This window comes from Aquarana catesbeiana, linkage group LG06 (genome assembly GCF_042186555.1).
Source record: "Aquarana catesbeiana isolate 2022-GZ linkage group LG06, ASM4218655v1, whole genome shotgun sequence".
NCBI lineage: Eukaryota > Metazoa > Chordata > Amphibia > Anura > Ranidae > Aquarana > Aquarana catesbeiana.
Window position 1 is genome coordinate 415,728,984 of NC_133329.1, and position 144,179 is coordinate 415,873,162.

At 46.0% G+C, this 144,179-nt stretch overlaps 2 protein-coding genes across 3 annotated transcripts in view; both read right to left on the reverse strand.

Annotated features, from left to right (window-relative positions):
* Positions 1–10,168: 10,168 nt before the first annotated feature.
* On the reverse strand, positions 10,169–74,093 carry LOC141147322 (protein mono-ADP-ribosyltransferase PARP14-like). 2 transcript variants are annotated; one of them, XM_073634542.1, is made up of 17 exons: positions 73,777–74,093; positions 61,366–61,496; positions 57,412–57,442; positions 44,186–44,371; positions 43,242–43,478; positions 40,377–42,640; positions 38,507–38,743; positions 37,541–37,762; positions 37,001–37,079; positions 35,115–35,264; positions 33,199–33,261; positions 30,607–30,786; positions 29,386–29,592; positions 25,950–26,519; positions 19,102–19,244; positions 15,777–15,951; positions 10,169–10,688 (listed from the first exon to the last, which is right to left on the reverse strand). In XM_073634542.1, the coding sequence occupies exons 1-17, from the start codon at positions 73,964–73,966 to the stop codon at positions 10,408–10,410; spliced, it is 5,346 nt and encodes a 1,781-aa protein (XP_073490643.1). In that variant the 5' UTR covers positions 73,967–74,093; the 3' UTR covers positions 10,169–10,407. The 2 variants fall into 2 exon arrangements, with proteins under 2 accessions (XP_073490643.1, XP_073490644.1); XM_073634543.1 differs by lacking the exons at positions 57,412–57,442; positions 61,366–61,496; positions 73,777–74,093 and adding an exon at positions 53,138–53,228 and having other exon boundaries at positions 10,170–10,688.
* A 51,296-nt stretch (positions 74,094–125,389) lies between these two features.
* Positions 125,390–144,179, reverse strand: part of LOC141147323 (uncharacterized) — a 20,197-nt gene continuing 1,407 nt past the window's right edge. Inside the window, exons 1-4 of the mRNA XM_073634545.1 lie at positions 143,684–144,179; positions 135,204–135,796; positions 127,607–127,824; positions 125,390–125,738 (exon numbers count right to left, since the gene is read on the reverse strand). The exon at positions 143,684–144,179 is cut by the window's right edge and continues 1,407 nt beyond it. Coding sequence (XP_073490646.1) covers positions 125,633–125,738; positions 127,607–127,824; positions 135,204–135,796; positions 143,684–143,978 — 1,212 coding nt within the window. The 5' untranslated portion in view covers positions 143,979–144,179 and the 3' untranslated portion in view covers positions 125,390–125,632. The remainder of the gene's footprint in view (positions 125,739–127,606; positions 127,825–135,203; positions 135,797–143,683) is intronic.

The following is a 144,179-nucleotide window of genomic DNA, read 5'->3' on the forward strand; positions in this document are numbered from 1 at the left end:
TCATGCAGGGTTCTCAGAGCTTAAACCTGATCTAGAATGTTTGCTAAAGAAAGAACAGCAGCTGGAAAGGGCATACAGGGAACTGCTAGTACACGTTCAGCAGCATGCCCCAGAATTAGCAGCAGAAACTCCGGAGATTGCCGTCCCCAAAGCTGAAGTGCTGACAACAGGGCAGAGCTCTGCTAGCCTCTGCCCAGCACCGATAACATCTTCTGGGTTCCTCGGACAGGAGATGGTGAACCCCTACCCCCAGTTCCAGAGGCTGGGGATTTATTAGACTTTTCTGCTGAGGGGGAACAACCAAGTGAGCCTCCAGCAGAAGAGCTGGCGCTATAGACCTCTGCACACAACAATCAACTCTGCAGGAGCTCCAGGAAGAGAATGCAATCAGCACCTCACAACTGCAGCTTGAGCTGGCGTTTGTGGATGGCACTGTGGTCTCCACTGACACAACCCAACAAAAAGGTCTGGCATTGGGACAGGAGAGTATCAGCCTTGCTCTCACAACACTGGGGGATTTTCATCTAGCAAAAGTAGATGGTACTACCATCTCCACCCGTATACCCTAGGGATGCTCGGCAGTCGGCCCAGATCCCCAACAGCATGATGGAGTGAGCCCAGCCACCCTGTCTTCTCTCCAGGGACTGAAAGGACTCCAAGAAAAAGGGCCAGCCCACACGTCTTCCCAGCGGTGGGAATGTTCTTCTTCACAAAGCAGAGGTTGGCTGTATGAGTAATGCTCTGTTCGGGACAATTTGTTTGGGGTACTGTGTGAGTACAGGCATTGGATGACTGAAACTATGGACTAACTTCGAAATCAACCCAGCTGTGTTAGTCTCCTGCCGAAAGGGGAGATATGTGACGGGAGTCACTTTGGGTTGGGGGCTCGTGGAACCCAAGTTACCTTAGAGGAGTCAGGAAAGTCAATTTTCAGATCCCCATGCTCCTCCTATGTGTAAGTCACCCTGTGTCTATTAGGGGCACAAGGTGACCTGATAACCCCAGTCTGTTCTGATCTAACCAGACTCACTACAACCACACTGGACTCAGCATTTCATTTTACCCCTGAACCAGCCAGGTTGTCTACACTATGTTTAGAACACTGACATTGGACATAAGTTTCCTCAAGTGTCCTTCCCACTGACAAAGTTGGACATTTGAACTGTGTGTAGGCAAGTCATAGGAGAGGAGAAGCTCCTTTAACAGGTTTTTCTATGAAAGAAGTAGTCTGCGGCACGCCTAGTTACTGTTTTAAATAGTTGTTGAAAGGTTAAAAGTTTCCGTACCACTAGTTGTTGGCTGCATGCCCAGTTTTTGTTTATAGACAAAATTTAAAAGTTTGAATGTTCCTGTGCCTCATGTGATTGGATGTAAAGTTTATCCCACCCTGTGTCTCCATGCCAACAAGGAAGGGGGATTGTCTCCAGAGATATACAAAATACTTGTGTCTGTTCTTCAATAAACTCTTATGCTTTTATTCACCCTACACTGATGTTTCGACAAGTGACTGGGTGGGCTGAGGGATCTTAGATCGTGCTGGTACCTGACAAATTGTCGCTCTTTTTTTGTTTATAGAAGAAAAAATAAAAAACTCCAGAGGTGATCAAATACCACCAAAAGAAAGCTCTATTTGTGGGAAAAAAAGGACATAAAATGTATTTGGGTGCAGCGTCGCATGACTGCGCAATTGTCAGTTAAAGTAACGCAAGTCCGTATCGCAAAAGATGGCCTGGTCATGAAGGGGGGTAAAAGCGGTTACATTTTTTTTTCCAGGAAGAACTTGTCTATGTGATCTTTTATTAAACTCTCCAGTATCTTCCCGACTATAGAAGTTACACTAACAGGTCTATAGTTACTTGGTAAAGACTTTGATCCCTTTATAAATATGGGCACCACACTGGCCCTATGGCAATCCAGTGGTACTATTCCCGTCATTAACGAGTCTCTAAATATTAGATACAATGGCCTTGAAATAACAGAACTCAATTCTTTTAGGATCCGTGGGTGGATGCCATCTGATCCAGGTGCTTTATCCAACTTTATTCTGTCTAAAGATTTCTGGATCATATCACTTTTGAGCCATTGTGGATCATTTGGGGCCGTGTCACTACCACCCCCATTATGGACATGAGCAGGGCTGTCTTTAACATGGTTTGGGCCCTGGGCAAACATTTTTTTTGCCCCCCCCCCCATGCAATTTTGCTCTTCACCCGAACATCTCAAAAAACAGACACACACATAGAATTTTCTAAAATAAAAACTGTGCAGACCCCCTTCACAGCAGTCCCACGGTGTCTCCAGTTCCCTTACATGTCACAGCGCTCCATTACATTGCAGACATTTTCACATTATAGTGCCCCTTTACACATCACAGCGCCCCCATTACATTAGAGTCCCCTTCATGTCATAGTTCCCCTTTACACATCACAGCCCCCCATTACATTAAAGTCCCCTTCATGTCATAGTGCCCCTTTACACATCACAGCCCCCCATTACATTAAAGTCCCCTTCATGTCATAGTGCCCCTTTACACATCACAGCCCCCCATTACATTAAAGCCCCCTTCATGTCATAGTGCCCCTTTACACATCACAGCACCCCCATTACATTAGAGTCCCCTTCATGTCATAGTGCCCCTTTACACATCACAGCCCCCCATTACATTAGAGTCCCCTTCATGTCATAGTTCCCCTTTACACATCACAGCCCCCCATTACATTAGAGTCCCCTTCATGTCATAGTTCCCCTTTACACATCACAGCCCCCCATTACATTAGAGTCCCCTTCATGTCATAGTTCCCCTTTACACATCACAGCCCCCCATTACATTAGAGTCCCCTTCATGTCATAGTTCCCCTTTACACATCACAGCCCCCCATTACATTAGAGTCCCCTTCATGTCATAGTTCCCCTTTACACATCACAGCCCCCCATTACATTAGAGTCCCCTTCATGTCATAGTTCCCCTTTACACATCACAGCCCCCCATTACATTAGAGTCCCCTTCATGTCATAGTTCCCTTTTACACATCACAGCCCCCCATTACATTAGAGTCCCCTTCATGTCATAGTGCCCCTTTACACATCACAGCCCCCCATTACATTAGAGTCCCCTTCATGTCATAGTGCCCCTTTACACATCACAGCCCCCCATTACATTAGAGTCCCCTTCATGTCATAGTTCCCCTTTACACATCACAGCCCCCCATTACATTAGAGTCCCCTTCATGTCATAGTGCCCCTTTACATATCACAGCACCCTAATTACATTGCAGCCATTGTCACATCACACATTCACATGTAGGTGTTTTGGCGGCCCACATTTGCTCAGGCACAGCAGACTATTCATTTGATTGGGCTGCCATGCCTTTGTTTCCTGCAGAAAAAAAGGTGCATGCAGCATTTTAAAAATGCAGTGGCCTTGAAATCCATTCTGCTTTTACACCATGTGACTTACCTGCAGTTCCTGCACACACAAACGCTCTGTGTTTTTAAACATCTAAAAAACGCAGCAAGTTTGCCGGTGCAGGAACTGCAGGCAAGTCACATGGTGCAAAAGCAGAATGGGCAGACAGTGCCGTATTTCACTGCTTGATTGGCATAGGTGTGCGCAGCACATTTTTTTTGCAGGAAACGAAGGCATGGCAGCCCATTCAAATGAATAGTCTGCTGTGCCTGCGCAAATGTGGGCCGCCAAAACACCTACATGTGAACCAGCCAGGCCCAAAATAAGCTCATCAAGCAGTTAAATACACAAATGCTATCTATGTGCTGTAATGCTGTGTGCTCTGTAATAAAAAAAAAAGCCACAGCCTCACTCAGCCTCAGTGGCGGCTGGTGCTCAAAATTTTTGGGGGGGTGCAAAAAAATGTTGAAAAAAAATCATTAATTGCAGCCACTGTGCCTATCAAAAGCTGCCACTGGGCTATCAAACGCTGCCACTGTGCCCTCAAACGCTGCCACTGTGCCATCAAACACTGCCAATGTGCCATGAAACGCTGCCACTGTGCCCTCAAACGCTGCCACTGTGCCATCAAACGCTGCCACTGTGCCATCAAACGCTGCCACTGTGCCATCAAACGCTGCCACTGTGCCCTCAAATGCTGCCACTGTGCCATCAAATGCTGCCACTGTGCCCTCAAATGCTGCCACTGTGCCATCAATTGCAGCCACTGTGCCAAATGCTGCCACTGTGCCCATTAAACGCTGCCACTGTGCCATCAAACGCTGCCACTGTGCCCTCAAATGCTACCACTGTGCCCTCAAATGCTACCACTGTGCCATCAATTGCAGCCACTGTGCCAAACGCTGCCACTGTGCCCATGAAACGCTGCCAGTGTCCATCAAATGCTGCCAGTGTGCCCTTGAATGCCCCCAGTGTGACCCCCGACCACTCACTGTCTGCCTGGCACTTACCCTGTCTTGGTGGGGCAGCGGGTGACAGCGACGAGCGGGGTCCTTCGTGAGTCTCCTGCCGTCCTCATCTCCCGTCCTCTCCTCCTGATAGGCATCCAATAGTGGCGCCTGTCGTTTCATCCAATCAGGTCACAGGTAACAGACCCGAGCACCTGATTGGCGGAGAGGCGGTTTAGTGTTAGGAAAGCGAATATTCATTCGCTTTTCTAACACAGCTGATTTGACACCTATAAGAGCCTATGGCTCTAATCAGGTGCTTCAAAACACCCCCCGCCGCTGTAATTCAGGCGCTGGGCGCCTGAATAGGGGGTGGCAGTGGCGGCCATAGATAGATTCATGCAATGCAAGAATCTATCTATTGGTGCTAGAGGGGGTGGCACGTTTTTAAAATTTCTACTTTTCTACACATGGGGTGCGCGAGCCAGGGGAGGAGAAAAAAGACCTACCTTGTCCTCCTGGCCAGCTCAGCTCCGAACCCGATCAATTCCTCCACACTGACTGCTGCTATTGCTAGTTTCACGCCAGGCACCAGCACTCTCTTTGACAGCACTCCACAGTCTCCACTCCGCGCCGCCGTCTGACCCCTCCTTCCGAGGCCTCCGCTCCTCTGAGTCCTATCACATATACACTTGCTTGCAGGCAGCATAGCAAGGGGCGGGGCCAGAGCGTCAATGGAACTTAAGGCCCCGCCCACCCGCGGCCCACTCCTTGATAGAAAAAAATGCAGCTGCACAGTACTGTGTGCATGCTGCTGATGCCGGCTGATGACTGTCTGTGACAGACAGACACAGGGCCGTCTTTACCGCAGACAGTGGGCATTTTCAGCGCCGATTTGCGGGCAGCGCATGGGCTTAAGGGGTAGCTCTTCTTTGGCCCCAAACAGTGAAAGGGCCCTGGGCAGCTGCCCCATTTGCCCTGCGGTAAAGACGGCCCTGGACAGGAGCTCCCCCATGCTCCTTTGTATACACAGAGCTGAAGAAAGTATTTAATAAATTTGCCTTCTCTTTGTCCCCAGTCACCCCCTCTAGATTATTGTGTAAAGGGCCTACATGCTCAGACCTGACCTTTTTACTATTAATATATTTGAAGAATTTTTTGGGGGGGTTTGTCTTCCTATCCTTTGCAGTCATTCGTTTTGAATTTTTGTGTCCTTGATTTCCTTTTTTACATATTCTGTTTTATCGTTTGTAACATTTAAGCGATGATAGTGTTCCTTCATTTTCATATTTCTTAAAAGCTCTTTTCTTATTATTTATAACTTCTTTACCTTTGGCTGTGAGCCACATAGGTTTTATTTTTAGCCTTTTAAATGTATTGCCCATGGGAATATACTTTGCAGTGACATCACATACAGTCTTTATTTATAATCTTTATTCAGCAAAACATTTTTTACAGTTATTATTGTCCAACATTTACAAATCGTTTCTTTGTCTAGCAGTATATTCGGATTACAATCAGTTTTCCCATAAACACAAAATCAAATGCCTAACCTCTATTTTCTTATTTCCATATATTATTCTTATATTGAATCCATACATACATACAGTCTTTATGAAGAATTCTCATTTCTGTTCTGTGTTCATCAATGCCAATATTCCCTCCCAGTCTAAGTCTTGGAGAGCTGCCCTCATCCTTGGAAAATTTGCTCTTTTAAAGTTAAGTGTTTTTATATTTCCTGTGTGATGGGAGTCAGTTTGGGTGGGGGGCCCGTGGAACTCAGCTTACCTTAGAGAGGTTGGAAAACCCCTGTCTTGGCTCCCCCGGCCCTTCTTATATGTAAGTCACCCTGTGTCTATTAGGGTGACCGAGAACCCCAGTCTGGTCTGCACTAACCAGACTCCCAGTACAACCACACTGGACTCAGCATTTGGTTTTACCCCTGTTATCCTGGGTCCTATATGTAATAATACATCTAATAATAAACAACTTATTAAAGTGATTGTAAAGGCTGTTTTTTTTTTTTTTTTAATAATAAACATATTATACTTATCTCCTCTAGGCAGTTGGTTTTGGACAGAGCAGCCTGGATCCTCCTCTTCTCTGGCCCCTGCCTCTGGTGAGTGCCCCCTCAGCCAGCAGCTTGATACAGGGGGCACCCGAGCCGAGTCAGAGCTCCGTGTATCCATTCAGACATGGAGCTCCGACCTGGGCCCCACCCCATCTCTCCCCTGATTGGCTGACTGATTTTGATTGACAGCCATGGGAGCCAAGGGCACCGCTGCTGTGACTCAGCCAATCAGGAGGAGTAACTGGGACAGCTAAGATACTCGTGGACATCGCTGCAGAGAGAAGGGGCTCTGGTAAGTAATTAGGGGATGCTGGGGAGGCTGCTACACACAGAAGGATTTTTATCTTAATGCACAGAATGCAACTTCTGCCTTTACAACCCCTTAAATGGAAGGTAAGAATGTGGTTTGAGTTACTTCAAATGGGAATATTTATCAACAATATCCCTCAAGAAATATATAAAGACTATTCCTGGTTTGTTTGATTCTGAACTAAACATGTTCATTGAAAGAGCTGGTCATATTGGCCTCTGTACAATGTACTCCAATATAGGAGCCGGACAGTCTGCTACTGGTGGTCTCCTGCTATTGTCTGAAGGTGTTCTGTGTTTATACTTATGATAATGTGTATTGTACCTTGTGAGCTCGGTGACGGCAAGTCTGACCTGAAGTGGGGATAGCTGATTAATCACAACATTGTCTGAGTGGACATTGAGTCACCTAGGCTGTTTTAAGTGACTAGTTAATTAGGGGATAATTATATTCCTGTGTGCAGCTTGTATTGTTAGGGTAATATGATTAGGAGGGGGATGTCCTCCTGTGGGGTATATATTTTGTGTAAGTTTGTTCAATAAACAGTTCTTATTCTGGTTTGCTCCAAAACTGGTATTGCCTAGTTCTTGGGGTAACTATAGCCAGATTCACTGGTCTCGTGTTCCAGAGCTTGGGAAGCAGCTTCTTGGTGAAGATACCCAATCAGGGTGTCCGGGTTAGGTGACATACCGTATGTCACTGTGGCTTACAGCTAACATTAAATTAAATCATGTTATGTCACTGCTACCCAGATGTTCTTTTATACGAACATTAGTAACAAGCTCTGCATGGTTTGAGATTACCAGGTCTAGCAGAGCATCATTCCTAGTCAGGGCCTCAATAAACTGCACCATAAAATTGTCCTGCAATAGATTTGCCCTTCAATTGTCCCAGCAGTGCCATTACAGTACTCCAGTCAATTCCCGGGTAGTTAAAATCCCCCATTATTATCACTCTCCCAGCCCTTGCAGCCCTGTCCATCTGTGCCAGGAACGAAGTCTCCACCTCCTCATTAATACTGGGAGGTCTACAATAAACTCCATTGATAACCTTTGTAGTAGGCCCACCCATGTAAAGTTCCAGCCATAATGCTTCAGACTCCTCACACTCTCCATCAACTCTTTCACATTCGCTTTGAGATCACTTCTCACATAGAGACAGACACCACCACCCCTCCGTTTTAGAGAGCATAGCAAGGAATATTAATAGACAGTCATTTGAAGAATCAAGCCAAGATTCAGCAATACCCATTAAATCATAGTTCTCCTCGTGCACCAGAGCTTCCAATTCACCTATCTTGCTTGGCAGACTTCTGCCATTGGTGAACAAACACTTGTCACATTTAGCACACGTATTTTGCATATTTTTAATTTTATTAGAAATAGCACAATTTCCAATGGTTGTTTGTAACATGGGAACCTTCTTATCACCTGCCTTAGCTCTCCCCCATCTTCCCCATTCCACCCATCAATAGGGGCTGACCCCTGTCTGACCTGTCTGCCCCATTATAAACAAATTCTTCCTCCCCCTCAATCCTAGTTTAAATACTCCTCCAGCTTCCCATAAACCTCTCCCCCAGCACAGCAGACCCTATTCCATTTAGATGCAAACTATATTTAGCATAAAGGGTTTTACCCCATGAAAAGTCAGCCCAGTGCTCTAGAAACCCAAATCCTTCCCTCTTACACCAGGTATTTACCCATGCATTCAGTTCTCTAATCTCCCCGCATGGCACAGGCAATATTTCAGAGAATATTACCTTGGAGGTCCTTCCCTTCAACTTGCAGTCTAGTTCTTTAAATTGTTTCTCAAGGAGCCCCCACCTTCCATGTATTCTGTCGTTGGTTCCAACGTGGACCAAGACAGGTGGGTCATGCCCAGTCCCCCCCCCCATCCCAGTACCGGTAATTGCTTCAAGTAAGTGCTTGCATTTTCTGGGAGAGGAGACAACCCCAGCCATGACTATTCTATGGAAGACTGATGGACCATCATGGCTCCTCCATGCAGTTTTTCCCAACACGGAGTTGGTGCTGTGTAGTCACATGGTATCCAAATGAGGATGAAGTTCTTCTCAACCACCATGTCACCTATAATACACTATTATTGGAAACATGCAACTAGTGACACCATGGGGGCCAACTTTGATTGTTCTCCACTTCATCTCCCCTTCATCCTCTGGTAGAAGCAGCTGTGTCTCCCCTGTCTGAGGCTCAGTGAGTGAAGATCAGAGTCCCAGAGAATGAGTGCAGCACATGAGAAGTTGTAGAGCAATGATCCATGGAGATCCCAGAGAATATAGACAATGGGAGGCTAGGACATTCCCCTCCTCCTCCTCACTCTCTGATCCCTCACTGACGAGTCCCTGTGTGCTTGTTTCCTCTGAAACTATTTATCTGTTTTTTGGCTGCTATAGACAAGTGACAATATTATATCCCGAAAAATGCAAAATGTAGCTGACAAATATACACAAATGATGAACACAGCGTGTATAATGAAATTAATAATTAGTGCAAAAGTCCATCTGCAACCAGAACAATAAACCAAAGAAGGTATATGGTATAAACCTCAAATAAAAATGTGATCAAATAAATAGTGTCCAAAGGTAAGAACAGAAAGTCCAATAAAAATGGTGTAGGTGCAGGAGCGGTGAAACGGGAACACAACTTTAGCCATGGAAGAAACATCAAGTAAGAGGATCATCAAACACTGAATGAGATGTGGGTGCTCTTACCGGAAAAGGTGGACTCTAATGTCAGCGACATAGAGTCGTACAGGAAGTGTGCCACATGGGGCAAGTGTGTAGATAACCAGGTGGTTGAAGCCTCCAGAGAAGGATCCAGGGGGACCAAGGATAGCCTCCGGGTCTGCCCGATCTCAAGACCATCAGGGCTGGATCTTGATGGTAGATTCAGAGGACAAACATTCACTCACATTCAGATGATATGTGGAGAAAAAATAATGTGCTTCCACAGCAGATCAAAGAGGTTGTTTATTGCTAAAAACCACCATGCAGATAAAAGTGATCACGAAAAGTTAAGGATGGAAGGCAACGTAGAGAGTGATAACGGCTATCCTTGGTCCCCCTGGATCCTTCTCCGGAGGCTTCAACCACCTGGCTATCTACACACTTGCCCCATGTGACACACTTCCTGTAGGACTCTATGTCGCTGACATTAGAGTCCACCTTTTCCGGTAAGAGCGCCCACATCTCATTCAGTGTTTGATGATCCTCTTATTTGATGTTTCTTCCACGGCTAGAGTTGTGTTCCCGTTTCACCGCTCCTGCACCTACACCATTTTTATTGGACTTTCTGTTCTTACCTTTGGACACTATTTATTTGATTCCATTTTTATTTGAGGTTTATACCATATACCTTCTTTGGTTTATTGTTCTGTTTGCAGATGGACTTTTGCACTAATTATTCATTTCATTATACACACGGTGTTCATCATTTGTGTATATTTGTCAGCGCTACATTTTGCATTTTTCTGTATTTTCATGTTTGTCACATTTGTATGTAGCTGCTTTTTGCTTTTGCATTTTTGTTTGGGGTTTAGCGCAGTAATTATTTCCTATTCTACAATATTATATCCCAATAAGACCAAGTGACACTAAAATGTTTATTTTCAGGAGTCTCCGACTCGTGTGATCCCCGGACACAGTCATAGGTCATCACTGGAAGATGATGTGATATTCGGGGTAGGCCTGGATGTCATTAAATATCACAAACATTGAAGGATTCTGGACGTTATCCGTCACACTGTCATAAAGGTCGGTGGGGTTGGCTGCATTTTTGGCTGGAGGTGTTATTATCCCTTTATATCCTGTATAGTAGAGTCCAGTGAGAACGCGGGCCAGGTACATGTGTCTCTGTCCATTTCCATCCGGTTTAGCGTAGGTGACAGAATAATTTGCATTGACTGCAAAATATGTGCCATTTCCATAAGCAGTGCCTGTTTGAAAATAAAGACACGTCACACATTAATATGGGAGAGTTCCAGAGAAGAGGTGCAGCAGGAGAGAAGTCTGGAGGTGCGAGTGAAACAAGACGACACTAAGACACAACACACCGGATGTGATGACGAAGAGCCCAGCTGTACTGTACTTGATACTAACTCTTAGTATTAAAGCCCAGCTTTGTTCTGGATGGAATGGGGGAGGATTATGGCCTCTGTCTGGCTTTTATTACCTGATACAGTAACTAAGTTGTGAGCAGGGGCGAGCGGTGAGGTGAGGCACCGGCTAGTATCAGAGCCAAATACACACAGGTTACATATGCTGTGATCGTTGGAGCGAGAGCAATAATTCTAGCACTAGACCTCTGTAACTCTAAACATGTAATCTGTAAAAAAATTTAAAGTGTCGCCTATGAAGATTCTTAAGTACTGAAGTTTGGCGCCATTCCACAAGTGTGTGCAATTTTAAAGCGCGACATGTTAGGTATCTGTTTACTCAGCGTAACATCATCTTTCACATTATTTTTTTTTTAAAAATCGGGCTAACTTTAGTGTTTTTTTTTTTTTTATTCATGAAACAGCTTTTTTCCCAAAAAAAAAACGCGTTTGAAAAATTGCTGCGCAAATACCGTGTGACATAAAAAGTTGCAACGACCGCCATTTTATTCCCTAGGGTGTCTGCTAAAACTATATAAATATACATCTCTATATCTATATAGATATAGAGATATATATCTATATCTCTATATCTATATCTATATCTATATAATGTTTGGGCGTTCTGAGTAATTTTCTAGCATAAAAATTATGATTTTTACATGTAGGAGAGAAGTGTCAGAATTGGCCTGGGTGGGAAGGGGTTAATTACCATAAGTAATATACAAATAATTATTATATATTGTTTATGAGGTAATTTACTAAATTTTCAAAATCTGTACTCAAGCAGGTGGCTTAACGGACAAATTACTGAAGTTTGAAGTTATAACTTCCAACCAGTAATTTCACAGTAAATAGATAAATAATAAATGGTTATCTTATAACATATAGTATAATAATATATGATTTAGCTTGTACCTTTTCATCAGCAGAAGATTCTCATTCTCCCTCTTGACTGTGTAAGAAAACCATGGGATTGTGGGTAAATCTTATACCCATAAACACATGTTATTTCCTTCTAGTTAGGGCTGGGCTGGAAGGGAGCCTTTGTCTTTTAGACACGCCCCCTTCTATAACTCTGCAGTGAGAGGCGTGCCTCCACTGCAGCATTTTTATTGGACAGCTTGGGCCAATGGTGCTTTACCATTGGTCCAAGGCTCCAAGCTGTCCATTGAACTCAGTGCCTCTGACAAGAAGTGAGGAGAGGCACTGTGAGCTCATCCTCTCAGTCTGCTGCAAACAGTGTGCTGGCTTGTATTTAAACTGGCCGCACTGTATGTAACTTCTGACAGGCTGCGCAAGGAGCCCCGTATCTCCAGGAACCATAGGTGATAGAAGCCCCAAATTTTGCCCCCCCCAAGTCGCTGAGCTATGACCCTCGAAGTCAATTTTTTGTTTTGTTTTGTTTTTAATGTTCATGGCAGGTGAGGCTCTGCCTCACCTGCCTCCCCTGACTGCACGCCCCTGGTTGTGAGGCTCTAGACCAGGTTTTCTGGAGGGTTCCTCCGGAGGTTGCTAGGGGCTCCTTGTGCAATGAACACATTTCTACCTAAGCTAAGTTCCCACTGAATGTACTGGGAGATCTAGATATACCGTATTTATCAGCGTATAAAATACGGTATATCTAGATCTCCCAATTAAAATACAGTAGTTATTATTAGCAGGGGTTCCCTGAGACTGAAAAGTTATTTTAAGGGTTCCTCCATGATAAAAAGGTTGTGAAAGACTCTGGACTCTGTTATAGGTAGGTATACCAGTTGGTTGTATTAATCCTTATTGGATTCAGGCAGTACACTAGTCATGGACCAATTGAAGGTATGTTAAATCTCAAGGCACCCTAGCCTAAAACAGATTCCCCCCTTACATCAGAGTCCTTATCTTCATTTGAGTCCCCTATCACATCAGAAGCCCCCCCCCCCCCCATCCCTTTCACATCAAAGTCTTCTCATCAAAGTCTTCAGTTGTCCTCCTGCCTCCTTTTCACATCAGAGTCCTCAATCTCCCCTTCCATGTGACAGTCCTCAGTCCCCACAACCCTTTCACATCAGAGCATTTAGATTCTCCATTTCACATCTGAATCCTCAATCCCCCTTTAACATAGGAGTCCTACTTTATGATTTTTAACACAGAGGAGTGGTGGGCAGGAGGTGGTGTAGGTGAAGAAGGACTTCCAATTTCTTCTGAATGATAGGGCTGCCCTGAATTCTCCCCAGCCTTGGATAAGCCTCATGTGTTTCTTCTGAGCCTCATATGTTTTTTCTGATGCAGGTGACTGGCCTTTTTAACTAACGGACTTGCCTACACACTATCACACCAAAGTCCGACGGATTCGTACGTGATGACGTACACCGGACTAAAATAAGGAAGTTGATAGCCAGTAGCCAATAGCTGCCCTAGCGTGGGTATTTGTCCGTCGGACAAGCATACAGACGAGCGGATTTCTGGGTCCGGCGGAGTTATGACGTAAAGATTTGAAGCATGTTCCAAATCTAAAGTCCGTCAGATTTTCGACTGGAAAAGTCAGCTGAAGGTCCGATGAAGCCCACACACGATCTGATTGTCCACCCGGGTGTACGCGGCTTTACACTTCTTATTGCATTCTCTGTATTGTTGCAATGCTGACAATGACCCATCAGCGTTGTACTTTTTAAAGGCCTTATCTTTTGCTTTTATATGCATTTTTATGTTAGTGTTCAGCCAAACAGGATTTATTTTAGCTCTTTTAAACTTATTTCCTGTTTGAATGCACTGGCAAATGCTTTTATTTAGTATGCTCTTTAAGCACTCCCATTTTTCCTCTGTGTTCCTTGTTCCTAGGATTTTATCCCATTTAATATCGTCTAGCAGAGAGCGCAGTTTAGAGAAATTGGCTCTTTTGGAATTTAATGTCCTTTTATTACCCTTGTGCTTCCTATATCTGTGATTTATACTGAATCTAAATGACCTGTGGTCGCTGTTTTGTAACTTGCCACGTATTTCTACATCCGTGATCAGGTCTGTATTGTTAGTAATCAGTAGGTCTAGTAACGCATTGTTTCTTGTTGGTGCATTTACCATCTGACCCATGAAATTGTGTTACAAGACATTTAGGAAATGGCGAGCCTTAGACAAATGTGCGCTTCCTTCTGCCCAGTCTATATCTGGATAATTTAAATCCCCCATTATTATAACATTTCCCGGCCTTGCTTCCATTCCAAGCTGTGATAGGAGAATCCCCTCCCCCTCCTCCATCAGGTTATGGGGCCTGCAGCATATACCCACTATTAATTTCCCATTGTTTTCCTCCCTTTGTAGCTCCACCCATATAGATTCCATCTTTTCCCTAGCTTCATTAGTGATGTCGTCCCTCACATTCACTTGCACATCATTTTTGTTATACAGGCATAACCCTCCCCCTTTCCTACCCCCCCCCCCTCCCCCATCTCTACGATATAGGGAATACCCCTGAATGCTTACCAGCTAATTGTGTGAGCTGTCAAACCAAGTTTCTGAAACTCCCACAAAATCAAAATCCTCCTCGTACATTAGCAGCTTAGTTTCTAATCTTATTAGCTAGACTTCTAGCATTGGTATACAAGCCTCGTAATTTTGTCGTAAACTATTTCCTTGTTAGTTGTTATGAGGCTGCAATTTGGATTTGCCAGCTTACTTACCTTGGGTATTGGGATCCTAGTCTCCCTACTACTAATGCCCACAATATTACCCGCTAAACCTTGCTCAATGCTGGTTAGCTCTACATCTGGACCCTCCCCCCAAACACCTAGTTTAAAAGCCCCTCTAACTTTTTGGCCATCTTCTCTCCCAGCAGAGCTGCACCCTCCCCATGTAGGTGCCACCCGCCTCTGCTAAAGAGCCAGTAACCGAATGAGAAGTTGGCCCAGTTCTCCAGAAACCTGAACCTCTTCTTTCTACACCAGCTCCTAAGCCACTTGTTAATTTCTCTAATCTTCCGCTGCCTCTCTGATGTGGCTCAAGGTACCGGTAGTATTTCTGAGAATACCACCTTGGAGGGCCTACTCTTTCATTTAGCTCCTAAGTCCCTGAAATAATTTTTTAGGATTCTCCATCATCCTCTATTTTTGTCATTGGTACCCACATGTACCATGACAGCTGGGTCCTCCCCAGCCCCACCCAATAATCTGTCCACCCAATCCACGAACCTGAGCACCCGGTAAACAACACATGGTGTATCGCTTAGGGTCTTTGTGATAGATAGCCCTCTCTGTTCTTCTAATAATTGAATCCCCTACCACAAGGACCTGTCTTTTCTTACCCTTATCCTTTCCCCTGCCCTCACTGGAGGAGTTTTTCCCCTGGCAGCTAGGGGCATTGCTCTGCTCCAGGAGTGCTGGTACCTGACTGGTTTCCCCAACATCACGCAAGAGGGCATATTTATTGGGATGTGCCAGCTCAGGACCGGTCTCCTTGCCGCTCTCCCCTCTACCCCACCCAAATGTCACCCAACTTCTCTGCTATGGTGCCTGCACCCCTGTATCTCCACCCGCCTCTGTGCTGGCCCCTGCCAGTACCTGTCGGGTACGATCCAAGCTCGCTTTCAGGTTGGAGATGCTTCACAGTGTTGCCAGCTGCTTCCCTAGATTCAGGACATGAGCTTCCAAGGAAGCAACGTGGTTACATTTGGTGCAGCAGTATTTACCCTCGATTGGATACTCAAGGAACCCATATGTGTTACAAGATGTGCACCGGGTCGCATTTCCATACACGTTGGACATTGTACCCACTAATTTAATGGGGATACTTCTAGAGGATTAGGAATTTTACTCTGCCCATTTAACTATTAAACTTGGCCCCTGTATCAATGGCCCCTTATATTCTCTCAATTTGCATACACATTCAAAACTTTTTTTTTTTTTTTTATCATTACAAAGTTGGCTATTATGCTGTTATTTTTCCTGTGAAATCTCTCACCATTTCTCCCTGCGTAGCTCCGGTTGAATCCATTATGATTGACATGTTGGATGGAGCCAAGGTCAGTCCCATGGAAAAGCTCTCTCTCATTGTTGTTGGGACCGTTCTTGGAGTCGATGTTCTGCTTCTTTATCTGGTAGTTGAGCCAGAGATCTCTGTTCTGTACACGCAGAATCTGGGAGGACATACAAAGGCTCAGATGTATACAATGATACAATGTTCTACCAACTAAACTGCAATATTCAAACTATTACACAGGAGAGGACCTCTTCTATGATGAATATAGTGACAAGTCAAGTATCCTTCTAAAGGGTGTAAAGGCATGCTTAAAAAGTAAGGTTGTCACAGTCAAGGTTATTACAAATATTTAATGAAGTTCACAGTCCATAGGTAATTAGTAGAGACAACGCTAGTGGTGGCTGGTGCTCCAAATTTTTTCTGGGGGGGGGGGGGGGGGCGCAAACAAACTGAAAAATTCCAAAAAAAAAAAACATCAATTGCAGCCACACTGTGCCCATCAAACGCAGCCACTGTACCAAAGCAGCCACTGTGCCCAAACACAGCCACTGTGCCCAAACACAGCCACTGTACCAAACGCAGCCACTGTGCCCAAACGCAGCCACTGTACCAAACGCAGCCACTGTGCCCAAACGCAGCCACTGTACCAAAGCAGCCACTGTGCCCAAACACAGCCACTGTACCAAACGCAGCCACTGTGCCCAAACGCAGCCACTGTACCAAGGCAGCCACTGTGCCCAAACGCAGCCACTGTACCAAACGCAGCCACTGTGCCCAAACGCAGCCACTGTACTAAAGCAGCCACTGTGCCCAAACGCAGCCACTGTACCAAACACAGCCACTGTACCAAACGTAGCCACTGTGCCCATTAAAACGCAGCCACTGTGCCCATCAAACGCAGCCACTTCGCCCAAACGCAGCCACTTTGCCCATCAAACGCAGCCACTGTGCCCATCAAACGCAGCCACTTTGCCCATCAAAAGCAGCCACTGTGTCCATCAAACGAAGCCACTCTGCCCATCAAACGCAGCCACTGTGCCCATCAAACGCAGCCACTGTGCCCATGAAAAGTAAGTATAATAAGACATATAAGTAATACACAGTATGAGGCAAGCTTTATTTCCTATAACCAACAGAGACCTTATAATGTATTAGGGCTATTTATAAATTAAAATTGAAAAAAACATAGAAAAAAGTGTGAGTTGTTGCCCATAATGAACAAGTTTCACAATTTATCCTTCATTAAAATCACTCAAGCAATCCTTCTCCTTTTTTTAAGTCCTTCAAATTATACAGATACAGTGTAAAGCAGATACAGGTACATTGCATTTTACTTTCTTTATATGTTTCTCAGTACATTTTGTGCCACTGAGTTTGTGTGTTCCTGCTGCATTCTGAATAATTTTTAAAAAAGTGAAAAATCATCAACTGCATAGAGCCTGAGAGCAAGATTTCCTTGTGACTCAAAATAATGCTGCCCGTGCAAAGAAGACCATAAATACATCCCCTACTGCACATGCTGCTGATCTCTGTGCCCCAAGTGCTGCCACTGTGCCCCCTGCCCGGTACTTACCATGTCTCAGGTGATAGCTGCTGCAGTGTCCTCCTTTTCTTCCCCGATGTCTTCTCCCGCCCGCTCCACCACTCATCCTCTGCTATGATTGGACGCCTGATAGGCGTCCAATCACAGCGCCTGTCGTTTCAACCAATCAGGGCACAGGTAACACAGAGTCATGCACCTGATTAGCTGAGGGGCGGTACAATGTTAGCAAAGCAAATTCCTTTGGTTTCCTAACATACAGCTAAGTGACAAGGAACGCACGGCGTTGCGCCCGCTTCTCACTTTTTTGGACGCCTATTAGAGACACTGGCTCTAATCAGGTGCTTCCAAAAAACACCCCCACCACTGTAATTCAGGTGCCCGGTGACCGAAAAGGAGCCGGACACCTGAATAGGGGGTGTCAGCAGAGACCATAGAGAGATTCATGCAATGCATGAATCTCTCTATGGTGATTAGAGAGTGACGGGAGAGGGGGGGTGGCGCTCCTGCGCCCTTTATGGACGCACCGCCACTGGACAACGCGTTTTAAGGAAATGCTTCCCCATTCGTCAGGGCTGTGATGGTTGATGTGGTCAGGGCTGACCTAATTTAACATAAGAGCCCTTTAGAGGCTGTAAAATGACAGAGAACCGGTATGTCAGTTCTTTGTCATTTTAAAGGGTTCCTATCATATTTGATTTCTGGTTCCTGATCAGTCCTGACCACACCAGGCATCACAGTCAATGCTTTGGCCCTACTTATTGCCTGTGGACTGTTAATTTAAATAAATATCTTTATTAATAGCCTCAAGTGTGGCAACCTTCCTCTACACCCATTTATCTTGTGGAGTTCCTTTCCATCACTACCAGAAAGGCAACATCTGAGAACCCAACGAGGCTCACCCACGTCTTTCCTCATCAGTAACATACCCCCTTGAAGGACAACGCATCCCAGATCATTTCCAGGGATACCAGACTGCAGGCTGGTCCACACGCACATTGAGGTCAAGTATCAAACAGCTCTAACATGATGTTATGGGTGGAATATTCTATTGAAGGTTTATGTCTGACCATTCCATTGTGACAACTGTTAATCTGCAATTGGACTGCCCAGTTCTTTGCACCATCATAACCAAACCTGAACCTAAACCCTGATTATACCCCTCTTGTGGATACTTCATCCTAGAGCAGTCGCTTTGCCCTTTCTGCCATTTTGCTGTCACCTGCTGGAGAATCTAGACTAGACTACCAACAGTAGATGTGGCCTTCACACCTGGGTACGAAGCCAGAAATTTTTTTCTCCAGCTCCATTGCCTGTTCATAGATATTCCTTAACTAAGATTTGTAATCCTGAGCTGAACTTTGATTACTTGGCTATCCAATGGTAATGTTTTAATGTGTTGTATTGTAATGTTGTAATGTGTAATGTTTTCTGCTGTTGCCATGAGAGATGAGTGAAAGGTCCTGCATCCTTGCACCTGTTTGCTGCTGCCTTTCTGGACCTTTGGCGAGCTTCTAACAGATCATCACTTTACATCTGCCCATCAGAAGTGACCAGAGGAGCCTCTAACTGGGAATTTATCTTGCACCATCCAACAATGGTGTAACCAGGAGGATCCATTTACTCCATGACACATACTCAGCACCAGTCTCCAGTGCCATGTTGGTGTGTCAAGTCCCCACACTATAAGCAGAACACCATCATTCCCACCCAGAATTCTATCACTGACATCTGACATCATTCATCACAATGTATCAGAAACATTACCCTCAGTATTTGGTTTAAGCAGCTCATCTGGAATTTCTGCTGTACTGCGGAGTATTCAGGAGTTCCTGGAACGACATCAACTTCCATCACAAGAGTCCCACCCATCGGCGTCCAGTGTGGTGGAAATCTGAGGGTGTCCCCCTCTGAAAGATAAGATGTGCAGTCAGGACCCGAAGAAAAACTATACAAGTAAAACCTTTGGTGTACAACTTCGCTGAAAGCATTGACATGGCAGCCAATAAAAACATTTTAATGTAGAAAAGATAAGTCTGAGGTCCCCTCATACACTCAGGTCTCTGTTCTCTGAAGGCGGCCAAGCAGAGAAGCAGATTGTCCACTTTATCCCAGATGGTCTATCTTTAGGCTGTCAGATTCCCTCCATGTCCCTGCAATATAGGAATTGGTAACTAGTCATAGACAGGCAGATGTGTCCCCAGAAATTATGAATGATCAGACATCTGGCTACCATCTTCTTGGGGTATGAGCCAAGGTTCAAGAAATCCAAGCTGGCCTGTGTTAGGGGGCTGGAGGATCGGGAAGATGGATGCTTGTTGGAGCATCTTCAGAGGAGTCTGCTATGCAGAAAGAGATCCAAGAGAGCTTGGGGTAAACAGCTGCTGGGTGGTCATTACATTAAAACCTCATTGCACAACCCTTAAAGTTACCTTTAACTGCTTGCATAGGGTTATTGGACCAATTCATATTCAGAGTCTGTTGCTAAAATATTAGGACCACCAATATCCAGTCCTAAAGGATCTAGTGTCATTAAGAAGGTATTAATGAAGGAGTTAAGCCAATAGCTGCTCTTAGAGGAATTATTCGTTACAGGCCGAAACATTAGGGCCACTATCAACTTTAACCACTTCCCGCCCAAGGACGTCATATGAGTCACTTTGAGTGGAGATATCTGAATAATGCCTGAAGCTATCTTTTTTTTATTCAGCCGGCAATTCCATGCAAAGTAAAAGCCATCATAGCGGCTTTTTTGATTGCTTTTACAGGCAGCGGGAGGGGACACCCCCCCAGCTGCCTTCCAGTACTTCACCAGGCTCTCCCCGGCGATCGGGGTGCCGTAGAATAAAACCAGTGGCAGCGTTTTACCATAGAGCTGTCCAGGGACCAGATGGTCCCTGGCCAGCTCCATGACCCTCGGAGGCCGGAAGCGACGTCATGACATCACTTCTGGTGCCGGCAGATGTAATTACTCTCGTTTTTTTGCTGGAAAGTCTTAGATTGTTTTGTTTTTTTATCTCAGGCTTTCCAGCATAGAAGAGAGATGTGGGGAGATGTCATACCCTATTCTTATGTTTACATTCCTTGTAATAGGAACAAAAGTGATCAAGAAATAAAAAATGAAAGTGAAAGTGTAAAAAAAAATATGTAAATAAAATAAACACTAATACAATTTATTTTAAAGTGCCCCCATCCCCCCGTGCTCGCATGCAGAAGCGAACGCATACGTAGGTCACACCCGCATATGTAAACAGCGTTCAAACCCCACATGTGAGGTATCGCCGCAAACATTAGAGCGAGAGCAATAATTCTAGCTCTAGCCTTCCTCTTCTACTCCAAACCGATAACTTGTAAAAGGTTTTAAAGTGTAGCCAATGTAGATTTTTAAGTACGAAAGTTTGGTGAGTGTGCTTAATTTTAAAGTATGTTAGGTATCTATTTAATCAGCGTCACATCATCTTTCACATTATACAAAAAAACTTGAGGTAAATGTGATTTGTTTTTGTTTTTTTTTATAATTCATGAAAGTGTTTTTTTTTTTTTTTAAATCACGTTTGAAAAATTGCTGCACAAATAATAATTAAAGCAACTGTTTTTGATTCCCTAGGGTCTCTGCTAAAAAAATTAAAAATAGATAGATAGATAGATAGATAGATAGATAGATAGATAGATAGATAGATAGATAGATAGATAGATAGATAGATAGATAGATAGATAGATAGATATCCAACTCGGTGTATGGTGTCTTGATTTACCCAATCGATTAAAGGATCTTCTTGGTGTCCAAGTTCAGCTCGAGCAAGGAAAAGGTTTGGGGGCACACTTGACCAGTTGACCAATACCCTTTCAATATATATATATATATATATATATATACACACACACACACATATATACATATATAGTCTTGGGGTTCTGAGTCATTTTCTAGCAAAAAAAATATGATTTTTACATGTAGGAGAGGAATGTCATATTTGGCCCGGTATGGAAGTGGTTAATATTGGTGTGCCATTAGGTATACTGTAGCTATGGGAAGGGTAGGAGAGTTCATGGCAATCCAGTATCTCCTGTGGAAGTAATGCTACAACTGGTTTCACTGCAGAGATTTTTCCCAGCAATGCCATCTGTTGTTTTTAGTTGAGTTTATATAATACAATGGATGAATTAACATTAAAATCCATATTACCAACATGGGGGGACACTTAGTCTTCATTAGTGGCAGCTATGTTCCTTATAACCACATATGGCTTTTTCTCTGGTTTTACCAATACCTGGGACAAAGCGGTCCTTTTACGGTTAGACCCTCTCTCAGTGGATTTGCCAACCACTGCGTCACAAATAACAGTGGTTTTGTCATTTAAATACATAGGAGCAGTGGCGTCACTAGGGGGTGGCTTTTGGGGCTATAGCCACGAATCTGGGGCCCATAGCTCAGAGTCTTTGCAGGTGTCCCCAAGGGGAGGGGAGGCTCTCTGGGGACCCTGATGTAAGTGGGGGGGGGCTCTCTGGGGACGCTGATGCAAGGGGGAGGCTCTCTGGGGACCCTGATTTTAAGGGACGGCTCTCTGGGGACCCTGATTTTAAGGGGGAGGCTCTCTGGGGACCCTAATTTAAGGGGGGGCTGTCTGGGGACCTTGATGCAAGTGGGGCTCTTTGGGGACCCTGATGTAAGTGGGGGGCTCTCTGGGGATATACACACACACGTATATTACTGTATATACATGTGTATGCCCGCCCAAGCATATGACTTTCTTTACTACGCTGCTATGGGCTCTAGCCCCAGATCTTTTGTAGACCTAGCAATTCCCCTGCTTAGGAGTCTTTGTCACCCCTCATGTCAATGATTATGTGGAGAGGAATCTGGACCCCTTACTCACTCAGTTAAAACAGACTGCTAAGAAATGGAGTAAGTTGCCCCTAACGGTAATAGGTAGAGCCAATCTAATAAAGATGGTGTGGAGGCTGCAACTACTATATCTTCTAAATAACTGCCCTGTGTGGTTCCCACAGTTTTTTTTCCAAAAAATAGATATCCTTTTTTGGGACCTTATTTGGAAGTATGGGCACCCTAGAGTAATGCCGCGTACACACGGTCGGACTTTCCGGCATACTTGGTCCGGCGGACCAGAGTGTGCCGGACAATCCGCCCGTGTGTGGGCGCCGGCGGACTTTTCCGGCAGACTTTTTCCCAAAAGCCCGCCGGACCTAGATTTGAAGAAAGTTTTAAATCTTTCCGCCGGACTCAGTTTCGGGCGGAAAGTCCGCTCGTGTGTGTGCTGGTCCGACGGAAAGCCCGCTCGTGTGTATGCTGGTCCGACGGACCAGATACGACACGAGGGCAGGGTATTGCATCTCGCGCTCGCTGCAATAGGAAAAACAAATTTTCCTATTGCGGCGAGCGCGGGGCATACCAGGCCCTTAGGTCTGGTATGGATTATAAAGGGAACCCCCTACGCCGAAAAAACGGCATGGGGTCCCCCCTAAAATCCATACCAGACCCCGATCCGAGCACGCAGCCTGGCCGGTCAGGAAAGGGGGTGGGGACGAGCGAGCGCCCCCCCCTCCTGAACCGTACCAGGCCACATGCCCTCAACATGGGGGGTGGGTGCTTTGGGGGAGGGGGGCCGCCCTGCGGGCCCCCCCCACCCCAAAGCACCTTGTCCCCATGTTGATGAGGACAAGGGCCTCTTCCCGACAACCCTGGCCGTTGGTTGTCGGGGTCTGCGGGCGGGGGCTTATCGGAATCTGGGAGCCCCCTTTAATAAGGGGGCCCCCAGATCCCGGCCCCCCACCCTATGTGAATGAGTATGGGGTACATGGTACCCCTACCCATTCACCTAGGGAAAAAGTGTAAGTAATAAAACACACTACACAGGTTTTTAAAATATTTTATTAAACAGCTCCGGGGGGGGGATCTTCCTCTGGCTTCGGGGGTCTTCTTCCGGCTTCGGGGGTCCCTCCGCTTCATCTTCTCCCGGCGTCCGGTTGGTTCTTCTCCGCTCTCTTCTTTCCAGTTCTTCGGCCGGCTCCTCTGCTGTCTTCAGGTAGCTCTCTTGCCAGCAGAGGTCCGGGCTTCTTGTCTTCTTCTCTTCTCCAGATGTTGACACGACGCTCTCTCCGGCTTGACTCCCCCAAAGCACCCACCCCCCATGTTGAGGGCATGTGGCCTGGTACGGTTCAGGAGGGGGGGGGCGCTCGCTCGTCCCCACCCCCTTTCCTGACCGGCCAGGCTGCGTGCTCGGATCGGGGTCTGGTATGGATTTTAGGGGGGACCCCACGCCGTTTTTTCGGCGTAGGGGGTTCCCTTTATAATCCATACCAGACCTAAGGGCCTGGTATGCCCCGCGACGGGGCTCGCAAGGTGTCAATCTCGCCGATAAAAGCGGCAAGATTGACATCCTTTTCTAGTCCCGTCGCACCTGAGTCACGTTCAAAATGAACGGACTTGTCCGTGTGTGGGCAAGTCCGTTCATTCTGAAAGTCCGCCGGAACTCCGGCGAAAGTCCGTCGGAAAGACGGGCGGACTTAGCCCGCCGGAAAGTCCGGGCGTGTGTGGGCAAGTCCGTCCGTTTTAAAGTCCGGCGCACCTGGCGGACAAAGTCCGTCGGAAAGTGTGCCGGACCAAGTAGGATAGAAAGTCCGACCGTGTGTACGCGGCATAAGGCTTCCCATATAACAATTACCCAAGGACGGAGGAGGATCAGCCTTTGGAAAAGGGCTGGCATTATGTTTCTCCACTAGTTGTATAGATAATGATGTTTTACTTACTTTTTAATAAATTGGCAGAGAGCTCCCTGATACCTAATACCGGTAAGCTGTTTTTTCAGTACCTTAACCTCCCTGGCGGTATGATTATGTCAGATTTTTGCGTCTCAAAGCGGTACAATTATTTTGCATAGAAATTTTGGCATTTTATATTGTAGGTCTGTAATTCTTAGCAATAACACACGTATATCTGTCCACCAGGAGTCTAGTAGATATCCCGGGTATGATGACGTTTGAAACACAAAATCATAAATTATAATATAATAAATAAATATAAATAATTATAAAAAATAATAATATAATAATAAGAAAATTAATTTCCCCACGATTCACTATCGCTCAATTCTGCAAGTGTTCTAATTTACTATCGCTGTTTTCTAGCTGGTCTAAAACCACTTTTGACGTAAAGGGACACTTTTTGGTTGCTATGGACAATTTCAAGTTTCCAGGCAGAAAGAACAGTATATGTCATATAAAACTGCATGCAGGGCATTGGTCAAAGCACTGGGGACAAAAGGGATGTGAAATAATTTCATACAGTAATGTAATCTGTAAGATTACAGTATACTGTATGTGTTATGATTTTTCACTTTTTTAAATTTGCCACCGGGCTCCGCCCCCGTGCGTCGCAACGCTCACAGGGAACGGAGCCCGGCACACAGAGGCATTGGGTGGCAGACACAGCCCGCAGACACAGCGAGGGGACATCGCAGGATTCTGGGGACAAGTTAAGTATACCGCACCAGGATACTGCAATGCAATCCCGAATGTGGCTCAGAGTTACCGCTAATGTTGCTGAAATTTAACCCCGAGCCGTACTCAGTAAAAGCACCAGGGTGGTTAAGCTGCGCCATGCTCTACAGAGTCAGGCAGCGACATTCCTGTTGAAATACAATCAACCTACTCAAGTTTAACAGAGGCAGTTTCCACCACTTGCTCCAAAAAAGGCTTGAAATTTGACCTTTACTCTGCACTCCAAACAGATGTTGGTGCCCGTGTGCAGGACAATGGCATCAAAACCTTGAGTCCCTCACTGATGAAGAGTGGACTTAAGCTATAGAAACTTTAAACCCGGTCTCTTTATCCTCCTCACAATGTCTGACCCAACTGTTCATTATCCACAGAGTCCCCACAATGTCCCAGATGTACTACAGCCACAGGTACCCTCATTCCCATGTTGCCCTAAGCTTCCCTGATATTAGGAGTTTATTTTTACTACTACCCTAAATACAATCTTCTCCACACAAGTTTCATTTGACCTGAAAGTTGCTGGCCTTGGGAGTAGTTCCAGAAGATATTCTTCTGATTGAAGTACACTTAATGTTGACAAGATCTTGGGCGAGATCTTTTTACGCTTAGCTCGTAGACCCATTTTGCAGAAATTGATTTTGTCTACTCAACCAACAACAGGCAACTTATAAACATAGGGGCTGCCTTAAAAAAATTCAAAAAACATACGGCCGATGGCTGGATTCTAATATATCAACCGATTCTTTATTGTCCTTAGGAGACAATATGGGGAGCTAGGTGGTTGCTCTGCCAATGGGCTAGGAACTTATAGGCCATTCTGTCTAATAAAGATGCACTGTATGACTCTTTAATGTGGAATATTGACAGATACTTGAGTAGTACTTCTCGGTGTGTGTGATATTTGTTATAGTTCAAGGTCTCTTATACCTGTTATGGAATGATCTCCAAGTCACATGTTCTCTTTGAACTTTATCTCTATTTGGAAGGCTATGTGATGCTTCTATTCAATCTACAGGAGCGTGTTTCTGTATAAATTGTTATTGTAAAATTAAGATCTGTTTAATAAAAATAACCTGATACAAAATAAAAAGTCATATTACCATGTTTCACGGCACGTTGGATCTGAATTTGGTTCCCATGATTGTCTGTGGCTGTTTCTTTTTGTAAACTGACAGTGTATTGGTTTCCTTGGATCTGGGTTGTGATCTGGACCTTCTTGTCATTTTTTGCTTCTTCCAGCTCCAGGTTTGTCATCTTTTCAAAGGGAACCATATTTCCTCCATTACCATATCTCCATTCTACCAGTTTCCCGGTGATATCTGCTGCCCGCTCCCGGTTCTTTCTGTCTTTTACCCGGATGATAATTGTTTCGATCTCCCCAGACACAAGTAGGACATCCCGGGTGAGGCCCAAAATCCGGATGGAGGGGTCGGGTGGTTTGTAAATGACAGAGACCTGAAACTTTTTCTGGAGGTCGGAGATCTTCTGCACATCGGCTTCTTTTAATTCAGAGATAAATTCCTCTGTGATCACCTTCTCTGCCTGCTCATTGTCGATCATCTGCTGTAGCCAAGCCTTCGTCTTGTCCACATTACTTTTATCTTCAGCACACAAGCTGAACACCACAGGCTCAATGCCGTCCATCAACTGAAAGGCGGGGAGCTTTGGGGCTTTTGTTGGGAGGAAGAAAAGAGACAATGATATCACAAACTGCTCTGAAAATAAATAAAAGTAAATAAAAATTGTGAACAAATAGTTTATGAACGGGATGTAGACCAGGTTTGGGTATTATGGATTTTAGCTGAGGAACTGTGAGGATTTTCTGTATAAAGTTGATTTAATATTTAATGCTTCACAGATTAAAGTAGATGTGGATCCAATCACTGAAAGACCAGACTGTGTTTGCTTTCTATTGTTATCATTCATTAGTATGGCAATGGTGTAAATATAAAGAATGTGAATATTGGTCTGGCATGTTCAGCACACCGAAGGGCTTCCATGATCACCTTGGATTATGATAGGGATAAGTGAGCTTATAATGGAAGCGGGACACTGTGATATTCAATAACGCATACATAGAATGCTTGCAAAACCAACCTGCTTCAGGGGTTGTATCCCCTTCATCAGGGCCTAAGAGAATAAAGCAAAGATAGTGTTTGTGGAATCAATAATCAGTATATAGTTGGATGTTGTTGGGAGTGTTGGGTGTTAGCAGTTGATTCAAGTTTATTACTGCCTCTTCATTCATTGTATTTTTGTTTTGTTATTATTATAATACAGGATTTATATAGCGCCAACAGTTTGTGCAGCGCTTTACAACATAAGGGCAAGCAGTACAGTTACAATACAAACCAAATAAAAAGCGTGCCTGAGATCTGCTGTGGCAGTGGTGGGGGCAGAAGCAACATAGTACAATATATCAAAATGAATCCAGATCGTTTGAGCACGTTCCCAGGAAAAAAAAACATTTGAAGGGAGTTGTCCAATGGTTAGTGGGAAAAAAATTAAAAACAAAGGGCTTCCATAGTGAAGTATGTCACAGTTTTATTCCTAAAAAACAGATAAAAACAAGATAAAAGACCCCTGAAGATGTTGGTATGCACCAATGAAACCGGTAGGGTGCTTGATTGTGATACGTCATCCCCGCTGTTTTTGAAGTGCAGCTGGAACACACCACGGCGTTTCCATGCACATGGATTTCTAAGCTGCAAGAATTTGCTGTTTTTATCAGTTTTTTTTAAATAAAACTCTGACATACTTCACTATGGAAGCCCTTTCTTTTTAATTTTTTCCCCACTAACCATTGGATAACTCCCTTCAAATCGTTTGGTTCCTGGGAACGTGCTCAAACGATCTGGATTCATTTTGGTGTTTGTGTCCTGGAGATCAGTTAAACTCTGGGATCAACATTGGGATCGTACACAACTCCTGCTGAATATACCCATATGTGCTTTATGACTGCCTGTAATAGGGGTCATGGAAGTCTGGGGAGTAGGATGTGTGACAGGTGATGGTGGTAGGAGATATTTCAGTCAAATTGACCTACTGTTCAGCAGGGGTTTGAAGATTGTGTACAAGATCTGAAGAATTTGATACATTGTCTGAAGACTTTGATACATTGTTTGAATATTCACTATTTGCACTACTGAGCTTATTTTGTGTTTGGACTTTTTATACACATATTATTATACAGTGGAACCTCGGATTGTGAGTAAAGTGGTTAACGAGCATTTCATAATACGAGCACTGTATTTTTAAAAATCGTAACTTGCGAGTGTTGTCTCGCAAAACAAGCACGATTTAGGCCAAAGCGTGTGCATTACTGCGTTTGGCCTGAGGTGGGGGGGCCGATCGGCGCCATTCGGAAAAGCACGGAAAGGCCCAAGGACAGCTCGGCTGACCTCAGCAAACCTCGGGAATGGAGTCTTTCCGAGGTGTCCTCGGGCCTTTCTGTCCGTTTGCGAGGCTCTCTGGCGCCCCCCCCCCCTCTGGCCGCATGCTGTATTGCATGCCAATAAAGTCAATGCGGAACAAATTATTTTCGTTTCCTTTGACTTCAATGGGGAAACTCGCTTTGATATGCGAGTACTTTGGATTACGAGCATTCTCCTGGAACGGATTATGCTTGTAATCCGAGGTTCCACTGTATTATCATGTTGGTGCTTAGTTGAAACCACTTTTTTGCATGTTTGCACTTTATTAGAGAAGGAGCGCGGTTTTATCAATTTAGTATTGTTTTTTACTTATCCATTTTTCTTTTGTACAACCTGCTGCTCCTTACCAACTTTCACCTGTTTAATTATTCTAGTTGCACTAATTATCTTTCCACTTTGCGCTGGTTCTGGGGTTTTTAACCACTCATTCACATTTTTTACAATATATCAGTGAAGATGGCATCAGCACATCCAACAGGTACACCCGAAAATCTGTAGCGAAAGTAGACGGAACGTGAGCAATGTAGCGCACTAGATTAATAATGATGACTTCAAAATGTCTGACAGGTGCACCCAAGATGCCTGGTGACAGCAGAGGGGGCTGGAGCAACAGAGCAGACAAGTTCAGTGATGATAACGTCAGCACACCCAAGAGGCACGCCCCAAAATACATGGTGACAGCAAAGGGGGCAGGAGCAACAGACCTCTGCTTGATATACCAATTAGGAGACCACCACAAATTGGGCTTCTGGCAGGGGAGGAGTTGACAGGTGGTAACAGCAGAGATAAAGAAGAGATTTACTGTACAATCTTTAGTCATTCAGGGATAAGTGTTTCTACCTTAATCATTAGACCAGCAGTTTTCATTGCTCATGAAACTTCTTCTTTAAGCCCTGATGAGGGAGGTGGAGTTACAGCCCCCAAAATGCACTGGCTTTGTAAACAATCGATCATTGTAATACATTGGTATTTAGAGTTGAATATCAGGATGTAGTGCTCCAATTAGTCATTCTTCTAGGATCCTGAACTCCTCCTGCATACAGAAGGGTCTCTTCCCGTTTCTTGTTCAGTCAGCCATCCTGAGCTCACACCCCCAACTCACCAGAGATTCTAGTTAAGAAGTATTTGTCTTCAGGCAGGGCGGTCCCCTCTCTCTTCTTCATGCTCGTGTAGAAATCATTCAGCATAGGTTGCTGGAAAAGAACCACTTTCACAGTCTGAAGAGAATGGACCGATTTAGATTTGATGAAGTCCACCAAACCATCGAGGATTGAGTCGGCCACTGTGGAGGCAGCTAATCCCCCCGCACCTGTATCAACCAGACAAAATGTTTACCAGAGATATCTACTGACCACAAAATGTAACTTTTACTTCATTAAATGCAAAAAGGTAGAAAACATTACTCAGAGGAAGCTGACCTCCAGAGGCTCAAGGGAACTCCTCATAATGGGCACAGCGGGTGTACAGACCCGGGAACTCAGCACAGGGATGGTGAGAACCCCTCATAATGGGCACAGCAGGTGTACAGACCCGGAAACTCAGCACAGGGATGGTGAGAACCCCTCATAATGGGCACAGCGGGTGTACAGACCCGGGAACTCAGCACAGGGATGGTGGTAACCCCTTATAAGGGGTACAGCGGGTGTACAGACCCGGGAACTCAGCACAGGGATGGTGGGAACCCCTCATAATGGGCACAGCAGGTGTACAGACCCGGGAACTCAGCACAGGGATGGTGGGAACCCCTCATAATGAGTACAGCGGGTGTACAGACCCGGGAACTCAGCACAGGGATGGTGGGAACCCCTCATAATGGGCACAGCGGGTGTACAGACCCAGGAACTCAGCACAGGGATGGTGGGAACCCCTCATAATGGGCACAGCGGGTGTACAGACCCAGGAACTCAGCACAGGGATGGTGAGAACCCCTCATAATGGGCACAGCGGGTGTACAGACCCGGGAACTCAGCACAGGGATGGTGGGAACCCCTCATAATGGGCACAGCAGATGTGTAGGCCTGGGATATACCTCTCCACTATCTATCAAAGACTGAAATCTAAGTTCTGTCTGGACTGATCCCATTACTCATCTCTTAAGCTTATATCACACTTGTGATCCTGAGGGCAATATTGCTATGGAGGGCACAGCAAGGAGGTGAAACATTCACCTGCTTGGGTGAGTAGGCCTCATGCTGGTTGGATGAGTGAGGTATACAGGTACATTCTAGCAATCTTGTACTTAGCTGGGTGGTTATTGGGTGCAGCTGAGAGAAACACATTTTTGGACATAAAAGTAGAACTGTCTGTGATGAATTGATCATACCTGTTCCCACAGCGGGGAAGGTGACAGAAGAGGCCTGATGTTTCTCACACTCCTGCAGGACATCCAGGACAATTTTCTGAATGGATGTTGGGCTTTTTGCCACTGCCACATGGAGAATACATTTACATTGTTTGATGTTTCCAGAATTGGTGATGACGTATCCATTATGAGGTTGGGCACCTGTCAGAAATGGAAACTTTAGCTGGTAATGTACTGTAGCTATTCCTGCCTAACACAAACTAGGCTTAAAGTGATATTAAAGTCATTTTTTTTTTTAAATAACAAACATGTTATACTTACCTGCCCTTTAAAGGTTTTGCACAGAGCAGCCCCGATCCTCCTCTTCTCGGGTCCCAGCGCTCCTGGCCCATTCCCCCTTGCCAAGCGCCCTGCCCAAAACAAGCAGCTTGCAATGGGGAGCACCCAAACAGGCTCCCTCCTGAGCCACAGCTCTGCTTATCCATTCACACACAGAGCCACGTCTCTGCCCTGCCCCCTCTCTCTCTCCTCATTGACTCCCTTGCGGTGATTGACAGCAGTGGGAGTCAATGGGTCCTGCTGCTGTCTTAGCCAATGAGGAGGGAGACTCCCTGAAGAGCCAAGGCTCTTGTATACATCGCTGGAGGAAGATCAAGCTCAGGTAAGTATTAGGAAGGGCCGAGGGAGGGGGGGCTGCTACACAGAGAAGGTTTTTTTACCTGCATGCATAGAATGCACCTTCAGCCTTTACAAACACTTTAAAAATGTCCCCTCTCCCTTGATGTTACCTCTGCTGACTAACCTGAGAACAAAAAAGAAAGTATAAACTTATTTTCAGCCATGTGATCTCCTGTGTCAGCCTGCGGTAGCTGCAGGGGAGAAGAGAGAGCACTCAATAATGGCTGGCAAAGCCTGGTGAGGTGACATCACCCATGGGCTCCTCTGGTCCATCCCTTGTGGGCTCTCCCTCCTCTTCCCTGCAGCTGCCATTGACTGACACAGGGGCACTGGATCACATGACTGAACATCACCAAAAATAAGATATACCTTTCCAAAGAGTATCACAGAAAAGGCAAAACATGTATTATAATCACAAATCTAATGTGTTATCAATAAAAATATATACATACTGTATATCCACAAGTGGCCCGATAATACCTCTTTATGGTACACAAACGAGAAAGTTAAAACCTCATGCTACATAAATCCCAAAATCAAATCTACACAGGCACAGCTACAGGAGGAGACTCCTATTGTACAGCTGTGTCAATCAGTGATGAGCCCGCCCTCTACCCAATAGTAGGGATGGCTGAGTGGTTTGGGCCGAGCATAAGCTCGCGGAGCGCACAGTCAATAGGCTGTTAAGGAGCGTGGCCAAGAAGCCGGCCGCCCCGTCCTTATCAACGGATGAGTCATCAGCTGTCAGCTGAATGGAAAAAAAAAAACAATAGAAAATTTATAAAAAAAAACCGCGTGGGGGTCCCCCCCGATCCATACCAGGCCAGAATTCAAAAAGAAAATTGCGTGGGGTCCCCCCTAAAATCCATACCAGACCCTTTTTCAAGCATGCAGCCTGGCCGGCTAGAGAAGGAGGGATGATGAGTGAGCGCCCCCCTCCCCCTCCTGAACCATACCAGGCCACCTACCCTCAACATATGGTGTACATTGTACCCCTACTCATTCACTAAAAAAGTGTCAAAAATAAATAAAAACAGTACACCGTTTTTTGCATTTTTTTTTCTATTGCCGGGCTGCCGGCAATGTCTTTTTTTCTTTATATATATCAGTTTTGCTGCAGCAGCTTCCATACACAGCATAGATGCGCCACTTTACAGTCTAAGGGGACCCCCCAAGCACTATATTTAAAGGAATTTTTCATTTTTATTGTTTTACTTCAAGCATTATTATAATCACTGCTCCTTTAAAAACAAAATTTTTTTTTAAAAATATTTCCCCCAGGGCAGTACCCCTATACACTTTTTATGGCCAACAACTTGCATATAAGCCTTCAAAATGGGGACTTTTGACTTTTCATGTTCGGGTCACATAGACTTTAATAGAGTTTGCGGCTCGGGTCTGAACTTTTTCTCTGTTTGGGAATTCTGGTGCAAACCAAACCGGGGGGGGGAGGGGGTGTTTGGCCCATCACTACCCCATAGGAGGGCACACAGGATGTGGACTGCTAGGATTGTGGGAGGTGTAGCTTGGACAGTCTGCCTTGCCACATTCCATGGTGATTGGATGAAGGTGTCTCTGTTACCTGTGTGGGTATAGACACCGGGGGTCATTTCCTGACATTCATTATAACTGAAGAAGTGACTTGGAGAAGCTGCAAAACATCTTCAAAAGAACAAGTCTAGTTCAATGTGGGTAACTATTACTAGCTATACAATGACTTGAACGAGAACCTTCACAGATATATACAGTGTACATGGCGTGGCCTTTACTGGTACCTGGTGAGCACCCATAAATTGTAATAACCCCAATGGCTGAAGACCATTTCCCTCAATATCTTCCCTACGTCTGCCACATTCTGTTGGTGCATTGTCTATTCTTCTACACATGCAAAAGTATTAAAAATAAAAACAAGGATGGTCCAGTGCAGAGATTTACCCAGAGCCACAGCAGATGATACAACAGACGGTCCAGCAGCTTCCAGAATCGCTTTTGAAACTCCTACAAATATAATATAAAACACAATAAGGCTGAATTCATAAAGTTTTAACACAAGGTTAAATACCCTTTTTATCCATGTGACTGTCATTTTCAAATCTTATTGGATTCAACTGAAAATAATTTTTTGAAAATAAGTATTCTTTGTAGTGCTACCCCCCGTGAGGGCCGCTTAAAGATACTGTACACCAATGGTTTCCCTGACCTTGCAATTCCACCGACACCTCTGACACCCTGGGTTCAGACATAAATATGGATGCAGATACAAAATAGCTCAAAGTAAACCAGATAAGGATCAGGCAAAAAAAGTTGTACACTTTATATGAATAAGCAAATGAATGATCAGCTGTAGCTACCTGGGAAATAATAAGTCAACAACTTTGACCGTTTATGGTCTACGGCTGCAGGTCATAAAAGTGTAGGAGTATGACCAATTCTGGAGTCAGACTACTTCCTTCTTACCTCCCGATGCTACAGCCCACCAACACAAATACTTAATGCAATCTGGCACATTATACACCAAATTAAACAACCCTAGTCTCTAGGTGTAGGAGAGTTCTTAGGTGATATGGAGCCAAGTAACTGCCCCAAATGTTCCTGTCCCTTGAGGGGAGGGGGGAGAACAAATGAGTCCTTTTGATGAAGCAAGTATCTTGAATCTTCAGCTAGCTCAAGTGATGGGGGCCAAAGTAATGGTGAGATAATGACATTCAGTAGCACACATGTATGGAGGATGTCTCCTCTACTGAATAATGGCAAGGTGACGGTAAAGGTGTCTGCATGCAGTGTCCTTATTTGCAAAGAGGGTGGGCAAATGCCCGCTCACTAGTCCAAACAATACCAAGCTCAAGGGATGGCATGGAGATGGAGATGCCAGGGTCCTGCAGATGCTCTACTCAGGGACGATGCTTGACCACATTTTCTTCGAGGTCGCAGCACAGCAGGATCTGTAAGGTAGGTGTCGATGGTGACCTTCCAACTGTCAAGCGCACACCAGATGCATCCACGCCCACTCACCAGAAGCTCTCTCTCTTTCTCTCCTCCCAGCTTAGGCCACAGCTCCAACTCACCCTTGTCCGACCGTCTGGATCGCTAATTCCAGGTGAAGGCCGGGGTCCCAAGAGAGCAACTTCTCCTCTCCTCAGGCTATGTATCCCCTCTTCCAGCATTCTGTATTCTCCCTCCAGCCAACTAGAACTCGTAGCCCGCAGTAGTCCGGATCCAATGGAGACTTGGCTTTCTGCATCACATATCCCAAGATCCTTTGCTCTCCTGTCATAAATCTTCACTTGCTCTGCATTCAGGATGTTGTAAACAGGGTCTGCACTGAACACTAAAGGAAACAGTCTTCCTGTGGCAAATGCTGCAAGTGTCCCCTATCATGACAGGCAATTTAACCAGCTCCTGGCTACACCTTTGTCCTGGTGTGTTAGCTTTGTGAATTGGGCCCTATGTCAACTCAATGGAGAGATGAGCCCACCAAAATTCATATTCCCTCATCTACAAGTTTTTCCATCTATAACTCACACAAAGCCCTTCAAAATCTGATGTCTCTATATATCTCCATATTCCACACATGACCTCCCCCTCTCCTCCAGTCACATCTCCACAAACTTCTCTGGGATTCCCTCCACCCCCTGTTCACCTCTACAGCCTTCAAGTGCACTCTTCACACTCCTCTCCTCAGACAAGGTTGTCGTTTTTTTTATGCTATCCTCATCATTAGATCATTGTATGCATTGTATAATCTGTACTACCCCCCGTGTTCTATGTAGGACTCTACACATAGGACAAAGTTTGTGACCCCTCACAATTTTTTCTGTATTTCTGAAATTTTGGTGTTCAAAGTGAATTACCTGTGCAGAGAGTGAAGTCTTGGTTGGAAGAATTTACAATGACGTCAGTGTCCTCTTTGGTTATATCGCCGGTCTTTACCTGATAGGTGACAGATCCAATCTTCATTTCATGAACCCCGAGTGACGGGTTTGTCACCGTCCCAAAGAATGCTGCAAGACAGAAAGGAAAGGGATGGTAATAAGCAGAATAGGAGATTAAAGAAAGCCGTGTTCCCACCACCGATGATCAACTGTGCATGGAAGGATAGAATGAGCAAAAATAGAGGCACACAGAGATCACTCATCATCCTGTATATTCTCTTCAATCCATTAACACTGTCCCAACCTCTGTCATCATCCACCTCCTCCTCCTTCTACCCACTCTTCTCTCCATTGCTTTTATCTCAACTCCTCCTCTTCAATCCATCCCCACTGTCCTCCCTTCTGCCATCATCCTCCTTCTCCTCTTCCATCCTTTATCCCCATTTTGCTCTCCTTTTGGATCACCTCTTCCATCCATCCCTGTTTCCACTAACATCCTTCTGAGCCATTCGCAGTCTCCTGCCCTCTGACATCCTCCTCCTTCTACATACATGCCTGCTCTGATCTCAACATTTTCCTCATCTTGAATCCTGGACAGATTTAAAGTGGAACTTCTGCTTTAAGGACTCCTCACCCCCTTCTATGGCACATTTGGCATGTCATTTTTTTGGGGGGGGAGTGGGTACCTAGTTTTAACAGGTACTCCCACTTCCACTCGGGCCACCTAGGAAACTTGAGCAGAAGTTCTCCTCTCCCCCTCCCTCCCTGCAATCATCTGGGACACGTTGCAGGTCCCAGAAGATTGCCTGTCCATTGAGGAGGCGCAGCAAAACCGAGGCGTCGGGCAGCCGCATAGCTGGATCCTGGGACAGGTGAGCGTGTGTTTATTAAAAAGTCAGCAGCTACACTTTTTTGACCTTTAATTAACACAAAAACAAGTGGAACTCTGCTTTAATATCAGTTGAGTTGAGTTGAGAGGAATCTTAATATAGCGCGGTCTTACCCTGAAGGGTCCCTACGCGCATAGCAAAGATCCTGGAAAGAGAGGGCCCAGGAAGCAGCACAGAGCGGCAGAAGGGTAGAAAAAAGAGACAAGAGATATATATCATAAAACAAACTTTATATTCTTACATTAAAATTACACACCAACAAAATGCACAACAGAAAATGCACCCACTCCAAAATTCTTCTGTTAAATATGCCGCACACATCTTCTAGGATACACTATATAGCTATATGTATGTAGACTCCTCTCCAAGGATGGAGTTCAGGTTTCTAAAGTGAAGGGTCCTCATAATCCTCCATCATACAAAGACATTGTAGACGATTGTGGTCTTCCACCTTTGTGGTAACAGTTTGGCGAAGACCCTTTTCTGTTCCAGCATGACTGTGATCCCCCCCCCGGTGAACAAAGCCAGCTCCATAAAGACATGGTGTGACCAGTTTGGTGTGGAGGAACTCAAGAGTCCTGCACAGAACCCTGACCTCATCCCTACTGATCACCTTTGGGGTGAATTGGAATGCCAATGGTGAGCCAGGTATTCTCATCCAACATCAGTACCTGACCTCACAAATGGGCACAAATTTCCACAGACACCATCAATCCTGTGAAAAATGTCTCCCCAGAAGAGCAGACACTGTGAGAGGAAGAGTGTGTACAACTCTATATTAATGGCCATGATTTTGGAATGTTCTACAAACTCATGTAGGTGTGATTTCTTAGGGATTCACAGACTTTTGGTTATACACTATATATTAAATTGTAATCTGATATGAAGCTTCCTTTTTATGTCATGAAATACGTGGAAACCTTTGAGGAAATAAACTCCCTATAGCAGACAAAGATTCATATTACATAAACATACTTGGCCCCGTCCCAGTTGATGGTCTGTTGGTGACCCCACTAATGGCAGCAGTGCAGTTTTCCATTTGACTTGTAAATGCCTGTAAGTACAGAACACAAGAAAATGGCCATTATACAGCAAAAAACAAAACAAAACATATATTAGAGACAACATGTGACTTTGTAAGTGAGGTGGCCCCGGTCTAGTAGGATGATGGAGAGGTTTTCTATAGTCTTGTGCACTACAAGGATACCTTCTATAAATAGTCTCTAGTAATCAATGTTTTTGTTTGAAGCCATCATGGATATTGTCCAGTCTTTGTATCCTTTCCAAGTCTGCACTATCATCTACCTTATAATTTGTCAACTGGCACTCCTGCAGGATTATTGTTATTCAGATGGAACTCCCAACAGGTCCTACACAGCACCATTTTCATGCAGCTAATGATGGCTCTGTGCATGCTAGGGACGAGGAACTGGATACCTCAGCACCCCGATGGCCATGTGGTAATATTCAACCTTTAGACTAAAATTATGACTATAAACATGAGATCTCCATTACCTTGATGGTGTCCATGTCACTGGGGTGAAGGACCAAATGAACTTCTCGGAGATTCTGTACTTTGGTTTTGCAGCTAAACTGGAAAATCTCATCAAGCATCACAAATGCGACCAAATCCTTTGGAAAACCAAGATTGCCGGTTCCAATAGCTGGGAAAGATATTGACGTCCGCTGTTTCTGCTCTGCCTGCCCCAAACAGTTTTTAATAATTATGCGAAGAATCTGAAACAAAGAATCCAAGACTGAAGTGTATGGCAAGATAAAAAAAAAATTACATATATTTCATTTGTCATTCTATAGCATATAGAATTTCTCCCTCGAGACTAAAAAAGGATTTAGGAGTTAAAGCAGCCATTTTGGGTGCACTCGGGTGAGCCAACTGACCTAGCAGCATGTCTTTGGAGTGAGGAAGAAAACCGGAGTACCCTGGAGAAAACCCGCACATGCACAGGGAGAAACTCAATGCAAATAGTGTCCTGGTTGGGATTCAACCTGAGGACCCCAGTGCTGAAAGACATCTCAACACAAAATGGCCCAAATTTAAGTCAATGTGGCTCAATGGTAAGTACTCAAAATGTATTCTTAAAACACAAAGAGGCAGTCCAGCCATTCTTTTTCTGAATTTAGTAGGAAAGGGTTAGAACCTCTGAAGTGTGGCTTGACTACCTCTTAAAGATACACGTAAATAAACTATTTCTTTAATTCAATACTTTACTTTCCAAGGGAACTTCCACTTAGCTTCGTGAATGAGGTGATGTTGTGTTGACTTCAATCATCCAATCATGTGCATGCTAAACTCCTGTTTTTTTAAATTTTTTTACATGTGATTATGAATTCTTTGCAAAGTAATTTTTTGCCACATCCACTAAGCGAAGTGAAAATTCCCTTTACAAAGTGAACAGGCTGTAGTCCTTTTTAAATCAGCCTGAATGTATTTCCCACCACACTCTGTGGGGCTGAAGGTACCGTTTTCGACATTCCTTGTTCGTTGTCCCATGGAGGGGCCACAACATGGAGAACCTCTTGACAGTTGAGATTGCAGCTGCTGGTGCTGAACATGGATCCTGGCGCCCTTTGAATACCGAGACTTGCACTGTTCAGGAGTTGCTGCATATTAGAGCCTGCCCGACTCAGCAAGGCTTTGGATACGGCACCCTTATTCAGATCCAGATTGGCTCCTACACTGTTCACAATGACATCTGTCTGCCATGGAAAGAGATGACAAATATTACCAAGTGATATTCGTTAAAAAATTAAATTTCCTAGGTGTTAAATGGTTTCAAATTGATAAGGGTCCAAATAACAAACTTTGTAAATTCCAATTTGTTCCAGAGCTAGAAATCCAATAGCAAAATATGAAAAACTAGAGGTTCTATTTATTATAACGAATATGTAATTGTAAATAGACATGTGCATTCATTTTCATCCAAATGCATTTTCATCCAAATTTCAGGTATTTTCGTTATCGTTTTAACAAACGATAACGAAAGTGCATGATCCGAAAAACGAAAGATCCGACATAAACAAATGCTTTATTTTCGTTTTCGTTGCTACAACAGTTCGATATAGATAGGAGATTCGACATGATGATGACAATAACAATGTGCCTAACCTTAACTCTATTAGTCCAAGATTATTCTACATAGAGAGGAAAGATTCGACGTAGGGGAGAAAAGATTCGACGTAGGGGAGAAAAGATTCGACGTAGGGGAGAAAGATTCGACGTAGGGGAGAAAGATTCGACGTAGGGGAGAAAGATTCGACGTAGGGGAGAAAAGATTCAATGTAGGGGATAAAAGATAAATAAAAATAATGATGATGATGAATGTTATTGGCTGATTGTAACCAAAGAGGAGGAGCAGTAAAATATCTAGAACTAAGTACACACGTACTTTGGCTTATGGTGTCTGTTGAAAGTTCTAAGAAGATTGGACGGAGCAGGTAATCTATACAGCGTTGTACAGTTTAACTGCTCCGTCGAATCTTCTTTGAACATCGACAGACACCATAAGCCTTCAATGACAGATTCAACCTTAATTTGGATTTTCGGACAAATGCAATTTTTAACGAAAAACAAAATAAATAAAAACAAATTTCGGGAGTAACTAAATGAATTAATTTTTCGGACGAAAACGAAATTCCGAAACAAAATATTTCAGTGTGCACATGTCTAATTGTGAATATCCTCCTGTTATATTTCCTAATTAGGGCATGAATTTGCACGTGTATACTATACAAGAAAAGTCCTTCTCAACCTTTTTATCATGGAGGAAGCCAGGAAATAAGTTTGAGGTCTCAATGAACCCCAGTTAATAAATACTATATCTACATATGAACCTTACTTTGGCGATCAGTGGGAAGAAATGTCCTTAGCTAAAAAGGTCATTGGTGTCAGTGGTTACAGATCTAAGAGGCAGAAATTGCTTATCAATCACAAAACAGAACCCCTAGTAACCTGTTGAAAAACCCCTAGTGATCCACTGAATCCTGGTTGAGAAAGGGTGATATACAGCTTGTAACAGTAGCAGTTTATTTTTGCCTTAATGCATGGAAATGGTAACTGTGCTTTTTGGGTCCAGCTGTGGAAATCCCTTCACATCCAGTTTAGAGACAAATACCTCCAAAAGAAGCATGTAAACAGATTCGAAAATAGTGAGAACCTTTATCATATTTTATTGCTGTCTATGTCTCTGTTGAGCAGATTCCCCCCACCACTTCCTACCATCAAATTTAAACAGAAAGAAAGACTTGACAAACCCTTCCTACCTCCACATGAATCATAAAAGTCTTTGGTGGAGTCCAACATTAGCAGGAAAATGCTGGAGAATATACATACCGAACAGTCCTCAATGTTCTTCTGAAGCAGCTTGATCTTCAGTCCTTCCTTGGTCATCACAGTGTTGTCATCACCTCTATTCACTGGTGCTGGTGGGTTCTGTGCAGCGCTTGTGACCGGCTGGGGTGCCATTGCTGTAGATGGCACAGCGCTCTTTTGGTTACCACATTTGGCCTTTGTAACCTCAGAGAAAATGTTGACGGTTTCATCATTCATGTCCACGAGATGGATTTTCTGCAAAGTGCTCTGTTGTCCCGACATTTCTACATAGTCCCATATGGCTTCCACTATGTTTTCAACACATAATTTTAGGGGAAATCCAAAAACTCCAGAACTGACAGCAGGAATTGCTATTGAACTGTGATTCTTCTCAGAGGCCAGCTGTAAACTCCTGGTAATCGACTTCCTTAGAAGCTGTTCACATCTGGAGTGTGAATTTTCATCCCATTGGGGACCGATTGTATGTATTATTTGTTTGCACAGCAATTTCCCTGCGTCAGTAATTACTGAATCTCCAGTGGACAATCTACCATCTTTCCTGATAATCTGATCGCAGTCATCTTGGAGTTTATGTCCTGCTGCATCCAGAATAGCTTTTGCCAAACCACCAATATGTTTCAGATCTTCATTGGCTGCATTAACAATGACATCTACATTGTGACGGCACAGGTCATCTTTATATACAGAGAGGGTCAGTCCATTTGGAAGAGTTACTTGGAATCTGGGATTATGAAATTGGTTATCTTCTACACCAGCCTCATCCAAACGTATCACACAATGGTAATTTGTCCTTGCGGTTGTAGCATGAACTTCTTCATTGACCCTACAAAACTTTTTGGCTCCCGGTTTCTCAATACGCAGAGTATCACTGTGAAGTGAGTGCAGAATTTCTCCAATGACATTTGCTGCCTCTTGAACCTTCACCCGTGGTCCCGACAGGCAGATGTTTTTCTGGTTCTTTGTTACATTTATATTTTCCTTTATCTTTTCCAACATCTCCTTTCCTTCCTCCCAAATGAATGTCATCTTTGCTGAAGGCTGAACTGCAATTTCAGTCTCTATAGTAGTGTTCTTCTCAAGAAAGTCGCTGACTTGTTGGTAACAATTTAGAACATTTGGAGTCAGGCCGGCGATGACAACGTTGTCCTCCATTCCAGAAGAAGATTCCTCTATCATGATTGTGTTTTTTTCTGTATTAAATGACTGGAGCAGATGTGACTGGAGACTCCCCCACTCAGGAGATTTCAGAAGACTTTTGTCTTCAACTAAAAGTTGTCTGTGGAGCAGTTTTTCTTTAATTTGGTTTTCGGCTTCTGTCAAGTCTTTGTTTGAATGAGCAATCAGTTTAACAACGCCGTCATCAATTTCCAGCACTGCGTTGATGTTGTGATGTACAAAGAGCAGAGAAGACAGCTCTTCATTATCAATGGACATCAGGAACTGGAGGAGGTGTGGATTCATCTGGATGGGTTTAGTTATCATTTGTTGTGTGATGTTGAGTATCTCCCATTTGGCGGTGAGCACTTCATCTCCCAGTCCCCATAGACGGGCTTTCTTTGTTGGCACATCATAGTCCATCTTCAGTTCTGGAACCTGGTCCAGGATCTTCCTCTTCAGGCCGCTGTTGCACATAATCTGATAGAGGGCTGGAGACATAGATAAGGTTTCAGTCTTGGTTTGTTTGTTTCTTTCTACCTGTTTGGTGGTTTCCTCTACCAGTTGTCTGAATGTCGAGTCAAGCTTTGTAACATCCTTGGACATTCCAGCCAAGAAAGCTTTCTCTAGATCAAAGTCAGGTTTGATGAGTACTCCATCATAGGTGGAGCTGCTGACATGTTCTCTAATGGCTTCCCAGACCGACTTTTCCATTTTATACTCTATTACTCCGAACTTTGATATGAGAAGTGAGAATTCATTATAGATCTCTTCCTTCCATTTTGGTACAATCTTTACCACAGACCTAAGATGGGTGGACAAGGTAGGAGAGAAGATGAGTTGAAGAATAGGATCCTGGCAGTCTTGATCTGGCCATTTGATCTCACAGTGTTTATCTTTCACCTTTACATCTATGTCGTTCCTTAGTCCTTCATTATCACAGATATGTTGCAATATGTATGGATTGATATTAAACTCTATAGGCTTTGGTGTCTCTATACAAGGTCCATCCTTCCCATACAGTGCTATACCCAACATTGGGTAGTAAGGGTACACAGATATCTTTTTCTTAGAAAACACATGATCCTTCTTCAAAACTCGTTTAACATCTGAAAGAGAAGGAAACAGGCAGATGGTTCAAAGTGATGCTTCACTTAATACTCACATTTGTTTCTGTGGTGCCTTAGTGGCTTCAGTGGAGGCTTTGAAGTGGAGAGGTGTGAGGTTTCATTCTCCCCGGGGCTCAATCTAAATAATGTGTGTTTGTCCTCTCATATTTCCATGGCTTTTATAACCCATTTTAATACTATTTTAGTTCACCAGTTACTAACAGACTATGTCAGTGACCTATTTACTCCAGAATGTGCTGCTGAGTATATCAGCCATCAATAAATACATTTCAGCAGTAGTGAGTATCTGAAGTGAACAAAACAAAAAGTTTTTTTTGTAATCTGTTGATCAACAATGAAGAAAAAAGTTGATGTTGGTGTCAAACAAAGGCTGCACATAACCAATCCCATGGCCTGATCTGCCCATGCTCAAACTGGAGCATTGTTTGAACACTCTGATGTTGACCACAAGTGGTTCTATTCCTCCTTGATGTGCCACTTGGGATAATGTCAAAAAATTCAGAGGTGTGCCTAAGAAGCACCAACCAATGAGCACTTCCCACGTAAGAAGGTCTGCTCTGTACCCACTCTGTGAACTCACCAGCTGTGTCATGAAATGCGATCAGTGCGGCTCTTTCCTCCGGTAACATCACAATGTCTTCTACTCTTCCTCCTCCCTGTTTTGGGTTCTCAAAGAAAGCTGCCAGATGTGTCTCAGATATGTTCTCCGGGACATTTTCCACCCTGACACTTCGGGATTCTTCCAGGGGCCTCACTGTCAGCTTGTTGTGAACCGCTCTGGGGTTGCTGGAGAACGTTCTGATGAATTTCGGAATATCTGGAGAAAAACAAGAGGAAATTTTCCCCAATCCTAATGGCATTAGTACAATTGTGTAAAAATTTTACAAACTACTGGAACACAGAGCTTCTCTGCTGAATAGCTTATGAATGAACTTGATGAACATGGAGCCAGTGTGTTCCCTAATTCCAGCACTGCCATATTGCCGTGCCCATTGTACCCACAAGCACAAACACATTGTACCCACAAACACGGGGGCATGAGAGGGAGGTTGTACAGCAAATGGTCTTGTAATAAGAAGTTGTAGTACCAGAGCCCACGAGAAGAGAATGATGATCCCTCACTGTTTTCACATTGGATATAACTTTGATATAACTTATTGATATACATTCAGTGCATTTTTGCACTCTAATACAGATACAATATTCCTATCTATAATTAATCGTTTACTAGGTCATTTTCATTTTTCTTGAAATTACTGTAATATACAGTATGGACATTTTTGGAAAATGAATCTGTACATGGAAATGTTTACCTCCATTGGACAAGAAAAAGATGTCAGTAATTCTGTAGAACGCAGGCCTCGTGGTAGTTCCCCGTTTTTTGGCATATGGCAAACAACATTCTGTTTCAAGGGCCATTGGATGATAGTATGTGATGGAGCTTGAAGGCCCATACTAGAAGCTGTGAGCCTCATTCCACGCTCTGTATCTAAATCATGGGCAAATCCCAAAGATTGGACTCACCGATATCACATGTGAAGGTGACAACAGCAGATTGGATCTCCGGAATGTTCTCCACATAGAAGTCGGTGTCTTCATCCTTCTCACTGATGTTCTCCACCAGGAGGTTTAACATCTCAGAAGTGTGGCTGTTCTGGACGTTCTCGATCAGAACCAGAGAGGACGGGGGGACTTCATCATCTGATGTGGCTGTAATACAGTAAAATATATTCCCGGGAAAGTTTTTTAGAGTGATTATTTTAATCTACATCATGATGAACATAATGACTTAAAGAACAACATTCTGAGAGCTATCGGCAGGGATTGTGTTACTTTGCTGAGTTGCTGAACTCATTCACCAGGACAGGATGAGAGTTGGTGACCTCAGAGTAGAGTTATGGTTCCTTCTAATTGTGGGGGGCCAGTGTGGGATTTATAAATTGGCCTTCTGGGAGGATCCAGCTAGTCCTGCTCAGGCACATCCAATTTTTTGAAGATTCTGGGACATATCCAAAATTCATTGGATGGAATATATCTCCACCCCAGGACTGATCCTGAACACACTGGAGGTAATATATCTCCATCCCAGGACTGACCCTGAACACACTGGAGGTAATATATGTCCATCCCAGGACTGATCCTGAACACACTGGAGGTAATATATCTCCATCCCAGGACTGACCCTGAACACACTGGAGGTAATATATCTCCATCCCAGGACTGACCCTGAACACACTGGAGGTAATATATCTCCATCCCAGGACTGACCCTGAACACACTGGAGGTAATATATCTCCATCCCAGGACTGACCCTGAACACACTGGAGGGAATATATCTCCATCCCGGGACTGACCCTGAACACAATGGAGGTAATATATCTCCATCCCGGGACTGACCCTGAACACACTGGAGGTAATATATCTCCATCCCAGGACTGACCCTGAACACACTGGAGGTAATATATCTCCATCCCAGGACTGACCCTGAACACACTGGAGGGAATATATCTCCATCCCAAGACTGATCCTGAACACACTGGAGGTAATATATCTCCATCCTAGGACTGATCCTGAACACACTGGAGGGAATATATCTCCATCCCAGGACTGACCCTGAACACACTGGAGGTAATATATCTCCATCCCAGGACTGATCCTGAACACACTGGAGGTAATATATCTCCATCATAGGACTGACCCTGAACACACTGGAGGTAATATATCTCCATCCCAGGACTGACCCTGAACACACTGGAGGTAATATATCTCCATCCCAGGATTAACCTTGAACACACCCAAGGTAATATATCTCCATCTTAGGACATATCCAGAACTCGCTGAAGGGGTTATAGCTCCCTGCAGGCCCGGACTGGGACAAAAAATAGGCCCGGGCATTCTAACCTAAGTAGCCCATTCTTTTAAAAACCAAATTACAAATAACTGCCCTGCGATTTGGGTGCGATGCGGGAACCTCTAGGGGATTAGCAGGGCTCCCGCATGGCAGTAGTGTGAACCAGCCCTATGGCTGAAATCACACTGCATGGACATCGCATTTGATTTGCACTGCAGTGTGGTGCGAATCACATGCGATCTCGCACAGCGCACCAGTGTGAACCGACCCTCACACCTAGACCGCCGGTTTCTCTACGTATTTTAGTTATATTTAGCCTGCTTCAGTCACTGTAACTTGTCAAACATTTGGAATTATGTAAATATATGATAATAAATGCTTTTAACCCCTTGATAACCCCTTCTTTGGGATTAAAAGCGCCCTGCTACCGCCCGCAAAGTGGCGTTGCAGCGCGGGTAAAGGACCTCTAGATCAAACGGCGCTTGAACGCTACCACAGGGCGGTCTAGGTGTGAGGGCCGGTTCACACTGGTGTGCTGTGCGAGATCGCATGTGATTCGCACCACACTGCAGTGCAAATCAAATGCGATGTCTGTGCAGTGTGATTTCAGCCATAGGGCTGGTTCACACTACTGTCATGCGGGAGCCCTGCGAATCCACTAGGGGTTCCCGCATTGCACCCAAATTGCAGGGCAGTTCACACTGCCATATGCGAACTGCTGGGGAGTGTCATACAATGTTAACGACACCCCCATTTTAGCCCGCATATCACACTGCGAACTGACAGTTCAGACTTGAATTGGATCGCATAGGTGTGAAAACCCATGTGACCCGATTCTGGTGCGGACCAAAAAAAGGTCCTGTGCATGTTTGGTCCGAATGCGGTGCGATATCAGCCATACTATCTGTATGGCTGAAATCGCATTGCACAGACATCGCATGTGATCTCGCACAGCGCACCAGTGTGAACCGGCCCTTACAGATAGTATGGCTGATATCGCACCGCATTCGGACCAAACATGCACAGGACCCTGTTTTGGTCCGCACCAGAATCGGATCGCATGGGTGTTCACACCTATGCGATCCGATTCATGTCCGAACTGTCAGTTTGCAGTGCGATATGCGAGCTGAAATGGGGGTGTCGTTAACATTGTATGACACTCCCCAGCAGTTCGCATATGGCAGTGTGAACTGCAGTGCGGGTCGGGTGCGATGTGGGAACCCGCAGTGGATTCGCAGGGTTCCCGCATCGCAGCAGTGTGAACCGGCCCTGAAAGGGGTCCCTCAACCTTTGTTCAGCATCACTCACATTGTGTAAGACCCCTTTCGTACTGAGGCGCTTTACCGGCATTTTTGCGCTAAAAATAGCGCCTGTAAACTGCCTCTTCTGTGCTTTCACACTGGAGCGGTGCCCTTGCAGGGCGGGACAAAAAGTCCTGCAAGCAGCATCTTTGGGGCGGTGCGGGAGCGATGTATACACTGCTCCTCCACCGCTCCAGCCCATTCAAATAATTGGGTACAGCTTTAAAAAAAAAAAAACATTGGCAGGCAAGATACATAAAAAAACAATTGGGGGCGTGGCTTGCGCACACACGGAATGGCAGCCTAAGCCTGGAGCTCTCCTCAGCCGGACGGACATCCACCGCAAAATTGGCAAGTTATCTGCCCCATCGAGGTTCCAATCCACTTCCGGAAGACTAGCGGACCCTGCTGACACGATGTCCAGCCCTGTCCTTTCGGCCCGAATGGAGGGGAGACAGGCAAGATGGCGCCGCCGGAGCCGCCGCGCGGCCGTCATCGGCCTACACGGACCTTTCAAGCAGCGATCCAGGGGAAATAGGTGGAGAAATATCATCTCCCCCCTTGCCAATTCTCCTCTGCTCTCCCCAATCTCCCAGAGCCCTGCTAAAGTGCGGATGCGCTTGGATTCAGCTTCCCAGGCCGGGACCACAGTGAGTACAGACTTGCACAATGCACACGCCATATTCTCTCTGCAATCCTCTATAGCGGCCTTTCCTACATCAGGGCAGCCCGTACTTGACACTACAATGAAAGGTATGCTTCTATCACTGCAGTCTTCTCTCATGACCAACCTGTCTTCCCTGATCCACAAGTTTACCACTGATATGAGGCATATGGGGGACAGAGTGCAGTACATGGAGGACAAGATGGAGGAATGCACAGATACAGTAAATGATCTGGTAGACACCTGTATGGCCCAAAAAGAGGACACTGACTGGATAAAGGCAAAGTTAGAGGACCTCAAAGACCACTCTCGCCGCAACATCAAAATACGCGGTACACCAGAGACGGTCCCTCCCGCAGAGCTACACAAATATGCCAGAACCATGTTTTCTACCATGCTGCCTGAGCTAACCCCTATTGAGCTCACTATAGATCGCATACACAGGATCCCTAAAGCACGCCATTTAGAGGAGGCGGTCCCTAGGGATGTGCTTCTGCGGATACATTACCAAGTCAAGGAGCAAATCCTCTCCAGAGCACAGGCACTCACTACTCTTCCTGCACCATATGCAGATATTCAACTATTTGCTGATCTCTCACAGTATACATTACAGATGAGGAGGCAATTGAAATCAGTAACAAAAGCTCTCACAAACCACAAGATGACCTATAAATGGCACCACACAGCCACCATCTTGGTCACACATAATGGAATCCCTCATACCATCTCCACGATTGAGGGGGGAATGAAGCTCTTAGACTCATGGGGTTTTATCCCGGAACTACCACATAACGATTTTGCCACATCAGGAGGATCCAACCCTTCTCCCCAAGGAATCCATCGAGGGCACCATAAATCAAAAATGAAATGATTGTACTTGTCCGTACACATACTGAGCTACCACACAAAGTCCGGTCCGGCCTACCGCTTACTCCAATACAGAGCCCGAACTTTTCCCCCAAGTTTAGTCAGCACCCAGCTAAGGTTACGTATTGCTGACTTGTTTGTCTGTTGGTGATATTTTACTTTTTTCTTTTTCTCTTATTTTGTTGCTTGACTGTTGCACAATCAGCATTAGAACTTCACGTGCCTTTCATCGTACTTCATAAACCTTGACATCCTCACACCTGCTCTGCCTAACCAGGACTACTCTAGAGGAACTTCCCCTCAGTGGACAACACCTTATTCTTGAGGAACTTCTGCACAACCCCTTCCAACTGTAAGTTACAGCACCACATCCAACACACCAGTGGCAGTCACTACCATGTCATTCACTATAGTGTCCTTAAATGCGAAAGACTTGAACCACCCAGCCAAACGCTCGTCCTTGTGGAAAACAGCCTTATCACTCAAAAGCGATGTGCTTTGCGTCCAAGAGACACACTACGCCCGGGATTCGTCCCCCTCGTTTCAACATAAACTGTTTCCCCATATATTCAAACCATGCTATACGCGGAAACAAAGAGGAGTTTTAATTGCCATTCGAAACACGGTTTCATTCCAACTTCAGAAATGCATCACGGATACCGAAGGCCGCTACATTATCTTACTATGTATGATCAACAACACCCGATACACTTTAGTATCCCTGTATGTACCGAATCAACGACAAATGTCCTTCTTCAAAAGCTTATTGAAAAAAGCAAAAAACCTCCAGCAAGGTCATTTGTTACTTTGTGGAGACTTTAACCTTGTTCCAGATTCCCACATGGACTCAACAGCGGGTACTAAGAGGCACTTTTCACCATTGAACAAATTCATTTTTTCCAATAACTTATTTGAAGTTTGGAGATGTTGTCACGCGCGTGAGCATCATTATACCTATCTATCACCGTGATACAACACCTACTCACGCATAGATTTATTTCTATCTGACAAGTGCTTACTTCAACAGGTATCGGCCTCCGCAATCCACACTAACACCTGGTCGGACCACGCCCCTATCAGTATTACAATCGACACCAAAATTTCACAACCCATACTTATGGAGAACTAACAACTATCTTCTCCACGACCCCTCCCTCGCAAACACTCTCCAACAGCACTTAGAAGAATTCTTCTCTATTAACTCTCACTCAGTGTCTGACCCGGTGGTATTGTGGAACGCTCACAAAGCCGTCATTAGAGGTGTCTTTATTCAACTCGGGGCTAGGGCAAAGCAAAAGAGATCACAAAAATTAGATCAACTCACGGCTGACATAGAACTTACCAAATCCCAGAACAAATACCACCCCTCCCCTCTACTCCAAACAAAAATCTTGAAATTACGCCACAAATTGCGCTCCCTGCTACTGGAATCATCTGAAAAAGCTTAAACCAAAGTTAGGGCAAACACCTACTCTATGGGAAACAAAGCTGGTAAATTGATGGCATTAAGGGAAATTCCGTATCTGTATCACCCTCATACAAAAGAAAAACTACTTAAACCTGACGAGATCGCAAACGCATTTAGCACATACTACAACGACCTATATAACATCAAGGAAGATAAACACACTATTCAACCTTTCCAAGACAAAATAATAAAGTTCCTAGCACAAGTTAACCTCCCTTCCATCTCGCCAACACAACTATCTTCCGTTCAACACCCCCTTCACAGTCCCCAAAATAATCCGAACAATTCACAACCTTCCGAATTCCAAGTCTCCTGGGCCGGATGGGTTCAATGGGGAACACTACAAAAAATTCCAACAACTTTTAGCTCCCACACTATGCAAAGTCTATAACTCTGCCGCAACCTCCTCTTCTTTCCCCTCAGAAATGCTAAACGCCATAGTAGTAACCCTCCCGAACTTTCGCCCCATATCCCTACTCTATGTAGATGTTAAAATATATGTGAAACTGACTAATTGACATTCTTCCAACCCCCATCCATAAAGACCAATCAGGTTTCACAAAAGGCCGCCAATCCTCAAATGCCACAAGAAGGATGATAGACATCATCCACCAGGTAGGAAACTCTGGCACCCCCTCTGTACTCCTGTCCCTGGATGCTGAAAAAGCGATCCATAGGGTACATTGGGGGTACCTTTCCTTTTAGCTCCCACACTATGCAAAGTCTATAACTCTGCCGCAACCTCCTCTTCTTTCCCCTCAGAAATGCTAAACGCAATAGTAGTAGCCCTCCCAAAACCTGGAAAAGATCCGACCTCAACCCAGAACGTTCGCCCCATATCCCTACTCAACGTAGATGTTAAAATATATGCAAAAATGATAGCCAACAGACTAACTGACATTATTCCAACCCTTATCCATAAAGACCAATCAGGTTTCACAAAAGGCCGCCAATCCTTAGAAGCCACAAGAAGGATGATAGACATCATCCACCAGGTAGGAAACTCTGGCGCCCCCTCTTTACAACTGTCCCTGGATGCTGAAAAAGCGATCTATAGGGTACATTGGGGGGGACCTTTACTTAGCTTTTACTAAATTTGGGTTCATGGGACAGATACATGACGCCATAATGGCCTTGTACTCCGCTCCTTCCGCCCAAGTGTACTCAGTAGAATCCTTATCATCTCCGTTTTGTATCTGAAACGGTACTAGACAGGGGTGCCCCTTGTCCCCTCTCATATTTAATCTAATAATGGAACCCCTTGCACAAACCATCCGCACAAGCGAACAAATAGCAGGCATCCCCATAGGAGATCAAGAACACAAAATCAGTTTATTCGTCGATGACGTGATACTTATGATAGCCAACCCTACTACCTCCCTCCCGGCAGTTCAGAAGACGCTAGCCTGGTTTAGTATCATATCCTATTACAAAGTCAACGAGTCTAAATCTTACATCTTGAACTTAGGCGTTGACGCCACAACTAGCATGCTATTACAACAACAATTCCCATATACTTGGGCAGACAAAAGCATAACCTACCTTGGAGTTCAGCGAACTAAAAACCACTAAAGATTTATATCACCACAACTACATCCCTTTTCGTAGCAGACTCCAAGAAGATCTACGCAGGCTGGTGTCTTTTGAGATGTCACGGATGGGACGCCTAGTGGCCTTTAAAATGCTTCACCTCCCCGAAATCCTATACCTTTTTAGGACACTCCCAATCACAATTTCTAATAATTACTTTAAATCATTACAAACCATACTTTCTTCCTTCACATGGCAAGGCAAAAAAGCCAGAAGCGCACATACCAAACTGATCAAACTCCGCACAGCCGGCGGTACTGGCTATGTGGATTTCCAGGATTATTACAAGGCCTCAGTGCTCACACAGTCGAGGGACTGGTTTTTACCCTCCCCGTATACTATATGGGGACAAATGGAAGCTTCCTTCATTCCAGGGAAGGATCTATCCACATGGCTACTCTCTAACCCACTCCCTTCAAGAACACCCTCACATTTTCCCCCTACAATGTTGGCTACAGTCCAAGTTTGGAATAAATTCGTACGACTTAGCCAAAATTACGTTACCAAGGCCATAATGAAAATCACGTTGCTAGTCGTACAAAACAAAATGGACCTAATATCCTTAAAAAAGTGGCAAGAGAAAGGTATTATGCGCATTAATGACTTCTTCACTGATGACAAGATCAAAACATTTCCTGACCTACAAAAAGAATATCGGTTGCCTAATTCAGACCTTTATCTGTACCTTCGAGCAAAACATTATCTGCAAACATCACCATCGTGGACATGTACTATTCCCCAACCTGCGTGGATATATCTTAGGGACCCTTCAGCTAGCCGAAAGGGTATTTCACTCTTTTATAATATTCTCCAGCAAAAAATCATATTCTCTAAGTCTACTCCTCTGCTCAAATGGGAATCAGAACTAGGAAACACATACACAGCCGACCAATGGGCTAAAGCATGCAATTCCACCTACAAAGTTACTAGCTGCTCCACTCTGTGGGAACTATCCATCAAAATCTTACAACGTTGGTACTTGACCCACAATAGAGTGTCAAAATTTTATAAAAATCTAGATGATAAATGCTGGAGACAATGCGGGAAAAAAGGGGGATATGCTCCATACATTCTGGAACTGCCCCAAATTGACACTCTTTTGGGAATCAACTTTCCAATTACCATCTGACGTTTCCCAAATGGCAATAACTCCGCAACCCAGGCTAGCACTTCTATGTCTAGAATTGGACCAATACCCGAAACAACTGAGACATACCATTTCTCACATACTATCCTCAGCTAGACTGAGCATCACCAGAAAGTGGAAAAACCCCACACCACCCACTCTAGGGGAAGTTGTGCAGACCACCCATTTACATTTCATATATGAGCAGACACTGGCACTTAAAAATAGAAATAGGGAACACATCTCCCAAATGTGGCACCCATGGTTGGCATGGTTCAATAACAACTCTTTGATATCCCTACCACTGTCCTGACCTACACAAATCTAGGAAGAGATGTCAAGGTGCAGACTTACCTCTTCAAATATATCTTTGATGTTTAAACACATTAGTGTCCTCGTACTCGTACTATGTTTTCTCATATGATTTATTAAACAATACGATTGATTGGATTGTATCTAAGGATGGGAGGGCTGGCTTGAATCCTGGACACAGTCTTGAACCCGTAAGGGGTGCCTAGGATGGGAGCCAGCTCCTCCCTTCACTACTGTATTGAAACAAGGTAATACATATACCGTTAGGAATGCTCATTATAATTTCTGTATGATTACCTTTCTATAACTCGCACATGGCGTTGTTCTACCGCCTTACGACAATCAAATGTTTTCTTACTCCTTTGTTTTTGCTTTATCCTTGTATGCATATATTAAATGTAAAAAACCAATAAAAATCTATTGATTAAAAAAAAAAATAAACATTGGCAGGATACATAAAAAAAAAACATTGGCAGGATAAATAAAAAAAAAAAAAAAACATTGGCAGCCAAGATACATAAAAAAAAACACTGGCAGCCAAGATACATAAAAAAAACACTGGCAGCCAAGATACATAAAAAAAATAAATAAAAAAAAAAAAAATAATAAAAACATTGGCAGGCGAGATACATAAAAAACAAACATTGGCAGGCAAGATACATAAAAAAATAAAAAAACACCATTGGCACGCAAGATACAAAAAAAAAAAAAACACACATTGGCAGGCTGGCATAGTGTCACTTACCTTTCTAGCAGTCCAGGGTCTTTTCACAACATCATGCAGAGGCCAGAGCTCCTCCACCTTCATGGTCCTCCTGACCTCTTCATTTCCTCCCAAGCTGAACAGAAGGATGACCGGACGGCTGCGGAGACGGCCGTGGAGCCGACCGTGGTGAGCGGCGCCGGCGCAAGGAGCAGCCCAGCTTTTTCGAGAGTGGGGACCCGGGACTCTGCCAGAAAGAAATTCGGCTGTCTCCATGGAGTCAGCCGCGGAGCCGGCAGCAGAGTGACGCAGCAGCGGATGAGAGTGGGGAGAAGTGACATGCGGCCCCTGGCCCACCGGGCACATGCCCAGTGTGCCTTATGGCCAATCCGGGCCTGGCTCCCTGTATTCATCAATAAAAACTAGTTATGAGAGACAGGATGTAGCACCCTCCTAGGTTAGGTAAATTTAGCTATTTCGTTCCTCTGTAATTAGTGGAGCTGCTTGTAATTGCTCTGGTCTGCTCTGAGTTTCACAGGCTGTGGGTTTGACTGCTTCCCCCTGACTTTCACATGGTTCTGGAAAGTAGTTGGCTGGAAGATTTAGATTTACAGTGTGAACAGTGACGGCTGGTGTTTTTTTTGAGGGGGGGTGGTAAACAAAGCCATCAGGCACAGTCGGCACCCACCCCTCCGCCCGGGTCATTCAAGTAGGTTGGGGCCTGCACTTACCCCATCTCACAAGCAGCGCTTCAGGCGGCAGGTGACGGTGGGCGGCGGCTTCGCTCTGGGCGGTGCATTCTTCCTGGGAAGCCAAAGCGGCTTCCCCTGCTTTTCCTCCCTCCTCCTCCTGGTGGCCAATCTGATCAAATTTCCTTTTGGCCAATCAGGTGACGGGCCTCAAAACCCACTTCCTGATTGGCCAGGAGGAGAATCAAAGTGACAATAGCGAATATTCATTTGCTATCACACAACTGGGTAGGCTTCGAGCACAGTCCTCTGCGACCCGAGCCCACACTATTTTGAAGCCTATTAGAGCTTCTGGCTCTAATCACGCGCTTCAAAAAAAATCCTCCATTGGAATCCATGCATCCGACGCCCTGCATGTAGATCAGGGGGCCGGACGCATGAATAGGTGAGGCGGTGCCCGCGCGCCCCCTATTGACGGGCCGCCACTGAGTGAATATTTATGTGGTCCAGCTAATCCCTGGGGGAAGATGCCCAGTTGGTGGCTGGGAGGGAGAATAAATAAATAGTTTGAGGCCTAGAGCAGAGGGAGTTCTTGTCTAGCAGGAGAAGATGCTAGCCTTAAGGGATGATGCCCTTCTGGGCAGTCTAGCTGTTCCCTTCATCTGGTCATCGAGGTCCCAGCTGCGTTAGCTAAGGGGCCTATTCTGCTGAACATGCTGGAGCTGATCGAGGGGTATCTTTTGGGGATCTGGTCTGAAGAGTGCACAGGAGACATATCTGGCAGATATTGAAAGGAGATATCCAAATATCCAAGAACATTTGTGAGTACAGACCGGTGTGTAAGATCCAATGACTGTGTGCTGCCGCTATCCCTCTAACCAGTGTCAGTCTGTGCCAAGGTCATGCTTTATGGTGTCCTTTGCTGCTGCAAGGACTGTACTAGGAAGTTTGAGGAAGAGACAGATGTCCTCAAGTTATTACTTTATCCTACAGGGGTCTCCTACAGCTACATTGCACCTTTCCAAGTTCAAGTTTATTGAAACATCAAAAAAATGATACCACTAGACTGTTTAATGAGCCAGAAGAATGACAGAGACCATGTGCTTGGCTGCTAGTACAGTAACTAAGGAAAGAACCTTGGGACCAAAGCAGCGGGCCTTTAAGGGGAGTGAGAGCTACATGTGGGGGTTTGTCCGGGATTTCCCTGTGAGTGTATGCTGCCGTTGCTACTGGCAACTGATGAAAGCGTTGAAGCTGGGAAAGCTTTGTGGACTTTTTAATGCATATATTTACAAGAGAAAGCTATTGCAGCCATCTTCTATCAGGAAAAGTACCTACTTTATAGTAAAAGTGGCTGCCAGTCACATGTGCATTTTCGAGTGGATGAGAAAGGTTTAAATGGTGGTGCAGGATAAGTGGTGCCAGTGAATCCCGAGGAGCAGGGCATTTAAGATGTGTGTTCTGGGTAAGAAATACACCCAACATGTGGAGGAGAGCAACAAAATGGCGGCTCATACGTGCTTGTTTTAATATGTATCAAGAAGTCAAGGGATGGCAGGACAGATAGACCGGAGGGCCGAATCACCAGAGCTGATGATGGATACAGGCGTAAAACTTGGGCATAAGAGCGGTGTTGTCCTAGTCATGATCAAGAATACAGAGTGTTTGTCCCTTGTTTGCGGGAAGTGCCGGGAGCCAACAGCTGTGGTGAAGGTATGGATGTGTTGTGGCCACTGCAAGGAACTACTGTTAGAACAGGTTCTGAATATGCTGGAGCTGATAAAGGGATTTCTTTTAGGGATCTGGTCTGAAGAGTCCATAGGAGACATGCCTGGCAGATATTGGATGGAGGCATCCAAATATCCAAGAACATCTGTGAATACAGACCTATGTGTAAGACCCCAATGACTGTGTGGTGCCGCTATCCCTTGTAAAGTGGCGACCCCGGGGTCACTGTGTGTAGTAGCAATTTATGCCTGATTTCTGCAGAGGCAGGCATGCTGATTGCACACCTGTGGGCTGGGTTCATATTCTTCCCAGGGTTAGAGCTCAGATATTAGAGACAGCTCCACCTAGCCAGACAGGAGGTCTCCACCCTAAGACACAAGGTCTGTGTATGAGAGTCAGATGGGCTACCAACTTCTCTAAGAGACAGAGGCTGCAGGTGGCAGTCTGAGCATACATGTCTGCAGGAGGCAATAGAGTCCGCGACAGTGCAGCCTGAAGCTGAACCCAAGCAAGCTAGGAGAGAGCTTGACTGAAGGGTACTTTTGTTGGTCTGAGGTGCAGACCTAAGGCCTAGGTGTGAGGCCTGAAGCAGCCATCTGGCAAGTGAGCAAGCCACAAGGCTGAATTAGCATGTGACAGTAATGGTGGAACCCCCTGCGAGGGAAATTGCTGTTTTTGTGAACTTTCTATTCCTTTAAAAAAAGTGGGCTGCCTTACCCTAAAAATGAGGTATAGACTGGCACGATTTCTTGGAAACGCATGCACCACAAGAGTTTAATCATCCCGGATCTTTACACCCTCTGGAATCGGTGTCAGCCTGGGCTTAAAGGTGGACATTCCTTATGGTGTCCATGTGTAGACCGGTTCATCATTTTCTGCTGCAAGGACTGTGCTAGCAAGTTTGAGGTGTCCTCAAGCTTCTAGTTTGTCCCCACAGCTACCCTGCACCTATCCAAGTTCAAGTTTAATAAAACATCAACAAAATGATGCATCTAGACTGTTTAATGAGCTAGAAGAGTGACTGTGCGCCTGGCTGCTAGTACAGTAACTCGGGAAAGAACCTTGGGACCAAATCAGTGGGCCCTTCAGGGGGTGAGCGCTACAGGGAAATGAGAGGAAATCTCTCTAATGGAGCCCCAAATTGAAATTACAATCACACAGGAGTTCTAATCCTTCCCCCTCTCCATCCAACATTAGAAAAAAAAAGTTTTTGGCTCAACACTTTGTGTAATTTCTTTTTGCAGGAATTCTCTGTAAAAGTGAAATCTGCAATTTTCATGCAAAATCAAATACGCCAAAATCAGTAATTCCTCCCCAATGAAAGCACCTTGGCAATCAGCGCCAGATGGCAGATCGGCCTCAGACATCTTATCCTCTCCCCCTTCCCCACTCCCACTATTGTGATCTAAAAGACAATCATTACTTTGAACATCCAATAAATGATCTCTTACATTTATCCTCGGCATGGGCGGCCTGTGATCCCTGAAAATAGAAAATATACCTCTAAGAGTCATTTCTAGAAATTCAGTTCATTATAGCAATTCTTATTTCCACAACAACAACTGTCATTTCCAGACAACCAATGAGAGCTTAGAATAGAACATTGTTACTGCAAATAACACACCCATTATAGGTTAGTGAACCAAGTCTATTATTTGAAGAGGACTTCCCATGGGAAATTGAAGGCCCCCTTCTCTGCCAAGCCCCCCCAACACAAAAAGCTCTAAAAAAGCCATCTGTAAACAAACCATTCTCCTCCAAAAAGACAAACAGGATGTTTACAGACGACTTTCCAAAACCATTTGTGTTGCTGGGCAAGAGCCTGTCAAAAAACCAAAGCCTTTCAATTACCATGGAGGGTCCACTTTAAAGACCTGGTTCCCAACCTTTAGCACTTTGGTACTTGTGTGGCCCCTGGACCTCAGCAGTCTGTAGGGGGAGTATTGGTTTATAAATGGACTGTAATTACAGTGATCTCTAGCAATCTATTATAACGTGTCCCGATTCCTTGTCCATGTCCTACAGCAGGTCTCCATTCTCCAACCTCACCTGTAGCCAGAGGCTTAGCTTGAAGCTTGTAGACCCTGATGCAAAAGTTGACCTGGGCCCCCCCCCCCACTACTTCCAACGTGCGTGCAGATACACCCACCGCACGCTAAGATACTTAAAGTGGTTTAAGAGTTTTGAGTTACCAGAGTTCCTCTTTACAGCAGAGGACAGGGATCACCGCTGGAGAATCAGAGGACAGGGATCACCGCTGGAGAATCAGAGGACAGGGATCACCGCTGGAGAATCAGAGGACAGGGATCACCTCTGGAGAAGCAGAGGACAGGGATCACCTCTGGAGAAGCAGAGGAAAGGGATCACCGCTGGAGAAGCAGAGGACAGGGATCACCGCTGGAGAATCGGAGAACAGGGATCACCTCTGGAGAAGCAGAGAACAGGGATCACCGCTGGAGAAGCAGAGGACAGGGATCACCGCTGGAGAAGCAGAGGACAGGGATCACCGCTGGAGAAGCAGAGGACAGGGATCACCGCTGGAGAAGCAGAGGACAGGGATCACCGCTGGAGAAGCAGAGGACAGGGATCACCGCTGGAGAAGCAGAGGACAGGGATCACCGCTGGAGAAGCAGAGGACAGGGATCACCGCTGGAGAAGCAGAGGACAGGGATCACCGCTGGAGAAGCAGAGGACAGGGATCACCGCTGGAGAATCAGAGGACAGGGATCACCGCTGGAGAAGCAGAGGACAGGGATCACCGCTGGAGAATCAGAGGACAGGGATCACCGCTGGAGAATCAGAGGACAGGGATCACCGCTGGAGAAGCAGAGGACAGGGATCACCGCTGGAGAATCGGAGGACAGGGATCACCGCTGGAGAAGCAGAGGACAGGGATCACCGCTGGAGAATCAGAGGACAGGGATCACCGCTGGAGAAGCAGAGGACAGGGACCCCTGGAGAAGCAGAGGACAGGGATTACCCCTGGAGAAGCAGAGGACAGGGACCCCTGGCAGGTCACTTAGCAGAGCTCCTTTCCCATCCCAGCACTGTATACAGCTGCCCCCCCCACACACACACTAAACAGGGCTGGGATCACATTCCCTTATACGCAGTCTGTCAGTCCTCACAGGGTGTATCTGGCTTTTATGTCGCCCTTCTGACCTGTGAAATTCTCTGGTCGGAATGGCGGTGTAGTTGCATTAGGCAGATACTCCCTGTGCAGATCGTGGCTGACTGGCTGTGTTGTAAAGGAATGTGATTTCAGCCCTGCGGAGGAGGAACAGTATAGAGTGCTGTAATGGGAAAGGAGCTCAGCAGCGGGCATAGCATGCAGGGTGGAGGGGGTGGTCAGGGGGCTTTGGGGGGGTGCAACGTAGATCTGGGAGGGCAAAGCCATGTGACACAAAGCCTGCAAAGAGCCTGCAGTCCTTCAGGGGCCCCCCGAGGAGGTGTTAAGGGATTTGTTTTAGCAATTTCTGAAGGTTTTTCTGTCAGTGTTGGCAGCTAGGTCACCTCCCAGAGGTGTGTGTCTTTTCCCCAGTTGTCAGGGAAAGGGGGTAAGCAGACATCTCCGGGTGGGGGGGTACAGAGAATCTCAGTTGGTGACTAGGAGACATCGAGCGGTGTCATACCTCACCAGTGACATTGATCCCACCGTGGCTACAGGACGGCACTCTCCTCCTCTTACCTCACTGAGCACGCTTACCATTCCATGTTGCCAGCACAGACACTTCCCCATCCTGGGCTGTTCTCACCTTGTGCTCCTCTCAATTCAGGAAATGGCTCACAGCTTCTCCCCAGCCAATGAGAACAGAGGGGTGTAGACTGTGAAAGGCAAAGTAGAAGCCCAGTACTGGAGCGTGACTGTGGGGCCCTTGGGCAGATCAGAGCTGGATTTTGTGGAGGATATGATAATATGACAGGGAGGCTGCAGGGGCCCCCTGGAGCTAGGGGCAGGTCTGTGATTGTGACCCCTGCATCCCCTTATGCTACGCCCAAGCTGGTTGTTAAGGAGCAGGCCAGCAAGCCGGCTGCTGTGCCCTTAACAATGGATGACTCATCAGCTGCCAGCGGGGTTCCCTGCTGACAGCTGAATGTAAACGATACAATAGCCAGCATTATAAATTGAGAAAAAAAACTGTTTGGGGTCCCCCCAAATCCATACCAGGCCCTTTCAGGTCTGGTATTAAGGACAACCCCTCGTCAAAAATAAAAACAGAGTGGGGTTCCCTTCCACATCCATAACAGACCCTTTTTGGAGAGGTGCCCCCTACCACACAAAGCACCCCCTCATGTTGAGGGCATGTGGCCTGGTATGGTTCAGAAGGAGGACTGCATGCCCGGATAAGGGTCTGGTCTGATATGGATATGGATAGTATGGATTTTGGGGCGGACCCTCATGCCAAAAAAACACAACGGTGTGGTGTCCTCCCGCGTATATACCAAACCCTTAGGTCTGGTATGGATGTTAAGGGGAACCCCATGCTGTTTTTTTTTTTTGGCATGGGGTTTGCCTTAAAATCTGCACCAGACCTGAAAGAGCCCTGTATAGATTGGGTGGGGTGTGGGGGGGCACGCTGTTTTTTTCTCAATTTTTTTGGCAGCAATTGTTTTATCTACATTCAGCTGTCAATGGGGAACTCCGCTGACAGCTGATGAGTCATTTATTGTTATGGACGCCTGTGGGCCACCGGCTAAGAAATAAAAACACTGGAAACTGGTGCTTAGCAGTGTTTAGGAGCTTCTAAAACGCTTCTAGTCTACAATAGTGTGCATGGAAACATAGGATAACACTATTTGCTTCTTGGGGCAGAAAAATAAAATGCTCAAAGGAGCTGCTAGGAGCTTAAAAATAAGCTAGTGTGCATGGAGCCCAATGTGTATGCACACCCAACAATGATCTTCTCTTATTTCCTCCCCTTTGCTCTGTTAAATATCCCATTGGAAGTGTTTTGTTGTATCTGATCAATAGTCCCTGTTGATCCTCCCAGAAGTCTTCTAAACCATAAGCAGAAGATATTTTGATGATCGCTCTTCTTTCTCCCAAAATGAAGCGTTGCATTTACAATCCAACCGGCTATATTCAGAGTTTATATTTCATGGAGTTCCTTTTTAATGGAGTGGGGGGGGGGGGGGGGCTTCCACTGATTTTGGGGGGATCAATACTGACTGAACAGGTTTATCTATCTGATCAATCATTCCCCCTCCAAGAGCGGGCGGTGACAGTTTTTTGCAGACACACAAATGGGAATATTGGTGGAAAGTGTTGGAATTGGGTGATTGTGGCCCTGTGTATAGGGGCCCCTTCAGATTATTGCAGATTTCATGGAAAATGTGTTTTATGATAATTTTACATAAAATTCCATAACCCCAATATGGAGCTCGTCTCTGGTGGATTTACTCACAGTGGCCGATCCCGGTGTGTCCTCCGGAGTGTCCGGACTCTCAGTATTCGGCAGTGAGACTTTCAGATGTACTTCTTCCCCATTGGGAAGTTTCAGCAGATGGCTCCCTTTCTGGAGGACTCGATCCCGGGCTGGAAGACAAGGAGAACCATGATAAGGATTTTCTATGAGAATGTCACATGACCACCTACAGTGCCTTGAAAAAGTATTCATACCCCTTGACATTCCCCATACGTCATGTTACAACCAAAAATGTAAATGTATTTTATTGGGATTTTATGTGATGGACCAACACAAAGTGGAACATAATTGTGAAGTGGAAGGAAAATGATAAATGATACAAATAAATATGTGAAAAGTGTGGGGGGGGGGCATTTGTATGGCGCCCCCCGGAGTCAATACTTTGTAGAACCCCCTTTCTCTACAAGTCTTTTTGGGGATGTCTCTACCAGCTTTGCACATCTAGAGAGGACATTTCTGCCCATTCTTCTTTGTAAAATATCTCAAGCTCTGTCAGATTGGATGGAGAGCATCTGTGAACAGCAATTTTCAAGTCTTGCCACAGATTCTCAATGTGATTTAGGTCTGGACTGTGACTGGGCCATTCTAACACATGAATATGCTTTGATGTAAACCATTCCATTGTAGCTCTGGCTGGATGTTTCGGGTCGTTGTCCTGCTGGAAGGTGAACCTCCGCCCAGTCTCAAGTCTTTTGTAGACTCTAACAGGTTTTCTTCTAAGATTGTCCTGTATTTGTCTCCATCCATCTTCCCATCAACTCTGACCAGCTTCCCTGTCCCTGTTGAGGAAAAGCATCCCCATCACATGATGCTGCCACCACCAAGTTTCACGGTGGGGATGGTGTGATGTGCGGTGTTAGTTTTCCGCTTTTAGGCCAAGAAGTTGAATTTTGGTCTCATGTGACCAGATCACCTTCTTCCACATGTTTGCTGTGTCCTCCACATGGCTTCTCACAAACTACAAACAGGACTTCTTATGACTTTCTTTCACCAATGTCTTTCTTCTTGTCACTCTTCCATAAAGGGCAGATTTGTGGAGAACACGACTAATAGTTGTCCTGTGGACAGATTCTCCCACCTGAGCTGTGGATCTCTGCAGCTCCTCCAGAGTTACCATGGACCTCTTGGCTCTTCTCTGATGAATGCTCTCCTTGCCCGGCTGGTCAGTTTAGGTGGACGGCCATGTCTTGGTAGGTTTGCAGTTGTGCCATACTCTTTCCATTTTCCGATGATGGATTGAACAGAGCTCCACAACTTTATCCCTGACCTGTCTGGTGTGTTCCTTGGCCTTCATGATGCTGTTTGTTCACTAAGGTTTTCTAACAAACCTCTGAGGGCTTCATAGAACAGCTGTATATATGCTGAGATTAAATTACACACAGGTGGACTCTGTTTACTAATTAGGTGACTTCTGAAGGCAATTGATTCCTCTAGATTTTAGTGTTGATGGATGACGTTTTTATCATGAAATGCATTGAGGCCGCACGCTCACCTGCACTGACATCACTTCCGGTACGCTTGGTTCCGATTTCCGATGTGTTGGAACGCACGCCGCAATTTGGAGGAACGGGTATATTTACAGGGAGGGTGGGACTTTTTGGACAATTTGGAGGAACGACGTTGTTCCTGTTCTACTGGCTCTACATGTTGGTGCTGACTTATTAGCACCTTAAAATGTAAGTGCGCATTTTATCAAAAATTGATACCTGTTTTAATAAACATATTGCGCTATGATATATACTTTGCTTTTGCCGAGCCTTTATATCTTTCAAGCATAAGGAGACATCCAAGGATTGAGCTTAAGTAAAGGATAACCCCCCTCTGACCCACATCGCTTCCCAAAGGATCTGATTATTACGAGGCTCATTACACTTAGGTATCTGGTGAGTGGGGATTTCTCCCACACAAGTGATGGTGGAGCACGGATAATCAATACCTGTCACTACACAGACTTTCTTTTTTGATGTTTGTATTTCCTTTGAGGACTTTCTCATTCTTTTGTTTCACTATATTGATTTTTTGTGGGTTATTTATTATGCACTAAAATGATTGTTTATTTTTAATTTAGTTTTGAGTTAGCGCTAAGCTTTTTGTATATGTTTAAACTGTTTAGAAGATGTTTCACTCACTGAAAAGGGGCGGCTCTACTCACATTGTATTGCACTGTAATATATATCATTTTCAGCTCCATCACTTGTTATTCCAATCTACATGAAAAATCAAAATGTTATATTTATCACCGAAACAGGAAGTGATTGGAAATCAAAATGTTATATTTATCACCGAAAGAGGAAGTGATTGGAAATCAAAATGTTACATTTATCACCGGAAAAAGGAAGTGATTGGAAATCAAAATGTTACATTTATCACTGGAACAGGAAGTGATTGGAAAGCAAAATGTTACATTTATCAAGAAAGGGGATGAAGTCACGTGACCCCTGATGAAGTCACGTGACCCATGACGCCACGCGTAGGGATGGAACAGGCACCTTCCACTGTCAGAAGTGTACGAGCTTGCTGCTGTTCGGTTACTTGTGCAATCTGCTATTCATTGTGTGAGTACAAATTTTTACTGTTAATAAAGCTACTTGGTTTTACAAACTACTACACTATATGGCATCCCTTTCCTCTTTTGGCCACCCTGCCCCCTGAGGATCTAAAGTATACAGAGATCCAGTCCGGGACCCAGGACCAACCCGCATAGGAGTGGCTGTGAGCGGTGTTGATTTATGCTGTAACTTCAGTATAATGAGGTAAGGGGCCATTACCCACTAGTGTAGGATCGCTGCATGAAGAGGACTGAATATCCCTCTCTGATCTATACACTCCACATCCCCCACTTATTCAAGTGATTGGTCTATGAAGGATATTTTGCTGTTTTGCACTATTGCACTGTTTGGCACCTTAGGACTGATGAGTCATTGAAGATTGCTTTGTTGCACAAGCCACGTTTTCTGGACTGTTTATATGTTTTTATGCCGTATTTGAGCACTGATTACTTGCACTGGACACTTTAAATTATTTAATACGCCTGGAGAACTCTCCGGACGTACAGTATAACATTGTACCTTTTTGTTTTCTATTTCACTGTTTTGCAAATTGGGTGTATCAATTTTTTTTTTTTCTGTCACCCATATCTCATGCATCACCTGATGAGGTTCACTGCATGCTTTTTAACGTTTACGTTGATTTAATTGCATTCCTATATAAGTTTGGATATTTATATGTACTCTTCTCTGAGATTAGTTATAGTTTCTACCAACTGTGATTTCACATTACTTTATATTATTGCACTCACTAAGAGTACACTTCACGCCCATGCTCTGGGCTAGCCGTTTACACATTTAGATGTTCAGCACTATAGTACGCTTCGCACTAATTTATTTACTAACTTGGATTAGCGCAGCACCACACCCACTTGCCAGTTTAAAATATAAAAGATGGTTGTGACGGACTCCGGACACCCTGTTGGGTATCTTTGCCAAGAAGCTGCTTCCCAAGACCTGCAAGTCTGGCTATAGTTACCCCAATAACTAGGCAATACCAGTTTTGGAGTAAACCAGAATAATAACTGTTTATTTGAACAAGAATACAGGCTTTTATACACTTAAGAAGGACATTCCCCCCTCCTGATCAGATTATCATAACAATACAAACTGCACACAGGAATATAATTACAACAACAGACATACTATAAACATGAAGTTAATTAGCTACCTGGGTGACTCTGAGGTCTGACCTTCCAGGTCAGACTTGTCGTCTCCTAGCTCACAAACTACAATACACATTGTCATAAGTATAAACAGAACACCTTCACACAATAGCAGGAGACCATCAGTAGCAGACTATCCGTCTCCTACAGAGGACAGAGGCCAATGTGATCGACTCCTTCAATTAACATGTATAGTTCAGAATCAAATAAACCAGGAACAGTCTTTGTATATTTCCTGGGAGATATTGTGGATAAATATTACTATTCCATTAAGTAGCTGTCCATCATTTTTTCGGTCACCCTGTGCCCCTAAGAGACACAGGGTCACTTAGACACAGGAGGTGCATGGAGAGCTAAAAAAAAGGGTTACCCAACCTCTCCAAGGGATTCTGGGTTCCACCAGCCCCCCGCCAAAAGTGACTCCCGTTACAATGATGATACGTCAAGTAAATAACCAACATGTCAAGATTTTAAATTTTGTAGGCTTGTGGAATAGCGTCAAACTTTGATACTTACAAATCTCTACGCTTTAAAAGCTTTTACAGATTATCAGTTTAGAGTTACAGAGGAGGTCTAGCAGTAGATGTTCGTGGCGATCCCTCACATGTCTGGTGTGATGTCATGGCTTACATATGTGGGATCTACATGCGTTTCCCAATTACGCTTCAGTACGGGAGAATAGGGCACTTAAAATTAAAAAAAAAAATCTATTTCGGAATTTTTTGGGCAACATGCGGCACGTGATTTTGTTTGCGCAGTTGCAGTGCGATTTGTAGCACATCAATCGGGGCAATATTGCACAGCGTTAAGGGTGCCATGAAGGAATAATGGCATCGCAAACGCGTCCTGCGTTTTGATCGCAATTCTGGAATCGTGGGCAGAATCGTGGCAATTCCACCCGTGATTCAAATGGCCTATGTGTGGACGGAGCCTTAAATGTAAATGAAGGGGGGGGGATCCCTGACATTATTGACCAAAATATGGACATTATCATATTTGGTCAATGATGTTCCCCAGGAGAGTCAGCCCCTTTGTGTACATTTGAGCGTAACGCAGCTGTCAATCCTTGGAGGTGGAGTTATGGGATCAGACTTGTGCTGGAGGTCATCAGGTTTTTTCCTTTTGCCAGGTCATTGGGCAATATGATTGATATGGATCTGTAGATTATCACTTTCACACAAACCAATCAATATACACTAAGGCCCCTTTCACACTGGGACGGTTTGCAGGCGTTATTGCGCTAAAAAATAGCGCCTGCAAACCGACCTAAAACTGCAACTACTGTTTCTCCAGTGTGAAAACCCGAGGGCTTTCACACTGAAGCGGTGCGCTGGCAGGAGAGAGAAAAAAACTCCTGTAAACAGCATCTTTGGAGCGGTGAAGGAGCGGTGTATTCACCGCTCCTTCACCGCTCCTGCCCACTGAAATCAATGGGGTAGCACGGCTATACCGCCGGCATTGCTCCGCTGTAGCGGCGCTTTGCGGGCGGTTTTATCCCTTTTTCGGTCGCCAGCGGGGGTTAAGAAAAAAAGAAAGCGTGAAAAAAATGATAAAAATGTAATTTGGGTACAGTGTTGCATTGACCGCACAATCATCAGTTAAAGGGTTTAACCAAAAAAAAATAGATCCTGCTCCTTTAAAGCATGTTATTTGACTCAGGGCTTGTCCTGTGTCATTTGGCCCCCTGTAACACCTAAAAAACCTGTCTGATCCTTCCAGTTTCTCCCCACCCCTCTGTAAACTGACCACGGTGTATCATGGCTGCTGAGACCAGACACCGTGGTCAGTTTACGTGCCTCTGTCATCAGCAGCTCTGCTATCTGCTCTCCTCTCTGCTCCTGTGTCCTCCTCCCCCCTCCTGCTGCTCTCATAACACTAACCTGTATACACTATCAGCACTGCCTCCTATTGCAGTCTCCCCCCTCTGTGAATGATTTATAAATAGAAATGCTGTAAATACCTCATTTAAGAGCTGAGATTGCGATCACATGACCAGCCAGCTCTCTCCTCCCCTCCTCCTCCCCTCCAGACTGACATCAGCAGAGGAATCTCAGCCCCACCCCCTGCATCTCTCAGAGAAGAAAAGGAAAAAGCTGGCCGGTCATGTGATCCCAATCTCGGCAGTGAAATTAGGTATTTGCAGCATTTATAATTATAAGTCACACACAGAGGGGGACACTACAATAGGAGGCAGTGCTGATGGTGTATACAGGTTAGAGTGGCTTAACAACCACTTTAACCACCTCAATACTGGGCACTTTCACCCCCTTCCTGCCCAAGCCATTTTTCAGTTTTCAGCGCTGTAGCATTTTGAATGACAATTGCGCGGTCATGTTACACTGCACCCTAATGAAATTTTTATAATTTTTTCCCCACAAATAGAGCTTTCTTTTGGTGGTATTTGATCACCTCTGTGGTTTTTATTTATATATGTATATTGATTGGTTTGCGCAAAAGTTATAGTGTCTACAAAATAGGGGATAGATTTATAGCATTTGTATTTATTTATTTATTTTTTACTAGTAATGGTGGCGATCTGCGATTTTTATTGTGACTGCGATATTGCAGCGGACATATCGGACACTTTTGACACATTTTTGGGACCATTCACATTTATACAGCGATCCGTGCTATAAAAATGCATTGATTACTGTGTAAATGTGACTGGCAGGGAAGGGGTTAACACTAGGGGGGCGATCGAGGGATTAATGTATGACCTAGGGAGGTGATTCTAACTGTGGGGGGAGGGGACTGACTGGGGGAGGTGACCGATCGGTGTCCCTATGTACAAGGGACACACCATCGGTCTCCTCTCCTCTCTGACAGGACGTGGATCTGTGTTTACATGCACAGATGCACAGTCCTGCTCTGTTACGCGGCAATCGCGGGTGCTCGGCAGACATCGCGGCCGCCGGGCATGAGCACCGGGTCCTGAGCGACGCAGCGGGCACGCGCGCGCCGCAGGTGCCGCGCGCGCGCCCCCTAGTGGCTCGGGAGGGCGATCACGTCATATGACGTCCGCCCAGAACAAGAGAAGCCTCGTCCCGCCGTCATATGACGGTGGGCGGTGGCTTAGTGGTTAAAGTAACGCAGTGCTGAATAGCAAAAAATGGCCTGGTCATGATGGGGGTAAAACCTTCCGGAGGTCAAGTGAATAAAGGGGTTGTCAATAAATGTCTGTTCTTATTTTCTGTTTACAATTTTTCTGTGAATGACTAGGGGTACTATGGAGGGGGCTGGTATCTGGGGACCCCTTTATTGCTAAAGGGGGCTTCCGTGTTTCAATACGCTGATTAGAACCCCTGCCAGTTATTATTGCTGTCTGCACCATCAGGGAGAGTCTCTATTTCTCTTGTTTATTGTTATTATTGAAAGTGAAAGTAAAAGAAAATCACAAATTTTGTTTTTTCCCCAGAAAAGTAATAATCCTGAACGTATCATCACAAGATCCACAAACCAACAAGCCAAAATAAATACCGACATATGTTATCCCTTAATTCTACACTCAGACAATTTGTCCCGGACCGCCCTTTGTTCACATTCAAAAGGGCGACGTCAATCAGAGATAAACTCATCACCAGTCAATATAAAGGGGAAGTTCACACAGATCCATGTAAATATAAAAGGTACATACAGGTGCGGTACCTGTAATTATTACAAATACATGTACACTGAAAGGAAACCCATTCTCCCTAATGGCCAAATATTTCGTCCGAGACATTTTGCCAACTGTAAGACCCCTTTGGGGTTATTTATTTGCTACGCTGCGATTGCGGCTGTTTTTATATTGGCAAGACCAAATTGGAATTTTGGAAAGGTCCTCACAGGCACATAAGAAGTATGCAAACTAGTAACCCTGAACTGCCCCTGGGCCGACACACCAAAATAGTACATGGAGGTCATTTTCCTAAAATCAAGTTCCTCATAGTAGACCTTATCCAGGCCAGCTCCAGAGGAGGGGATTGGAATAAGACCCTCCTCCAAATGGGGGGGGGGGGGGGCTTGTCAATCTCAATAAATCTGACTAGTTAGCAGAACTTAATAGACTTGTCTATGAAGCTGAAACATATGACAAATTGGGAGGTATACTCCTATTTTTGGTTAAAAATGCCCAAGATGAAGGCAATGTTACTAAAAAGGAAGCCAGATACCTAGTGCCCGACGCCCAGCGGGTGCCAGTTATTTACCAACTACCTAAGATCCACAAGAACCCTTCCAAACCACCTGGCAGACCCATTGCGAGGGGGGGTGGACTCTTTGTTCGCTAGAATTGGTGAATATTTGGACCGGTTCTTACAGCCTTTGGCACAGAAGTGTCCAGCTTATTTTATTGATAGCAGGAATCTTATGGAACTATTACAGCGGGTAGAGGTCAATAAAGGTTATTTGTTGCCTAGTATTGATGTCAATTCTTTGTACACCAATATCCAACAGCAACATGCCATCAAAGCTGTTGTGTGGGCCTTGAACAGCACCAAAATTAAAAACGAACAAAAGGATTTCCTGGTTCATGCCTTAGATTTGGCCATGAGCCACAACTTCTTTTGGCATGACAAGCACTATTTTAGGCAAAAGAAAAGGGGTAGCCATGGGGGCTAAATATGCCCCTTAAGTGGCTAATTTATTAATGAGCCACTGGGAGAAAGATGCCATCTTTAGTGGAAATATACCCCAGCTTAAGTTTTAGAAGCGTTACATTGATGACATCATTATTATTTGGGCAGGATCTAAGGAGTCTTCTTTACATTTTTTTGGCAAAAAATTGGTGAGAACAGATATGGAATTTCCTTCTCAGCAACGTTTGACAACCAAAGTATCAACTTTCTGGACTACAATCACCAACTGGCCACTAAAACTTATTTTAAGGAAGTGGACAGAAATGGTTATATCCCCCTGGGGACCCCAGATGGCTCAGCACAATCCCCAAAAGTCAATTCATGAGAGTTAAGCGCAATTGCGCTAGAATGGAGGATTTTGATAAACAGGCTAAAGTTCTATTTGAAAGATTTGTAGAAAAAGGCTAAACCCCACAAGAGCTGAATAAAACTTTGTCAATAGTAAGAAGTATGAATAGAGACGATCTGTTTAAAAAGAAGGAGGCCATTGAGAAAGACTTTGGAGTCTCTTTCATGACAGGCTTTACCCGTCAACATAAACAAGTAGAAAAAATTATTCGTAAATATTGGCATTTATTAAAAGAGAACGATCTTGCTAAAACCTTACCTAGTAGATCACAGTTTAATTATACCAAACCCCCTACTTTACGTTTAAAACTTGCACCTAATGTCGTTGACTCCCCCAAAAAAACTTGTACCTTGGGTTTCTTTATTTGTGGGAGATGTGTAATATGCAAAATGTCCAAACACAGGGTGAGGAAGACCACAGACTTTATAGCCAACTCCTCTGGTGAGTCCTTTAAAAAATTAACAAGTTCATTACGTGTGGCACCACCCACGTCACGTATCTTTTGTCCTGTCCATGTGGACTACAGTACGTGGGTAGGACCACCAGAGCATTGGGAGTCAGATTACGTAAACATGTAAATAGGGTAAAAAAAGGGATTCAAGCACCACAGCTTGTCCAATCATTTTAGACTATTTCACAGAAGGGACCCGAGTGGTTTGACTTTTTGTGGCATAGACAAAATTTAAATACATTGGAGAGGAGGCAACCTTAAGAGAGCCATCTCTCGCAATGGGACCCAGTGAATCCATCGGCTTAGAACGATGAACCCTTTGGGGTTGAACATCAAATTGGCTCTAAACTGTTTTTTGTCTAATTGGTAGTATTTTATTATTTTTATTAACACACGTGTTCTTTTTTTCTGATTTTTTCTGACATTTTTATTTCATTTTTATTTTTATTTTATATTTATCTTTTTAATTTATTTTTATTTTACATTTTATTTTTATTTTACATTTTTTTCATCTTTATTTAATTTTTCTATTTTTATTTATACTTTTTTTTGTTTGTTTATCCTTATTTTTGTTGTTGTACGCTTTTTATATTTATTGTTGCAGTTATGTTAATTCATTGAGCTAATTTCTTAACATTTTCTTAACATTTTTTAAATGCTATTAGTGTTATTGTTATATTGTGTTAAGCCAGAATTGACGTCAAGTCCTTGGAAGTATTATAGGAATTTTATCCAACCAGTAATATGGCGGATTTGTCTCCCCTGTGGTTCTTGCTCTGTCCACAGGGCCGACATTTTTACCCCACCAACAAAATGGCCGCAATGCCAATTTGATTGGTCCTTTTAGGGGGAGGTGTTTCTCCTCCTGTATTTAAAGACGGCTCAGTTAACCAGAAATGAGGTCCTTGATGACGCTCTGTGGGAGGGTGAAACGCGTAGACGTAATTTCTACTTCACTTCGGGTATCGTGGAACGCACGCCATGAACGGCGTTTTTGTATTCACAGCACCATGTTTATGCCTGATTTTATCTCGCTTCTTGTAAGTATCCATTTCCATGCGCAATAAATTATTTTTTTAGCGGTACTTCACTATTAGTCCATTCCTTTTCATTCTGGGTACCTGTTTTTCTGGCTGAGCATCTTTACAAGGAAGTTTTGTCAATGATCTGATGCCAAACCTGCCATTCCTGGCCATCACTATTAAGCCTGAAGTGACCCCTAGACTGAAAAGCTGGGGGTCCATTTGATCTGGTGAGTGGAGACACAGGAGGGGGTGTTGTGGTACACCTTGAAAATTCTGGAACACTTTGCACTATTTGGATTGGAGCACATCAGTCACTTTATATAGACTTTTATGTTTATTATAGTATATATAGGCAACACACATACCAGAAATATTAGATACTACTTACCTCCCTCCTCCTTGTAGTGTATGAGGATCCCCTCCAGTCCTCAGTACTTACCTCCCTCCTCCTTGTAATATATGAGGATCTCTCTCCAGTCCTCAGTACTTACCTCCCTCCTCCTTGTAGTGTATGAGGATCTCCTCCAGTCCTCAGTACTTACCTCCCTCCTCCTTGTAGTGTATGAGGATCCCCTCCAGTCCTCAGTACTTACCTCCCTCCTCCTTGTAGTGTATGAGGATCCCCTCCAGTCCTCAGTACTTACCTCCCTCCTCCTTGTAGTGTATGAGGATCCCCTCCAGTCCTCAGTACTTACCTCCCTCCTCCTTGTAGTGTATGAGGATCCCCCTCCAGTCCTCAGTACTTACCTCCCTCCTCCTTGTAGTGTATGAGGATCACCCTCCAGTCCTCAGTACTTACCTCCCTCCTCCTTGTAGTGTATGAGGATCACCCTCCAGTCCTCAGTACTTACCTCCCCCCTCCTTGTAGTGTATGAGGATCACCCTCCAGTCCTCAGTACTTACCTCCCCCCTCCTTGTAGTGTATGAGGATCCCCTCCAGTCCTCAGTACTTACCTCCCTCCTCCTTGTAGTGTATGAGGATCACCCTCCAGTCCTCAGTACTTACCTCCCTCCTCCTTGTAGTGTATGAGGATCCCCTCCAGTCCTCAGTACTTACCTCCCTCCTCCTTGTAGTGTATGAGGATCCCCTCCAATCCTCAGTACTTACCTCCCTCCTCCTTGTAATGTATGAGGATCCCCTCCAGTCCTCAGTACTTACCTCCCTCCTCCTTGTAGTGTATGAGGATCCCCCTCCAGTCCTCAGTACTTACCTCCCTCCTCCTCGTAGTGTATGAGGATCCCCTCCAGTCCTCAGTACTTACCTCCCTCCTCCTTGTAGTGTATGAGGATCCCCTCCAGTCCTCAGTACTTACCTCCCTCCTCCTTGTAATGTATGAGGATCCCCTCCAGTCCTCAGTATTTACCTCCCTCCTCCTTGTAGTGTATGAGGACCCCCCTCCAGTCCTCAGTACTTACCTCCCTCCTCCTTGTAGTGTATGAGGATCCTCCTCAAGTCCCCAGTACTTACCTCCCTCCTCCTTGTAATGTATGAGGATCCCCTCCAGTCCTCAGTACTTACCTCCCTCCTCCTTGTAGTGTATGAGGATCCCCTCCAGTCCTCAGTACTTACCTCCCTCCTCCTTGTATTGTATGAGGATCCCCTCCAGTCCTCAGTACTTACCTCCCCCCTCCTTGTAGTGTATGAGGATCCCCTCCAGTCCTCAGTACTTACCTCCCCCTCTTAGTAGTGTATGAGGATCCCCTCCAGTCCCCAGTACTTACCTCCCTCCTCCTTGTAGTGTATGAGGATCCTCTCCAGTCCTCAGTACTTACCTCCCTCCTCCTTGTAGTGTATGAGGATCTCCTCCAGTCCTCAGTACTTACCTCCCTCCTCCTTGTAGTGTATGAGGATCTCCTCCAGTCCTCAGTACTTACCTCCCTCCTCCTTGTAGTGTATAAGGGATCCCCTTCAGTCCTCAGTACTTACCTCCCTCCTCCTTGTAGTGTATGAGAATCCCCTCCAGTCCTCAGTACTTACCTCCTTCCTCCTTGTAGTGTATGAGGATCCCCTCCAGTCCTCAGTACTTACCTCCCTCCTCCTTGTAGTGTATGAGGATCCCCCTCCAGTCCTCAGTACTTACCTCCCTCCTCCTTGTAGTGTATGAGGATCCCCTCCAGTCCTCAGTACTTACCTCCCTCCTCCTTGTAGTGTATGAGGATCCCCTCCAGTCCTCAGTACTTACCTGTCTTCTCTTTCTAATGTATAATATTAAACCCCCCCCCCCTCCAGGACATACCTTCCTCCTCCTTGAAGTGTATGAGGATGTATCCCCGGGTGCAGTCAATGTCTCGGATCTCACATTCTCCTCCATTAGATTTGCTTCTCTTCTGGAAATACAGCAGAAGTTTATTTTTTAATTTTATCAGTTTCTGGGGGTCGCCACCCCACTGGAGGGAGATGGGGTGCGGGTACTGGGGGTCCGCCATTCCTCTGGTTGTGACGATTTCTATAGTGAGACGTTTGTTGTGTGATTCGGGTGTGGAGCAGGGAGAGGCTCTTTACTTTCTGTTTCATTTTTTGCTCTGAGATCTCTCCTCCTATTCAAGGAAAGTCCCTCCGCATAGCTCTCCGCACACACAAATCTCGGCACACAGACCTCAGGGCTGGACTGGGATTAAAAACCAGCCCTGGAAATAATTTCATACCAGCCCAACAGCATAACGTCATTATTTCTTGTTCATAAAAGGGAAAACCATACATTTTAAAGCGTATTATATATAGATAAGTCAGATATGAAGGCACATAGGGCTAGGGATAGATAGATATATTAAACAGCAAATTTCAGTTAAAAGTAGTAAAAGTGAAGCAATCATCAAGGGGGACACCTGGGACTCTGGGAATGTGGGGGGGGGGGGGGACTCTGGTGACCAGAGACCACCTTCCGCAGAAAATACACTAAGGTAGGGGGGGGGGGGGTACTGATATAAGGGGAAAACCTTTATATCAGTGCCCCCTTACATTATTGTATTCACTCCCCCCTTACATCAGTGACCCCCCCTCAGACTGGCCTGGCGGCACTGTCACTGACCTCCTCTCAGGTGCACCGTGCAGGGATCAGTTAGACAACTCCAGGTTGGTGGCTCTGGTTTTCCTATAGTCTCCTCTCCACAGTCCACACATGTCTGATTTTTCCCATGACACCCATCCCGGCGGCACTCCCACTCTTGACTCCTCTCCAGACTCCCCCAGAGACTGCAGACATGATATAAGACAAGAGATGATCAGAGGCTGTGGGCATATTACAGGAGATGGTCAGAGGCTGCGGGCATAGTACAGGAGATGGTCAGAGGCTGTGGGCATATTACAGGAGATGGTCAGAGGCTGCGGGCATAGTACAGGAGATGGTCAGAGGCTGTGGGCATATTACAGGAGATGGTCAGAGGCTGTGGGCATATTACAGGAGATGGTCAGAGGCTGCAGGCATAGTACAAGAGATGGTCAGAGGCTGCGGGCATATTACAGGAGATGGTCAGAGGCTGTGGGCATATTACAGGAGATGGTCAGAGACTGCGGACATGATACAAGAGATCAATGCAGCCTCACTGTGCCCATCAATGCAACCTCTGTGCCAGTCCATGCAGCCTCACTGTGCCCATCATTGCCGCCTCACTGTTCCCATCATTGCAGCCTCACCGTGCCCATCATTGCCGCCTCACCGTGCCCATCATTGCAGCCTCACCATGCCCTCATTGCAGCCTTACTGTGCCCTCATTGCAGCCTCACCATACCCTCATTGCAGCCTTACTGTGCCCTCATTGCAGCCTCACCATGCCCTCATTGCAGCCTTACTGTGCCCTCATTGCAGCCTCACCGTGCCCTCATTGCAGCCTCACCATGCCCTCATTGCAGCCTTACTGTGCCCTCATTGCAGCCTCACCGTGCCCTCATTGCAGCCTCACCATGCCCTCATTGCAGCCTCACCATGCCCTCATTGGATCCTTACTGTGCCCTCATTGCAGCCTTACTGTGCCCTCATTGCAGCCTTACCATACCCTCATTGCAGCCTTACTGTGCCCTCATTGCAGCCTCACCGTGCCCTCATTGCAGCCTCACCATGCCCTCATTGCAGCCTCACCATGCCCTCATTGGATCCTTACTGTGCCCTCATTGCAGCCTTACTGTGCCCTCATTGCAGCCTTACCATACCCTCATTGCAGCCTCACCGTGCCCTTATTGCAGCCTTACCATACCCTCATTGCAGCCTTACTGTGCCCTCATTGCAGCCTCACCGTGCCCATCATTGCCGCCTCACCGTGCCCATCATTGCCACCTCACCGTGCCCATCATTGCCGCCTCACCGCACCCATCATTGCCGCCTCACTGTGCCCTCATTGCCGCCTTACTGTGCCCTCATTGCAGCCTCACTGTGCCCTCACTGCAGCCTTACTGTGCACTCATTGCAGCCTCACCATACCCTCATTGCAGCCTTACTGTGCCCTCATTGCAGCCTCACCATGCCCTCATTGCAGCCTTACTGTGCCCTTATTGCAGCCTTATCGTGCCCTCATTGCAGTCTCACCATGCCCTCATTGCAGCCTCACCATGCCCTCATTGCAGCCTTACTGTGCCCTCATGGTGAGATCCACTGACTACTGATCCTATTTGTGCATCCATCGACATCTCTGAGTCGAAGACGACTCAGAGACTTTTGGTGATTGGGGAGATGGTCTGTCCAAGGATGGTGGGTGGGTGGATTGCCGGCTCACCATGCCCTCATTGCAGCCCTACTGTGCCCTCATTGCAGCCTTACTATGCCTTCATTGCAGCCTTACTGTACCCTCATTGCAGCCTCACCATGCCCTTTTGGCTTTGGTGATTGGGGAGATGGTCTGTCCAAGGATGGTGGGTGGGTGGGTTGCCGCCTCACCGTGCCCTCATTGCAGCCTTACTGTGCCCTCATTGCAGCCTCACCATGCCCTCATTGCAGCCTTTCTGTGCCCTCATTGCAGCCTCACCATGCCCTCATTGCAGCCTTACTGTGCCCTCATTGCAGCCTCACCGTGCCCTTATTGCAGCCTTACCATACCCTCATTGCAGCCTTACTGTGCCCTCATTGCAGCCTCACCGTGCCCATCATTGCCGCCTCACCGTGCCCATCATTGCCGCCTCACCGTGCCCATCATTGCCGCCTCACCGCACCCATCATTGCCGCCTCACCGTGCCCTCATTGCCGCCTTACTGTGCCCTCATTGCAGCCTCACTGTGCCCTCACTGCAGCCTTACTGTGCACTCATTGCAGCCTCACCATACCCTCATTGCAGCCTTACTGTGCCTTCATTGCAGCCTCACCATGCCCTCATTGCAGCCTTACTGTGCCCTCATTGCAGCCTCACCATACCCTCATTGCAGCCTTACTGTGCCCTCACTGCAGCCTCACCATACCCTCATTGCAGCCTTACTGTGCCTTCATTGCAGCCTCACCATGCCCTCATTGCAGCCTTACTGTGCCCTCATTGCAGCCTCACCATACCCTCATTGCAGCCTTACTGTGCCCTCATTGCAGCCTCACCATGCCCTCATTGCAGCCTTACTGTGCCCTCATTGCAGCCTCACCGTGCCCTTATTGCAGCCTTACCATACCCTCATTGCAGCCTTACTGTGCCCTCATTGCAGCCTCACCGTGCCCATCATTGCCACCTCACCGTGCCCATCATTGCCGCCTCACCGTGCCCATCATTGCCGCCTCACCGCACCCATCATTGCCGCCTCACCGTGCCCTCATTGCAGCCTTACTATGCCTTCATTGCAGCCTTACTGTACCCTCATTGCAGCCTCACCATGCCCTTTTGGCTTTGGTGATTGGGGAGATGGTCTGTCCAAGGATGGTGGGTGGGTGGGTTGCCGCCTCACCGTGCCCTCATTGCAGCCTTACTGTGCCCTCATTGCAGCCTCACCATGCCCTCATTGCAGCCTTTCTGTGCCCTCATTGCAGCCTCACCATGCCCTCATTGCAGCCTTACTGTGCCCTCATTGCAGCCTCACCGTGCCCTTATTGCAGCCTTACCATACCCTCATTGCAGCCTTACTGTGCCCTCATTGCAGCCTCACCGTGCCCATCATTGCCGCCTCACCGTGCCCATCATTGCCGCCTCACCGTGCCCATCATTGCCGCCTCACCGCACCCATCATTGCCGCCTCACCGTGCCCTCATTGCCGCCTTACTGTGCCCTCATTGCAGCCTCACTGTGCCCTCACTGCAGCCTTACTGTGCACTCATTGCAGCCTCACCATACCCTCATTGCAGCCTTACTGTGCCTTCATTGCAGCCTCACCATGCCCTCATTGCAGCCTTACTGTGCCCTCATTGCAGCCTCACCATACCCTCATTGCAGCCTTACTGTGCCCTCACTGCAGCCTCACCATACCCTCATTGCAGCCTTACTGTGCCTTCATTGCAGCCTCACCATGCCCTCATTGCAGCCTTACTGTGCCCTCATTGCAGCCTCACCATACCCTCATTGCAGCCTTACTGTGCCCTCATTGCAGCCTCACCATGCCCTCATTGCAGCCTTACTGTGCCCTCATTGCAGCCTCACCGTGCCCTTATTGCAGCCTTACCATACCCTCATTGCAGCCTTACTGTGCCCTCATTGCAGCCTCACCGTGCCCATCATTGCCGCCTCACCGTGCCCATCATTGCCGCCTCACCGTGCCCATCATTGCCGCCTCACCGCACCCATCATTGCCGCCTCACCGTGCCCTCATTGCCGCCTTACTGTGCCCTCATTGCAGCCTCACTGTGCCCTCACTGCAGCCTTACTGTGCACTCATTGCAGCCTCACCATACCCTCATTGCAGCCTTACTGTGCCTTCATTGCAGCCTCACCATGCCCTCATTGCAGCCTTACTGTGCCCTCATTGCAGCCTCACCATACCCTCATTGCAGCCTTACTGTGCCCTCATTGCAGCCTCACCATACCCTCATTGCAGCCTTACTGTGCCTTCATTGCAGCCTCACCATGCCCTCATTGCAGCCTTACTGTGCACTCATTGCAGCCTCACCATACCCTCATTGCAGCCTTACTGTGCCTTCATTGCAGCCTCACCATGCCCTCATTGCAGCCTTACTGTGCCCTCATTGCAGCCTCACCATACCCTCATTGCAGCCTTACTGTGCCCTCATTGCAGCCTCACCATACCCTCATTGCAGCCTTACTGTGCCCTCATTGCAGCCTCACCATGCCCTCATTGCAGCCTTACTGTGCATAAGCCTGATGGTTGAGATAAACACAAGTCCCAGTAAATAAGGGTTACAGTTAATGTCCTTTTCAAAATTAGAGGGTTATAAAGCTGCCCAAGATGACAACAAGATTCCCAAAGATCAGATTTACCCGCAACAGATAGGTCCAGCACAACAGCGTCCCGGTAAGTTGGCAACAGCAGACTGATAGCAATGATATTTAAAGCCCCCCACCTGTTTGGCAACGACAATTGGCCCAATCAGGAGCGGACAAAGAGCGGCCCATGCGCCTGCGCACTGACCACCGCACAAAGCCTACAAACCTCAGAGGGCCTAGCGCACAGTACGTGCATCAGAGGGCAGCGGCCGTTTGACGCAACCTAACAAGGGCATGGCCGAGAATTAGGTCTGCCCAAGGGGTGGGGAGGAACCAGCGACCAAGGGGAGGATGGTGAAGGAGGCTGATGTACAGAACGGAGGGCGGAGGGCGGAGATAGGCCAAGGGGCGGGCTAGCTGTTCCAAACAGCCAGCCCTTGGGTGTCCATACAGCCATGGGCTGTGACTGGGTGGACTACCCCGAGACGGGGAGGTGGTCAGCGAGCCCCGAGGGAGACCAAGGATAGATGAGGAAGCGACAATGAGATGGTAGGGAGGGGAGGAAATAAGAAAAGGACCGGTGTCTTGCCGAAAAAGTTCCCCCGGCGGATAAGGACCCCCCTGTACTGCGCAGGCGCAGCACTTGCGCAGTACGAAGCACTACAGAGCCTACCAAGCTGCCGAAAATGAGAGTCAGCTGTACACTGCGCCTGCGCAATGAAAACACCACATTCTAACAGACGCTCCCGATGCTACGCCACACGCTCTTGATGCTCATGCTACTCTGCAAGGGGCGTTTTTAAGGGCGGGTTTTGCATGGGCGATTGCATCCAACCCTTACCACGATATCAGTTATAGACCCGCCCCTTGCAGAGTAGCACGAGCATCGGGAGCGTGCAGCAGTGTCGGGCACAATGTCCTGCTCATTGCACAGGCGCCGTAAACAGCTCACTCACAGCTGTTCACCTTCGGAGATTTTCAGCGGCTCCCTTGTTTTTCGTACTGCGCAAGCGCTGCGCCTGCTCAGTACAGGGGGGTCCTTATCCACCGAGCGGAACTTTCTCGGCAGAACACCGGACAAGGAAATGCCGAGCAGTGCTCCTGAAGCCAGGCAACCAACCGCCAGTCACCCAGCGACAAGATGCACAGTGCTATAGATCGAACCACAGCCATTTGTTAGTGCAAATAAACAATACATACAAAGTACAAAAAGGAAAAAACATGAGGAGTGTATGCATAAAGATCAATGGTACAAAATATATATATATGTAAATTAAACTAAATTAGACTGTAAAACCAAAACTGAAAATGAAAGCTGAAAAGGAGAGTATGGATGTACTTGAAAAAAGAGAAGGGAAAAAAAATAAAAATAAATAAATAAATAAACGGCTGATATCGGGAAAGGTGATATTACAAAGTAGAAAAATAACGGGGAACTAACACATACTTTAGACCCCAAGATGTTGAAGGGACCAGTAGAACAGTGATTGTCCTGATGATGGAATGGGGAAACAAGATGAAAACGTAGGGAAGAACCGAACGCACAAACTACAATCAAACCCATTAGGGACCAAGCTAAACGAGCTAGATGAATTTGTTTTTATAAAAAGGATTTAAAGCTTCTATATTCGTTCAGGCCAGGGTATTTGACAGCATCCACACCATGCCCTCATTGCAGCCTCACCATGCCCTCATTGCAGCCTCACCATGCCCTCATTGCAGCCTTACTGTGCCCTCATTGCAGCCTCACCATGACCTCATTGCAGCCTTACTGTGCCCTCATTGCAGCCTCACCATCGTTGCAACCTTAGTGCCTGGATTACACACAGCAGTCAGCAGGCATCTCCCGCTGTGTCACAGATCTGTGAAATGTTCCACCATGCTATGACAAAAGTCCCGCCCTCCTCTAGACCAGCTCGTGTGATAGACAGAACACTGCGTCTATCACGCGAGCTGGTTCAGGAGGAGGGCGGGACTTTTGTCCTAGTGCGGCCAAACATTTAACACTGAGCTCCGTGAAACATCGGTCTCCCACGCGCTGTGTGTTACAAGTAGGGAGGAGGAGGAGGAGGGAGGGAGCGCTGCACTGCAGCCACAGCATAGATCAAAGGGGCCCCAGGGCAGGCAGCCTACCGGGAAATGTCCCGGTATCCCGGTAAACCAGTCCGGCCCTGCTCTCCACACACACAGCTCTCCGCACACACAGACCTCCGCACACACAGATCTCCGCACACACAGATCTCCGCACACACAGACCTCCGCACACACAGCTCTCCGCCCACACAGACCTCCGCACACACAGCTCTCCGCACACACAGACCCCCGCACACACAGCCCTCCGCACACACAGCTCTCCACACACACAGACCTCCGCACACACAGCTCTCCGCACACACAGCTCTCCGCACAAACAGACCTCCGCACACACAGACCTCCGCACACACAGACCTCCGCACACACAGACCTCCGCACACACAGCTCTCCACACACACAGACCTCCGCACACACAGACCTCCGCACACACAGACCTCCGCACACACAGCTCTCCGCACACACAGGCCTCCGCACACACAGACCCTCCGCACACACAGACCCTCCGCACACACAGCTCTCCGCACACACAGACCCTCCGCACACACAGACCCTCCGCACACACAGCTCTCCGCACACACAGACCTCCGTACACACAGATCTCCGCACACACAGATCTCCACACACACAGACCTTCACACACACAGCTCTCCGCACACACAGACCTCCGCACACACAGCTCTCCGCACACACAGACCTCCGCACACACAGCTCTCCACAAACACAGACCTCCGCACACACAGACCTCTGCACACACAGACCTCCGCACACACAGCTCTCCGCACACACAGACCTCCGCACACACAGCTCTCCGCACACACAGACCTCCGCACACACAGACCTCCGCAACACACAGACCTCCGCACACACAGACCTCCGCACACACAGCTCTCCGCACACACAGACCTTCGCACACACAGACCTCCGCACACACAGACCTCCTCACACACAGCTCTCCGCACACACAGCTCTCCGCACACACAGACCTCCGCACACACAGACCTCCGCACACACAGACCTCCTCACACACAGCTCTCCGCACACACAGACCTCCGCACACACAGATCTCCGCACACACAGACCTTCGCACACACAGCTCTCCGCACACACAGACCTCCGCACACACAGCTCTCCGCACACACAGACCTCCGCACACACAGACCTCAGCACACACAGCTCTCCGCACACACAGACCTCCGCACACACAGACCTCAGCACACACAGCTCTCCGCACACACAGACCTCCGCACACACAGCTCTCCGCACACACAGACCTCCGCACACACAGACCTCCGCACACACAGATCTCCGCACACACAGACCTCCGCACACACAGCTCTCCGCACACACAGACCTCAGCACACACAGACCTCCGCACACACAGCTCTCCGCACACACAGACCTCAGCACACACAGATCTCCGCACACACACACACACACACTTCTTTCTCCATAATCTTGGAGATGGTGTTAAGGCTTGTTACCGGTCTGCGGTAGTTAGGGTCTTTGGGGTCAAGGTTGGGTTTCTTTAGGAGGAGTTTGACTATGCCTTGCTTGAGGGCGATCGGAACAATCCCTTCTTTGAACAACTGGTTTATGAGATGTGTTATAGTAGGAGCCAAGATGTCGGAACATTATCAGGATTTTTGTGGGAATGATTCATATCGATTTCCTCTTTTTGCTTTAGTTGGATGAGGTTGGTTGTTTTTTTATGTTGAATTGTATTGCGAATGTTGTCGATTATGTCGATAAAAAAATCTGATAACTCATTGCAGAATTCTTGAGTTTCGTTTGCTGGGGGCTCTAGGCAGGGAGGGTTCATAGTCTGAGCGACTAGTTTGAAAAGTTCATGAGGGCGGTTTAAGGATTTGGAGATGGTGTTTGATAAATGTTCTTTTTTTGCTTTGAAGATTGCTTTGTGATATTTCTTAGTGAGTGCTTTGTAGTTTGTGTGGTTTTCCTTTGTAGAATTTCTTCTCCAGGCTCTTTCAGCTCTTCTGCGTTCCTGCTTCAGTAAAGTAAGAGTGCCATTAAACCATCCAGAATTTTTTTTGCAGATTAGTGCTCTACGTTTCGGAGTGACTGAGTCTGCTGTTTGTAGTAATGCCTTGTTTAAGGAGTTGAGTGTTTGTTCCGTTGAGTGGTTAAGGTTTAGCATTGCTATTTTGTTTGATAATGTGGTTTTGAAGAGTTCGGAGTATAGTTTCTTCTGAGATCTGGTCCAGTGTGTTGTTATTGCGTGATTCCGTTTTTGGAGGATGGTGTTGGTGACGATTTTAAATTTGATAGCGTGGTGGTCCGTCTATGGTAGCGGTAGATTGTCGAGTATGTTGATGTCCATATCTTGTTTGAATATGAGGACCATGAACCATGCGTGGGAGCATTTATCAGATGTTGAAGACCTAGTTCTTCCAGTTGGTTAATGCAGGCGGTGGCGATGGGGTCTTGGGTGGAGTTTGCCCAGAGGTTGAAATCCCAGAGTACCAGAAAGTTTTTGGCTTTCAGGGTGTGTATAGAAATGAATTTGGTGAAGGGTATAAGGAGATTTATCTTCGGTCCTGGTGGTCTGTAGCATAGTAGTATGTGAATGGTGTCTTGGGGTGTTGTTTGAAGATGTAGAGTAAGTGTCTCTATGAAAGCTACCGAGTTCTGTAGAGTTGGTTTGATGAGCAAGGTGAGATTTGAAGATCACTGCTAGGCCTCCTCCTTTTTTTCCTATTCTATGCTCAGTTAGGATACTGTAGTTCTCAGGCACCAATTCTGTTAGGATGGTGTTGCAGTAGGGTGTTATCCAGCTTTCCATGATGAAGAGACAATCTATGTTGTTTTGGGTGACTGTTTCTGTGCTTGACTGCAGATCTGGAGTTGATCAGGGCTCATGCTAAGTGTTGTAGTTGAATTGGTGTCTTCCTGTGTTTGGTGGTTGATTGTAAATTGGTCCTTAGTAATTGTTCTTTTCGTAGTATTTTTTTGAATGGAGGTTGGTAATGTTGAGGTGGTATTTCTTAGCCTGTGGAGGGTGTCCGCTGAGTATTTGAAGTTGCACATGGTGAGAAAAAAAACTGATGTTGATGGGATGATACTGATGTAGCGACGATGAGGTTGCTGAGAAGATGATGGTCCTGAAAGATGCAGCTGATAATGGGGGTGGTAATGCCGATGGTGCTGATGATGGTGCAAATAATTCTGGTGGTGGTGATGGAGGAGAACCCCGCTGACCTAACCGCCCTCCCGTTGATCCAGAAGAACGCGAAAAAACCCCCTAGCTGAGCTGGCCAATTGCTACAGTAGAGGAAAAAAATCCTTCCTGACCCCCCCGAGAGGCGATCAGAAAGACCCTGGATCAACAGCTAAGTAGGTGGTACACCAAAGTACTTACCTGACCGGGGATGTCCAGAGATGAAGAGAGTAAAGGAGAAGATGGTGATAGGGGGGAGGGGTGGGTAGGAGACTGTCAGGAACAGATAGTGAGGGCGCTAGGGTGAACCTAGGCCACTACTTACCAGTACTGCAGCCGCGTCTGGGTGGATCAAGATGGTCGCCGGGGCTAGGCCTGAGCCGTGGTTTATCCTGGTGCTCGGTATCTCCCGGTGCCGCTACGGTGAGGTCCGGTAACGGAGGGGGAGGTGCTCCGGGGTTGGAAGGGGCATGCTGGCCCACTGGAACAGATAGAGGGGGAGAGCTGTGGATGTTGGCCGGCGCGAGGCCGGAGCTGGGCCGCAGTCACGGTCTGTCCTTAGAGAAGAGGCGACCGGGCGGTGGCTGTGGATGGTGCCCTGGTGAGCTGGGGGCTGAGGAGGGGTCAGGTGGGACCCGGGATCCTGGTTCAAATGTGCTCGGGAGTCGGAGGAGGAGTTCTGGATGGCTGGTGGAGTGCTGCGGCCGCGTCAGGGTGGACCAAGATGGCCGTCGGGCTGGGCCCGAGCCACAGGCTGTCCAGATGCTCGGTGGTTCCCGGTACGGTGGCTCCCGGTATGGCTATGGTCCAGTCTGCTGATGGTGGGGTAGGGTCCTGGTTGTAGGGAGTATGCGGGCCTGCCAAGTAAAGGATGGAGGAGAGGGTGAAGCGGTTGGATCAGATGCTCTGGCCTTCCAGCCTCCCAGCCATCCAGGGTTCATTCCCGGACTCCCTAGCAATGTGGACCAGGAACGGGAACGTGGAAGGGGACCACCCCGGACCCCACACGCCTCAGCTCAGCCCCCAGCTCTCCATCGCACCGTCCACAGATGCCATCTGGGCGCCTCGCCTCAAGCCCACCAGCCTCACACACACACGTACACACAGACCTTCGCACACACAGACCTCCGCACACACAGACCTCCGCACACACAGCTCTCCGCACACACAGCTCTCCGCACACACAGACCTCCACACACACAGCTCTCTGCACACACAGACCCCCGCACAAACAGACCTCTGCACACAGCTCTCCGCACACACAGCCCTCCGCACACACAGCCCTCCGCACACACAGCCCTCCGCACACACAGCTCTCTGCACACACAGCTCTCCGCACACACAGACCTTCGCACATACAGACCTCCGCACACCCAGCTCTCCGCACACACAGACCTCTGCACACACAGACGTCCGCACACAGCTCTCCGCACACACAGACCTTCGCACATACAGACCTCCGCACACACAGCTCTCCGCACACACAGACCTCTGCACACACAGACGTCCGCACACAGCTCTCCGCACACACAGACATCCGCACACACAGACCTCCGCACACACAGACCTCCGCACACACAGCTCTCCCCACACACAGCTCTCCGCACACACAGACCTCCGCACATACAGCTCTCTGCACACACAGACCTCCGCACACACAGACCTCCGCACACACAGACCTCCACACACACAGACCTCCACACACACAGACCTCCGCACACACAGCTCTCTGCACACACAGACCTCCGCACACACAGACCTCCGCACACACATACCTCCGCACACACAGACCTCTGCACACACAGCTCTGCCCCTGGTCTACATGCTAGAAACACATATACATCCCATAATAGGTTGCTCCAAAGGCAGACAGAAACAATAGAACATTGGGATACAACCACACCTTAAACGATCTAGTAAAATGTCCACAACAGTCCATGAGACCAAGATCATAAAATGGATCAACAGTTGGAAAGGTGGAATTATTTATTTTGATATATTTCTGTAGGGATATTGTACAGAAATATCAATGTTCCAAGTGGAAGAGCCCCTTCATTCTTTCAGCACAAACCACACATATAGAATCCAGGACAACAGTGTTAAAAGGAAATGCTGAGTCCGGTGTGGTTGTACAGTTAGTGCAGACCTGACTGGGGTTCTCAGTCATCCTGTGCCCCTAATAGACACTAATAATAATAATAATAATAATAGACACAGGTTAAATTACACATAGGAAGGGCCGGCGCAGCTGGACAAGGAGTTTCCAGAGCTCTCCAAGGTAAGCTGGGTTCCACAAGCCCTCCGCCCAAAGTAACTTCCGACACCTGTGTGTGCAGAGCTCTGTGTGTGCGGAGCTCTGTGTGTGCGGAGGTCTGTGTGTGCGGAGGTCTGTGTGTGCGGAGAGCTGTGTGTGCGGAGAGCTGTGTGTGCGGAGGTCTGTGTGTGCGGAGGTCTGTGTGTGCGGAGGTCTGTGTGTGGAGAGCTGTGTGTGCGGAGAGCTGTGTGTGCGGAGGTCTGTATGTGCGGAGGTCTGTGTGTGCGGAGGTCTATGTGTGCGAAGGTCTGTGTGTGCAGAGGTCTGTGTGTGCGGAGGTCTGTGTGTGCGGAGGTCTGTGTGTGCGGAGGTCTGTGTGTGGAGAGCTGTGTGTGCGGAGGTCTATGTGTGCGAAGGTCTGTGTGTGCAGAGGTCTGTGTGTGCGGAGGTCTGTGTGTGCGGAGGTCTGTGTGTGCGGAGAGCTGTGTGTGGAGAGCTGTGTGTGCGGAGAGCTGTGTGTGCGGAGGTCTGTGTGTGCGGAGGTCTGTGTGTGCGGAGGTCTATGTGTGCGAAGGTCTGTGTGTGCGGAGAGCTGTGTGTGGAGAGCTGTGTGTGCGGAGAGCTGTGTGTGCGGAGGTCTGTGTGTGCGGAGGTCTGTGTGTGCGGAGGTCTATGTGTGCGAAGGTCTGTGTGTGCAGAGGTCTGTGTGTGCGGAGGTCTGTGTGTGCGGAGGTCTGTGTGTGCGGAGGTCTGTGTGTGGAGAGCTGTGTGTGCGGAGGTCTATGTGTGCGAAGGTCTGTGTGTGCAGAGGTCTGTGTGTGCGGAGGTCTGTGTGTGCGGAGGTCTGTGTGTGCGGAGAGCTGTGTGTGCGGAGGTCTGTGTGTGGAGAGCTGTGTGTGCGGAGGTCTGTGTGTGCGGAGGTCTGTGTTCCGGAGGTCTGTGTGTGCGGAGGTCTGTGTGTGCGGAGCTCTGTGTGTGTGGAGCTGTGTGTATGTGGAGGTCTATGTGTGCGGGGTCTTGGATTGTGCTGGTACTGGAGAACAGACTCATCTTGTTTCAAGATGCTGCTGCTGTCGGTGTCGGCTTTATCTCCTCTTCCGCTGTCCTGCACCCCCCAGCCACTAGACCAGCAGGACTGTCACGCTATAGGCTCATACCATGACAAGAGGTGTTGTGGAAATATTTATTATATGGACTCATGTGGACATTTTATTCTAGGATGTGTGTTTTATAGATTGTCATCTGTCTCCCTGTGTCTGATTTAACCAAGCAGTGCTCTAGTAGAGCATACTTGGGTTGAATCGGAACCAGCGGTAAAACCGTCAGTATGAAAACCTTCTCATGGGCTTGGAGACGTGTTCTTGGTGTGTGTTGAAGACGTGTCTTCTCTGTGTGTGGGCCTTTGCCTGTTCGTAAGTATCAAGCGCAATGCGCTGGGCTTCCTGCCTTCAAATGTCTATGCACATTAGAGAAGCGAAGTCCGCATAACAAGAGGAACATATTATTTTATCTCTGTGTGGCTAGGCTATCCCTTTTGGATACATATCTGCTTTAATAAGAGGGCATTGATATCTGCCTTGTTGGTATACTCGTACCGTATATTGACAACACCAGTAGCAATGTCCCTGCAGATCTTCTCAAGCCTGTAAGAACAAGTAGAATGATCTTACTAGATACAGGTTACTCTGAGCAGTATTGCATGGGCTCCATGCTGACCAAGATGGTGGATGTGCATGCATTAGGCTGGGCGGAGGGGGCAGTGTACATGCCTCGAGTGGATGAGACATGTGCACTTCTCCCTCCCACTCCTGTGGATGCCCTCCCCTTTAGTGTAATTTCCTGTGATGTAATTTTTCATGGAGGAAGCGGTTGGCTATTGGGGCCATGATTTTCTGTGTTGTCATATCCTTATTTGGTCATATCCTGTGAGGTCACATCCTGTTTGTGTGTGAATAAAAAGCCGAGAGTCTCTGCCCTGCTGGGCAGATGAAGGAACGATGGAGCTGAGATGGTGATTATGGCTGTTTACTGGGGAAAAGGGGAGACATGGGTTATTTAGAGATGCATTATATCATTAGATGAAATGTGTGCTTATTAGCACAGGAGATATGGTGTGCGCATAGCGTACAGCCTCATTTCCCAAACAGGGGGTGGCGGCAGGGCTCAGCTCAAAGAACATCTGCTTTGGGCCCCAGGAGCACTAGCTCTCTATTGTCCCGGAATGAAGGGCGAGGGACTGGGGACAGAGATGTCAATTACGGGATAGTCTCGGGCAATCAGAGTAATAAGTCAATATTGCTGTGAAAAGACTATTCTGCTATTTCTAGATGATTGCGAGACAAATTTCTTAGTTGAAGCTCAGTCAGCTTGAATCAAACTGTGTGATTTATTTCCACACAAAAGTTACAAAAATACTTACAAAAGTTGTACATTCAAATACAAAATAAATGTAGGTTCAAATAAGATCAAAGATATGAGATAAAGTTGTTTGTTTCAAAAAATAAGTTCAAGCCATGTGCTTAAAATGGCTGCAATTTCCTTTGTCCTGAGAGCAGCTGTACAAATATCTGTATGTTGGGTTTCTGTAGGTATGTTAGAAGTGAAGAGAAAATGTAGAAGAGAGTTTCCTGCAAACAGCTCTTGACTTAAATAAACCTGATCCCTTTGTTAAATTTTGCGCTGAACTAACCACTCCCATATTACTCCCATTGTCACCTCCCATCCACTCCCCACAAGGGTGGGGGCTAGCAGTAAGAATTCCATTTGACCAGCATGTCTAATTAACACCAGACACAGGAAGTATGGGATGATAATCGGCCTGCCACAGAATGAATATACACACAGTTTCTCAAACAGAATATCAGTAACATATGAATTCCTTTTAGGAAAATATAACCAGAAATATCAATCAAAATGTGTTAACAGCTTCTTGAAATTGAGAACTCAGTTCAAATGTCAACATCTGTAAGTCATTAGCTCAAAAGGCCTTTCATGTACACAAATTACAGGGGATTTCATAACCTCAGTTATATACTTATAGGACCAAATTAAAATGTAGATATTAAGAATATAACATTCCCCTCTGAATTATGAATAATAATCATATTTCTTATTTTATATCATTCACACTTCCATTCATTTTACAAATACTCTGGCTTTGATCTAATAATTCCACATGTTTTGTCATTTCTAACTGAGTTTGCAACTCCAGAACCCATTCTTCTTTTAAGGATATTTTGCAACAAATCATCACCCCTCCTGATTGTTTTTCTAATTCGATAATATATATATATATACACAATACAAGCCTTGATTTAGGTTTTCTGTATTTGTACAAGAGGAGAAAATAGTTTTAACCCTTTCTGTGTCTGACATGATCTGGAAACAAACCTTCTTTTTATCTACAAGAGTAATTAATTCAGAAGTAGTTTCAACTTTTTCTATTCTCGCTGAACATGTATAATGTATGATTATGATAACAAGAATGAAATATACTTTTGTCTTGATTAGGTAAACAGATAACTTTAGACTGGAATTGTAAACATGATGACAGATCTAATTGTTCTAATTCAGAATTTTCATTGTTAAACACAAAATCTGTATACTGTAATTTATAGTAAAATAATTGTGTATTACTGACCGGTAATCCCAATACAGTAATTGGAACCAATATTTGTTCTTTTCCTGCTATTGGAATCATAGAAGAACTATAACATACATCCTCACTGCACCCTTTCCATTTATTTACCCATAAATCTGTATGATTTATAGCATATACATATTCTCTAGGTAAATTCTGTAAAATGCCAAGAGGAGTTATTCCACTCTGAAATGCTTGCTCAATTATTTTAAAATGAGTGGAATATTCGGTCTGGATCTCTAAGCATGCTCTGGCTTTATGAGAATGTTGTTCACTTGTCATTAAATTGAGAGTAATATTTTGAAGATGTAAAATAGATGCACCCATTATATTAGCTGTTTTAATAACCATTGTCATGAACCTTGGAATACTGTATTATCATGAAGCTTGGAATACTGAAGTATTTCTCCTTTGATTCTATTACACAGTGGGGGGTCGTCTGCCCTGTCTTAAGACTAACCCCCTCCAGACGGCTCCATGGTCTGGAAGGAAGGCATTGTTCTGTGTTTGATCGTTTGTTTACGTACTTTAATTACCCCCTGGGGCTTCTCTGTGTCATTACACATATCAGTCCTCCTATTCAAGCTATCGGACCAATCTCTGCTGACCTTGTTCCAAGTCCTCATTTGCATGGACAAGAGGACCTGAGTGAAGACTAAAGTGTACTTTACAATTGACCAATAGGAAAGTGGTTGTTGGGGGCGGGGTGTTCAAACTGCTGTGTATAAAAGTGTGTTGTGTGCATCAATAAAAGTGAGATTCCTGGTTGAACTTACATACAGCCTGCCTGGTGTTTGTTCTGAGCTATCACAACTGGATTCGATCGGCACAGAGCTGTAGTTCGAGTCCCGGAGCATTGGATGACCGAACCATCAGATGTTGCGATCTGCAATCTGATTTTATAGCCGTAGAGGAGTGTCGGGAGAGTGGAACCGAGCGAGCAGGAGCTCGTTACAACCATATCTATCAGAAGTGTTAATATCCATAATATTTGTTATATTTCCAATAGTACCGACTCCTCCTAAAATACCTTCAACAATACCATGATTATTTCTGTTATGATTCCTACTATTAATTCCAAACCATCTTTCAATACCCAATTCCAGATTAACCAAATGTCCTTGACATTGTGGAAACCTTGTAGAAATTTTCCATTCTGAAATATTAAAGTTCCACAATACAATGACAAACTTTCCCTCTCTCAAAAGAGTTCTGGACCGGAAATGGTTAATCTGGAAAGGATTAGCAGGAACACTTTTCCTATTAATACATGGAGTTTTCCTTGGAGACATTACAACAACACTTGCATTAGCACATTTCACCGGATAATTTTCTATTGATATGCAGCACTCATATATACCGGTATCATTTAAAGATACACCTATTTGATGATAAATAAATTTATCATTAATCCAATTCACACTACCAAAAAATTCATTTATGAATTATATTAGTAATACTGTGAAGAAAGCTACCCAAAAAGTCACCGTTCCTTTTCCAAATTAACAATGAACTTTGAGGTCAATATATTTGTGTACTACATACCAAATGCAAACTATCTTCATCTCCAATGATTTTTAACTACTTCCATACAGGGCATTTTCACCCCCTTCCTGCCCAAGCCAATTTTCAGCTTTCAGCGCTGTCGCACTTTGAATGACAATTGCGCGGTCATACTACACTGTACCCAAATGAAATTTTTATCATTTTTTCCCCACTAATAGAGCTTTCTTTTGGTGGTTTTTGATCACCCCTGCGTTTTTTTATTTCTTGTGCTATAAACAAAACAAATGTGACAAGTTTGAAAAAACACAATATTTTTTACTTTTTGCTATAATAAGTATCCAAATTTTTTATTTTTTTTAAACAAATTTTTTCCTCATTTTAGGCCGATACGTATTCTTCTACATATTTTTGGTAAAAAATATCGCAATAAGCGTATATTTATTGGTTTGCGTAAAAGTTATAGCGTCTACAAAATAAGGGGATAGATTTATAGCATTTTTATTATTATTTTTTTTTTTTACTAGTAATGGCGGCGATCTGCGATTTTTATTGTGACTGCGATATTGCGGCGGACACATCGGACAATTTTGACACATTTTTGGGACCATTCACATTTATACAGTGATCCATGCTATAAAAATGCATTGATTACTGTATAAATGTGACTGGCAATGAAGGGGTTAACCAAGAGGGGGCGCTGTAGGGGTTAATGTGTTGCTAGGGAGTGATTCTAACTGTGTGGGGAGGGGATTCACAAGGGGAGGAGACTGATCGCTGTTCCTCTGTACAAGGAACATACCATTGGTCTCCTCCCATCTGACAGGACGTAGATCTGTGTGTTTACACACACAGATCCACGGTCCTGCTTGGTTACCGGGCAATCGCGGGTGCCCGGCGGACACGCGCACCGGGACCCGAGCAATGCAGCCCCCTGGGCTGCCTGGAAGGCTGCGCCTTCATATGACGGCAGCCCAGAACAACAGCTGCACCATCCCGCCGTCATATGACGGCGGGCGGGCAGCAAGTGGTTAAAGACTGTGGAGACACTTTAATTTCTGGAACAATCATATCTACCACAGTAATACTAATTTTAACCCTTATTTGAGCTAATTTTCTTGTTACTTTAAAATCCCATATTCTTACAATGTCCCCTTTTTCATCTCCTATTATATTTAAATGTTCTGGATCTAATATTTTTAAGAAATTTTGTAATAGGTAATAAAAATTGCTCTTCAGAGGTGCGCATGCGCGAGTGCTCCGTAATGGCCGCCTAAGCCCGGAGCTCCGCACCACCCCGGACCGACGAGCGGCATATCCCCAGCCCCAGCAGAAGGAGGACTATTTCAAGCACTCCCCCCGCTCGCGGAACAGCGGGGGAACACGGTGAGATGGCCGGCGCACAGGCCCGCCGTGATCTGGGCCCGCAATTTGCAGCGGTAGCGGCGGACGGGTCCTCCAAGATGGCCGCCGACGGGGACACTGCTAGGCCTCACACAGCCTCTCTTCACAAGGGATCAGAACAGCGTCCCATCCTCACCCCTCCGACCCTGACCTATGCTCAGGCCACACAGGGAGGCCACAACACGCTCCAGACCGAGCACCAGCACCAAGCTCCACAGGCTGCTCCCAGAGCCTCTCACAGCAGAGAGCAGGGGGATGATGGCGCTTCTCCCTCAGGCATTCCCCCTCACCTCTCCTCCTATACAGGCTTCCCACCTGGATACTCATTTCAGGACATATCTGTCATGCAAGAGGAACTCTTCTCCAAGTTTTCTACCCTCTTGGAAAGGGGCCTAGCCAATACTGCCTCCCAGATTACAAATGCTATCAAATCAGACCTCTCTAACCTGGGCTCTAGGATGGAGGCGATGGAAGACAAAATTGACCATACTGTCGCCAGAACCAACCAGAACGCCGCACACCTCCAGTCAGTCCAAGAACAGCTAGAAACGGCCCTATCAAGAATTGACGAACTTGAGAACAGGTCCAGGAGGTACAATTTCCGAATTAGAGGCCTTCCTGAATCCTTCACGGATATCCCCCTCACGGTGCAGGACTTTATCTCGGACCTCATCCCCAACATTCCGCCCCATAGGCTGGAGCTAGACAGGGCGCACAGAGCCCTGGGTCCCCCGAGGAAAGACGGGACCCCGAGGGACATAATAGTTAAACCGCACTTCTACGCGGTAAAAGAGGAGGTAATGAGACAATCCCGCCTGAAGCCCAAGCTTCAACACCAGGGCCACCAAATTCAGGTTTTTGCGGACCTCGCCCAATCCACCATCCAAAGAAGACGCACCCTCAAACCCCTCCTGTCAGTGTTGATGGAACGAGACATCAAATACCGCTGGACATTCCCCTTCGCGGTAAAGTTCACCATACAAGGCAAGACCCACACTTTCTCCAATCTCCCGGAAGGTGAAAAACTTTTCCTCTCCCTCAAGCTGATCTCCCAGGAAGCCCCCATGGAGCTCTCTTCATCTGCCTCGGGATCATCCAAACGACCCCCCCCAAGCAGCCCAGTCTCTCCTCTCCGGAACAAGGGCCACACTAAGAGGAGCAAAGATGGCAAGCCCCCTTAACGGAGCAAGAAGACCCTCTTCTTTCACACCCAGGCCTTTCACGGTCTCTCCTGTGGGGGACGTTCCCCCTTCTTTGAATGAGCTAACGCTCCTCTTTTTCAATCCCAAGAACCCAACGAGAACTCAGGCACAGGTCCTCGATCCTAAAATTTTCTCTTTTTCTACAGACGGGAAGTCTACGGATGAAATCCTATACAGTATCCATCATATGGAGAACAGTCCTCGCGATCACTTGGCCTTTTTCCAGGAGAGTTCGCTCCCCATCCCAATCTGAGACTTTTACCAACGAGACCTCAGTTCCTAATAGCCATCAATACTCAGTTTCCTTTTCAGATCCAGGATCCAGGTTGCAGGTCACCTATGGTAGAAGGTCATGCTCCTCCCACGACATTGAATTACCTTCTCCCCGTTGTTCATTTTTGTGGTTTTTTTTTTTTTTTTTTTTGTACGGAAACAGCAGTATCAAATTGCACTTATTGAGTTGTAGATCTTACACTACGTTATGCAAATAGTATATATTTACGGTTCCTTAGAAGTATGGGTCCGGGGTGGTACCCATGCGCCTCCTCTCACCTCGAGGGCAACCACTGAGCCCCCGAAGAGTGAGACTTCTCTTGTCCAATATGGACGAGGGAAGACTTAAATTGGAGTTTAAGCGGCCTGACACACCGCTTTCCTCCACGGGTCCTTCTAGAAGACCCTTGTCCCTACAGTTTTTGTCTTTATTGTTGTTGTTTTTTTTATTTACTAGTCTCTCCTTCCTCTTCCCTCCTCTTCCTCTCACCTTTTCTTTTCCTCCTAGCTGGCCGTCTGGAGACCCCCCGATCCCTCCCACAAGCTACTATAGCACGGACCCGCCCACCTTCTCGTTTTCAAGGAGCTCTCCCCATCACAAGGTAAGCGGCTGCTGGGCCGGTGATCACTCCTCTCTCTGTTCCCATGACTGATCAAATGTCTAGAGGCCTGGACCTTAGGGTCGCCTCTCACAATGTACAGGGACTCAACTCTCCTAGGAAAAGAAGGGTCGCCTTAGACCATTATAAATCCCTCAAACTGGACGTAGTGCTCCTTCAGGAGACCCACTTTCCGATTCGATACAGTCCCAAGTTCTTACACGCCTTCTACCCATCATTCTTCATAGCCAACGCTCCAAACAAAACCAAAGGGGTTGCAGTACTTTTCTCTAAAAATAGCAAATTTAACCATATCTCAGACTTTAAAGACCCAGAGGGTAGGTTCATCCTTGTGAAGGGCACCCTGGAGGGAGTACTATACTCCATAATCTCTTACTATGCCCCTAATAAGGGCCAAGCATCCTTCTTCCAGAACCTCTTTGCAACTCTTGGCCCCCTCCTGGAGGGGAAAGTCATTTGGGGAGGGGACTCAAATGTAGCGTTTGACCAGGGTCTAGACAAAACCAACCCTCTCAAAGGAAAACTAACACGCCCCACCAAACTAAGCACTAGAATAGCTAAAATGATACACTCCCAGGGGTTAGCAGATATTTGGAGGGAGCTGAATCCCTCCTCCAGGGACTTTACACACTTTTCCCCACCCCACCAGACCTACGCAAGGATAGATCACATTCTTATCCAAACTAATCTCATTCCTATGGCCACCAAAGCCAAAATCCTAGACATAGTCTGGTCGGACCACTCATTGGTCCTCCTGACTCTGAAAAATGTGCTATCACGTAGTGGAGGCTCTTACTGGAGACTGAACGAGTCTCTCCTGGGGGATCCAGTTCAAGCCAAATTAGTAGCAGATGCGATCAGGGAATATTTTCGGTTGAATGATGTGGGTAATATCTCCCCCGAAACACTATGGGCAGCCCACAAGGCCTCGGTCCGTGGTGAGCTTATCAGATTAGCCACTAAAGTTAAAAAGGAAAGGATGATAGACATTCTCAGGCTGGAACAAAAATATATAGCTTTAAAAACCGAACATAAAAAATCCCCATCTAAAAACCTCAATGACAAATTAGACACAATTAGATTGGAACTCAACCTAGCCTTAACGGCAAAAGCTGAAAAACACATTAGATGGAGCGGTGCTAAATTCTACTGCCACAAAGACAGAGTAGGGACAATGCTAGCCGCGAAGCTCTCCCCCAAATTCCAATCTCGCACTTTCCCCAAAGTGCGCATAGCGGGTCAACCCCCCACGGCCAATCCATTCAAAATCATGACAGCCTTCCATGACTTCTACTCAGGCTTATACAAAGCCACACAAACACAGAGCGACAGTTCGACCGTCTCCTTCCTCGAGAGTGTCAAACTGCCATCTCTTTCCAAAGACCATAGAGACCTGATGGAGGAGCCCTTCTCCTCAGACGAAATTAAGGAAGTCATCAAAAACCTCAAGACAGGCTCGGCCCCTGGGCCGGATGGCTTGTCAGTCCCTTATTACAAAAAGTTCGGGGATATACTGGCCCCTCACATGGCCAAATTTTTCAACTCTAAGAGAATGGGATCCCCATTAGACCCCCACTTAAATACAGCATTCATAACAGTAATTCCCAAACCAAATAAGAACCACGAAGAAGTAGAGAACTATAGGCCCATTTCCCTTATCAACAACGATCTCAAGATACTCACCAAAATCTTAGCCAACCGTCTAGCCTCCTTCATCAAACAGTACGTTCACAAAGATCAGGTAGGCTTCATTCCAGGAAGGCAGGGTCCAGATCAAATTAGGAGAGCGGTGGACATTGTCTCCATTCTCCAATCAAATTGGGATGGAGGCACTAAACAAGCAGGTATGTTGTTGTCACTAGATTTACATAAGGCCTTCGACTCGATCGAATGGCCTTACCTTTTCTCCATCCTGGAAAGATGGGGTTTTGGGGCTAGCTTTCTAGGGGTACTAAGAGCCCTTTACTCCAATCCGGCGGCAATAATCCGACTGCAGGGACAATACTCCAAACCCCTTCAAATAACGAGAGGGACGAGACAGGGCTGCCCTCTCTCCCCTCTCATTTTTGCTATGGCCATCGAAACACTGGCAATAGCGATTAGATCAAACCCTAACATTCACGGCGTATCCTGTGGGGAACAAGTTCACAAGTGTGGGCTCTTCGCCGATGACATGCTCCTATTCATAACGTCCCCCATCACCTCACTCCCTAATTTATGCAAATTACTGAAAGATTTCTCTAACACCTCTGGCCTCAAAGTGAACTACTCTAAATCTTCTGCCTTAAACATCTCCCTGCAGCCGGATACGTTTGCCGCTCTTAAAAGCTCCTTTGATTTCAAATGGAACGACCAATGGATAGATTACTTAGGAATCAAACTTCCAGCTAGGATAGAGCAACTATACCCCCTAAACTTCCCACCTATGTACCGGAAATTATCAGCTGATCTGGGAACTTGGTCCAAGGGTGAAATTTCCTGGCTGGGCAGAGTACATGCTGTGAAGATGACTCTTCTTCCCAGACTGCTATATCTCTTCAGAGCCATCCCGATAAATATAACCAAAGAACACCTTTCCAATTTCCAAAAGAAGATCACCAAATTTATCTGGGGGGGGAGAGGACATAGATTTAAACAAAAAACCCTATTCCTTCCAAGAGACCAGGGTGGCATGGGGGCCCCACAGCTTCACTGGTACTTTCAAGCGGCCAGGCTGGCCCAACTGTCCACGGTTTACTCCAGGACAGAGAAACCAGACTGGATCCAAATAGAGCGACAGGCTGTCCCCACATACACCCTGGATTATCTCCTCTGGACCCCCCCCAAACAGAGACCCCCAATTCTCTCCCCATCCTTATCTCAATCATTCCATTTATGGGATAATTTAAGGAAAAATCCGGCATTAATCTCTAGATGTCTTCCTTTAGCACACATATTCAATAACCCTGACTTTCCCCCTGGGTTGGATATTAAGGCTTTTCGTTGGTGGCTGGACAAGGGACTGTATCGAATCGGACACTTCTTCACGAATGAGGGCCCTATCTCCTTGGAGCAAGGAATAAGGCAACTGGAAATTCCACAGTCTGAGCACTTCAGATTCCACCAAATTAGACATTTCCTATGTCAACGTTGGAAAAGGGGAATCCCCTCACACAACGCCCTTACGCCATACGAATCATGGTGTGGTCGCTCCTGTGAACAGAGAGGGGGGATCTCCTTCATCTACCAGTCACTAGCCTTGCACCCCCAAAAAACCCCCTATATGCTGGATTGGGAGAGAGATCTAGCCTTTGAATGGGAGACCTCTAAATGGAGACGCTCCTTCGACAGGGCCTTTAAAGGCATCAAAAACATCTCCTTAATTGAAGGAGGGGTTAAGGTCTTGACTAGGTGGTACCTCACACCTGTCAAGCTCTCCAGAATGTACCCAACAGCTGACCCCAGGTGCTTTCGGGGGTGTCAGCTAGTGGGCACAATGGCCCATGTATGGTGGGAATGCCCCAGACTAAGGCCCTTCTGGAACAAGATTTTTTCCCTGATAAGGAAAACGACGCAGATCCAAATCCCGAAATCCCCTTCCATAGCTCTTCTTAATGACAACCTGCCCGGGTTGCCGAAGAACTCACGCAAACTGACACATTTCATACTCTTAGGTGCAAAACTCACCATCGCCAAGGCCTGGAAACAGCACAAAGTCTCGGTGAAAGCAGCTATCCACAAAATATCTTGGATCATGTCCCAAGAGAAACTGGCTAGCATTTTAGATGACAAAACTAAGCAATTTGAAGCTATATGGGAGCCCTGGGCAAAATTCGTCGGCATCTCTCTCATACCAGGAGTCCCACCCCAAAATTAACAGGGATCATCTTATGAGGCGGGGACCCCTCCAGACGGACGGCTAACATTTCTCTCACTCTCTTCCGTTCTCCTCTTCTTCCTTTCTGTCCTTCCAAATGTACTTTGTTTGATCCAGTCCCTCTGCTGGGGGAAACTAGGATAATTCAATGGGTAATGACTGTATTGTGCTTTCTGACCAGTTTTTCTTCATTTCAAGACAATCATTACTCATCTCGTAGATTGTTCCTCTTAGATAGGTGGTAATCTCCACTGCATTATTATATTGTTCTTTGAGAACCTAGGACCCTTGGTCAATACCGGGTCAGGAGGGGAGGGGGGCTCGCACTGTGCACAGAAAGATCCCGTCAGGGGTGCCGGTGCGACCCCCATGCGCCTCACTAGACGCCAGACAATCCCCCTAGGGAAAACATTCTAGGTTCGCATCAGTTGCTAGGTTTCAAGTTTTGATTACTATACACCAGAGTTATCCATACTCAATGTGCCTTATAAATGATAACGCTCTAGCCCCAGTAGGCGTATCTTATGCACCAGAGGATGTTACAAGATATGTGATTTGTAATCCTGTATTGTATTTTATTTTATGTTTTATAATTTCTTATTTTTGTACAAAACCAATAAAAGATTTTGAAAGAGAAAAATTGCTCTTCAGGGTAAAGTAATTTCCCAGACCTTCTCATATTATCTCCAGACCAAATTGTGGAATCATTACCTTTTACAAATACTAACCAGAAACCCCTTACATTCAAATTTTCCGGTTCTGTTATTTAGTTGATAAGATTCCTGCATTTTAACAAATTTTGTTTTAGTTTCTATTTTAACTTTGACTTCAACATCATTACTATGAATGAAATTCAAATCCATTCAGCAATTATATGCCTGTCCCACGCATACATATCCAAACAAACCTTCAGCTGTATTAATATTAGTGTATCTAAATGTATCTCTTTTGTCATCTGTATTAATATCAATGTCTTCATCACTTTTCTTTCATCTGTATTGATATCAGTATCTTGCTTGCTTTTGTTATCTATATTGATATCAATGTCTACATCTCTTTTGTTTCTGAATAATGTAATGTCTTTGTTGTGTAAATCTTCAATCCTGTTAACCTCCGCATAGCTGGAACAGTTTGTGATATATTTTAGCACAGCACTTTCTGCTGACGAAGACTACAGGGTGTTCCTCCCCTCGACCTCTGGGGACAGAACTTAGTATAGGGCTGCTTTAAATTCCAGAAAAGCCTCTTCAGCTTTGTCATTCCACTTAACCACAACTGAAGAAAAAATCTAATATCCATCTGTTCACAGGATGCACAGTTAGTGTAAAAGGCAAATAGCAACCAATGTGAAAATTTAACCTAATACTAGAGCAAATATTGACAAGCTGACATAAACATTGCGATACTGATAACAATAAACACCACTTACCGACTGCCCCCTGCAATGTACTGCGAATGAGTGGCCGATGTAGGCAAAGCAACGTACCCACACGTTGCTGCCTACTTTTTACCTTTAGGGCACCCACAATCATGCCCAAGCTCCCACCCGGCTCACGCTGTGATTGTACATAGCAGGAGCCTGTCAGCAAGCCCTGGCCAATGATTCATGGGCGGGACCTGCTCATCAGCTGCATCCAATCACAGCCCAGAGCTCTTATGTTGGTAAACAACACAGAGCTCTGTACGAAGGAAGCAATCTATCTCGTTTTCATTCCTGAAAAGCACAGATAAGATCAGTTAGTAGAAGCATGACATATTACCCACAGTTAAGAATCAGGACCTCCTTCCTCCTGCTGGTGACCCCTCTAGTGATATAAAGATCTATATAGAGGAATCAGGACCTCCTTCCTCCTGCTGGTGACCCCTCTAGTGATATAAAGATCTATATAGAGGGATCAGGACCTCCTTCCTCCTGCTGGTGACCCCTCTAGTGATATAAAGATCTATATAGAGGAATCAGGATCTCCTTCCTCCTGCCGGTGACCCCTCTAGTGATATAAAGATCTATATAGAGGAATCAGGACCTCCTTCCTCCTGCTGGTAACCCCTCTAGTGATATAAAGATCTATATATAGAGGAATCGGGACCTCCTTCCTCCTGCCGGTGACCCCTCTAGTGATATAAAGATCTATATAGAGGGATCAGGACCTCTTTCCTCCTGCTGGTGACCCCTCTTGTCAGAGAGGTTACCTGTTTGGGCCCCGGGGCGCGTTGGCGCTCGTGTCCCTGTGCGTGCTGGGGCGTGTGTCCCTGGGGGCGCCGGCGTGTCTGGGCGTTCGTGCGTACGCGCGTGTCCGCGTTAGCGCGCGTCCGCCTGCGGGCGTTGCCTTTGACATGCCCGGTAGTGTGGGCGTGCACGCCGGTGTCGGGGGCGCGCTGGGGCGCGTGCGGGGGCGCGGCGCGCCTTGGCGAATCGGCGCGTGCACGAGCGTGGCGTTTTGGCGCCAATCAGCCTATTTTGAAGCCTGCCTCTACACTGACTCGGTGCTGCCTGATCAAACAGCTCTGTGTCTTGTTCCGTGATCATCCTGTGTTCATGTATCTTCGTAGTGTTTACCCGTTGTGACCCGGCTTGCCTTTGGACCATCCTTGACTGCTGCCTGAACCCGACCCCGGCTCATTTGACCTTGTTTCTGCCTTATCCCTTGTACCGTTGCCGCCAGCCCGTTGCCGACCTCTGCCTGTGTGTGACCAGCCTGATTAGCTCCTGCTCAGCATCTGCTCTATCGAGCCTGAAGCTCCACCGGTTGCTTGCCAGACCACCGTGCTCCAGGACCCTAACTTCAGGCCCTCATACCACTCCGCATTTGCGGGCCTCCTGTCTACTCTACCAGGGGCCCCGAATCGGATACGTAAGGAAGCCTACCCTCTGCCCAAGTGGACTCATCTGTCTGGTAAGTGTGGGACCTGACAGTATCAGGCAGCCATGACTGAGTCCGGGCAGGGGGCCTCCCCCATGGATGAACTGTGTAGGCACCTAGCGGGCCTTACTCAAGCTGTTAAAAGCCTACAGGAAGGCTACACCAGACTGGAAGGGCAGGTCCAGGCCCTCTCAGCCTCTCCTCCAGGTGCAGTATCCACCAACCCTGCCTCAGCGCCTTCTGTAGTGATGCTTCCACCAGAGCCCAGGGTGCCAACACCCGAAAAGTTTTCCGGAGAACTGTTAGAGAAATTTGGTTGTACGCAAAGCACACAGCCAAATCTCCTATTTCTAATCATAATAGCAATTTCGTCTAATGAAATAAATGCAATGCATCTCACCTTTTGATCGTATCCATCCTCTGGTGTGTGCCCCAACCATCCAACAAGACAAAACACATGGTTCTTACATTCCCATCTCAGCAAGACTGCCCTTTACAGCTCTGTCTGCCTCCTTTATTCAAAAGACCACAAAAGCAATCACAAACAGGAAGCCCTGGCCCCAACAGCCAATCGTTTCCTTCACAGGGTGTGACCTCAGCCTCACAGGATATGACCTCACAGGATGTAAGTGACCATATAAGGATTTAACAACAGAATACAAAACAACCAATGAACAATGACTACAGGACATGATACAATATACTAAATGACGATGACTAAAGTTCCTCATGCATGGATGGGAGATTATCTGCAGATGTAGATCATGGCACCCCAAACATGTTGATCAGGCATACCAGGGGTGACAAGAGCAAAACACCTCTAAACCGATAATGTCTTTGCAGAGTGAACGCGTCCCCACCAGACGATTGTTCTGTGCATTCCACAGGGGCCCTTTGCTGGCGGACATGTCCTCTCTCCGCAAACACCTCCCTCCAAACACCAGGAAGTTTTCCATTACCTAACAGGTCTCAGCCAGTGTCGATCTGCCCCAGTCAGTTCTTTAGAACGGGCTGTGGTTGAACACACACTGGGAGATTTATGACAACACATTAATATAAAATTTTCCACAACAGTCCCTCCTCTTGTCATATGATCCCATGTGTCCCTCGATGAATCCTGATCTTCTTCTTAGTCCATAAAAAGTAAAACACGGCTTGACATGTAGACTCTGTTGGAGATGACGTGGTGAGCTGTAGTAGTCGCCGGTCGGTCTGGGATCCTCTGTGTCTTGTACGTGGGTCGGGCTTTGGGGCGTCTCATCAGGGAAGATATGGTCATCTGCTCAGGCTCTGGTCACGCGTCCAATCAGGCAACAGGAGCACCTCATCATGGCATATAGAAGGAATAGAAACAAAAACAACATGAGTATATATACCCCTACTTCCTTCACTATGATCCGCTGCAAGATAAAAATTAAATCTCCAACGATTCCCAAACCCTTAAAAAGGATTCCAACTTTCACTATCTATAGCTCTGGCTTTGCCTTGTAGGGATCTAAACCTTATCCATATGGGCCTGAACTTTGTCACTACTATCCCCGATCCAGATATAACAATCTTTACTTATGAATTCCCAGAAACCCCCTTGGACTGTGGGAACTTCCTTGTAGCTTCAACCTTTACATGAAACATCCCATCCTCAATGGATGAGAAATTGTTCAAGCGTTTCATAAGCTCAAGCCCCCACCGTGTACAAGCAATTCCCTTCCAGCTGTCCCTGCCATTCTTACCTTCTCTCGCGCCATCAGATCCTCACGATCGGCCACGACATAAGATGCTGGGACGAGTTTCATCAGTACACATGAACCTCTTGCCTTACGGGAAATTACCTTATAAGCTGTAGATCCGCATTAATACCAAACTACAGTTGAAGCACACTTGTGGGCTACCTAGTTATCCCGATACCAAAGCTGGCAAGAACCAGAGCTATTGTTAAAATTATAATTAATTTTACCCTCTAGAAATGTTTTGTTAAGTTCTTTTGACAGGTGTCTGTTTGGATTTTACTAGTCTGTCAAAACTCCTCACACCAATATGAACGTCATGTAGCATGTACCACTGGGACACTAGTAGACCCGACCATGTGTCCTGTTCTCTTTTTTTTTAGCTAGTTGGGATGCTTTTCATCGTTACCCTTGCCAAAATTTATTAAACAAAAAAATATAAATGAACAAAGATACTCCTCTACTCTTTTGTGGTTGATCCGCTTCTTGCAGTGGCTGGTGTGGTCTCATCCCTCAAGCTTCTTTACAATGACCCAGTCACCTAGTTGGAAAGAATGTAAACGGGTTATTGTGTCAGGGTCCAGGATGGACTCGTGAACCTTGTGGTGGACCTTTTGAAGTTAATTTTACAGTGATTGCACCCACCCCATCAGCTGAGAATGTAGGTGACAGCTAATGAGGAAAGTACAATTCTGTTTTTGGTTGACCTTCAAACAAACCTCATATGACAATAACCCAGACATCGGGACTGTGGTCACTGCATAACCTGTGCGTGGCTTACCATCTGGGGTGTAATACCTGGAACCAGTGACAAAAAGGTTCTTAGCATCTGGGATGGGAGCCTACTTCACCAGACTGCTGCTTGCAGATTCAAATTCCATCAAAGAAAGACAGTCTTGGCACAAACTTGGTTAGAATTAGAGCGGTTAGTATTGTTGGTTTGAAAATGTCATTCTCACCACTCTCATCCCCCTTTTCTTCCCTCCTCATTACAAACTGGAGGAAGACATGCAGGGTTTAGAATGGTGCAGAATAAAACAGTGAAATAGCCTATGATACTTTTACCTTCTTATACACCTGTACACACACTTCCAGAAACTCCTTGGCCCTGAAAAGATACTTATAAACAAAGGTTATTACTCTATCCTTCAAAGAATGATAAACAATACAACATTCATGTACATTGGTAAATTGTCACTGACATTCCACAAAACCAATAACTAAACCCTCTGTAAATCTTACTTTCACGTTTTCCTAAAATACAACAACCGCGACACGCAAGAGGGCTGTCACGGGAGGTTCAAACATCTTGTTACCACATACAAACAATGAAACAAAGAAAAACATTTAGATACAAATGTGGGGGAGATATTTCATAGTTCCTAAAAACGAAAATGAAAAATAAAAACAAAAACGACCAGATGGAATGCTGCCTTCGCTCTTTTAGAGATAAAAAAAGAATACAATTTGAAAGGCACGAGAGCATTTCAAAATCTTTGCATGGACCAGCCACACAAAGTTCAAAAACAGGCCTGTGTATTTTTAATCACACAAATGTATACTACGCATCCCTCAACATTACAGATTTCTGAAGCCGCAGTCGCGCTACATCAACTCCAGAGGGATACCCAAAATAGTATCCTTGGACCACCTATGTCAATCTTTCTGGGGTTTAATGGCCTTTTCCTCAGAACTCAGATTTCATGTATTATGTAGCTGTCTGACTGGGGTGCATGGACGACCTATTGCCCATGACGATTCAAATCGCTTTTTTTGGCGAACTCTGTGTCCAGAGAACCCTGCGCTTTATTTTCGGAGCGATTATGGTTTGCGCCTTTATCACTATAATCGACCCCCGCATTCCGATTATTCTACACGGCCTGAGCGGGGCTGTTAGCGTACTACTCCTCACGTTTATGCTAATACAATCACGAACTGGAATTCCGACTATTATACACGGCCCGACCAGTCTCACGATATACAGCCCTCTAAACGTGTTTGTCCGACAACTACAAAAACACCATGAAATCCTTCGCTATTCAAAACAAAAACAATCTTATGGCTTCCGTCTGTACCTAGATATTACAATAACTTGGATGCCTCCTGTTTGCTCTCTACCCAAAACTGTATTACAGTATAAACCTTCATTTAATTTAAAAATAAAAATGATTTCGTCCTTCCAAACACAAGTCAAAAGACCCCAAGCCCCTCCCACCAACTTCCTGTTGCACACCTGAGTAGGAAGAGGGAGGGGGAGGGGAAGCCTTGAATAGCTTCATATTTTTTCTATCAAGACATTAGAAATCTTCACTAGAAACATAAACTCCTTTAAAACAACTGGAATAAAAACCTAAATGATTCTACTGGAAATGGAATTCAGTACAAAACCAGAGATATTTCGCTCGATACTAAAATCAGCAGAAACAAGAAGGCAGTTGCAGCAATCGAAAATCAGTCCATGGCAAAATGGTGAATGAAACCAGGACTACAGAAAAATGGCCGACATTAACAAATGACAAGACAAACCAGGAATTCTTAAACACTACACTCTATTTGACTCTGAGAGTTAGAACTCCCCCCATGCTATTACCTAGAAACCTGAGACCCCCACAGTGTGTAAACAGCTCCTATTGTGATGTCCCAACAATGCATGGGCACTTGGATATGCGACAGGCATTTCAACTTAAAACCAATATTCAATACAGAAAACGCAATAGTTTCCTTGAAAAGTATGTAAACAGTACAAAAATAGAATTCACAAAATGGTGCCTAAAAGCCAGATTGTAGCTTAAAGCACATGGCTTTGCACACACAAATGAAGCAGCTCCAGGGGGAGCTCACAGGTCTTCAAAATGGCCGCCGATGCACATGGTGACCACAACAAAGGCCAGACCACAACAAAATGGCACATTTTCCCGCCAAAACTGACCAAGATGGATAAACATTTTAAAGTTCACACACAAAAGGAAAAGAAAATGGCCAACCGTAGTCACATGGTAGACAACAAAAGGAAGTAGCAGACACAAAACATTTTCCTGCCAAAACCAAAAATTTCTCCCCAAAAACTTACACACTTGAGATACTAAATGAACGCTTAGACAAACATTTAAAAGTGTTAAAGTTACAAAAGCACAACTTCGGAACACATGCTATCCAACGAAACAACCAAGCCACATAACCCACAATTACACGGCTGAAACATACCCCCAAACACAGTTCACATCAGTTTTCACAGGAACAAGACACAGAGATACAGACAGTGAATGCCTGTATGTCTGTTCAGTACATTATAGTTCCCTTCCCCCAGGGCGTAGCCCCTTTCAATACAAAAACAACAATGCCTGCCCCTTCACTAAACTCATCTTTACAAACAGGTTCAGCTACTTACAAAACTACTCAGCCACACACACAGTCTCCTTACACAAAGATTTGAGATACAAATCACACACACACACACACACACAGGCACACACACACACACAGGCACACACCAGACATACGACCAAACTTCCAGCATTATTTCAAAAGAAGAAAAATGTGTTCTTTTTGCGAAGCAGACCCTCCCCAGCACATCTTAATGATCCGATTCTGAAGGAGGTTCTGTTCACTCCTACGTTCTGGCTCGCCATGCTGTTAGAGAAATTTGGTTGTACGCAAAGCACACAGCCAAATCTCCTATTTCTAATCATAATAGCAATTTCGTCTAATGAAATAAATGCAATGCATCTCACCTTTTGATCGTATCCATCCTCTGGTGTGTGCCCCAACCATCCAACAAGACAAAACACATGGTTCTTACATTCCCATCTCAGCAAGACTGCCCTTTACAGCTCTGTCTGCCTCCTTTATTCAAAAGACCACAAAAGCAATCACAAACAGGAAGCCCTGGCCCCAACAGCCAATCGTTTCCTTCACAGGGTGTGACCTCAGCCTCACAGGATATGACCTCACAGGATGTAAGTGACCATATAAGGATTTAACAACAGAATACAAAACAACCAATGAACAATGACTACAGGACATGATACAATATACTAAATGACGATGACTAAAGTTCCTCATGCATGGATGGGAGATTATCTGCAGATGTAGATCATGGCACCCCAAACATGTTGATCAGGCATACCAGGGGTGACAAGAGCAAAACACCTCTAAACCGATAATGTCTTTGCAGAGTGAACGCGTCCCCACCAGACGATCGTTCTGTGCATTCCACAGGGGCCCTTTGCTGGCGGACATGTCCTCTCTCCGCAAACACCTCCCTCCAAACACCAGGAAGTTTTCCATTACCTAACAGGTCTCAGCCAGTGTCGATCTGCCCCAGTCAGTTCTTTAGAACGGGCTGTGGTTGAACACACACTGGGAGATTTATGACAACACATTAATATAAAATTTTCCACAACAGAACGCAGTAAGTTCCGGGCGTTCCGTAACGCATGCGAACTATACTTTGCCTTACAACCCCGTACGTTCTCCCTGGAGGCTACTAAAGTGGGGTTCGTCATATCCTTGCTGACTGGCGAGCCTTAAACCTGGGCCCACCATCTACTGGAGCAAAAGGCTCAATCTCTTGACTCCTTGAGTGACTTTTTCCTAGCTATGTCTCAGCTGTATGAGGACCCTCAGCTAACAGCCACGGCAGAAGCCGCCTTGCATTCCCTTCAACAAAGTCGCAGAGCGGCCGAAGATTACGCCGTGGAGTTTAGGCGATGGAGCTCGGATACGGAGTGGAATGACGCAGCCTTGCGTCACCAATATCGGCTGGGGTTGTCAGATCCCCTAAAGGATGAATTAGCACGAGTGGGGTTACCTCAGACACTAGAGGAGCTAATCAATCTGTCAATTCAAATTGACCGCCGCCTCAGGGAGAGACGCTCTGAGAGATCTGTTGGTCACCCACGCCTCACCTGGATGTTGCCCAGGGCCCCTAGTGCCCCGAACCAAGCTCCGCTTGTCTCGTCTACTCCAGCCCAGGAGGTTCCTGAGCCCATGCAGTTGGGACTGCTCCGTCCCTCCCTGACTCCTGAGGAGAAGACATGAAGACGCACACTCAACCTGTGCTTGTACTGTGGAGAGCCTGGTCACTTTGCAAGAGCATGCCCCAATAAAAGACGTAAGTGTCTGCCGTCTTCCTCGTTGTGTGCACCTGTCCTACCTAGTGCCGGTAACCATTTAACATTCTCCATTGTATTACAGTTACCTGGAAGGAGCATCCCAGTACCGGTCATCATTGATTCGGGAGCATGCAGTGGATTCATTGACCGGACCTTCGTCGAAACCCATCATATTCCCACTCAAACTAAAGCCCAAGGACTGGCAGTTTTTCTAGCGGACGGTTCCACCCTCCGCTCCGGACCCGTTACCCAAGAAACGGTTCCTCTATTGGCCACCATTGGCCCGGAACATCAGGAACTGTTACGTCTAGATGTCATCTCCTCTCCTCTCTTCCCAATCATCCTAGGAATACCTTGGCTACAGGCTCACAATCCTAGTATCAACTGGTCTACAGGCAAGATCCAGTTTTCTTCTGAATATTGCAGACAACACTGCTTACGGGGGACCCCATTAACTTCCTCCCAATGCCTGTGCATGGACTCAGAAACTAAGTCCTACCAAGATCTTGCCTTACCGGGATTTCCTGGATGTGTTCAGTAAAAAGGGGGCAGAAACCCTTCCAGTACATAGATCCTATGATTGCCCAATAGAACTTTTACCAGGTACCGAAGTTCCTTTCGGGAGGATCTTCCCTCTAACTGAGCAGGAGCTGGGCACCTTGAAAACCTATATAGATGAAAACCTGAAGAAAGGGTTCATCCGTCCTTCCACGTCTCCAGCTGGGGCAGGCATCTTTTTCGTGGAAAAGAAAGATCACTCCTTACGTCCCTGCATTGATTACCGGGAGCTTAATAAAATCACTATAAAGAACAGATACCCGCTACCCTTGGTTCCTGAATTATTTCAGAGATTAGGATCTGCTAAAGTTTTTACTAAGCTAGACCTCCGTGGAGCCTATAATTTGATCCGCATAAGAGAAGGAGACGAGTGGAAGACAGCCTTTCGTACTCGATTCGGACATTACGAGTATCTCGTCATGCCTTTTGGTCTGTGCAACGCACCGGCGACATTCCAGCATTTTGTCAACGATATCTTTCATGACTTACTGGACTTATATGTCATCGTTTACCTGGACGATATCCTGGTCTTCTCTGCCTCCCTGATGGAGCACCGCAAACACGTACGAAATGTACTCTCCCGGCTGAGACAACATGGGCTTTACGCCAAACTTGAAAAATGTGAATTTGAGCTCCAATCTATCCAGTTCTTAGGCCTGATCATTTCCCCTGACGGCATCAAAATGGATCCACAGAAAGTATCCGCTATCCTGGATTGGCCTGCACCGACTGACAAGAAAGGAGTACAGCGTTTTATTGGCTTCGCCAATTTCTATAGGAAGTTTATTAAGGGATTTTCTTCAATCATAACTCCCATTACAGAACTTATTAAACAAGGATGCCGGTTCTGCTGGACCTCTAAGGCACAGGAGGCCTTTGAAAGACTCAAGGCGCTGTTCACGTCAGCCACTATTCTTAAGCATCCCAACCCTGCCTTGCCTTTCGTCCTGGAGGTGGATGCTTCCGAGGTTGCAGTTGGAGCTGTACTTTCACAGAGACAGGGTGCCAAAGCACTCCTGTACCCCGTGGGATTCTTCTCACGTAAACTCTCTCCTTCCGAGAAAAATTATGACGTGGGTGATCGGGAACTTCTAGCCATTAAAGCAGCCCTGGAGGAATGGCGTTATCTCCTGGAAGGTGCAGCACACCCCATTTTGGTCTACACAGACCATAAGAACTTAGAATACCTAAGAACAGCCAAGAGATTAAAACCCCGGCAGGCCAGATGGGCACTTTTTTTTTCCCGATTTATTTTCCATATTACTTACAGACCCGGATCCAAGAATGTCAAATCCGACGCCCTTTCCCGAATGTTTCTCGATTCTGAAAGAACCCTGTCCCCAGACACCATCCTCCCCTCTGGAAATTTCCTAATCCTACAGGAGGACTTAATTTCTCAAATCAGACGAGCCTCTATGGGAATGTCTCCACCTGCTGAAGCCTGTACCAAGGATGGGCTGTTCTGGTTCAAGAATAAGATTGTGGTCCCTGAGGAGCTAAAAGTACGACTGTTAAGCTTGTGCCATGATCACAAACTTGCTGGTCACTTCGGCACATGGAAAACAACTGACCTTGTCCAACGCACCTTTTGGTGGCCTCACCTTACTAAGGATTGCAAGGAATATGTGGAGTCCTGTAACACGTGTGCCAGAAACAAGACTAGCCGGACAAGAGCATGGGGCCTGTTGAAACCATTACCAGTCCCAGAGAGACCATGGGCCATGATTTCAATGGACTTTATCGTTGAACTCCCACCATCAGAAGGTTTTTCGTCCATTTTTGTTGTGGTAGACAGGCTGTCTAAAATGGCCCATTTTCTCCCCATGAAGGGCACCCCTTCAGCCATGGAGACCGCCTCCATCTTTATTGAGGAGATCGTCAGACTACATGGAGTCCCGACCAATATAGTTTCAGACAGAGGCGTCCAGTTCACCTCCAGATTCTGGAGGGCCCTTTGTGGCGCCCTTGAAATCGAGTTGTCATTTTCTTCGGCCTACCACCCTCAGTCAAATGGACAAACCGAGAGGACGAACCAAACCTTGGAGCAATACATCCGCTGTTTTTCTGCATTCTCCCAGGATGACTGGGCTTCCCTGCTTCCCATCGCAGAGTTCTCCTATAATAACTCACTACATTCAGCTACTAATCAGTCTCCGTTTTATGCCAATTATGGTTTCCACCATCCTTCTTGCCTGGAGCATTTCCCGAGTGCCCTGTTCCTGCAGTATCCGAAACTTTGGATTTTTTTTCTAACAACAACAAATTGCTGCAGGAAACCATGACCAAGGCTCAGGAAGATTATAAGAAGATCTTTGACAGGAAGAGACGGGGGGAACTTGTTCTAGAACCTGGCAATTCTGTCTGGCTGTCTACCGCTAACCTCAAGTTGGCCTGCCCATCCAGGAAACTGGGCCCCAAATACCTGGGTCCTTTCTTGATCAAAAGGAAAATCAACAATGTGGCATACGAACTGGACCTTCCTAACTCCCTGAGGATACATCCAGTGTTCCACGTGTCCCTCCTGAAGCCAGTCACTCCCAACTTCTTTTCTGGTCGCAGCATTGGCCCACCCAAACCTATTATGGTTGATGGCTGTCACAGACATAGCCAGAACAGAGGCTGTTGGAGAGGACTGTATGCAAGCCTGTTGCCCACCGATTATGGGCCCTAGCATTTGAGGTGAATGAGAAATCCAGTCTGAACTGTATTAATCGGACTCAGTCATGTATATATTGTATGGGGACTCCTTACTGTAGATTTGTGTCCCTGAAGAGGGAGGGGGGATTCCTCCAGCAGCCCCCTGCTGATAAGACTGATTCATTCTGCTGGGACACATCCTGTGAGGAGATGCTGGTGTTATCAACCTGTGTTTATATTAATGTGTGAAGCTCGGTGCCTACAAGACTGTCATCTGGTCTGGGTACATTTTGTAGTAAATTAGGTCATGTTAATTAGGTTAGCTTTGAGTCATCCCTGCTGTATAAAGGTCTGTGAGATCTCAAAATAAAGGTAGTTCTGATGTACTCCAAGACTGGTGTTGTCTAGTTCTTGGGGTTCCTATAGCCAGATCCATTGGACTCGTGTTCCAGAACTTAGGAAGCGGTATATGACGGAAGCACTCAAGCGGAGTGTGGGGCGTTCCGTGACATTGGTGGCAAGCAGCGGGAAAGCTTCCTGAAGTCTGAAGTCTGGGACATCCAAACCTCCAACTGGATCCAAGATCAGCATAGCAGACTTCAGTCACCCCAGCGGAGATATGGACCTGGCATCAGAATTCCCGGGGCTGCTGCGGATCATCCTTTCAACGTACACCAGGACTGTGTCTGAGGATGAATACCTGGAGCTCAGGCAGCTGATTCGGGTGGAGCTCTGGATTGCAGCCCTCCGTCTCGCTGGTATAAAACAGGGCAAGTGCTTTCCAACCCAAGAGCAACGGGCCAGTGACCAACGGGCATTGCGGATGGCATTCCTGGGAGAGCAGCCCCAGGAGCAATGGGTGACTGAGTTGGACAGGTTGGTCCAGCAGGAGATAGAGCTGGACAATCGATATCGGGCTCTGCAATGGCACGCAGAGGAGGGATATTTAGGGGAGACAACAGAATGCTCTCCGGAGGGATATGACTTTGGCGGCCCTGGATTGCTGTGGGAGAACCTTACAGATCTTTTTATGTTTGGCGATGAAGGGGAACCTGACCTTGAGGACATGAGAGACTATAGAGAGTCTATGCTCGGTCTTGCAGGGGTCTCAGAGCTCAAACCTGATCTGGACCATTTGCTAAGGAAGGAGCAGCATCTGGAAAGGGCATGCAGGAAACTGCTAGAACAAGTTCAGCAGCATGCCAGAGAATCGGCAGTGGAAAATCCGGAGATTGCCGTCCCCAAACCTGAAGTGCTGACAACAGGGCAGAGCTCTGCTAACCTCTGTCCAGAAATGATAACATCTTCTGGGTTCCATGGACAGGAGATGGTGAACCTCTATTCCCAGACATCAGTTGCAGAGACATGGGATTTGATAGACTTTTCTGCTGAGGAAGAACAACCTGATGAGCCTCCAGCAGAAGAGTTGCTATCAGGGCCAAAGTTCACTGTGTTCTGCCCAGCACCAACAGTGGCTTCGGCCTTCCTGAGAGAAGAGGTAGTCGGCCTTTCTCCCACAACACTGACAGGGACATGTGATTTTCTGCCAGCAGCATCTATGGAGTTAAAACAAACTTCTCCAGCTGAAGATCTGGTAACTGAACAGAGGGTCCAAGACCTCTGTCCCACACTTTTACCACTTCCAGAGACTGGGGATTTAATAGACATTTCTGTAGAGGAGGAACCACCTAGCAAACCCCCAGCAGAAGTGCTGGCAACCGGACAGAGGGTCCAAGACCTCTGCCCCACACCTGCAGCAATTGTGGAGGCTCAGGGTGAGAAGATGGCAATCACTTCCCAGCAGCAGATACAGGGGGAGAAGGGAGAGGAGGTGTGTGTTGTCCCTCCCCAACAGTTGGCCAGGGTGGGGGAAGTGGGCTTTCCTCCCCAGCAAAGATCCGTGTACCTGGGAGACAGTACCATCGATATGTCTTCCCAGCAGCCAGATGAGGGAATACACATAACGAGTTGTCGTTAGGAGAACCTTCTTACATTGACAGGACTAATCTGTGTACCACATGAGCACCTACTGTAGCCAGTCTGTGGGGGAATTATTGTTGGTTAGTGGGGGATCAAATACTTATTTTACTCACTGAAGTGCAACTCCATTTATAACATTTGTATTGTGTGTTTTTCCTGGCTTTTTGGTTGATATTCTGTCTCTATCATATAAAATACACCTATGATAAAAATTATAGACCCTTCATTTCTTTGTAACTTACACAAATGCCTAGACATTACCGGAAATTTATTGTAATAAAAATTAAATTATGACAAAATTAATACTCAAAGAAGTGGAAAGTATAGGAACGTTATAGATACGAGCTTAGCTCTGAGGAAGGGGGGTAAGCCCCCGAAACACGTCAGTGGGCCGGTATTGTACATCAGGTCACGGGATTCCTTCACTGGACTGTGTCTCATGTCTATTACGCTCATATACCTTCTACTTTTTAATACAATACATTCCTGGTAATGCACTAGGTGTTTGCTCCCTCCTGTGTGTTTTCTTTATAGAGTTCTCCTCTGGATTGCCTGATCTGAGAAGGGCTGCATTGGCTGAGCATTTCTGATAGATGTCCATCTGCTGCCACTTATGGTCTGTTGTGTATTGCGATCTCTTGGCAGAACTACCCAGCGCTGTCTTCCCATCAACAGTATTTGCCAAAAATTATACATATAAGTGCAAATAAATCTTGAGTGCCAAATCTATATAAAGCATGAAAAAACTAAAAAAAACAAAAAAATCGAAAAAAGTTAAAAAGTTATTTTTATATATTGTTGTGCAGTCCTTGTGCAAGTTCTAATTCTTATGCCGTGCTGTGCTCCCCTCCTTATGTGCCCACACTCACCAGATAATGGTGGATATTACGCCTGTTATAAGCGCATTTGCTCATCAGATAATATTCTCAATGGGTGGTCTGCTTGTCCTTGTAGTTCTCCAGCAGATGGGGATAGATCCTCGTATACATCATAGGGAATATAAACAGAAGATATCCATAGTGTATTACTGTTTATTCAATTAAACCCTGACTTCTTATGTGACCAGGTTACAAGCAGTGGTTATTGTCACTGGCACTAGTAAATACTCCAATGTGTACCCATGTATAGACATCTGCAATTCGTTTTAGTTCCATATTCGTTTTTTAACTAATTTCAACAAATTCGTTAATTCGGAAATATCAGAATTAACGAAAATCCTTTTAACAATTTTTTCTGAATATTCAAATATTCGTAGATTCGAAATCCGAACATCCGAAAATTCCAAAATCTAAAATAATAACTAATAATAATGTAACTATTACTAACTATTAAATTATAGGTATTGGAATTTCCTTTCAAATTTGGCTGTTAGTAGAACGTAACGAATACAAATTTATCCGAAGTTACAAATTTTCCGAAATAATGAATGCCGCATCTAAACGAATGGAACGTATTTAATTAATAATAATGAGTAAATGAGTAACTTGTAGAGCGCTACATATGCGAACTAAATCGCCTCAAGGCGACTAATAATAGCAAATAACAATAATAATACTAAAAACTTTTTATTATTATTATTTATCATTAATTTGTTACGTTCCATTCGTTATTTCGGATAATTCATAATTTTGGATACATTTGTATTCATTACGTTAGCTAACATCCAAATTTGAAAGGAAATTCCAATACCTATTATTTAATAGTTAGTCATTATTAGTTAGTTAGTTAGTTATTCTTTTGAATTTTAGGATTTTCCTTCTTATTTTTGGATTTCCGAATTTCCAAATATATGAATGGCGATCATAACAAATGACCCGAAAAACGAAAAAAATTTGAAAAATTAATATAACAAAAACTAAGTAATTCTGGATAAATTTGTATTTGTTACGTTCGCTAACAGCCAAATTTGAAAGGAAATTCCAATACCTATAATTTAATAGTTAGTTATTATTTAGAATTTTTGGATTTTTGGATTTTCGTCCTTTCTAATTTTCGGATTTTCCTTCTTATTTTTGGATTTTCGAATTTTCAAATTTCCGAATTTATGAATATTTGAATTTCTGAATTTATGAATTGCGATCATAACGAAAAACGAAAAACATTTAAAAAATGAATGAAACAAAGACTAACAAATTTTTCGGCAGTGCCCATGTCTAGTTACAAGCAGTGGTCATTGTCACTGGCACTAGTAAATACTCCAAAGTGTACCCATGTATAGACACCACTCAGAGTATTTTTATGGGGCCAAGATTCCAAATCACCCAAATATGGACAAGGGACACCATACTTCCTGAATCTAGGAGAGCCCTGGCATGAAGTTGGTTCATCCAGACATCACATTCGAGCCGCCTCTCATTCAGATTCATATAGGTAGTACTTACCCTCTGAGCATAGAAGGACATTCTAAGGCAGGGATATGCAATCAGCGGACCTCCAGTTGTTGTAGGACTACAAGTCCCATGAGGCATAGCAAGACTTTGACAGCCACAAGGATGACACTCAGAGGCAGAATCATGATGGGACTTGTAGTTTTGCAACAGCTGGAGGTCCTCTAATTGCATATCCCTGTTCTAAGGATTCCATGGGTTCCTTCCGCAGGGCACACTGATCCTGGACATGGTTCTGGGTGTGGCACCGCCAGCACAGCATGTTCTCACTTCTCCAGAGCAGAGGAGAGCTCTGGGACACTGGGGCAGTCACTCCCTGATGGTCCTGAGTGCTGAATCCTGGATTTGTAGATGGCTTTACTATCTGTGCTGCCAGGGGCCCTCAGGACTTGGCAGATCCTCAACCACAGTGTAACGCTCCACCATCTGCACCAGTCACTCCATTGTCTAGGGCTTCCTAGGACTGACCCAATGCTGAAGCTCACTTGGTATCGCTCTTAAGTAAAGGTCCACGCTGACCCAATCCTCAATCTTAGGTCCATTTAGCGTCTCCGGCTGTAACCATTTCATGGCCAGTTGTAGCAGGTCATGCATTTGGGACTGAGGTGACGGGACAGCATGATACTTGATGAGCAATGCATCTTGTGCGCTCAGACAGCAACCGCCACCCCAAAGTGAGCTAAGATCTCCCTCTTTAGTAGACATGTGCACTGCCGAAAAATGTGTTCCTTTTCATTTTCATTTAATTTGTTTTTTGTCTTTTGTTTTCGTTTTTAGGGTCAATCGTAATTTGTAAATTCAAAATAATAGCTAACTAACTAATAATAACTTAACTTAACTATTAAATTGTAGGTATTGGAATTTCCTTTCAAATTTGGCTGTTAGTAGAACGAAACGAATACGAATTTATCCGAAGTTACCAATTATCTGAAACAACGAATGCCGCATCTAAATAAATGGAACGGAACAAATTAATAATATATTAAAGGTTGAGACGCTAGTGATGTTCAGTAAACCATAAAAAAAAATGAATTGCAAATATAAATATACATAGCAGCCTTCACATTTTCCACTCGCCTACTCGCATTTTGCGAGTGGAAAATGAGGGCTGGCAAGGAGCTGGGCTGCCTAGGAGTGGGGGGGGCGAGCACACCCGGTGGGTGGAATTGAGCGGGAGCCGTTCTTCCGGTGGCAGAGTGCATGGAGTTAGAGGAGAGCCGCGAGATCACCGAGCGGTAAAACACGCCATAACAGCCGACATTGAAACTGTCTTCACTCTGCTCATTCTCGCACAGCCCCGCCTCCTCCTAACCCTGCGCCTGTGATAGACAGAACGCGGGTCCAATACGGGGATGCATTTTGTCTATCACAGGCGCGGGGTTAGGAGGAGGCGGGGCTGTGTGAGAATGAGCAGAGGGGAGACAGTTTCAATGTCAGCTGTTACGGCGTGTTTTACTGCTCTGCGACCCTGGCTCTCCTCTAACTCATCATGGTCCCTCCGCCCTGGCAAGGCTGCAATGGGGGCACAGTGAGGCTGCAATGTGGGGCACAGTGAGGCTGCTATTTGGGGCACAGTGAGGCTGCAATTCGGGGCACAGTGAGGCTGCTATTTGGGGCACAGTGAGGCTGCAATTCGGGGCACAGTGAGGCTGCAATGGGGGCATACTGAGGCTCTAATTCGGGGCATAGTGAGGCTGCAATGTGGGGCACAGTGAGGCTGCAATGGGGGCACAGTGAGGCTGCAATGTGGGGCACGGTGAGGCTGCACACGGTGAGGCTGCAATGTGGGGAACGGTGAGGCTGCAATAGGGGCACGGTGAGGCTGCAATGGGGGCACGGTGAGGCTGCATTGGGAGCATAGTGAGGCTGAAATTCGGGGCACAGTGAGGCTGCAATGGGGGCATAGTGAGGCTGAATTCGGGGCACGGTGAGGCTGCAATGTGGGGCACGGTGAGGCTGCAATGGGGGCACGGTGAGGCTGCAATGATGGGCACAGGTCACGCTGCAATGATGGGCACAGGTGAGGCTGTGCTGAGGGGAACTGATAAAGTTGTTGTTAATATATATTTTTGTAACTTAATTCTGCATAAAATATTTAAGTGTCATTCATGAGATAATTTCTGATGGTGTGATTAGGGGCGGGGCAGGTTAAGGGTTGGGTGGGGCAATTGGTGGCGAGTAACCCTTGAGACCTTGCTAGTAGCTCAGGACTTTAAATTTTGAGCCCTGTACATAGTATAGCAATCTAGAAAGTCCATATGTGATGAATCCCAACACCAAAATGTGATGCTCAAAAAATAAACTTCTAGTTCTTCACTGCGAGTGCTCAAGAGATGGGTGACAACTCACCAGAAATGTATGACCCCTTTTTACAGGAAGGTCAAACATCACTTCTGGAATACCAATTGATTCCACTGACAGCACAGCTCCGCCCCACTGGCCCATCGAGATGAAACTAGGATGGGAAAAATGACTCCACAAGAGACATAGAGGAAGGTCTCATAGATGAGTCATTTTATTAAGGTAAAAAATGACAACAAATGGTGATTACACTCATATTTTACAGTGCCGATTCAGGCACCAGGTGTAATCAGTGTGTGCAAGTCCATAAAGGATGGTGTTTAGTCCACATCTCTCCTAAGGGCAAAGTCTGAGTGAGATGTAGGATCAGGACCTGGAATGGCGGATCCTCTACTCCGACATGTTTCGCCGGGTTGGCGTCTTCAGGAAGTACTTAATTCATATGTTCACTAACAGCCAAATTTGAAAGGAAATTCCAATACCTATAATTTAAAGTGTAAGTAAACCCCCCTATCGTTTTCAGTCAAGGAAGCTGCCATCTTTGCCTCTGTTTAATCTACAACTGCCAGGATGCTGCACATGTGATCAATTTAGACACCAGCCATTGGATGGTTTGACAGTTTGGTTGAGAGCACAACCAAAGGGAGTGTTACATTTCCGGCACGTGCTGGAAATGAAATAGTTTTATGGATGGGTTTACTTCCGCTTTAATAGTTAGTAATAGTTAAGTTATTATTAGTTAGTTATTATTTAGAATTTTCGAATTCATGAATTTACAAGTTAACGAATTTTCTAAATGGGTTTTCGTAAATTCTGATATTTCTTGAATTAGCAAATTTGTCAAAATTTGTTAAAAAACAAATTTGAAACAAATTGCACATGTCTAATCTAATCATAATAAGCCTTGCGGTTCCCCCAAAAAACGTGGGGTGATGAGACTGGCCCCTTGCTCCTGAGACCATCCCCCTTTGTCAGCTGAGTGTTCATAATTGTAATGTGGGTAGCACTTTCGCTTAGCAGTAAGAAGGGTCGCTGGTTCGAATCCCAACCACAACACTACCTGCCTGGAGTTTGCATGTTCTCCCTGTGCCTGCGTGGGTTTCCTCCGGGTAAAAATTGTGCGCTTGCATTAGATATTTAAATCTATATTACTACATGATTATCATAAGTAGATAAACAAATAAATAAAAACATAAATAAAAAACACCATCAAAGTTAATTGTGAGTGAATTAGAAAGTCGCTATGCTACAGAGCAAACAGCGACATGTAAGTCAAATACTAATATTGACCATTGCATACATATAAACCAACAATAAAGTTATAAACTGGTGTGTAAAAAAGAAAAAACAAACAAACAAAGGTTATTCCACCCAAGTGCAAAGTCATAAGTGAAAAAGTTCAAAATTGCATCCTGAGTCGCAGGAAAAACGCATATCCAAAGTTGATTAATTGTATTCCTTGGTGTGTATAAAGGAATAAGGGGATGTGAAGGAACCTCCAACCACCAGTGGATCCGAAGGTTGATAATAGATGTATCCTTACCAGACACGTTGGACCTCCTTTATAGCAAGGTCTTAGAAGCATGCAGATTTATCCCTCTGCAGGGACAGGAGATGTCAGCTCACCACACAGCTGGAAATGGTTCCGACACTTCCGCATTGATGTAAACACTCCCTCGTTTGGACTCGTAGGTAAAGAAGGGGAGAAAGAAAAAACTCCAATGGTATAGTATGTAAAAAAGGGGAATTTTATTGCCTCAGACAACTAGGCATCTTTAAAACATCCAAAACATAAAAGCCGGCAAAATATAAAAACAACAGAGACGCCCGTGCTAGGTTACATGGGGCTCTATGGCGATCTGGCGTACACTGCGTAGAGTAACCTCTCCTCGGGAGCCGAGGCGGCATAGATATAGGTGCAACATTGGGCAAGCGGGAATAACGAACAAAGGAAAATTTGCATGGGCGAAACATGTCGGGATCTGTTATGCTGTCCTGTTAATATCACTATCACAGTACTGTATATGGCTGTTCTCTGTTTTTATGTATATACTTTTTTTGTTTTGCTCCTCAGAACAAAAAATACCAAAATCGGTTCGGAAAATGTCATTCTCTGCTGCAGAAAAGTGCTTGACATTTTCTGAGCCGAATTTGGGGCCCCATATCTCAGGGCCACTTGGTGCTAGGAACCCCAAATTTGGTGTGCAAACCCAGTGGAACTGGTACCATAACATATCCAAAGCTGGGGTTCCTAGCTCTAAGTGGCCCCGAGATACGGGGCCCCAAAACTGGTTCGGAAAATGTCATTCTCTGCTGCAGAAAAGTGCTTGACATTTTCTGAACTGATTTTTGGGGCCCTGTATCTCGGGGCCACTTGGTGCTAGAAACCCCAGCTTTGGAAATTTTATGGTGCTAGTTCCACTGGGTTTGCACACCAAATTTGGGGTTCTTAGCACTAAGTGGCCCCGAGATACGGGGCCCCAAATTTGGTCAACTGTGTTTATCTGCAGCAATGTCATTTCGTGACCCTTTGGGTTCAGAGACCCCAAATTTTGGCTGCAACTAGGGGGCATCTAGGAACCCTTAACTACTGAGTTTGAAGTTCAGGGGACCTATGTCTGCAATTGGGCACAGTGAGGCATGCAAATGGGCACAGTGAGGCTGCAAATGGGCATTGTTGACCCTCTTTTCCACTTACAGTAGCTGTGCATTTCTCACTCTTGTCTTATACTCGGGTCAATAAGTTTATCCCATTTTTTTTGTGGTAAATTAGGGCCTCGACTTATACTCGAGTATATACGGTATGTGACTTAGGGACCTTAGATTGTAAGCTCCTTGAGGGTAGGGACTGATGTGAATGTACAATGTATATGTAAAGCGCTGAGTAAATTGACAGCATTATAAAAGTATCTGAAATAAATAACTAAAATAACTGGTCAGAAACGTTTCCGCATCATAGTGGAGAGTTTTTGTACAATCCCAATTCCAAAAACAGTTGGGACGTTTTGTAAAATCTACATAAAAACAGAATGCAATGACCTTTAAATCTCATGAACCCGAATTTTATGGACAATAGAAAATAGAAAACAAATGTTTAAACTGAGAAAATGTATTGTTTTAAGGAAAAAAAAATCAGATGATTTTTTTTTGGGGGGGGGGGGGGAGGATGTTGACATTCATCATACGGGTGGAAATACTTGAACATTGTGGTATATAAATACACAATCTACTTACCAGAGCACATATGACCATCTAATTGTAAATGGTTACAGCGTTACGGCTCTGTCCTCAACCAAGAGAGCTCCTCTCCACTCACCATAGAGAGAGGTAAAGTGAGATCCTCAGATAGAAGAGAATCAGCTCCATAGTGTATTAACTTATAAATAATTGCATTAAAAGCAAATAATGAGCTCACATAATGTACATTTAGTACTGCTGTAAGTAAAAAAATCATCCAGTACAGGAATCCCAATGTTCGCTGGTTTGCGTGATGAAGTCATATGCCTTGGCTCTGCCCTATGCATTTCATCATAAATTACATCATCAGGGCCCCTTCTGGCTTTTGAATATAATTTGGATTAGTTGATTTATTAACATTTGAGCAATGCTTGACTTCTTATGAATGTGTAGGTCACTATATTTGGTAAGTAGGGAGGCACTGGGATTTCTGCAACGGAAGACCTATTCATCCCCCCCATCATTTTTCAATTACTTGTACATTGGACTATATACAGTATCTCACAAAAGTAAGTGCACCCCTCGCATTTGTGTAAATCTTTTCTTCTATCTTTTCATGTGACAACACTGAAGAAATGACACTTGTCTACAATGTAAAGTAGTGAGTGTACAGCTTGTATAACAGTGTAAATTTACTGTCCCCTCAAAATAACTCAACACACAGCCATTAATGTCTAAACCGCTGGCAACAAAAGTCAGTACACCCCTAAGTGAAAATCTCCAAATTGGGCCCAATTAGCCATTTTCCCTCCCCGGTGTCATGTGACTCGTTAGTGTTACAAGGTCTCAGGTGTGAATGGGGAGCAGGTGTGTTAAATTTGGTGTTATCGCTCTCACTCTCTCATACTGGTCACTGGAAGTTCAACATGGCACCTCATGGCAAAGAACTCTCTGAGGATCTGAATAAAGAATTGTTGCTCTACATAAAGATGGCCTAGGCTATAAGAAGATTGCCAAGACCCTGAAACTGAGCTGCAGCATGGTGGCCAAGACCATACAGCGGTATAACAGGACAGGTTCCACTCAGAACAGGCCTCGCCATGGTCCACCAAAGAAGTTGAGGTCACGTGATCAGCGTCATATCCAGAGGTTGTCTTTGGGAAATAGACGTATGAGTGCTGCCAGCATTGCTGCAGAGGTTGTAGGGGTGGGGGGTCAGCCTGTCAGTGCTCAGACCATACGCCGCACACTGCATCAAATCAGTCTGCATGGCTGTCATCCCAGAAGGAAGCCTCTTCTAAAGATGATGTACAAGAAAGACCACAGTTTGCTGAAGACAAGCAGACTAAGGAGATGGATTACTGGAACCATGTCCTGTGGTCTGATGAGACCAAGATAAACGTATTTGGTTCAGATGGTGACAAGCGTGTGTGGGGGCAACCAGGTGAGGAGGACAAAGACAAGTGTGTCTTGTCTACAGTCAAGCATGGTGGTGGGAGTGTCATGGTCTGGGGCTCCATGAGTGCTGCCGGCACTGGGGGGCTACAGATCATTGAGGGAACCATGAATGCCAACATGTACTGTGACATACTGAAGCAGAGCATGATCCCCTCCCTTCAGAGACTGGACCGCAGGGCAGTATTCCAACATGATAACCACCCCAAACACACCTCCAAGACCACCACTGCCTTGCTAAAGAAGCTGAGGGTAAAGGTGATGGACTGGCCAAGCATGTCTCCAGACCTAAACCCTATTGATCATCTGTGGGACATCCGGAAGGTGGAGGAGCGCAAGGTCTCTAACATCCACCAGCTCTGTGATGTCATCATGGAGGAGGGGAAGAGGACTCCAGTGACAACCTGTGAAGCTCTGGTGACCTCCATGCCCAAGAGGGTTAAGGCAGTGCTGGAAAATAATGGTGGCCACACAAAATATTGACACTTTGGGCCCAATCTGGAGATTTTCACTTAGGGGTGTACTGACTTTTGTTGCCAGCGGTTTAGACATTAAAGTGGAGTTACACCCAAAAGTGGAACTTCCACTCATCAGATTCCTCCCCCCCTCCGGTGACACAGTTGGCACCTTTCAGGGGGGAGGGGGGTACAGATACCTGTATATTACAGGTATCTGTACCCGCTTCCGGCATAGATACCCGCAGAATCTGCGGGTATTTACGCCACTTCCTACATCCTCCCCGCTGCCTGCTGGGAAACACACGGCTCCCAGAGGCAGCAGGGACCATCCGTATTGCGCTGCGCGACTCGCGCATGCGCAGTAGGGAACCGGGAAGTGAAGCAACACGGCTTCACTTCCTGATTCCCTTACCGAAGATGGAGGCGGCAGCACCCGAGGACGGAGAGACGCTTCGGCCTCGGGTGCCGACATCGTGGGCGCCCTGGACAGGTAAGTGTCCATGTTTTAAAAGTCAGCAGCTGCAGTATTTGTAGCTGCTGACTTTTAAAAAAAAAATTTTCGGTGGCGCTCCGCTTTAATGGCTGTGTGTTGAGTTATTTTGAGGGGACAGCAAATTTACACTGTTATACAAGCTGTACACTCACTACTTTACATTGTAGATAAGTGTCATTTCTTCAGTGTTGTCACATGAAAAGATTTACACAAATGTGACTCGGTGGGTGTACTTACTTTTGTCAGATACTGTGTATATTTCTTTTATATTTAAAATAGATTAAAACACAAATATATAATTGAAGCATTTTATTTTCAAATGTTCACATTTTTGGTTCTGTATTTCGCTCTTATGGTGTATTCTCCATATCAGTGCCGGTGTTCTATCAGAAAGTCACTACCCATCAGATAATGCAACAGAAGTGACGATCCATGGCAGCCATCTTGGTACACCCTGCACTCGTCCGCAGTAAGTCTACAGTCAGAAGTCGGCAAGCGGACATCTTTTTACACCCACTGAAGTCTTGCATTTCACACTTATTTTTACCAGTAAACTCCACTTATATAGTAAAATACAGGATTTGGAAATCCGTGACACTGTTTTGATGTTCAATTTTAAAAGCAGCGATCTTCTGTCAGATTAGCAAACCTGTGAGATCAGCAGTCTGACAAATTTCCAAATCCTGTATATCACTATATAAGCGGAGTCTACTGGTAAAAATAAATGTGAAATCCAAGACTTTGGTGGGTGTAAAAAGATGTCCGCTGCCGACTTCTGACTGTAGACGAGTGTGCGGGTGTACCAAGATGGCCGCGATGGATCATCACTTTGGTTGCATTATCTGATGGGTAGCGGCTTTCTGATAGAACACCGGCTGCTTTGTTTTCTTTGTATTTTAGTTTTGTTTTCACTTTACCTGAGCACAGAATTTTACACATTTTATTTATAATGTCTACAATCAGAATCAGAATATAATGATTCTCCTAGAAAATGAAAATAGATTTACACGTCAGCTGGAGAAGATCCAAATTTGTGGGAATAAATTCAGTGAAATATTATTCCTGCAAAGATGATTCCTCATTGGTCAGACTGAAAACCATTCTCAAAAAAAATCTACTCCTGTTGCCTTTTATATATTGTCCCCCCCACAAACCGTAAATAAATTAAAAAAAAAAAAAGCAGAAATTCCCTGACAGATGTATCTGGTGTGGAGTTCCTGGACAGTCACCCTCCAGTACCTCGAACCCCCGCCCCCCATCCCCCCCCCCCGCCCCCGGGTCTCCTCCTCTATTATAATGTCATTTCCTCTGCAGATCTGTGTGAATTCTTCTCAGATTTTACATTTACTTTGGAAAACATTTTGGCATTTTTAATTTTCACTTTATGACAAATCACAAACAGACGCTCCTAGACAGATAATTTATTATGCTTCTAAATATCTCTATAAGATCGATCGCCATCATTTATAGGACAAGATTACCAGAGGATCCCCCCCCCATGAAGATCTGTCCTCCCCTCCCCCACATATCATTATTAATGGATTATAAATGATAAGGATGATATAATGTGTCCAAATACAGAACAGGAAGTGATTGGAAGACGCGATCATCTCAGCGCACATCTGACTCCGCCCACCAATCTTCAATCATCAGAGAGGGGGAGGGGAGAGCCGATCCCAGAATATTAACTTGATTCCCTTCGCTCTCAGCTCATCCCGCACACGGGTCAGATAATCCGGATCCAGGTAACCGAAACTACCGGAGGAAAATAATCAATACTCATCAATTACCATGTATGTATATATGTATAATATATATATATATATATATATATATATATATATACACACACATACACACACATATACACATATACACATATACACACACACACACATACATACACCCCCTCCCCCATATAACACACATACACCTCCTCTGTATATAACACACATACACCTCCTCTGTATATAACACACATACACCTCCCTCCTCTGTATATAACACACATACACCTCCTCTGTATATAACACACATACACCTCCCTCCTCTGTATATAACACACATACACCTCCCTCTGTATATAACACACATACACCTCCCTCTGTATATAACACACATACACCTCCCTCTGTATATAACACACATACACCTCCTCTGTATATAACACACATACACCTCCTCTGTATATAACACACATACACCTCCCTCTGTATATAACACACATACACCTCCCTCTGTATATAACACACATACACCTCCCTCCTCTGTATATAACACACATACACCTCCCTCCTCTGTATATAACACACATACACCTCCCTCCTCTGTATATAACACACATACACCTCCCTCCTCTGTATATAACACACATACACCTCCCTCCTCTGTATATAACACACATACACCCCCTCTGTATATAACACACATACACCTCCCTCTGTATATAACACACATACACCTCCCTCCTCTGTATATAACACACATACACCTCCCTCCTCTGTATATAACACACATACACCCCCTCTGTATATAACACACATACACCTCCCTCCTCTGTATATAACACACATACACCTCCCTCTGTATATAACACACATACACCTCCCTCTGTATATAACACACATACACCTCCCTCTGTATATAACACACATACACCTCCTCTGTATATAACACACATACACCTCCTCTGTATATAACACACATACACCTCCCTCTGTATATAACACACATACACCTCCTCTGTATATAACACACATACACCTCCCTCTGTATATAACACACATACACCTCCCTCCTCTGTATATAACACACATACACCTCCCTCTGTATATAACACACATACACCTCCCTCCTCTGTATATAACACACATACACCTCCCTCTGTATATAACACACATACACCTCCTCTGTATATAACACACATACACCTCCTCTGTATATAACACACATACACCTCCTCTGTATATAACACACATACACCTCCTCTGTATATAACACACATACACCTCCCTCTGTATATAACACACATACACCTCCCTCCTCTGTATATAACACACATACACCTCCCTCTGTATATAACACACATACACCTCCCTCTGTATATAACACACATACACCTCCCTCTGTATATAACACACATACACCTCCCTCCTCTGTATATAACACACATACACCTCCCTCTGTATATAACACACATACACCTCCCTCCTCTGTATATAACACACATACACCTCCCTCTGTATATAACACACATACACCTCCTCTGTATATAACACACATACACCTCCTCTGTATATAACACACATACACCTCCCTCTGTATATAACACACATACACCTCCCTCTGTATATAACACACATACACCTCCCTCCTCTGTATATAACACACATACACCTCCCTCTGTATATAACACACATACACCTCCCTCTGTATATAACACACATACACCTCCCTCCTCTGTATATAACACACATACACCTCCCTCCTCTGTATATAACACACATACACCTCCCTCTGTATATAACACACATACACCTCCCTCTGTATATAACACACATACACCTCCCTCTGTATATAACACACATACACCTCCCTCTGTATATGATATATATTGATCTTACCCCTGTGCTCCCCCATAGATATTGGTTTTATGGCTGATATCATTCCAGGTGACGGTGTCGGTGGCGCCGGTTGTACGAGAATCTCCCACAGTGAAGATCAGTCGCTGATCGAAGGCTTTTCTCAGCAGACGTAGGATCTCTCTCCCCTCCCTGTTATCCGGTAAATAAGCTGTACGGGAAGTACCTGTGAAAGGTTTCCCAGGATGAGGATGGTTCTCCTGGATAATGAGATAATGGGAGTCATGAGTCTGTCCCTCCCCTCCCCCCCTCATATACAACATCACCCACTAGGGATGAGCCGAACACCCCCCGGTTCGGTTCGCACCAGAACCCGCGAACGGACCGAAAGTTCGCACGAACGTTAGAACCCCATTGACGTCTATGGGACTCGAACGTTCGAAATCAAAAGTGCTCATTTTAATGGCTAATTTGCATGGTATTGTCCTAAAAAGGGTTTGGGGACCCGGGTCCTACCCCAGGGGACATGTATCAATGCAAAAAAAACTTTTAAAAACGGCCGTTTTTTCGGGAGCAGTGATTTTAATGATGCTTAAAGTAAAAAAAAAAAAGTGAAATATTCCTTTAAATATCGTACCTGAGGGGTGTCTATAGTATGCCTGTAAAGTGACGCGTGTTTCCCGTGTTTAGAACAGTCCCTGCACCAAATGTCATTTTTAAAGGAAAAAATCTCATTTAAAACTGCTTGCGGGTTTAATGTCATGTCGGGTCCTGGCAATATGGATGAAAATCAGTGAGACAAACGGCATGGGTACCCCCCAGTCCATTACCAGGCCCTTTGGGTCTTGTATGGATATTAAGGGGAACCCCGCACCCAAATTAAAATAAGGAAAGGTGTGGGGCCACCAGGCCCTATATACTCTGAACAGCAGTATACAGGCGGTGCAAACAAGACAGGGACTGTAGGTTTGTTGTTAAGTAGAATCTGTTTGTAATTTTGAACATTTTTAACGTGTTTAGCTCCAGCCAAAAAATCTTTTCTAAGCTTTTTGGAAAACATAGGGAAGGGTTATCACCCCTGTGACATTTGTTTTGCTGTCTTTCCTCCTCTTCAGAAGATTTCACCTCACTTTTTTGTCCCAATGAAAAATGTTTTTTGAAAATTTGGGTTTTTTTGTGGAACAAGGATTGGAAAGCATCAGTGGAAAGGAGAAATTGTTTTCCCATATTAACTCTTACAGGAGAGAATTTCCCTTCCTAGGGGTAGATTTCATCTCACTTCCTGTTGTCTCCTTCCGTTTGCAAGTAGGAGTCGTTTGTAAGTTAGATGTTTGAAAGTAGGGTCCTGCCCTATATACTCAGCAGAAATTTGGGCCTTAGGTGTTGCTGTGGCCACAACACTGTAAGCCCTCACAGGGCCCTGCTGTGAAATATTAGATCAAGAATTGTAATTACATGCCCCTGTTGAACAGGAGCTGAAAAATTAGGCCTTAGGCACTGGTGCTGGTGCCACAACACTGCAACCCCTCACAGACACTCTAGTTGGAACGCAGGAACGAGCCCTGCTGCAAATTATTGCTTCAAAAATTGTAATTACACGCCCCTGTTAGACAGGGGCAGAAAAATTGGGCCTTAGGCACTGGTGCTGGTGCCACAACACTGCAACCCCTCACAGACACTCTAGTTGGAACGCAGGAACGAGCCCTGCTGCAAAGTATTGCATCAAAAATTGTAATTACACGCCCCTGTTAGACAGGGGCAGAAAAATTGGGCCTTAGGCACTGGTGCTGGTGCCACAACACTGCAACCCCTCACAGACACTCTAGTTGGAACGCAGGAACGAGCCCTGCTGCAAAGTATTGCATCAAAAATTGTAATTACACGCCCCTGTTAGACAGGGGCAGAAAAATTGGGCCTTAGGCACTGGTGCTGGTGCCACAACACTGCAACCCCTCACAGACACTCTAGTTGGAACGCAGGAACGAGCCCTGCTGCAAAGTATTGCATCAAAAATTGTAATTACACGCCCCTGTTAGACAGGGGCAGAAAAATTGGGCCCTAGGCACTGGTGCTGGTGCCACAACACTGCAACCCCTCACAGACACTCTAGTTGGAATGCAGGAACGAGCCCTGCTGCAAAGTATTACATCAAAAATTGTAATTACACGCCCCTGTTAAACAGGGGCTGAAAAATTGTGCCTTAGGCACTGGTGGTGGCGCCCAGAACCAAAAATGTTCTTACAAGCTATCAGCGTGATGATTGAGGAGGAAGAGGATAATTACTCAGGGATAGTCACTCAGCATCAGCATAGGCAGTCTTTGAAGGGATCTGAGATTTCAAAAAAAATTATTCGGTTACATCAGCATCAGGTGCTTGGTAGCTGGTGGTGATCCAAGACTCATTCATTTTTATGAAGGTCAGCCGATCGACCGAGTCGGTGGACAGACGCACCCTGTGATCGGTTACCACGCCTCCAGCAGCACTGAATGTGCGTTCCGAAAGAACGCTGGATGCAGGACAGGCCAGTAGCTCAATTGCATACTGTGCAAGCTCTGGCCAGTGATCCATCCTCAAGACCCAGTAACCCAGAGGATTTTCGGTGGGAAAGGTGTCCAAGTCTGATCTTGCCCCTAGGTATTCCTGCACCATGTAAAACAGACGCTGGCGATGGTTGCTGGAACCGATCATACCTTGGGGCTGCGGACCAAAAAATTGTCTGAACGCATCGGTCAGACGGCCACCTTCTCCACCGCTCCTTCTTTGACTGACCGAAGCCTCAGCAACACGTTGTCCAGAAACAGGAGTTTGTAACCTCCCAGTCTCTGGGAACGCGTTGCACAGACCTTTCTGCAAGGCCTCCCGAAGATGTTTCATCCTCTGCTCCCTCTGCGATGGCAAGATAAGGTCCGCAACCTTACCCTTGTAACGTGGATCAAGGAGGGTTGCCAGCCAGTATTGGTCCTTCTCCTTGATACCACGAATACGAGGATCCTTACGCAGGCTTTGCAGGATCAGGGAGGCCATGCAGCGTAGGTTTGCTGAGGCATTCGGTCCGGAGTCCTCTGGGTCACTAAGAACGACATGGTCCGCAGCCACCTCCTCCCAGCCACGTACAAGTCCATGTGTTTCTTGGGACTGATCCCTTAAAGACTGCTGCTGATGCTGAGTGCCAGGCTCCACCTCCATACTGACACAATCTTCCTCCTCCTCCTCTTCCTCCTCGTCCTCTTCCTGTGTGATCGGCGGGCACGCAGGAACACTGTCTGGATAAAGGGGGCCTTGAGAGCTAAGGAAGTCCTCCTCTTCCTGCCTCTGTTCTGCCTCAAGTGCCCTGTCCATTATTCCACGCAGCGTGTGCTCCAACAGGTGGACAAGGGGGACAGTGTCACTGATGCATGCACTGTCACTGCTCACCATCCTCGTGGCCTCCTCGAATGGTGACAGGACAGTGCATGCATCCCTGATCATGGCCCACTGGCGTGGGGAAAAAAAACCAAGCTCCCCTGACCCTGTCCTGGTGCCATAGTCGCACAGGTACTCATTGATGGCCCTCTGCTGCGTGTGCAGCCGCTGCAGTATGGCCAACGTTGAGTTCCACCTGGTGGGCATGTCACAGATTAGGCGGTTCTTAGGCAGGTTAAACTCCTTTTGGAGGTCCGTCAGCCGAGCACTGGCATTATATGACCGGCGGAAATGCACACAGACTTTCCTGGCCTGCCTCAGGACATCCTGTAAGCCCGGGTACCTGCCCAAGAACCGCTGCACCACCAAGTTAAGGACGTGAGCCAAACAGGGCACATGGGTCATTTGTCCCTGTCGGAGGGCAGAGAGGAGGTTGGTGCCATTGTCGCAAACCACCATTCCTGCCTTAAGTTGGCGTGGCGTCAACCACCTCTGAACCTGCCCCTGCAGAGCTGACAGAACCTCTGCCCCAGTGTGGCTCCTGTCCCCCAAGCACACCAGCTCAAGCACCGCATGGCATCTTTTGGCCTGCGTACTTGCGTAGCCCCTTGAACGCCTACGGAGCACCGCTGGTTCCGAGGAAGAGGCCATGGAGGAAGAAGAAGAGGAGGGGGTGGAGGAGAGAGGTGTGTCACAATCAGCATTTTGGAGGCGTGGTGGCGGAACAACCTCCAACACTACTGCACCTTGTCCTGCATCCTTCCCAGCTGCCAGCAGAGTCACCCAATGCGCCGTGAAACTTAGGTAACGTCCCTGTCCATGCCTGCTGGACCATGAGTCAGCGGTAATATGCACCTTACCGCTGACCGCCCTGTCCAGCGAGGCATGGACATTGCCTTCCACATGCCGGTAGAGAGCCGGAATCGCCTTCCGTGAGAAAAAGTGGCGTTTGGGTACCTGCCACTGAGGAACCGCACATTCCACAAACTCACGGAAGGGGGCAGAGTCTACCAACTGAAAAGGCAGCAGTTGAAGTGCTAGCAATTTTGCCAAGCTAGCATTCAACCGCTGGGCATGTGGATGGCTGGGAGCAAACTTCTTTCGGCGGTGCAGCAGCTGGGGCAGGGAAATTTGCCTGGTACAATCTGACGTCGGTGTACCAAAAGCAGATTGCCCACAAGTACTTGGCTGTGACACACCTAATTCTACACCTTCATTCCTCTCACTGCAGGTCTCAGAGAGGACTGAAGGTCTAGTGGGGTTGGAAATCTCAGCTGATGAGGAGCAAGGAGAGATCCTCTTTGTTCTTTGGTGTGGGTCTTTTAGATACGCTTGCCAACGAACTGCATGGCAGGTCAACATATGTCTGGTCAAGCATGTGGTACCCAAGCGGGAGATATTTTGGCCACGCGAGATACGCTTGAGACATATGTTGCAAATAGCAGCGGTGCGATCTGATGCACTCGTCTCAAAAAAGGCCCACACCAAAGAACTTTTTGAATAACGCGCAGAGACTGCAGCGCCCTGCACATGTGGAGCTTTGGGGTGTGATGCAGTCAATGTGCTGCCCTTAGGCTGGCCCCTGGAGGGCATCCTGCCTCGTTGGTGATGTGCTGCCGCCTCCTCCTCCTCCTCCTCCTCCTCCTCCTCTCTCCTATCAGGCACCCACGTTGAGTCAGTGACCTCATCATCCCCTCCCTCCTCATCACTGGAGCAAACCTGGCAGTATGCTGCAGCAGGGGGAGCATGACTGCCAGATTGCTGTCCTTCTTGGGCACCCCCTCTGTCCGCGCTCATGTTACTGCCTTCATCGAGCTCAGTATCGTCATCAGAGCCTTCCAAACGCTGGGCATCCTCCTGGAGCATGTACCCAACACTGTGGTCAAACAGTTCGAGGGAATCCTCATGAGGACATGGTGGAGCTAGGGAAGGAGTCACTGATGACATTGAGCTGAGGGAAGAGGCCGCTGCTTTGCCAGACAAAGCACCCTGGGCATGGGTGAGAGAGGATGAGGAGGATGAGGACGGCTTGGTCATCCACTCGACCAAGTCTTCCGCATGTTGCGGCTCAACATGGCCAGCTGCCGAAAAAAAGGCCAAGCGTGTCCCATGGCCATGTGCTGATGAGGATGCACCGTCTCCACGACCAGCACTAGACACAGAGCCTGCTTGCCCTCTCTTATTGGCTTGTGACTGTCTGCCTCTCCTTCTTGGCCTTCCAGACATACTAATGGCCTGTAGCTGCACTAAGCTGGGATAGAACACCTGTAATTTTCTTCAAGTAGCTTTATATACTGTAACCAGACAAGCCTGCCTGTCAGTAGGAAGATAACAGGAACGGATCTAGCTGAACACTGTGAGCAGGACGCACTGTACTAAATGTAAATAGTCTAGCTGCCTGACCGTGGTACTAATAGGATCAAATAGAACACCTGTAATTTTCTTCAGGTAGCTTTATATACTGTAACCAGACAAGCCTGCCGGTCAGTAGGAATTTAACAGGAACGGATCTAGCTGAACACTGTGAGCAGGACGCACTGCACTAAATGTAAATAGCAGGAACGGATCTAGCTGAACACTGTGAGCAGGACGCACTGCACTAAATGTAAATAGTCTAGAAGATAACAGGAACGGATCTAGCTGAACACTGTGAGCAGGACGCACTGCACTAAATGTAAATAGTCTAGAAGATAACAGGAACGGATCTAGCTGAACACTGTGAGCAGGACGCACTGCACTAAATGTAAATAGCAGGAACGGATCTAGCTGAACACTGTGAGCAGGACGCACTGCACTAAATGTAAATAGTCTAGAAGATAACAGGAACGGATCTAGCTGAACACTGTGAGCAGGACGCACTGCACTAAATGTAAATAGCAGGAACGGCTCTAGCTGAACACTGTGCGCAGGACGCACTGCACTAAATGTAAATAGCAGGAATGGATCTAGCTGAACACTGTGAGCAGGACGCACTGCACTAAATGTAAATAGCAGGAACGGATCTAGCTGAACACTGTGAGCAGGACGCACTGCACTAAATGTAAATAGCAGGAACGGATCTAGCTGAACACTGTGAGCAGGACGCACTGCACTAAATGTAAATAGCAGGAACGGATCTAGCTGAACACTGTGAGCAGGACGCACTGCACTAAATGTAAATTGCAGGAACGGATCTAGCTGAACACTGTGAGCAGGACGCACTGCACTAAATGTAAATAGTCTAGAAGATAACAGGAACGGATCTAGCTGAACACTGTGAGCAGGACGCACTGCACTAAATGTAAATAGCAGGAACGGATCTAGCTGAACACTGTGAGCAGGACGCACTGCATTAAATGTAAATAGTCTAGATAGAAGATAACAGGAACGGATCTAGCTAAACTGAATACAGTGTATATATATATATATGCAACACCTGGGATGCATATATATACACAATACACTGTAAGTGCAGCTAACTGACTGACTGTTCTGCCTAATCTATCTAACTCAAATCAAATGACACTCTCTCTCTCTCTCTCTATCTCTCAGCACACCGGAACACACACTACACAGGGCCGCCGTGCAGGCGGCCTTATATAGTGTGGGGTGTGTACTAAATCCCCTGAGCCATAATTGGCCAAAGCCACCCTGGCTTTGGCCAATTACAGCTCTCTCTACTGACGGCGCTGTGATTGGCCAAGCATGCGGGTCATAGTGCATGCTTGGCCAATCATCAGCCAGCAATGCACTGCGATGCCGCAGTGAATTATGGGCCGTGACGCGCCACACGAATTTAGCGCGAACGGCCCATAACGTTCGCAATTCGGCGAACGATCGAACAGCCGATGTTCGAGTCGAACATGGGTTCGACTCGAACACGAAGCTCATCCCTATCACCCACCTTTCCTTCCATCCCCCACTGTTATGTTCAGCTGCTGATCCCTGTGTAAGCTCCAACTTATCAGAGCTTACACAAGACTCACTCCCTGCCCCCATGTGACAGTGCTAGGCCAATCGCAGAGCACCAGAGCTGTCACATGGGGGAGGGGGGAGGGGTCACATGCTTATCCATACTTTAAAGTCTCTTCAGTTCCTGCAGCCAGAGAGTGAAGGAAAGGTGAGTACTTACTGGGGGGGGTCTTTCATTGTACCCTGAATGGATAACACGAAACATCACTGGAACTCTACAGAATCCATCCTTGTCACTGATGAGGACAAGAGAATTATATCATTAGTTCTGAGGTCTGCACTCACCTTCTGGATGCCCGATGGGATGTCATAGTGGATCTGTATGGTTCCACATCCAGGATATCCCGGTAAGGAGGAGTATTTGTTTGTGTTCACATTCATAGTTCCATCAGGTTGGTCTCCTATTACTTTCCCATATGGGACTCCACAGATCGCACACACAGGTTTATGGGCCGTGGCTCGTTTAAGACACTCCTTACAGTATGCATGCTTACACTTCTCTAATATCACCTTATCTTTTATCTCACTCAGACAGATAGGACACTTGTCTGGCTCCTCTTCATGACACAAGTCTCGCTCTTCTTCATGACACAAGTCTCGCTCTTCTTCATGACACAAGTCTCGCTCTTCTTCATGACACAAGTCTCGCTCTTCTTCATGACACTTGTCTGGCTCCTCCGCTTTCTGTGCAGCAGCTGAGGAACCACTTTGGGAAATTCTGGGAATTCTGACAGCCAACTGCTGCAACATCTTCATTCTCTCTTCATCACCGGACAACCGCCGGATCCTGACAAGATCTTCTCCTCCGATATCCTGAACTGTCACCGGCACAGTGATCTCTATGATATGATTTCCTCTTCCCAGAACTCTTCTCTGATCTGTGTGAAGGAAAGAAAATCAGAGAAGATGACGGGAGGTGATGAGACTGTCCAACCTTCTCATTACTGAACATTTCTACATAGACCTCCAAATTATTATCTCTCCACTGAATGCCAATTATCAGTACATGTATGTGACGGGAGTCACTTTGGGCGCCGGGGGGAGGGGTGAGATCACAATGTATGTTATATATATTACATACTCCATAAAATATATTATACTTTTATATTAAAAAGTGAGGACCGCCGTGTTCTGTATATTACATAGTGAGGACCGCCGTGTTCCGTATATTACATAGAGAGGACCGCCGTATTATGTATATTACATAGCGAGGACCGCCGTGTTCCGTATATTACATAGAGAGGACCGTCGTGTTCTGTATATTACATAGTGAGGACCGCCGTGTTCTGTATATTACATAATGAGGACCGCCATGTTCTGTATATTACATAGTGAGGACCGCCGTGTTCCGTATATTACATAATGAGGACCGCCGTATTATGTATATTACATAGCGAGGACCGCCGTGTTCCGTATATTACATAATGAGGACCGTCGTGTTCTGTATATTACATAGTGAGGACCGTCGTGTTCTGTATATCACATAGTGAGGACCGCCGTATTATGTATATTACATAGTGAGGACCGCCATGTTCTGTATATCACATAGTGAGGACCGCCGTATTATGTATATTACATAGTGAGGACCGCCGTGTTCTGTATATTACATAATGAGGACCGCCGTGTTCCGTATATTACATAGTGAGGACCGCCATGTTCTGTATATTACATAGTGAGGACCGCCGTGTTCTGTATATTACATAGTGAGGACCGTCGTGTTCCGTATATTACATAATGAGGACCGTCGTGTTCTGTATATTACATAGTGAGGACCGCTGTGTTCTGTATATTACATAGTGAGGACCGTCGTGTTCCGTATATTACATAGTGAGGACCGTCGTGTTCTGTATATTACATAGTGAGGACCGCTGTGTTCTGTATATTACATAGTGAGGACCGCCGTGTTCTGTATATTACATAGTGAGGACCGCCATGTTCTGTATATTACATAGTGAGGACCGCCGTGTTCTGTATATTACATAGTGAGGACCGCCGTGTTCTGTATATCACATAGTGAGGACCGCCGTGTTCTGTATATTACATAGTGAGGACCGCCGTGTTCTGTATATTACATAGTGAGGACCGCCGTGTTCTGTATATTACATAGTGAGGACCGCCGTGTTCTGTATATTACATAGTGAGGACCGCCGTATTATGTATATTACATAGTGAGGACCGCCGTGTTCCGTATATTACATAGTGAGGACCGCCGTGTTCTGTATATCACATAGTGAGGACCGCCGTGTTCTGTATATTACATAGTGAGGACCGCCGTGTTCTGTATATTACATAGTGAGGACCGCCGTGTTCTGTATATTACATAGTGAGGACCGCCGTGTTCTGTATATTACATAGTGAGGACCGCCGTATTATGTATATTACATAGTGAGGACCGTCGTGTTCCGTATATTACATAATGAGGACCGCCATGTTCTGTATATTACATAGTGAGGACCGCCGTATTATGTATATTACATAGTGAGGACCGCCATGTTCCGTATATTACATAATGAGGACCGCCGTGTTCTGTATATTACATAGTGAGGACCGCCGTGTTCTGTATATTACATAGTGAGGACCGCCGTATTATGTATATTACATAGTGAGGACCGTCGTGTTCCGTATATTACATAATGAGGACCGTCGTGTTCTGTATATTACATAATGAGGACCGCCATGTTCCGTATATTACATAGTGAGGACCGCCGTGTTCTGTATATTACATAGTGAGGACCGCCATGTTCTGTATATTACATAGTGAGGACCGCCGTGTTCTGTATATTACATAGTGAGGACCGCCGTGTTCTGTATATTACATAGTGAGGACCGCCGTGTTCTGTATATTACATAGTGAGGACCGCCGTGTTCTGTATATTACATAGTGAGGACCGCCGTGTTCTGTATATTACATAGTGAGGACCGCCATGTTCTGTATATTACATAGTGAGGACCGCCGTATTATGTATATTACATAGTGAGGACCGCCATGTTCTGTATATTACATAGTGAGGACCGCCATGTTCCGTATATTACATAATGAGGACCGTCGTGTTCTGTATATTACATAGTGAGGACCGCCATGTTCTGTATATCACATAGTGAGGACCGCCGTGTTCTGTATATTACATAGTGAGGACCGCCGTGTTCTGTATATTACATAGTGAGGACCGCCGTATTATGTATATTACATAGTGAGGACCGCCGTGTTCCGTATATTACATAGTGAGGACCGCCGTATTATGTATATTACATAGTGAGGACCGCCGTGTTCCGTATATTACATAGTGAGGACCGCCGTGTTCTGTATATTACATAGTGAGGACCGCCGTGTTCCGTATATTACATAGTGAGGACCGCCGTGTTCCGTATATTACATAGTGAGGACCGCCGTGTTCCGTATATTACATAGTGAGGACCGCCGTGTTCTGTATATTACATAGTGAGGACCGCCGTGTTCTGTATATTACATAGTGAGGACCGCCGTGTTCTGTATATTACATAGTGAGGACCGCCGTGTTCTGTATATTACATAGTGAGGACCGTCGTGTTCTGTATATTACATAGTGAGGACCGCCGTATTATGTATATTACATAGTGAGGACCGTCGTGTTCCGTATATTACATAATGAGGACCGCCGTGTTCTGTATATTACATAGTGAGGACCGCCGTGTTCCGTATATTACATAATGAGAACCGTCGTGTTCTGTATATTACATAGTGAGGACCGCCGTGTTCGGTATATTACATAGTGAGGACCGCCGTATTATGTATATTACATAGTGAGGACCGCCATGTTCCGTATATTACATAGTGAGGACCGCCATGTTCCGTATATTACATAATGAGGACCGCCATGTTCCGTATATTACATAGTGAGGACCGCCATGTTCTGTATATTACATAGTGAGGACCGCCGTGTTCTGTATATTACATAGTGAGGACCGCCGTGTTCTGTATATTACATAGTGAGGACCGCCGTGTTCTGTATATTACATAGTGAGGACCGCCATGTTCCGTATATTACATAATGAGGACCGTCGTGTTCTGTATATTACATAGTGAGGACCGCCATGTTCTGTATATCACATAGTGAGGACCGCCGTATTATGTATATTACATAGTGAGGACCGCCGTGTTCTGTATATTACATAGTGAGGACCGCCGTGTTCTGTATATTACATAGTGAGGACCGCCGTGTTCTGTATATTACATAGTGAGGACCGCCATGTTCTGTATATTACATAGTGAGGACCGCCATGTTCTGTATATTACATAGTGAGGACCGCCGTATTATGTATATTACATAGTGAGGACCGCCATGTTCTGTATATTACATAGTGAGGACCGCCGTATTATGTATATTACATAGTGAGAACCGTCGTGTTCTGTATATTACATAGTGAGGACCGCCGTGTTCCGTATATTACATAGTGAGGACCGCCGTATTATGTATATTACATAGTGAGAACCGTCGTGTTCTGTATATTACATAGTGAGGACCGCCATGTTCTGTATATTACATAGTGAGGACCGCCGTATTATGTATATTACATAGTGAGGACCGCCATGTTCTGTATATCACATAGTGAGGACCGCCGTATTATGTATATTACATAGTGAGGACCGCCATGTTCTGTATATTACATAGTGAGGACCGCCGTATTATGTATATTACATAGTGAGGACCGCCGTATTATGTATATTACATAGTGAGAACCGTCGTGTTCTGTATATTACATAGTGAGGACCGCCGTGTTCCGTATATTACATAGTGAGGACCGCCGTATTATGTATATTACATAGTGAGAACCGTCGTGTTCTGTATATTACATAGTGAGGACCGCCATGTTCTGTATATTACATAGTGAGGACCGCCGTGTTCTGTATATTACATAGTGAGGACCGTCGTATTGTACAGAGCCACTGATAGGACAGTAGAACCGGTCCTGTTATATTGGGCCCGGGCCTCATCAGCTAAGCGGGGGGCCAGGGCAGCTTTATTGTTCTTTCTGCCTGAATGAATACATTGATATTATTAGACCACACCCCCACTCCAACTTACATACCGGGGCTTAAATGACATTTCTCTGGGCCCCATCATGTCAAAATAGGAAGTGGGAGCAGAGGAGGGACTTTTGTTTCAGTGGCGGCTGATAAAGTCAGTGCCCCCGTTTTCCGGGGGGGGGGGTTGGAGGTGGGGTTGAGGGGCCCCATCAGAAAGGGCCCCATGATTTCTAACAGCAGCCCTGAACATGTACTCTATCCTGTTCATAAAAGTCCTCGGAGCTCTGGATCTTCTGCACTCTTATGGATGTACAATAAAGTGGACACTGTTTGGTATTTCTGTATTTCTTCCTGTTTAACAATGTGGCACATTTTCTTGACTTGATACCTCCCAACCATCCCGGATCCTGCGGGACTGTCCCAAGATTTCAACTAAATTCCAACATCCCGCAGATCCAGGCAGGAATTCCAGAGCTCATTGGGGTGCAGTAAGTGGAATATCCTGTGTTTCCACCCTGCAATACAGGTTCCACCCATCACCGCTGCCCACCACTGTCAGCACGAGGATTCCAATACATTTGTGAAGGCAATAAAGAACTGTGGTTGGTTGCTAGGACCACCCGACGTCCTAACAGCCAGTCACATGCTTGCTCCTCCCTTAACATTCAGAGGAGGACAGAACTTCCTCCTCCAGACTCACTGCTAGCACCCCTCCTCCCAGTTTTACCCTATAACTTTGGGCTGCACTGAAAGTGAATGAAGTGGTACAAGGGGGTGGGGGGGGTAAGAAAACTCTGGAGGCCCTGAAACCATGTAGAAGGGAAAAGGCTCTCAGGACCCTGATGTAAAGAGGGAGGCTCTGGGGACCCTGATGTAAGGAGGGGGGCACTCGGGGGACCCTGATGTAAAGAGGGGGGCTCTGGGGACCCTGATGTAAGGAGGGGGGCACTCGGGGGACCCTGATGTAAAGAGGGGGGCACTCGGGGGACCCTGATGTAAAGAGGGGGGCACTCGGGGGACCCTGATGTAAGGAGGGGGGCACTCGGGGGACCCTGATGTAAGGAGGGGGGCACTCGGGGGACCCTGATGTAAAGAGGGGGGCACTCGGGGGACCCTGATGTAAGGAGGGGGGCACTCGGGGGACCCTGATGTAAGGAGGGGGGCACTCAGGGGACCCTGATGTAAGGAGGGGGCGCTCGGGGGACCCTGATGTAAGGAGGGGGCGCTCTGGGGACCCTGATGTAAGGAGGGGGGGCTCTGGGGACCCTGATGTAAAGGCCAAGGAGTTGAGCTGTTAGGGGTGGGCATGCAGATTAGTGCTGGATTATTTTATTGGGAGGGGGGGGACTGGAGATTTTCCCCCCTACACAGTACATTACATGACCCTGACTCCTGCCCTCTTTTCATTTTGTACTCCTGAACCCTACTGTGCATTACACACTCCTGAACCTGCTTTTTGTGCTTTATGTATCCTTCAATTCGACACTGGCTGCACCACTCTGTGCATTATATACTGCTGAACCCTGCACATTATATACTGCTGAACCCTGCACTCTGTGCATTATATACTGCTGAACCCTGCACTCTGTGCATTATATACTGCTGAACCCTGAACCCTGCACATTATATACTGCTGAACCCTGCACTCTGTGCATTATATACTGCTGAACCCTGCACTCTGTGCATTATATACTGCTGAACCCTGAACCCTGCACATTATATACTGCTGAACCCTGCACTCTGTGCATTATATACTGCTGAACCCTGCACTCTGTGCATTATATACTGCTGAACCCTGAACCCTGCACATTATATACTGCTGAACCCTGCAGTATATAATGAGACCTATATGAACACTGTAGGTATGCCCACAGATATGATGGACTCTGAAGCTGGTATATGCAGAAGGTCTTACATATCGGGGCCCAACAGAAAATGCACCGAGGGATCACTACGCGTTTCGCATATAGCTTCCTCAGGAGATCCTATTGGTACCAAGTTGCAGAAGAAAAAGAGAAACAGGAAATGCCCAACCCACACGTCACAAGACCTTCTGCATATACCAGCTTCAGAGTCCATCATATCTGTGGGCATACCTACAGGGTTTCTCAAGTGTTCATATAGGTCTCGCCACCTAGGTGGGACAACACCACACAATGTTGATATGTATTTCAAATATGTTTTGTACACAATATTAAATAAATGTGGATTTTTATTGAATTGAGTGCTCTCTTTTTCATTGTCTACAACATCTACTTGTAGCTACCAATTTAAAGTCCATGATCATCCTTGGTTCTTTTTCTCTGTGTTTTTCTCTTTGTATAGGTGTCCAACATTCTGAAGGACCAGTACCCCCACTGCATTACCTGGATTCCAAAACAAACAACCAGATTCCAGCTTTCAATGCTTCCGTACAAATGATAAAAGGTGAGGGCTCTTTTACACGTTGCTTCAATACAAGGCTTCGGGCAGGCTTTTTTAATGCTCTCTGAACGCCAGTCAAAGCTTCTGTCACTAAATAAATTGGGTAGCTTACAGTCTTGTTTACACCTTGCGTTTGCTTTGCTTCAAAAATTATACTGCATGTTGCCTTAGTGGTGCTTCAAAGCATCCTCAAAGCCTCCATAAAAGTCTATGACAAAGGTCGCTTGAAGCACCTACAGATTTTGAGAGGCTTGAATTCAGCTTTAGCTTCGCTTTGTGTTGGGGAAATTGCAGGTAAGAGATATCATCACACACATCTGTCAAGCTTTAAAAAAGCATCACCGAAGCATCAAAAAAGCATCATCAGGGTACCACCGAAGCATCAAAAACACATCAAAAAAGCATGTTGAAGCGGTAGGCGCTTTTATGTATGTTGAAGTCAAAGCGTGTAAATGAGTCCTAAAAGATAACATCTAACTGGTTACTTCTCTGGTCTATATGCCATGTCAAGTCATTTATGTTGGTCAGTGTTGGTATCTTCTGGGGTGGCAGATAATGGGACTCACCCAGGGGCAGATCAGGGGGGGGGGGAGCAACGGGGCAATTGCCCCCTCCGAGAAATTCCTGATTGGCAGGCCAGTCAGCGGATGAGTGAGCAGACAGGAGGGCGAGTGTGTGGGCTCACGAGCGGGCAGGCCAGTCAGCGGGGCTCAGCAGGTGAGAGAGAGCCTAAACGGGCAGGTCAGCGGATGAGTGGGGGGGGTGTCACCAGGTGAGTGTGCGGCCGTGCAGGGCAGACATCGAGTGAGGGGGCAGGCCGGTCCGCAGGTGAGCAGAGACACTGGCCAGTCAGTGAGCCGGCGTGCAGGGAGCAGAGAGATGACATCATCTCACCGCCCGCCCTGCATCACTGCAGTTCCGCCCTTACTGTACAGCCGCGGGCAGCAGAGAGATTACATCATCTCTCTGCTGCCTGCCTTCCCTCTGACAATCTGCACCTTAGCAGGCCAACGACAATAAGCAACGTGTGGCAGGTGACATGGCAAGTGACAATCCGCAGCTTGTGGCAGGGACGTGGCAAGTGACAAGCTGCATCTGAAGGCAGGTCGTCGTGGAAAGTGACACACTTGGGGCTCCCACTGATTCTGCATTATGGTGAGTTGAATGATTTCATTTTATTTTACAATGTAATAATAGAAATAATGCACTTCAATCATCCTGACACCATAACAACCATGGTGCCGTGATGATGAAAGCGCCAACACCAGCCATTCCCCCGATAAATTGCCTGCAAAAAAACATTTTCTGGCAGTGCCCCTCCCGAGACTAGACTCACCATTCTGATTCTGGAAGATGGCGCAGTATGTCTGTCCATCCACTCTGGTCACATCGCACTCTCCTCCGCCAGACTTAGAATTGGATCCAAAATATTTCATCAGTTTTAGCGACAAATCTTTCTCTGAAGGTGAAGTTCTCACCAGGATGGGGTGTCCCCTGTCCATCAATTTCTCCTGATCAGGATATCCCTCCTCCCCAATATCATATCCTGGAGAATGCCATATACCTGACTGTCCATCCCTCTGCCCCCCCGCTGTCTGTTCCAACCAAACTTGGGCTCTCTTACTAGCCATTAGATCTGCTTTAAAAATTCCCCCGCTATTTCTAGAACTGTCTCCTCTGCTACATCTAGTATCTGTCTCTTGCAGTACCGGGCTACCCTCCTCTCTATCCTCTCTGTACCAGGCTGCCCTCCTCTCTATCCTCTCTTTGCCAGGCTGCCCTCCTCTCTATCTTCTCTATGCCAGGCCGCCCTCCTCTCTATCCTCTCTGTA

Coding starts and splice junctions, on each gene's coding strand:
- LOC141147322 (XM_073634542.1), bottom strand. CDS start 73,966: ATGGCGGACCCCCAGTACCCGCACCCCATCTCCCTCCAGTGGGGTGGC. Junction 38,744..40,376: donor AGAACATTGAGGACTGTTCG/GTATGTATATTC, acceptor TTTCCATGGCAG/ACAGATGTCATTGTGAACAG. Junction 35,265..37,000: donor ATCAACTGGGACGGGGCCAA/GTATGTTTATGT, acceptor TCTGTCTTGCAG/CATTCTTTGGGACGGTGACA.